The 144,179-nt window shown below is 36.7% G+C and overlaps 4 protein-coding genes across 4 annotated transcripts in view; 2 read left to right on the top strand and 2 right to left on the bottom strand.

The window, feature by feature from the left end:
* Positions 1-13,724: 13,724 nt before the first annotated feature.
* LOC129740244 (acyl-CoA Delta-9 desaturase) lies at positions 13,725-82,131 on the top strand. Its single transcript, XM_055731851.1, has 6 exons — positions 13,725-14,052; positions 68,897-69,084; positions 69,174-69,339; positions 80,690-81,026; positions 81,093-81,278; positions 81,358-82,131. Exons 2-6 carry the CDS (start codon positions 68,908-68,910, stop codon positions 81,743-81,745), a joined length of 1,254 nt encoding a protein of 417 aa, XP_055587826.1. The 5' UTR covers positions 13,725-14,052; positions 68,897-68,907; the 3' UTR covers positions 81,746-82,131.
* An 11,935-nt stretch (positions 82,132-94,066) lies between these two features.
* On the bottom strand, positions 94,067-95,414 carry LOC129739686 (uncharacterized). The gene has a single exon (XM_055731183.1). The coding sequence runs from the start codon at positions 95,204-95,206 to the stop codon at positions 94,241-94,243; it is 966 nt and encodes a 321-aa protein (XP_055587158.1). The 5' UTR covers positions 95,207-95,414; the 3' UTR covers positions 94,067-94,240.
* Positions 95,415-113,959: 18,545 nt separating this feature from the next.
* LOC129740141 (protein apnoia) lies at positions 113,960-119,362 on the top strand. The gene is made up of 3 exons (XM_055731749.1): positions 113,960-114,185; positions 117,922-118,055; positions 118,129-119,362. The coding sequence occupies exons 1-3, from the start codon at positions 114,086-114,088 to the stop codon at positions 118,243-118,245; spliced, it is 351 nt and encodes a 116-aa protein (XP_055587724.1). The 5' UTR covers positions 113,960-114,085; the 3' UTR covers positions 118,246-119,362.
* Positions 119,363-142,994: 23,632 nt separating this feature from the next.
* Positions 142,995-144,179, bottom strand: part of LOC129740245 (uncharacterized) — a 10,590-nt gene continuing 9,405 nt past the window's right edge. Inside the window, exon 2 of the mRNA XM_055731852.1 lies at positions 142,995-143,587. Coding sequence (XP_055587827.1) covers positions 143,274-143,587 — 314 coding nt within the window. The 3' untranslated portion in view covers positions 142,995-143,273. The remainder of the gene's footprint in view (positions 143,588-144,179) is intronic.

Raw genomic sequence — 144,179 nt, forward strand, 5'->3', positions numbered from 1 at the left:
TGCAATTTTTTCCTAAACTAGCAGGCTCTCCATGAAAAATTCTACATTGAAACAATCCTTATATTCCAAACAACCAGTTAGGAAAAGAAACGGCGGTTAAACATGAAGAAAAAAGAGTTTATTTACAAAAAACTAAAAATTTGTTTCCAACCCCTACCTGGGGTAAGTGTGGACGGCTTTAAAATAACTTGATGTTTACACATTTTTTCAATTTTCTGTCCTTCATCCTTCATGAATTGTGTTATTTAGCTATATTCAGCATTCGGATCATGAAAAGTTGGGTAAAGTACTTGTTTGATCGGTGTTTTTGATAAAATCGGATCTCGTGTATTGCTACATAAATTACACACAATAATTATTGAAAGATGCCTTACTAATAGTATCATGAACTTTTTTTCAAAATTTCGAGCCATAAAGTAACGTATTCAACCAAGAAAAAACATTTTTTTGGAAATTTCCTGAGAAATCCAAGGGAAAATCTACCGTCCACACTTACCCCATAAAGCGGGGTAAGTGAAGACACCAGCAGTCCATAACAATTTACGTGATAACTTTTCTCGCTTTGCTTCTATCGAACTCATCTCTTCAGCGTTTGTAAACAACATGTTCTGCATCACATTGAATGTAATTTTATCAAAATTGATCCACTGCTGATTTTTTAATGATTTTTTAAAGTTGAACTATACGAAAACCCGTCCACACTTACCCCGGTGTACCTTAAGCCCGGTTTACAGTTCTTGTGAACTCGAACTCGAACGTGAACGTGAACTCACCTCAGTGAAAAAATATTCCGCAGTGAAATGTCAAATCGGTCAAATCTTCAAAATTAGTAAGAGGTTTGTTCAACTGCAGGTAGAAATGGGTTTCGATCGGAAAATGACAGATCATGCAACCAATGTTTTGATCGATACTTGTCGAACCAATGCTCAAATTTAAATTCAAATTTCTCAAAAAAACATATTGTTCTTCTTCAAAACATATTCAGATTTGAAAACGATTGATTTAATAAAATAATCCCAAAGTTCTTATCCTTGAATACAATAAATTTAAATTAACTTTCATGAATTTAAAGTACTCCCAAAAAGTATTTATCGATCAAGGAGTAACGAGCTTTAGCGATTCGTTTCTTTTGAAAAACTTATTGAAAGGACGTTATGAATATAACTTCTACAAGATAACCATTTTTTGTTCTTGCATGATTAAAAATTGACAAACAAAAATTTCAAAATTACTTTTAATTAGTGAAACAATTGAAAAGTTTTTTATTTAATTAAATTGCAATGCATTGTTTGTTAATTTTTCTGCTTTTCAGTTCTCCTTAAAACACATTATTTTTGAATTATTTCAAAAATTTTTATAATTATTTCCATACCTTTTCTAAAGCACACATTTGAACAAAGCGGAATCTATTTTTTTTTAAATATTTCAATGGAATCTGGCCATTCGATGATCTTCATTTACATTTATTCGTTGAGAAGCTCTTCCAACAGGTACATTTATTCATCGAGAAACTCTTCCAACAGGTGCAATTAAATGATGCCCAAGCGGGTTTTAAAGTTTTTTTTTTTTTTTTTTTTTTGTTTGCGCATATATTACACGACTTATGCCTAAGACCACTATGGTCCAACTTGGCTCTGTATGTGTTCTATATTTACAATGGTATTGTATTCTGATATTGTTTGTTGATCAATCTATTTTTAGAATTCGAGTCTACTTTATCGGTAGCTATTATTTGTAGTCTATTTGGCTATGTGCCCTATCCTCTTCTGATTACTCCGTGGAGTTTACAATTTTTTGTCATTTTTGATATCATCATTATCGTGAGTATATGATGTTTTCTTCGTGGTTATTATTGTGTTCTTGTGTTTATACTCCGAGGGAGTTTACAATTGTCTGTTTTCTTGGCCGAAGCCTTCATCTAATTCTGTTTTTTACTCATAAGAGTTTACAATTTCTTGTTTTCGTCCGGAGACATTCTTATTCTTGTGGCTTTTGTCCGAAGACCTTTATTCTGTTTAGCCTTAAGTTAACTTAACTTAAGGCTAACTTTTTTGTTAGGGGGGTGAGGAATCGAACCTCTCATCATCTGATTGAAAATCAGACCGGCTAGCTGACTGAGCTAACCACCCCCCCGTTTTAAAGTTTAAAAAAAATATCGTATGCGTTTCATTTCAAACGGCCGATGACATAGTGAATACGATGCGATGCGATGCGGTGAATGCGGTTCAATGCGGTGAACCACATTTGATGAAAATGTATGTGAATCGCTTAAACCTGACATAGGCCGATGACATAGTGAATACGATGCGATGCGATGCGGTGAATGCGATTCAATGCGGTGAACCACATTTGATGAGAATGTATGTGAATCGCTTAAACCTGACATACTCAACGCGGCGAAGCAGATGTCAATTTGTTCCGCCGCTCGAGTTCGCGTAGGCTGCGTCCGTAAATTTTCCGCTGATTCGCATCGCATCGCACTCACTATGTCATCGGCCATACTCAACGCGGCGAAGCAGATGTCAATTTGTTCCGCCGCTCGAGTTCGCGTAGGCTGCGTCCGTAAATTTTCCGCCAATTCGCATCGCATCGCACTCACTATGGCCGATGACATATATATTTAGTGAGTGCGATGCGATGCGAATTGGCGGAAAATTTACGGACGCAGCCTACGCGAACTCGAGCGGCGGAACAAATTGACATCTGCTTCGCCGCGTTGAGTATGTCAGGTTTAAGCGATTCACATACATTTTCATCCAATGTGGTTCACCGCATTGAATTGCATTCGCCGCATCGCATCGCATCGTATTCACGATGACATAGTGAATACGATGCGATGCGATGCGGTGAATGCGATTCAATGCGGTGAACCACATTTGATGAAAATGTATGAGAATCGCTTAAACCTGACATACTCAACGCGGCGAAGCAGATGTCAATTTGTTCCGCCGCTCGAGTTCGCGTAGGCTGCGTCCGTAAATTTTCCGCCAATTCGCATCGCATCGCACTCACTATGTCATCGGCCGTAGTATTTTAAGCCTTTAATTGCCTTCAAATGTGCTTACAAATTAAAAAACTAATTTTTATGAAGCAAAAATTTTTCCGTCATCGGTGAAATTTTTTTCAGAATGCACATTGCCATTCGGACGTGAAAATGAACGCGGAATTTATATTCACCACTCTTGTTCGTTTTCCGTTTTCACGTTCGCTCAGTGCGTTTACACTTCGAGCGGAATGTCAGTGAACGCGGAAAAAATATTCCGCAGTGAAAATCTGGGGAATTGAAATAAAATTAATGTTAACGGGCTTTGAACAAGGAAATCAGTTCAAAAATAATCGTTTAACCATTCCGCATCTATTCCACCTAGTTTCGCAGCCATGAAATGCAGCATAGTCGAGTTTTTGAAGAATATAAGTTTTTTCATTTTCACGTTCGAAAGAACTGTAAATGCACCTTTACTCAAAATCTCTCGCTAAGTTAAAGACGTTCATTTGGTTTGAAGTGGAATGAAAGTTTCCTAGTACTATGGTTACTATAACTAAACATCAATGCTTGCTTTGATCGCGGATTATCTCGCTAAAACTCTCCCCTAATCCTCGTTCCCGTTTTTCAATCTCGAGAGTTCGAACGCCTTGGCAATCACTCCTACTGACCATGTTGGGTGATGTTGGGTTTGCAACGTGGTTGTGCAGAATATTTTGTTCCTCTCTCGCTTTCCATCTTGGATAAGTTTTCAACGCGTTTAAGAATCCTAAAGTATTCACCATTAGATAAACAAACCTTCCAGATCAAAACGCTGCCATTAGTTTCTCGCTACGATAACAAGAGGGGCTTCAGTAAATAGATGAAAACGATTTGATACTAAATGGTCCAAGCTTCATACAGCAAGTTATATTAAGCCTTTTATATAAAAGGTAAAATAAAAAATTCGCGAATCATCAATGAATCAGTGAAACAAATAATCAAGATGAACAAATTAAATTTTTTTGTAGGTATTTTTTTTATTTAATTTACTTTTTAAGCTGTTTGGCAAAGGATAGCTTCAATCAACAGGGTGGGTGCTAATGGATTAGGAAATATGTTTTTTCTTCCGTTAGGACTTATTAGTAGAAAAACTGCTGCCATACAATGATCAAGCGTGATTGTAGCCTATTGACATTCGGAAGTGCTAAGTAGAGGTTACGATCACAGTTAGTTTTTGTTCGTTAGAATTTTATTATCGGTACCTTCTAGTGATTGAGTCAGTTAATATTTATATTGACAACCTCCATTCTTTGCATTGGTACAAAAAGATGACTGCCAAAGATCACAGGGAATATCCCTTTTTGCATCAATCACCGATTGTTGACCATCGAAGCTGGAAGTGGGTTGTTCTCGGAAGGCACAGTCAATTGCTGCGATTTGATGTTACTTTACTTTCTGCCTGTATTGTTTACCTTTGAGATTAAACACTGTGACTAGATGGATGCTAACTCGAATGAGTACCGACGTACGTGTAAAATAATCAGTCACTTATTGTGATTGAACGATCTATTTCAATTCACCGTCGTTGACAATCAAAGCAATTAGGAAAATAAGAAACAGACTCAGTTCTTGAATGCGAACGGATATAAGCTTCGTCATAAAAGCTCAAAAAATCAGTAAACTTAGATGATTATGGTGCTCGACTAAATCTTTAGATCAGTTGCCAAAAAAAAAAAAAAAAACAATTTAAGTAAATGATTTCGAGCTGAAAACTTAACTTGAGCTGATCTATTTACATTATCTAAGATTCATGCAAAGATTGATAATGAATCTCTTCGAAATGTTGAAAACAGCCTTTTCCTTTAATATAAATTCCATTATATTAGCTGAAATTTATTGAATAATATAAAATTATTTGCATATTAAAAAAAAAATTTCTGCTAGAATGTTTACCTATATATGCTAATTTTTATTAGTAGGGGAGATAAGGGTATAATGGCCACCTTAAGAAAAACGCTTATTTAACCATAGAAAACAGCTATAATATGTGAATTACATAATTGTTTCGTGTTCGAACAAAAATAGTATATTTCCTAGTTGGCTGAAACTTGAAAAACTAGATAATAACGTTTAATAATGCATATTTAAAATTTTTGTCAAAAGCTGAAAACCAGTCACTGTAGGGGCATTTGTACGTCTCGGTAGTCGAGTGGTTAGCGTGGTAAGACGGTAATCGCTGGTCCACTGATGGCATGGGTTCGATTCCCATCTCGGTACTGGGTGTTAAATGTTAATCTTAAGTTGTCCACGTCATTTATTCAGTCTGTAAAGCCTAAATCGGCTAAGACGGTGTATGTCTTTTTAAAGAGAACCCCCCTGGGGCAGTATAAGTACCATTTATCGGGGCACGATGAGCGTTTTCTGCCAGGGAATTTAGCAGCGAATTCAACTCGATGAAGTCAGGTGAGTCGTAGATTCATCAAACAAAGCAATAACAAAATAATCTAGGTCTGTTTGTAGAATACAAACAACTCACACACACACTCATACATTATGTTTCTGGTGCTTTGTATGGCGGATGATGCTACTAGCCATATAATGTAACAATAAAAAAACGATCATAAATAGTAAATAGAAAAAAAAACTCGAACAGAAATCGAACTCTACTCTTTTGATTACCTCTCCGACATGTTACCAATAGGCCACATCGTTAGATATAAACTAGTGAAGCTGTAGCTCTATAATTCAGTTGACTACATCGGGTTGAATTCGCTGCTAAATTATACGGCAGAAAACGCTCATCGTGCCCCGATGAATAGTGCTCTGCTCGCCCCGAGCCAACAAATTTAAGTAAAAACGTGTTTTATAATTGATTAACGTGAAAAATCAAAAATTTTATGGTGGTGAAAATTGGGGAACAATGTGTACATCATGTTTCAGTGCGTACATTATAGATCAAGATGATTTAAAGATCATAAGAGCTTTTTTCGTGGTGCTCAAAAATTATAATATTTTCGTAACTTGAGAACCTAGCTGGTTTTTTAAATATCTCTATAAAGATTATAAGGAGATTCCTTTTTTTGTGAAAAATTAATACTATAGGAAGGAAGTACGAAATAAATCCTCTTGAAAATTTATTTAAGAAAATATGTACTTTTGAAGAAAAGAGGAGTGCTTATTGGGTGCTCGTTATGCCCTAATCTCCCCTAATAGCGAAAAATTCATGGGAGCTTTTCTTTCCTAAACACCAAATAACTTTCTTCGTGGTTATATTCGTAACTTATTTTATTTATTTACATGGTATTCCGTCTTACGACATAACTTGACGAACATAATTCCTAAAATTCACTCGGTCCATGGCAACCGTTCTCCAATTTCTCGGGCACCCCACGTTCGCCAGATCACGCTCCACTTGGTCTAACCACCTCGCTCGTTGCGCCCCTGCTCGTCTTGTTCCTACCGGATTCGTAGCGAACACCTGTTTTGCAGGACAGTCGTCCGGCATTCGCGCAACATGTCCCGCCCAGCGTATCCGGCCAGCTTTCACCACCTTCTTCATATTCGCAACTTGTGTTGTTTTAATCTGAAACATCAATCACATTATAGTGATGGTTAATAGTAAACATTCGGATCCAGAAGGATATGCTTTCTGACGTCTTGGAACTTATACAGAAGATGATTTTAAGAATCATACTTCTTTCTAGATTTGAAAATCATTCTAAAACGTTCTTGAGCGTCTTTAACCAGGTTGTACAAAAAGTTCTAGTGTCATAAAAATGTTAGAAAGGTTTGTTTAGTAGAGTAACGGTTTTACACAGCATTTATTACAAGTTGATTTTTTTCTTCTTAGGTCGAGTCTACTGTGGGGGAAGTGCTCCTAAAAGCGCATAGCGGATAATATGCGCAGACAGCCGATTGACGAAATGGTTGATAAATCAACACATTGTTTATTGTTTATTGTTTATAAAAAAGACCATCTGACGTAAGTGTCTTAATGGTTTACTTAAACACATATAAATAATCAGTTCAGTTTGAGTGAAATACACTTTTATCACATGGCATGAAGAAATTTCAATGAAATATAAAGCCAAATTTAAAAAAAAAATTAACACATACCCAAGCAACCAAAAGTCCCATTAAACAGGTACAAAAAAGCATACTCAAACCCATCATTGATATGAAGAACGTACTGTGCAACTCAAAATTTAAGTTTTCATTGATACTTTCAAGTTTCAAAACAAGTCTTAATAATCTTCTATTCAGCTTCCAGCGGCCTCCTAATTTAGCTTACAAAAAATCGTAAAATGAGCAAAAAATTCGCTCTCTATTTAATTGCCGCCATGATAACACGCGTTGGATACCAAACTCGATGAATTTGCTCAATTGCTTCTTTCCTACATTTCCTACATATTTCGCATCAGAATGGTCACTCAAGTAATCAAATTACTTATTGAAAAAAAATCTTACCCTGCTTGAGGATCGCATCCCGACCTACGTGGTGAGAATCGAACACGCTACCACAAGACCACGATGATGTTCTACCTGAAACTAAAACTTGAAGTAGTGATGTGATTTTGAATGCACTTTTTGTGACTTAGTCAATCCCGTTTTGAGAACTCTTGTGCTTTTTGTGTGACTTAAGTCAGTTACAACGTACATATAAGCACATTTACTTTACTTTCAAGTTCATTAATGAGTACATATAGTTCACTCATGGGAATTGGGCAAAAAGAGTCACATACAACGTGCATATTAGTCACTTTTGCAACTTTCAAGATCATTAAAAAGTACAAGAAGTTCACTCAAGGGAAATTGGCAGTTGATTCTCTTTGTCAGCCAATATGTAACTTTCAAAGCCTCCATTCAAGTACACCTAGGTTTTTTTTACGCGGTTTTTTTTACACGGTTTTTTTTTACACGGCTTTTTTTACACGGTTTTCGGGAATTAACACGGTTTTTTTTACACGGTTTTCGCGAATTAACACGGTTTTTGAGAGCAAATATTCTAAGTCATTTTCAAAGGAAAACACTTAGAATCTTTTTGAAGTTGGGAAAATCTTAGCTCTGAGACTAAGAACGTGAAACATGAGACCCCTGAGACCTGAGACATGAGCCCTGAGACCTGAGAGCTGAGACTTGAGACCTGAGACCTGAGACCTGAGACCTGAGACCTGAGACCTGAGACCTGAGACATAAGACCTGAGACTTGAGACCTGAAATCTGAGACCTGAGATCTCAGACACGAGACATAAGACATTAGACCTGAGACATGAGACCTGAGACCTGAGGCTTGAGACATCAGACCTGAGACATGAGACCTGAAATATGAGACCTGAGACCTCATACACGAGACACGAGACACGAGACAAGAGACAAGAGACTTTAGACCTGAGACATGAGACTTTAGACCTGAGACATGAGACTTGAGACCTGAGACCTGAGACCTGAGACCTGAGACATTAGACCTGAGACTTGAGACCTGAAATCTGAGACCTGAGATCTCAGACACGAGACATAAGACATTAGACCTGAGACATGAGACCTGAGACCTGAGGCTTGAGACATCAGACCTGAGACATGAGACCTGAAATATGAGACCTGAGACCTCATACACGAGACACGAGACACGAGACAAGAGACAAGAGACTTTAGACCTGAGACATGAGACTTTAGACCTGAGACCTGAGACCTGAGACATGAGACATGAAACATGAAACCTGAGACCTGACACATGAGACATGAGACATGAGACATGAGACATGAGACATGAGACATGAGACATTAGACCTGAGACATCAGACATGAGACATGAGACCTGAGACCTGAGACCTGAGACCTGAGACATGAGACCTGAGACATAAGACCTGAGACCTGAGACATGAGACATAAGACCTGAGACTTGAGACCTGAAACATGAGACATGAGACATTAGACATAAGACTTGAGACATGAGACATTAGACCTGAGACATTAGACATGAGACATGAGACCTGAGACATGAGACCTGACACCTGAGACCTGAGACATGAGCATGAGACATTAGACCTGAGACCTGAGACCTGAGACATGAGACATGAGACATGAGACATGAGACATGAGACATGAGACATGAGACATGAGACATTAGACCTGAGACATTAGACCTGAGACACGAGACATAAGACCTGAGACCTGAGACACGAGACCTGAGACATGAGACCTTAGACATTAGACATGAGACATAAGACCTGAGACTTGAGACCTGAGACATGAGACATGAGACATTAGACATTAGACTTGAGACATGAGACATTAGACCTGGGACATGAGACATGAGACCTGAGACATGAGACCTGAGTCCTGAGACCTGAGACCTGAGACCTGAGACCTGAGACCTGAGACCTGAGACATGAGACATGAGACATTAGACCTGAGATCTGAGACATGAGACATGAGACATTAGACCTGAGCATGCTTCCGAAAATCAATCATTTTCACTGAGCCATGCTTGACTACATTCAGAGCCAAAAAATCAAAGCAGTCAAATTTTCCTTCTTCAACCAAATCATACAAACAATCATGCATGACAACGACGCTTCTGTATTTGAAACACTTTTGCGTTACATGATGAGGTAAAAAAGGACGCAGACTATCAGCAACGAACGTCTCGATGCTGATTTCCTTCCCCTAACGACTTTCAACCTTTAGGATCATAACTGATATGTATCAGTTCTGAGCGATCTATGTAGGCTATCAGATGATTTTTTATTTTTCGTTTTGCCTAGAAGGACAAAATCATGACTAGGTAACCGCAATGAACTGTCCAGCATGTGCTACAGCTTTTTTGAACATGTGGTCCTGGTATTTATTCAGATTTTTCCTTTTGAAACATTAATGATCGTCTATCAATAACGAGCATTATCAACAATGATGCGAGGATAGACGTTCGGGAATGATTGAGGGCATGGTATATCTTCTTGTATCAAGTTAGTGTTGATTTTCGACATATATTCAATGGGTACTTTTACCACGTGCGTATCACAGCACTCGGAGGTAGCATCATTCTAGCTAGAAACCATTCCTGATTGCTTTTCTTGAGCGATTTTCCGACCACTGGACCTGAGACATTAGACATGAGACATGAGACCTGAGACCTGAGACCTGAGACCTGAGACATGAGACAAGAGACATGAGAAATGAGCCATTAGACATTAGACATTAGACATTAGACACGAGACATGAGACATTGGACATGAGACTTGAGACTTGAGACCTGAGACATTAGACATTAGACATTAGACATAAGACATTAGACATTAGACATTAGACATTAGACATTAGACATTACCCATTAGACATTAAACATGAAACATGAGACATGAGACATTAGACCTGAGACATTAGACATGAGATTTGAGACATGAGACATTAGACATTAGACATGAGACATGAAACATTAGACATTAGACATTAGACATTAGACATTAGACATTAGACATTAGACATTAGACATTAGACATTAGACATGAGACATGAGACATGAGACATGAGGCATGGGTCTCAGGTCTCAAGTCTCCGGTCTCAGGTCTTATGTCTCAGGTCCAATGTCTCATGTCTCATGTCTCATGTCTCATGTCTCAAGTCTCAGGTCTAATGTCTCATGTCTCATGTCTCATGTCTCAGGTCTCACGTCTCAGGTGTCATGTCTCATGTCTAATTTCTCAGGTCTCATGTCTCAGGTCTCAGGTCTCAGGTCTCAGGTCTCAGGTCTCAGGTCTCAGGTCTCATGTCTCATGTATAATGTCTCAGGTCTCATGTCTCAGGTCTCAGGTCTCAGGTCTAATGTCTCATGTCTCAGGTCTAATGTCTAATGTCTCATGTCTCATTTCGCATGTCTCATGTCTCATGTCTCAGGTCTCAGGTCTCAGGTCTCATGTCTCAGGTCTCATGTCTCAGGTCTCAGGTCTCAGGTCTCATGTCTCATGTCTAATGTCTCAGGTCTAATGTCTCATGTCTCATGTCTCATGTCTAATGTCTAATGTCTCATGTCTCAAGTCTCATGTCCAATGTCTCAGGTCTAATGTCTCATTTCTCATGTCTCATGTCTCATGTTTAAAGTCTAATGTCTAATGTCTAATGTCTAATGTCTAATGTCTCAGGTCTCAAGTCTCATGTCCAATGTCTCATGTCCAATGTCTCACGTCTAATGTCTAATTTCTAATGTCTAATGGCTCATGTCTTATGTCTCTTGTCTCATGTCTCAGGTCTCAGGTCTCAAGTCTCAAGTCTCGAGTCTCATGTCTTATGTCTCATGTCTTATGTCTAATGTCTAATGTCTCATGTCTAATGTCTAATGTCTCATGTCTCATGGCTCATGTCTTATGTCTCATGTCTAATGTCTCATGTCTCAGGTCTAATGTCTCAGGTCTCATGTCTCAGGTCTCAGGTCTCATGTCTCATGTCTAATGTCTCAGGACTCAGGTCTAATGTCTCATGTCTTAGGTCTCATGTCTCAGGTCTGAGGTCTCGGGTCTCAGGTCTCAAGTCTCAGATTTTAGGTCTCAGGTCTCAGGTCTCAGGTCTCAGGTCTCAAGTCTCAGGTTTTAGGTCTCAGGTCTCAGGTCTCAGATCTCAGGTTTCAGGTCTCAATTGTCAGGTCTCAAGTCTAAGGTACCAGTTCGCAAGTCCAAGGTACCAGTTCGCAAGTCTCAGATCTCAGGTCTCATGTCTTAAGTATAAAGTCTCAAGTTTCTGGTCTCAAATCTCATGTCTCAGGTGTCATGTCTAAGGTCTAAAGTGTCTAGTTACATGTCTTATTGTTTCAAGTTTCAAAGCTGCATAAATTTTAAGTTCTTTTTTTACACGGTTTTCCGCAATTAGCAAGGTTTTTTTTTACACGGTTTTCGGGAATTAACACGGTTTTTTTTACACGGTTTTTTTTTTACGCGGTACGTATATCAGTGTAAAAAAAGACCTAGGTGTACATATGTGACTTTTGGTTGCTTGGGTAGTTAACTAATTTATCGGCCTTATCGGTGAAAAGTTATGTCCTGTTTAGTTAGAACATCTTAAGATTATGAAATTTTATAGACGGATAGAAAGTTAGAAGCTATGAAATATGGTGTAAATGAGCTTGTATAGTTTATTAGAAGCATTACATACCAAATTTTTGTTCGGCACGGGCCAACTACTATGAAAAGCAAGTGGTAGATACCACCACATTAGCAGGCCGAAATTCGCCCCACGCTCCCGCCTATAAAAATTCATAAATTCAAGATGTTCTTTCTTAAAAGGACATCACTTTTTCACCGAAAAGTTCGATACATTAAGTAACAAACATAAATTATGATGATTAATAGCTTCATAAAATTCATACAGAGTTTTGCAACATTTTGAACTTTAAAAATCATGTTTACAGAATCTCTAAACAAAAATGTTTGTTATTTTTCTTTCTAATTCAATTGAAAATCAGATAAGATATTTAACAAAGTTAAGCTTTTAGCAGAGTTATAAATGACAAGATATTGAAATAAGCGACGGGTTTTGAAAGCCCATATCAGGCAGGTTGAATGCCTCTATTGAAAAATATGTAGGTTAACTATTTAAATTTTATGCTTTTCATCATTGAAACCCTAAATCTATGCTGTAATCATAATTTTTCAGTGAAAATACAAGAGCTTAATACTGATTTGTTAAAAAAAAGTCATATGAACGAAATATTAGCATGGAATGGCTTCCCTAACTATGTTTTGTGCAAAAGAACGTGTGATACCTCAAATTATGCCTAAATTTTAGCTTTGACGTATGCTTGTCATCAGTTTTTACCTTTTTCAATTTAATTATAAGAAAATATTACAATTGGAACTGATATATTTCCCACAGCATAAATATGCGCCTATAGCTCGCCTGGCTTCGGAAATCAATTATATTGACTACTTTTATTATAAAATCATTCTCTAAAAAACTATAAGAGATGTCAACATGAAAATCGCTCCAATGTATAGAAAACAGATATCAACTCATGTGCATCTGGTTTTCAGACAGTTGTCTATTGGAATATCTAAGAAAATGAGTATTCTCCTATGAATGCACATTTAGAACACTTCCCCCTACATACATAATCACGCTGTTTTTTTTTGTAATTAAGCCTACAGCCAACTACTTAATAACCATGCGTCACCAAGCTAAGTAACTTGGTTGCTGGCTTGGAACTGCAAAGTAGTAAGCATGCTACTCATCTGGAAACCTCTGATGCTTAAAAGCCTGCGATCGGTTTGCAGCCGGCTTATGTTGCGAGCAAAAATATACCCGGAGAGCTTTGAAAGCGAGAGCGAGAACTCCTCGTGTTGTACTAATGGAGATGGATAAACAAAACAACGACGAAACGCTCAGATGACTTAGTGACTTGTACTAAATGCTGGCAAGGATCGTTCCACACGTGGGGAAAGTTCACTTAAACGACGATTAAGCTCTCCTACTAGATAGTCTGACTCTCCTAGTCGCGGGATGCTAGATGTACGTGAGCATAGAACTCACTTAAGCTTACTGATTAACGTCGACTCATATCAGGTGACCTATGCGCGTGGCGGAGGGCCAGGTAAAGTACCTACTCGAAAGGTTTTGCCGGCGCTTTCCGGCTGATTTGAGGAAGCAGCAGCAACAGGTGGGTAGCTTTCGTTCGATTCTCGCGTGTATGTGTGTCTGTGTACGTGTTTTTGTGTAATAGGTGGAGTTGCCGGCGAAAAAAACGAAAAGTTTTATAAAAGCGCTTAACTCCGAGCGGATTCCGTTTATTCCGGCTTGCGATTCCAGGGCGTTCGGTTCGGTTTTCAGAAGCTCTCGAAATTTACGTCCGATCCGGGTTCAATAAGATTGAACTATTCTAGAACCAGTGAAAGCGTTTAAGGTGAAATTTTATAATCAGAGGCAAACGAAAAACTGATCCAGAGTGTGTAATATGAACTGTGACTAGTGATCTTGATAGAAGTGCACTGAAAATACCTCAAGGTGAAGTTCAAATAAATCAAGAACAGCTAAAATCGTGAGAAATTGAAGGTGGAATCGTGGACCGGAAGCTTTTACAAGTTTTTGAATATTCAAATAAAATCGTAAGTATTCCAAACCTGACCTACAACGTATGTATTGTTCGTCTGCCATCAATGACTTAGTCCATGGTCAAAGCTTATTGAGTCAGAATAGTCGAAACCAATTAGCAACCTGACAAAATTCTACCTGTTCAGGTGAAATTGTTTTGAAATTCAATCGATTTGTTGACCGCTTGAGGTAGCTGAAGACCAAGTGTATAACATCTACGGTGTTCCAGTTTTCGGAACCGTCAATTTTTTTTCCTTTAAATTTCTACATTGGTTTGTTCAACTCCAACAAAAGTGTCAACGGTCAGCAGAAATGTTCGTGTATAGGGGAAAGGTTTCCTAAATGGGCCTATCGGGTTAAATGACCCTACGGCTGTTTGGCGAAATGGCTGACTAGACAGCTTGTCTGACCAATACATTTTGAGGGTGATACGCTTAGAACATAAGGCAAGAAAGAATTTTATGAGTTTATAAACTCAAAAAAATTTAAAAAATCATACAAGGTTTTGATACATTTTGATGTAATATTTCGACTTTTAAAAATTATACGTAAAGTAGTTTAAAACAGAAACTAGGATAGTTTTTGTTTCTTACTCAAATGAACTTAAGAAATTAAACATATTTCAGCTTTTGTGGAGGTTTAATAATAATAATTTGATGGAATAATAGAGTGTTTTTGTTTGCCCCCATCATGTTTGTAAAATGCCTCCATCCTAAAATAACAGGTTAAATAGAATAAATAAATGATTTTTATCACTGAATCTTCAAATCTAAGCTCTGAACGATATCTTAAGAATGAATTGAAGATCTAAAGACAGATTTGATAAAGTTTTTCTCATGGATGAATTGCCTCCATAGTATGGCAACCCTAACTTTTGTTTTATTCCACAAAATTATGTTATACATAGATTTTTATAAAACTTCACCTTTGTCGTACGGAAATTATTACTTTCAAGCAGTTTCAATGAAATTATACGGAAATATTGCCCAATAAACAAAAATTTTGTTCAAAACAAAAATAGGCGCATTTAGCCCGCACGGTTTGAGGTTCGGCATTTTAGACAACACTTACAATAAAATCGTTTTCTTGGAAACTGAAGAAAATTTTAACATAAAAATTACTCCATTGCATAGAAAACTGATGCCTGCACACGTGTATATAGTTTTTGTACACATATTCGACGTGATATTTGATTAAATGAGTGTTCTGCTTAATAGGCGCATATAGCCCGCTCCTCCCCTACAGCCTGTCAACATTGGCTTTCGGCTTACGAGGAAAAATGTTGCGGTTCTATCTTTTTTTTGCCAAAATAAATTGACTCATGGAAGCATGCTGAAGCACATATTTCATAGGATTTTTTATAAATAGTTCTGCCAGATGTAGCAGAAATACTTAGCCCAAAAACTCCGCTATTTTCAAAGTTTTTGGTAAATGAGAGTTGTAAGTAAATGAATACAGAAATGGAATAAATCAATCAGCAAACAAATATTGTATGTTTGATATCGTTTTTCTACTAGTTAATTTTTAATTTGGGATTGAAACGGCTTCGTCAGTCAATTGTGGAAATAAAAACGAGTGATTTTTATAATTGTCCAAACTGTATGTTTGTTTTTATATTTTCAGTAAATTAGTATGAAATTTGTCTTTAAAAAAGCTTAAATATTCAGAAAGTTTTTTTTAAATACTAACTAATAATTTTATATTGCTGAATTTTTCAACAAAATTTGAACACATTTTGTTAGCTACTGTTTGATAGAGATGGAAAGTAGAAAAAAACGTATTATGACTTGCAAAAGGGATGAATCATCCTAAAGGATGAAAATCCTGGAAAAAAAAATTATGACTTGCAAGCCATTAAAATTATTTTGAAAGATCAAGTCCATTTATTTTCTAAAACTCTATCTTTATATTCCGTAATGAATAAAATACAAGAAAATCTGACTTTAAAAATGCGCTTGAATGTTTCTACCTGATAATAGTTTCTAGTACTGAATTTTTGTTTCAGAATTGTGAAATTTCGAATTTAAACTCTAAATCCTTTCTTAGTTGGAACTGTCAATTTTAATTCTGAGTTGGAATTTAAAACTTGAACTTCGAATCTAGAATCTTAGTTTTAATTTTGAACTTTAACCCTCTTTAATCCAATTTTTTTTCGCTAAAAAATTCACAGAAGCTTTGTTTCATGATTACAAATAACATTTGTTCTACGAAAAACTTCATAGATGAGAAATTTTTATTGACAATTTTAGTTAAAAATTGCAAAGAACAGGGACTTATTAACCTAACTTTCAGTACTTTTTCGGTTGTAGTATTTACACACTTCCCCCTAAATAAATTTACTCATGGAAGCATGCTGAAGCACATAAATTCATAGGATTTTGGAAATAGGATTTTTATAAATAGTTTTGCCAGGTGTAGCAGAAATTTTAAGCACAAAAACTCCGCTATTCTAGGAGTTGTAAGTAATTTTTTTTATTTACATAGTATTCCGTCTCACGACATAACTTGACGAACATAATTCCTAAAATTCACTCGGTCCATGGCAACCGTTCTCCAATTTCTCGGGCACCCCACGTTCGCCAGATCACGCTCCACTTGGTCTAACCACCTCGCTCGTTGCGCCCCCGCTCGTCTTGTTCCTACCGGATTCGTAGCGAACACCTGTTTTGCAGGACAGTCGTCCGGCATTCTCGCAACATGTCCCGCCCAGCGTATCCGGCCAGCTTTCACCACCTTCTGGATACTGGGTTCGCCGTAGAGTCGCGCGAGCTCGTGGTTCATCCTTCGCCTCCACACACCGTTCTCCTGTACGCCGCCAAAGATGGTTCTTAACACTCGTCGCTCGAATACCCTGAGTGTACGCAGGTCCTCCTCGAGCAATATCCATGTCTCGTGCCCGTAGAGAACAACCGGTCTAATAAGCGTCATATACAGGTTACACTTCGTGCGAGGGCAAAGTCTTCTCGACCGCAGTTGCTTGTGGAGTCCATAGTAGGCACGACTTCCGCTGATAATTCGCCTCCGGATCTCACGGCTGGTGTCATTGTCTGCGGTCACCAGTGAGCCGAGATAGACAAAGTCTTCGACTATCTCCAGCTCGTCGCCGTCGATCGTGACCTTGTTATTACTGGACAAGCGGGTTCGGTCGGTCTCGGATCCGCAGGCCAGCATGTACTTCGTCTTGGACGTATTAATCATCAACCCAATCCTTCCTGCTTCGCGTTTCAGTTTGCGGTAGATCTCCTCCACCGCCGCAGATGATCTGCCGACTATATCAATGTCATCGGCAAAGCAGATAAGTTGACTGGATCTGTTGAAAATCGTGCCCCGCATTTCGCCCACCGCTCGTCGAATAACACCTTCTAGCGCCACGTTGAACATCATGCAGGATAGACCATCACCTTGTCGAAGCCCCCTGCGCGATTCGAATGAACTCGACAATTCACCTGAAATCCGCACACAGCACTGCGTTCCATCCATCGTCGCCTTGATCAGTCTGATCAGCTTCCCGGAAAAGCCGTTCTCGTCCATGATTTTCCATAGCTCGTTACGGTCGATCGTGTCGTATGCGGCTTTGAAGTCGATGAATAGATGATGCGTAGGGACTTGGTGTTCACGGCATTTTTGGAGGATTTGCCGTAATGTGAATATCTGGTCCGTCGTAGACCGTCCCTCCATGAAGCCGGCCTGATGACTTCCCACGAATCTGTTTGCTTGTGGCGTGAGGCGGCGGAGTAGGATTCGGGACAACACTTTGTAGGCGGCATTGAGGACAGTGATCGCTCGGTAGTTCTCACAGTCCAATTTGTCGCCCTTCTTGTAGATGGGGCATATTACCCCTTCCTTCCACTCCTCCGGTAGCTGTTCTATGTCCCAGATCCGGATTATCAACCGGTGTAGGCAATCGGCCAACCTGTCCGGGCCCATTTTGATGAGTTCAGCTGCGATGCCATCCTTCCCAGCCGACTTGTTTCTATTCAGCTGGCAAATGGCTTCCTTAACTTCACTCATCGTTGGGAGTGGCTCCTCTTCGTCGTTGGCTACGCCGGCGATGTACCTTCCCCCACCGTCTTGATCTCCTGCATGTGCGCCGTTCAGGTGTTCATCGAAGTGCTGCTTCCACCTTTTGATCACCTCACGATTGTCCGTCAGGATACCCCCGTCCTTATCCCGGCACATTTCGGCTTGCGGCACGAAGCCTTTGCGGGATGCGTTGAGTTTCTGATAGAACTTTCGTGTTTCTTGGGAACGATGCAGCTGCTCCAGCTCCTCGATCTCCTCCTCCTCCAGGCGGCGCTTTTTCTCCTGGAAAAGTCGAACTCGCTGCCTCTTCCGCTGTCGGTGATTTTCCACATTTCGACGGGTGCCTCTTTGCACTACTGCCGCCCGCGCGGCATTCTCTTCGTCCATCACCCTCCTACACTCCTCGGAGTTGTAAGTAAATGAATACAGAAAAGGCATAAATCAAAATAATTATCAAACAAACATTGGATGTTTGATATTGTTTTTCAACTCGATAATTTTAATTTTTTGGGAATTGAAACGGCTTCGTCAATCAATTGTGGGAATAAAAACAAATGATTTTTATAATTGTCCAAACTGTATGTTTGTTTTTGTATTTTCAGTAGATTGGTATGAAATTTGTCTTTTAAAAAGCTTAAATATTCAGAAAGCTTTTTTTTAAATACAAACTATTAATTTTATATTGGTGAACTTTTCAACAAAATTTGAAATCATTATGAAAACAAGCCATTAAAATTATTTTGAAAGATTAAGTTCCATTTTATTTCTAAAACTATATTCTTCTATGTACGTCTCGGTGGTCGAGTGGTTAGCGTGGTATAACGGTAATCGCTGGTCCACTGATGGTGGTCTAACGGGTATAAAAAAACACCATTTTCACGATTTTTTCTAGAGCTATCGTTCAAACAAATGTATTTAAATTTTTTGCATTATACAAAGCATTGTTAAAAGAACATTTAGTAATTTTTTCGTAGAAAAATATTGAAAAATGAGCCGGTGACGGAGCACTTTCGAGGACGCCTTTTAGAAAACAGGATTTGCGGTGGACACTGTATCTCAGCACAGAATCATCTGAGGTCGAAAAATCAGAGCAAAATATTTTTAATTGATGTTTTTCTGGACCCCAACGTTTTTATTTAACTTAAAAAAATTTTTATGAAATTTTTGTGGCTGTTTGAAGTCAAAACTACGATTTTTCACGAAAAAATCCGTCATTTTTCACCTGTAAAATCTACCCAAAGTAAAAAGAAAAAAAAAAGAAAAACTTGGGGTCTGGTATTTTATATGTAGAAAATATGTTCCAAATTTGAAAAGCATCGGATAAGTAGTTTTCAAATGGCGATGTCCACGGACTTTAAAAAAGTGCTTTCGAGAAAAACGCGTTTGAAGTTTCTGCTCTTGCTTTCTTGCAGTATTAGATAGGAGGAGATTAAGGCCTATAATTTCTACATTTTTGCTCCAATTGACTTGAAAATTTGACACAACATTCTTTAAATGTTTTACAATAAGAAAATAAAAAAATGAAAAATCGATTTTTTGAAAGTGTTAGACCCTACCCCCCCCCCCCCCCCCCTTAACGCTTTAATGTATGACTTTTTTTTTTAAATGAGAGTAGCAGTTATTGATTCAGTGGAATAATAACATTTTAGTTCGAATAACACAACTGAACAGGTTTGAAGCCGTTATTTTGAGTATTATAAAAGTTATGGCCCATCAAAGTTGAAAAAAAAATTTTGAAATTTTAATTTTATTTCAATACGATTTTGCAAATTTCTTACACACCTTTTTAATTAGCTGCAGGAAGGTGTTTGTGATTGGTTGAGATTAAAAAAATTGTTGGAATGTCAAAATCTGAAGAAATAACAGCGATTTTCCAAAAATTACTGTTTTCAAAAAAATGAATAATTTTGATTTTTGCAATTTTTGACGAATACTTTGGAAGATATCTCTCACATATACATTTATATTTCCTGATAAAAATAAAATGAGGAAATGTCTTTTAATCTCTTGAATATTTTTTGTGAATCACTCAAAAATATCTACGATCTTCAGAGATATTTGGATTTTGATAAGTGTTGTTTTAAAACAACACTATGCATTAAAGGGTTAACATTCAGTACTTTTTCGGTTGTAGTATTTACACACTTCCACCTATTTTTCCTACATTCTGAAACTTTTTAACTCTGAGTCATAGCTATATGTTTATGAAGTTTAAGTTAAAATTGGTCCTCAAATAACTGAGATTTTCAAATTAACTATATGAAAAGTAAATATTGCGCATATTTTTTGGATTGTTGGCGTACTTTCTAAACCCCGTCCCGCCCATCTCCTTCCTAACTGAGAATTTTTTTAATTAATTCAGAATGGGGGTAACTCTTTGGCCTAACTGCCAATAATTTTTTTTAGGTCGATAAATGCTGATGCTTGATAATTTTTCGAAAAATAGGTTCATTTACAGTTTTCTCATATTTTTAAGCTTCTCTTAGCTGTTACTTTTGACAACTGCTAGTCAAACAATTTTCAGTAACATGGATTGATAGATTGACATGTTTTCCAATTATTAGGCAACAAATTGTAAAATTAACTATTCGAAGCGGTTCTATGACTATTTTAATACACTCGAACTAAAAGCGGGCTTGGGCCAAGGTTGCCAAAAAATTTTGTGTTTTGCGAAAAAAAACTCTGACTTTCTGTGATTTTAAATCCTGTGATGGGTTTCTGTGACAGAAACAGCATAAATTTCTTTGAAAAGTCACCAAGAATGAATCTTTTTTACATTACACTTATGAAAAATCAATTAACATTACTTATTTAAGCATTTCATTCATAAACAAAGTTAGAAACAAGGTTGCCGAAAAAAATTCTGTGTTTTCAGAAAAATAATTCTGACGTTCTGTGGTTGTAACCAAAAATTCTGTGATGGTTTTCTGTGATGCTATTTTTCCTAAAATTTCATTTGAAATTCATGATAAATTGGGTCGTTTTTACATTTAATTTTGGTAAAAGCAATTTAAATTTACAATACTATCATACTTCTGAAATTCAAAGAAAAAAAATCCAAATTTTATATTGGCTAAAAAAATTAAAATTTTGAAAATTCATTCAAAATTCAAAAGTTCTGTTAAATCTGTGAATTTTTCAAAATGCTGTGACACAGATTCTGTGATGAAAATCTGCTAAAAATTCTGTGAAATTACAGATTTTTCTGTAATTTCGGCAACCTTGGTTAGAAATCCATAGTTTATGTTGATATAATATTTGTTATTTCGAAAATATGTTCAAAATATAAAAAAAAATCTGTGAAATCTGTTAATATTTCCAAATTCTGTGTTCTGTGACACAGATTCTGTGATCAAAATTTGCTGAAGATTCTGTGAAATTATAGATATTTCTGTGATTTCGGCAACCTTGGTTTGGACACTAGAGAGCTAAGCTCTGCACCTCTATTACAAATACTGTATTTGGATTCTCAATCTGAATTCTGAATTTGTATGGGATAGTAGGGTCAACATTATGTTACTGTACCAACTGTACCACTTCTGAATAGGGAATAAGTTTCGAACAGAAAATTGACTTTTGTTACAATTTACTTCGCTGATTTTCAACACCTTTTCACTTCTTCTAATCCTCTATCCGTCCATAATTTTCACTATCTAGAAATGATCTATCAAAGCTTTCTCCAATCAGGCTGTAAGAATAATCACCGAACGTAACTAACGGTGATTGATTATCATCATAGAACAAAAACAAAATTAAAAAAATCATTAAAAAAGGGTGAAAGAATTTCGAGGGTTTTTCGATTAGTCATTAAGTTTAACAAGTTAATGTTACACGTCCATTAACCTAACACTTCACTGCATAACCTAGGTATGAATCCGTAGCGATTCGGTTTGTGAAGGAAATAAATTTATCTGAAAAATGTATGCCAAATTTCACTTGAGCATTCAACAAAATATCTTAACGTTGATAAATATCAACAGACTACAGAGAGTTTAAAGGAAGTTCCTGAGATACGCCTTGAGAAACCTTGGATGGCAAGCAGAAATGCTGGAATATCAAGCTATCGCATTGTTTTACTCGTTTTTTGATTAAAATTTTAGTTTTCAGTGAATTCAGCTTCGAATTTTTATAGTAATACTTATCTCAAGTTTTGTGAGATGCTTTAAATCATAATCTTGAGTCAAATAATCAATTCAAAGTTTGAATATCGCTAGCAAGTCTTTTGGTTCTTTTTTTTTTAAATGAATGTAGGGGAGAATGAGGATACTTGATCCTTGGGGATACTTGATTCCTTCGCTATATCTCGAAACAGGAACAGGTCTTTCAAATATCAAATGTTCTAGAAAAATGTCCCAAATAGAAAAAACAACAATTCTGTTATCTCAATAAATTCAATAAATTTTAATTTTCGAGTTACTGAACTTTGTTTGGAAAATTTATCAAAATGTGGTTTTGAGATCTTTATTTTCTTTTTAGAATGTTTCTCACATTAAAAAATAATAATAAAAATATTTGTTGAAATATGTCAATCGCTAGAGTATAAAATTTGAAGTTCCCATATTTTCAAAGCAATAGAAAACTCTCAATTTGTTTTAAGAAGAAGTGTTTCAAAATTGTTATGGGTATAATTGATCCCTAGAGTCCAAAATGATGTATTTATCTTCTGAATGGATCGTGATCATTGGTTATCATGAAATTACTAATATCTGTCCAATAACTAACGTTTATCCCGTAATTATCTGTTAAAAAGGACTTGAAATTTTATTTATCTAAAAACTATAAAGTTGCGCCTTAAAGTATGCAATGACTATTGGGTAGTTGACAAACTTTTAGAATTTTCTTTGTCTGTGTATATTTCTGTGTGTATATTGCGGTAACAGTAGGCTTGCCAGATACTTTTAGAAAAAAGCGGGACATTTCACGAAAAAAAAAGCGGGACACAGCCAAAAAAAGCGGGACATTTAGGAAAGTCTGAAAAAAGTTTAATTTTGCAGCCAAACTTATACGTCTACCATCAATCAAAGTTGTTCATAGAAAGTACACTAAGATTTTTTTAAACGCAGATTGATTTTGCTCAGATTTTTTACACAACTTCTAAATAATTGCATGGCTTTTTTCCATATGCAGCAGTACATGCAAACGGCGGATTTTATTCCGCTTTCAAAACCTTTGTGTAATTCATATAGAAATTAGTTTGTTTCGTAATTTGTTTAAAAATTTGAAAACTTAAAAAAAAACTTCCATCTTTATATACATAGTTTGGAGAATTTAGTCGAAACAGGTGGTGTATAAAAAGGCAATTTGACTAAGATTTCGGCGAAAAAATTTATCCTTTTAATTCAATTATCTATAATTATATGGAAATAACTGAAGCAAAATTTTCTTCAAACATTGGTTGAACGTGCTCCAAGAACACTTAACTGAATCAGAATCTTAATGTTATGCCAAGAGCTTCAGAGTTATTCAGCAAGGCCGGATTAAAGGGAGGGCAAAAGGGGCAATTGCCCCGGGCCCCCCGGCTCAAGGGGGCCCCCCGAGTGAAAAAAAGTTTTAACATGACTTTTCAGATTACCTCAATTTCTACAAATCAATGAAAAGTTATCAAAACTAGAAAATCGGAATGAAAACTTGAAATATAACAACTAAAGGGGCCCCCGTGAATAAATATCTAGAATAGTTTTCTTCTTACATAAATTAAGGGGAAGTTCTTCCGCATTTTTCGGGCTGAGAACTTCAAAATCTTAGTATTGAAATTCCAAATTTTCAACCCAAAATCTGTGAAAAAATGTAAACCGAATTCGAAAAAAAATTATGAAAAACACGAGGAAAAATACCCCAAATTTTAATTTTTTTTACCGAAACATGTCAGTCAGGATATTTTGTCAGGATCTCCTCATTTTCATTCCAATTATGATGTTTATTTTTTACGTTCACTTTCCAAGTAATGGTTACTGCTCTAAAATAGCACCTTATTTCGTCAAAACTGGCTCACAGTGCTAAGAGAGAATATAGAAGCTTAATGATAAACATCTCAAGGCAGTATCCGGGTTAATACCGGGTATTATTCAAATTTTTCAATTTTCAATCATTTTTATTGAAATAACCGTTGGTTGATAAATTCTAATTTCCTCCCTATTTTTGAAAACAAAATCTATAAAAAAGTAGTTGCGTAAATTGCACCAATTGACAGTACTGAGTTTCTTTAATGAATTTCCATTCCAATTTCTGTCTTAAGTTTAAAATTCGTATTTAAATTTTTTCAACTGATTTAACCAACATTTATCCGTCTACTGAAGTAAATATCCTGAATTAAGCATTCATATTTAAATGAACATTCTCAAATTATCATTAAAACGATCTCATAGTTGAGTTGCTAATATCATTGAGTGATTCTCTTAACATGAATATTTCTATGTTTTTTCCATCTTATATTTTTCCAGATTCAATTCATTGAGATTTTCATGTCTTGTGTTGTTTCTTCAGTTATTGAAATTCAGTTTCATGGTTTTTTCTGAATTTTGAGAACTAATCCCAGTTTAAGGTACTAAACTCATTTGAATTTCTTATCTGATTTTTTCAATGATAACGGATTCTGTATTTTAAACATTTAATCTCTATTCTGTTTTTTTCAAACGATTTTTTTTTCACTTCTACCCTTTTGGCTCTGGGGGCATCGAATGAAACTTTTGTCACATTTAGAAAAAAAAATTGATAAAATTTTTTTTAAAGATATAAAATTGAAATACACATTTGGTGCAATTTCCGCTGTGATTGTAACTATAAATCTCCATTTTTTATATTAAACTCATATTTCGTTTCTCAAAACATGATTTGAAATTATGATTTAGATATGAGACACTGAATTGTGGTTGTGAAAATAACCTAATTTAAAGTTTTGAATTCTTCAACTCTTATATTTGTATCTCTATAGAATTTGAATTTAATTATTTTGTTTTTTATTTTTATTTTGTGTTCTATGTTTCAAATCTTCATAATACTTTCCATTTGTCATAAGATGAAAATTTCCCGACAATCAATAATGACATGAAAAATATTTAAAATATTTACCCGGTCATTATAAGAGAATTTTAGTTGGTGATAAGAATATTAAAAAAATTGAGAATAAAATTTTGCATTTGGAAGCTCCAATCAGAGCTTTCATTTTTGAGAAATTTCTCAACTCTTCCGCAATGTTTGCACGTGATTCATTTACAATTTTTATTTGAAGATACCAGAATCAAATTTCTACTCAGACAACATGGCTTTTTGAAGAGAAAATATTGAACTCATCTCCAATCCTTTTACACGTTTAAATTGTTTTGTATTCTCAGGGATAGCATTTGAAAAAAAAAAACGAATCATAGGGGCCCCCCGAGAAAAATTGCCCCGGGCCTCCCGATGGCTTAATCCGGCCCTGTTATTCAGTATTGTCATATATAAACTATGAAAAATGCTGCTAATTTTGAGAAAAAGACGTAATTGAAATATTTTTTGAGACTAAAATTTGATTTTTCCAGTGTTAGTCAGTTAGTTTTGTAAAAATTTACTAAGAAAAAAAGCGGGACATTTTGAGGAAAAAGCGGGACAGCGGGACATTCAACAAAAAAGCGGGACATGTCCCGCTTTTGCGGGACGGATGGCAACCCTAGGTTACAGGGATTTCTCACGGTAGCCTTCCGTACGGTAAGCTAGCCGGAGCAGTTAAAAAAAATTAAAAAAAAAACAAACATCATAGACACAGATTCTTCCTACCATATGCATCCGTGTGAAGTTTTGAAGATTCCGGAAAGTTTTTTAAGGAAGATATATTTCGCCATAACTTGAGAACTAACAAGAAATATGATATCAAATTTAACGGAGTAGATTTTTTTCTTGCGATAAATGCTTCTTGGATAGTTATTTTAAATTTGTATTTGTATGGGAGAGACCCTTTCCTGATAGCTCCATGGACGAAAATACAACCATACACATTTCATATAGATTCGTAAAGGTTTGGTGATATTGTCGTTAAAATGTTACGAATCGACATGAAACTTGGATGAAACGAAAATTTTTGTATTCTAATATGACACAATGTTCACTTTTGTCTTGAATTCTGTAATTTTTTTTTAGAGTGGTACTTTCCGGGCGCCCAAATCAACTATCGCAAAAATAGAAATAGTGAGTAGGTAGACTAACAATCTTCCATCTCTTGGACCTTAGGTTCTTACCTTAGAATAATATTTTTTCTCAAAAAATCAATCCACTCTAGTTGTAACTGTTACACCTAACTGCCAATATTTTTAAGATCGAAAAAACATGGAACAAGGATTCCTTAGGCTATCAAAATGATATTTTTCCTAAAACTGGGTTCATTTCCAATTTTCGTATGTGTTTAAGCTAGGATTGTTCGATCTTCAGGAAAAGATCGATTCAGTCAAACGGTCGTAGGATCAATCCACATAAAAAATCGGAGAGAGAAAGCTGCTTTTTAAAAAAAAACTTCACAAAATCCAATCAAACACCAATATCGCATCCGTCCCTGAAATTTTTACCCGTTACCCGTTAGTCCCTGGAGTGTCAATTTGACACTCCTGATTGAAACCAATATATCTCCCTTGTTTCTTAACCATTTAAAAAAAAATAAGTTTTGAAAACCTCGTAATGTTACTCAAATGTGTTTCTCAAACATTACTAACATACAACGCTTCAGTTTTTCGTAGTATAAAGTATAAGAAAAAAAATCAAAAAAAAACATGTCTAGGAAAAAAGACTGTAGATCAGTTACGTATTGCTAAAAAAAATATCACTTAGTGTCCATAAAAGTTGAAGTTCGAAGCTATACGATAGAACATAAGCATATATTTTTTGAAATTTTTTAATATCATGACCACAAAAAACTGTATAAAAAATTATGTTAAAACCGTATAACCGAACCGTCAAAATTGTTGAAATCGCACAAGTAAAATTTTAGAAAAAGGATAGGAAATTTAACGTAATTTGACACAATTTTGCGTTTTTATACTGTCAAAAAACGAAACACCGAATTTTGACGAATTTTAAAAGGTAGCTGTCAATTTGCATTTGCAAAATTTTCTTGTACTTAAATTCAACTTTGCAAAGAATTTTGAGTATATTAACGAAAGATTTCCGCAAAAAAAATTATATTCACCATTGACAAAAAGTTCAAATAGCAGCTATCTTTGAAAATTCGTCAAAAATTCTGTGTTTCGTATTTTGACAATCTAAAAATGAAAAAATGTGTAAAATTAGGACAACTTTCCAATCTTCTTTTCAAAATTTATCTCGTGTTACTTAAACAATTTTGACTGTTCATTGATTGAAAAGTACGGTTTTAGCACCTCTTTTTTTACATTTTTTGTGGCCATGATCTTAATAAATTTCAAAAAAAAAATGTATCCTTATGTGCAACATATAACTTAAGTGAAATTTTCTTTGAGCATTTTGTAGTTGAACTACAGTTTTTTCTCAGACTTTAAATAAAGGAAAATTGAAGTGTTATATGTTAGTAACGTCTGAGAAACATATTTGAGTAAAATTACAAGGTTTCCAAATTTTGTATAAATCGGATGGGAAACAAGAGAGATATATTGGTTTTAGTCAAGAGTGTCAAATAGAGATTTTTTTTTACTGGGATTTCAGGGTGCGTCCTTAGAAAAAGTAATGACGCAAAATGAAAGATTTCAAGAATTCATTGAGAATCTTCGAAGAAATTGTATTATTTGGATGCACCCGAATAAAGTTATAAGCCGTCAAACTTCCAATAGCGTCATATTGACACTCAATCCGGGCCAAGCTATTTTATTTAAACACATAGCTAAATCCTTGCATGAGAATTCAAAATTCTCAAGCCAAAATCCGGGGACACATCCGGGAAAATTTGTGTAAATCTCAGATAATTGCAAATGAGGTGAATGAATCCGCGCAAAATGATCAATGATCTGGCAAGCTTAGACTAGATGCTCAACAGTTGGCACTGTTTGACATTAAATTGGTACTCTAGGTTGGATTTAAATATCGCGGTTTAGAGAGAAAAGAATTCCAAAAGATCGAATTGAAAATAATAGATCGGTTTATTCCATGCTAAAGAATGTAAAGATCGACCTTCAAAGATCGATCCAAGATCGAAAAATCCTAGTTTTAGTTTGTTTTAGCTGTAGCTTTTGTCAAATGATTGTCAAACAGTTGCCATTAGTATGGATTGTTAAATTATCAGGTTTTGAAACATTCTGCGCAAAACGTTATTTAAGGGTTAATGATATCAGTCACAAACTTTATATTGGTTTAAATGCTCTCCAACACTATTGGTAAAATAGTTATTTATGCTACAGTTTGCAAAAACTGAATTTTTCAGTACGTCAAGTGCTGAAAAAAATCGAAATTTGAAAAGATTCGCATACACAATGTTTTGCAATGCCGGAAAATACCCTTGTGTAAATCAAGTTTTGATACCTGCAGAAAGTGAATGTAGTTTTCCGTGGTTTTCCTTTGAAATAAAAACTGTGTCAAAAGTTGCACTGTTTTGAAAACTTATCGAATATTACTACTGTTCGATACTGTTTTTTCGGCTTTTTAAAAACTAAACTTTTTCGTCATGAAGTTTGCCGTTTTAAAAACCAAACTTCATGACAAAAAACAAACATTTTAGAACGGAGATTTTTTCGAATAATCACTATTTTTTTTTTAAAAAAAACAAACGTCTCCATAATTCATCTACCAATCTGGGGTGGGGTGAGATGCAACAAAATGTGACGCCTTGTACGACACGCTGGAATATGTTTGTTTTGCAACACACGTTTGTTAAAACTTTTGTAAGATATAAGAGTATATTTTTTTGTAATGGTTTTTCTTATATTAGCAGTTAGTGTTAGTGATAGAAAAGGTGTGAAATTTTGGTTCGAATCACACATAAAATTACCTTAATCGGAGTATTTATGCATCACAACGAACTTTTTTTTATTTTTTTAAAGAAGTCTTATGACAGTTTTTCCATGAAGGTTTCATGGTCCCTTTATGGATAAATTTTCCTCATTTGCTACATCGGGCACAAAACACAAAATATTGAGTGATTAAAAATTACTAAAGAAACTAACAATTTGAGAGCTTCTTCTGTGCTAAAGAAAGATTTGTGCTTCCTGATTTCTGTAGAAAATCTGGGAATAAGCACGCAAAATAAAAAACAAATTTAACAACTTGTTGATGATCGTTTCCGATTTTCTCTTTCCGTTGTTACGTCAGTGGCGGCTGTGTCTTGATGTATAAGTCCTGATGCCTACGTTAAGTGAACTTCAATGACAATTGAAGCCCTGACCGGGTCCATAAATATCGTTCCTCATCAGAAGGGGTAAACTATCATGACCTGTAAAACCAGATCTTCGATGCCTCCTGGCCATGGTTCGCGGGTTTGTGGTGAAAAGGGCTGCTTCATGTAATGGCGCTGTTTTGACCGCGTGTTCACTTTCATCCGCATTCATAAAGTTTTTGTTTCATGCGACGACAGAAATTTTCATTCAAAATAAATAAATTCATTGAAAAGCATACATACGGGCAGATATGCAAAACGCAAATAGATCGTAAAAAGTGATCTTGTCATCTTGCGAGGGACTTGAGCTTGTATGGTTGTCACCGATCGCAAGTAGTAGGTGTTAAAATCTTAACACCGACGAAGGTTGCTGTGATATGTACCAAATGAATCACGGTTGTCACCAGAACAATTTTATCTATTCATACGATAGATGCTAAGGCTAGTGCTACAACATTAGGTTGATCCCGAATCGTAGATTATTTCAAGGTTTGGGAGCCCCATTCAATTTGTTTGTTTATTGTTTCAGTAGTACATAACATGATTTTGATTATCATCTTTTAGGCTAATGAGTAAACAAAACATAATTTAATGCAGGCATAAAGTTAGTTAAGTCACACTTCAAAGGGTTATAACTCGGCTTCACCTTCAACTTCAAGCGAGCCCCTCCAAACGCCCGGCAATCAATACACGGCCAGCAAGTCCGGTAGGCCTTGCACTGACTGCGGCTGGAACCATCATCAACATGTTTCCTCGACAGGCGTCGCGTCGTTGCTCGGTTGGTTGTCGTCGTCGATCGCAGAGCCCTTAATGAACACATTTTTTTTCGTTTTTTTTTTGTTGCATTTATGCAACTGCCCTGCTGGCAAAAATCAAGCCGTTCGTCGCCGGCGCAGACAGGTCGCAGTGCAAAGTGCCATTTCGCGAATTTCACTTTGCCGCATATTTTCTCACCCATTGTCTTTCTTCGGCTAAATCCGGTATATCGGAAGGATCAGTTCAGAGCACAGGCGGACTCTTTTGATACAAAAGTGGGGGTTCGGGTGTACAACATATATTTGATGAACGGAGCTTTGGAATGCAACCTATATTTATGGTTAGTGAATACCGAATAATGACCTTTTTACTATTCGATCGAACGATTATTTGGTCGAATATTCTGTTGAGTTTAAAATAAAAATACAAAAGCGATTATTTTAATTCTCTCCTATTTCTTCCATCTTAACGCCCCTCATGTTGTTGGGCCGATTATTTTCGACCTAATGATATTACCGGCAAGATCTTTTTCGAGTAGTGGTCTCTCTGATTTTCGAAATGTTACAACTAACTGAAAGGACCGCAGATGACTTGTCGCTTCTAGGGCGTTTGTCACCAAAGAAATTAGATTCCTTTGAAATCTGGGACTAAATATACTTAGGAGTAAACTGTACAAGACGCACCAGCGGGGTAAGGTGGTCCATGCCAATCTTTCTCAAAAAATGCACTAACCTTTGGCTTCTAACGATGTTTTTCTTTATTTTTATAGTAGCAAACAAGGTTTTCCATCATTTATTACATGAAAGGTTCACAAAAACCACTTTAGTTCTTAGAAACAGAAGGATTAATGGAATTGTCACGAAACCTGTTATTTTTATGGGTAATATATAAGGTTTCAATCAGCCTTCGCAATCTGATACAACTACTGTCGTTTTTCCACTCGTATGCCCTTTCGGGAGACTTTTAATATTTTTTTTTTGTATTTTACTAACTCCTCACAAATTTCAATTAAAATCAATCATATCAAAATTGGGGCAGAATTTCGTCAAGACCACGTGTTTTACGTTCAAATTTTGAATGCTGTTAACTTTTGAGAAACCCCGAATATCAAAACAAAATGCCATTCTTTTTATTTGCTGACTCCCAAATTACGATAACAATGCATAATTCTAACAAATTTCGTCCTTATTAGAGCTAAAAAGATGCACCAATATTTGACTCGAAAAAGATAACCGCCGCCATGTTTGCCGCGATATATGTCAAGAAATTAAATTTCGTTGCCTACCTGAAGGCGGTTTAAACTATAAGAATATAAAAAAGTGTATTTTAAAAAGCGAACATGAGTTTAGCAATAATAAATGATTTTTTGCTAAAGTATGGTTAATTTACAAAAATACTTTGTACATGTAACTAAACATTTGATGTTTCAATTATTGAATTTCGTATAATCATTCTTCTTTTCTAACCGACCTTTCCATATGGTGCGTTCTGTCCACTTATTTTGGCGTTCTACCCCGTGGTTTGTTTTCCGGTTGTTTAAGTTTTTTTTTACAGAAATTTAATCAAAATTGGGTTTTTATAATATTTTTTCTTTATGATAATACGTAAATCTGATCCCTGAATCACCGTAAACTTTTAATTTAGTTCTTAGATGATTATGGTATCGCTGTAAATAGCGATTATGCTTAACTGGTACGTCTGGTACAGTTTGCCTTTCCTTATACATAAAAATAAAGGATAAAAATATGTTGTTGCAAAACAGGTTTGTGAAAATTCGTTGAAGTCTATCAATTTGCTTCAATCTGCTAATGCATGTACCACTTAGTTATCGTTGTTTCATGTCTCATGTCTCATGCCTCAGGTCTCAGGTCTCAGGTGTCATGTCTTAAGTCTCAAGTCTCGTGTCTCATGTCCCATGTCTCAGGTCTCAGGTCTCAGGTCTCGTGTTTTATGTCTTAGGTTTCTAGTCTCAGGTCTCAGTTCTAATATCCCATGTCTTTGGTCTCATTCTTCAGGTCTCAGGTCTCAGATCTCAGGTCCCTGAACTCAGGTCTCAGGTTTCATGTCTAAAGTCTCAGGTCTCATGTCTCTAGTCTATATTCTCAAGTCTCAGGTCTCAAGTCTCAGGTCTTAAGTGTCAGAACTTCAGAGCTGCAGAATTTTAATGGTCTTTTTTACACGGTTTTCGGTAATTACCATGGTTTTTAACACGGTTTTCGGGAATTAGCATGGTTTTTTTACACGGTTTTCGGGAATTAACACGGTTTTTTTGGCACGGTTTTTTACGCAGTGTAAAGAAAACCTTACAGTATATTTTATATTAAATTTTGTCTGGATGAATGCTTTTTTTGTTGTAAAATGTTTCACATTTAGTAACGAGAATAATAACTTGGTCTACGAAACGAGCTCTGAATAATTTTTCGTTTTTTTAAGTAATCTTAGTAGAATCAGCAGAAACCTATACCGAATCTCATTAATCTGTCTTTCATACATAGTAGTATAACAAATGTAAACCAAAATTAAATTTTATTCTCTTTTCATTGAGACACGAATGCCATAATGCTGGTAAAGTGTCAAAAAAAAAAAAAAAAAAATTCTCTTTTCATTGAATATCAAATTGAATGTTGAAAATGTTGGCCACCCATAATCTAGGAGGTTTGTTTATCTAGTGGTTAATTTTTTTAGGATTGCTACACTGCCGTGGGAAGCATAGTTGTCACATGTTACATTCTGAAATGTCCTACTTTTTGGTGTCTAGAGAACTTATTTCAAAATTGTTGTGAACCGTTTTTTGATAAAAAACATGTTGTATGAAATTCAATAAAAATATTCATCGCAACGAGGCTGTAGGACCAAATACCTCACATATCTAAATGTAACATGTGACAATTATGCTTCCAGCGGCAGTACATGCCTATCATCTTTTTAACTTCTTGAAAGGTTCAAGATCTAGTGTACCGTCAACTGGGGCACCATGCAACACTTTTCAACTTCAATAGCTTCTAAAAACTAAATGTCCACAGATAATCATACCGCTTGTACATACGCTTTAAAAAATTATCCAACATGCAACGTGAGTGACAAGAACTTGACAATTTTCTCAACCACGTTGAAAATCTAACATGGTCTCAAACTTCAGAAATCGACTAAAAATGCCGTTCTCAAACGTAACCAGGATACTACGGCGGTTAATGCGCTAAACAAATTAAACGAAGAAGTGGGAATTTTGACCGGATACTACGAGTGAAGGTCATCAGGGCAGTCCGGAATAATCCTGGGGTCTTCATCCCTGATTTGGTGAATAGGTTTAAAGCAGCACATGGCAGTTCGTCAATTTTGTATTCGTTAAGAAGAACATTCGTATCACGCCAGCAATCAACCAAAAGTCGACGATTTTTCAAGCCCTCTGTAACCGTTGAAAGAAGATAAAAGAAGTATTAATCACTGGAGCAACCATTAATGGAAAAGTTTACAGAGAGAAGTGTCTTCAGGACATAGATTTTGTTTTGTTTCGCTGTTTATCCAGTCATACGAAGGCCCCGTGAAGTTCTGACCCGATATTGCTTGCTGTTAATTCACCCGGGACACATTGGAATGTTACCAGCAGAATAATTTTAATGTTCTTGTAAAAGGTGTTTATCTACCCACACTTTCGTCTCATCGAAAGATGTTGGGCTATAGTCAAGCTTCAATTGAAAAAAAAATGTGACAATTTAATCCAAGCAATCAAAGTTTATATGAAACTAGCTGACCCGGCAAACTTTGTTGAGCCTGTATTTTTGAGATTTTTTTTTATATTTAGCACTGTTCCTTAGTCAGCCTCCCTTTTGAGTGGATAAAAGTAAGTGGATACCTTTGTGTCAGAAAAAAATCCAGAATTATAGTTCAAAACAGTCTTCCGAAAATCACTCGGAAGAAACGCTCATGATAGGTTTCTAGTTGGAAACATTCAAAGCCGATTGCTGCTGCCTGTTGTTCCCTAGAGAATCGGCAGAGCGACAATGCGAAGTCAATGTAAACAAGATTCAAATGCGAGAGCGGACTCGCATCTAAGTCGATCTCTCAAGCTCACTACCTGGTGTATCAGAAGTGATTGAGACACTGACTGATACAAGATCCAATTCGAAAATCCACTCACTCACTCACTCAAACTCAATCAATGCGGCCTTGCATCGGTTCATACTGCCTGCGTACTTTCTGGCAAAGCGGCAGAAACATATGTTCATACGTACTGCCTGCGTGTTTGAATGACTATTTTAATCCTCCCCAACAACAGCAACAACAAAGCAAGATTTATCAGGCAGACAGCATTCGATCATCGATCAGTAAACGAGTGAGTGAGTGAGTGATTGAGCAAGAAAAGTTATTGACTGAAAAAAGAAACTGAAAATCAGGTAGCTCCTCACTCAGTTGAGAATTCCAACTGGAGAAGAAACGCCTCTCTTTCAAATTTTATTTCTTTGATTCTCGGAGCAGCGCTGTCGAACACAATCTTTGCCCCACTGGGAGATAAACCAACCGACAATTTAGGTTTTGCTTTCGCTGTTGAAAACGTTTCAGTGTCTCTCATGAGAATTGAGTGATATTCGGAACACTGGTTCAAAATATACAAATAAGTTACGCTAACTTTTGGTTAGCAAACTTATTTTCTTGCGGTAAATTAAGAACGCTTAATCTATCAAGTTTCAATTTAGTTTAGCCATCATTCCTATTCAAAAACTCCTATCTGATCAAGTATTTTAAAATTGCTGAAGATTGATTTGAACAGAAAATGTATCTTTTTTGCTGGAGTTGTCATAAACTGAGCTTTTTTTCAATTTGTGTTTGCCTCTGTATTAAAAAACTTTGAAGATTTATTTAAGCATGATCGTCAGAATAGAAAAATTAAAAAAATGAATTGGACAAAACCAGAACATTTAAAGAATAATGAAATTAAACTTAATTTTTAATTTTTTTTAATTATTTCAAATGTCGTTTTTTTCGGACTTTGTACTAAATACACTTATTGAATCATATTTTGAATTGACAAAGCTGAATTTGACAAATATTTAACAATTCAGGAAAAGTCACTATTCATCTCATTTTACAGCAACACTTTTCTAATCAATATAATGTTTAAAAATGTCTTTAAAATTTGTGTCATCATTATTTTTTTTCAATTTTCAGTTAGGGATTGGCAAATTGCACTATAAATTAGGAAATTGAAAAAAAGAATTTGAACTGGCATGTTTAGGATTACTTTTCTCTTAGCATTTGAAACCTTGAATGCAGCCAAATCTATTTTGAGTATTTAGAATGAAAATTCAAAATAATCACAAATTATTTAAAACTTTAGTTTATGATTGTGAGATTAGATACTGTAATCCAAACATTTAAGTTTAATTCTGAATTTCATTGTTAATTTATATCAATATTTTGAATTTGGCTTTATGAATCTGGATTTTCAGTTATATTTGAACATAAATTTAAAAGCTGATTTTCTTTGATCTTGATTTTATTTTTGTTGATTTAGATTTAGTTCTTAAACTCACTTGTGCTTGATAGATTGTTTTCTTGATCTGATATCTGGTACGAAACTTTTTTTTTTGTATTTTTGTGTAATGGTTCAGATTTTTATCTATACTTAAATGTTTCGAAATTTTAGGTGGCAAACTTTTTTACTTAAATGTTAAATTAAATTTTTATATTCTTTCAAGTTTGATGATATTTTTGATAACGAAAAGGATCTGACTTTTGAAACTGAGAGTTGTATCTAATATCAAGTTAAAGTCCTATATAGCTAAACTTTGGACAAATTACTTTTACCCACTGAGCATAAAAGGTAGAGTGCATTTTCAATGTTTCCTGATGCTCCAATCCGTTCTTAAGATAGTGATGCAATTTACTATCAAAAAATTGATAACATTCAATTGTCAAACTGACTGGATAAATTCCTAAACCATGCATCCGATGATGACAGATAGCTCAGTTTTTTTTTCTATTTTATAAAATTTTCCTTAGGGGAGAATGAGGATACTTGATCTCTAGGGATACTTGATTCCTTAGCTATATCTCGAAACTGGATTGTCTTACAAAGATCAAATGTTCTAGAAAAAAGGGCCAAATGGAGCAAAACAGCAATGCTCAAAACTCAAAAAATTTAAACAAAATAATTTTTTGAGTTATTGAACTTTGATTGAAAAATTTCACAAAATGTAACTTGAAGATCTTTTTTTATCACTTTAAAATGTTCCTCACATGGAAAAATTATAACAAAAATATTTATTCCAATATATCAATCGTTCGAGTGTAATATGAACTTCAAAATAGCATGGAAGACTCTCATCTTTTTCCAGAAAAAGTTTTCTAAAATGTTGATTATGGGTACATTTGATTCTTCTTCTCAAGAGATCGGGATCATTGTGTATTATGAGATTACTAATATTTTTCCAACAACATATATTCATCTATCAATTGTCTGAGGAAAAGGGCTAAAATGATAAATTATAGAAAATAGCGCCTTTAAGTATGCAATTCCATTAATGTTGAGACAAAGTCATAGAATTTTCTTCTTCTGACAATTATAAATTGTGAAATAAGAACAAACATGGCCAAAAAAAATCAATTGACATTCTATCTTAGGGTTTTGTTTGATTTTTTCCAAGGATTAGGGCTTCTTGAGTAAAGGATCAAGTCTCCCTTAACTTCAAAAATATCGCTTTTTTTTACTCCCACGAAAATGCTTCTAGTTCATCTACGGGTTCAAGTATCGTTCTAATTTTTGGAACATAGAAACTTGAAGTTCGCTTTCATAAAATGTAAAAGGATGCGAGTTGCTAAATTTTTCCAAAAAGATATGGTGAAAATAAGAAAAGGGGATCAACTATCCCCACTCTCCCCTAATCTTTTGATTTTTTTTTTCATTGTACTCTTTTTAGCATTTTGAGATATGGTAACCCAAGGCTACAGTAATATTTGTTTAAATTATGCTTTATAAGAGAGATATGCAAGGTGGTCTAAAATAAGTCTCCCGATCCCAAATTAGTCCGTAGAACAGTTTTTCCTGCGGGTTTGACTACTTTGTTCTCTGGCCGTTTAGAGCGCAACCTAACAAAAGCTCTCATTACTTCGACAATCAATTATGGCCGCGAATAGTCGATGATATGTATCGATTGAAGATTTCGGCGATGCCGCCCGATGGCTTATTTTTTCCATTGCTGATGTCGCTTCTCTCATAATACAGGATTATTGTTGGTTTCAAATTCTTATAAATTCAGTTACTTTCCCCAGTTATACTTAACGGGGAAAAATAAACAAAAAGAACCGCGATCTTAGATTTAAAAAACTTAAATCGATTCAAATAAACACGTCAATTCTATTAAGAATTTCATAGTCATTTTTTCAGCAACAACCAATATTTAATTTATTTTAGGTTCACAAACCTACCAACTTTCTTTCCCTACGATTCTATATAAAATAAGAAAGTTGCCCCTGAATAATTCAAATGCTCTTGCAAATAATAATAATATTAACCCATTTGTGATTTTTTGCTCATTGCTTTTATTTTGAATAAATTTGTTCCCTCAAAATGATGAACGATGAAGCAATGCAATTTTTATTCAATTGACGTCATTAACTATGCTCAACAAACACCTGTGATTCTAAACATGCACTTTCCATCTTTCTTAACTGCTTACTTCTTATGCCGCCAAAATTCATATGCAGCTTGGAGGAACCGTTTCTATTGTTTTTTTTTTCTATTACCGTTGACGAGTTTCGGATCTGATGGTTGTCAATGTACTTTTGATAATTCTTTCCCTTCTGTCTACCAACGCAGCTACCGACTTTCCTCATCAATCGCATCACGTTTCGGCATTCAATTCGTGGTAAATGTGTCATCAAAATCGTACACTTAGAACTGATTCGACAGTTTTATCAACCCTCACTTGACCAGGTTATGCTGAGCTTGATCATGTATAAAATAATTTTGACTTTTTCGGATATTAGTTTGCAAACATCACTCAATTCATCGATCAGCTGATTTTGCTTTGTTTTTTTTTTTATCCGAATTTTCTACCTTTGATTTCTCAATGTCCTTAGAAAGGTTCAACATGTGCTGCGTTGATGACGCAAATCGGTCAAATTTTTCCGACAGTCACGTATCCGCCGCCTGTATTAAGCGGTGTGGAAAGAATGGTTTCTTCGTTTCAAAATTGATTCCGGTCCCCATAATGTCTACCAATCATTAAACGTATGATTCGAAATGTTTGTTTATTTTTAATAGATTTTGGTTTTCAACAGTTGAAATTGATTTTTTTCAAATCTTATGCGCAAACTAGGACAGGCAACTGATGTTCCTTATACGATTCCTATTAAAGGCTTTAAACTATTAAGTGGTATCATACATCTTCAAGATGAGTTTTTCCGCTGTGCCAGGTCACGAAGATTCTCTTCCCGGGCACTTGGGCTAGGTCAACTGGGTACTAATAAATCAGCAAGTGAAACCTTCGACTAAAATAACAAGCCGGGCTGCGCTCGTCAAGTTTTGTTTCAGATGAAAAAAAAGAGAAGTTTTCTTTTTTTTAAAGTGCCATGACTATGCCGATGACGAAGCGGGAATAAGTAGGAAGGTGTACGGTGCAGCAGCTTTTAGTATAACCTCTGAACCAGTTCTCAAGTGCTTACTTACGTCAGTGGCGTCGAACTTTTTTCTCCCATTAGGGAAAAGTTCTACGCGTAATGGTTTGACAAATTCTAATGGTCTATTAACTTTTCGTTAAATTGATAGTCTGAAGACTCGTGATGATGATTTTAAGTTATTTTTTTTATGAAAAGAATTCAAACACATTGGTAGGATGTTAGAGAAACATGATGTTTCCTCGAAGAAGCGTAAATCTTTCGAAGATATGATGGCTAAAGCATCTCACAATTGCTTAATCCACAGAAGTTTGTCATTGATTTTCCGAGCATTCGTTGTCACGGATTGAGCCTGTTTGGTATTCCTTTTTTGGCTGCTAATGCTTTCGAGGGGCCAGGGCGAGGTTTCCCACCGCGTCTCCGGGAATCTGCGAAAGGACACTGTTCTCCATACTTTCTTAACGCGGTTTGAACTGCTCCGACACTCACACCTTCTTCCTTAGCCAGTTTTCTGATTGAAAGATCTCTCACGTAGTGCCCTATTTGTGCACAATCCGTTTTTTTGCTCTGGAGAAGGGCCAAAATGCTTAGTACACTTGGATGTAAATAAACAACAGTACGCAGCAAAAATTTCGTTGAATTATAGACAATCTGATTGATTTCGTACAATCAACAATATATGTGATGCATTCAACTATGGTTGTATGATTGATTTTGTGCATTCAACTATGGTTGTATGATTGATTATGATTGACTATAATAATAAGGTTGATTTGATTGTAAATATGATAAATTCAATTATAATAATATGATTGATTTAATTGCAAATATGGTAGATTCAACTATGATACCTAGTATGATCGATTTGATAATAAATATGATGGATTCAATTATATTTCTATGTTTGTTTCAATGAGGTTAACAAAAAATATTGTAAATTTAAATTCTGTTTATAAAGGAAGTTATCATATCTCATCATATCACAATTATTATGTTTTTCTTTATAACAATTTTATGGCTTCGTTTTATTTTTTTTTTTTTATTTATTATTTCTCCATTTTGCATCTAGTTCATTTCAGCCGCCTTGATGCTAGAAAAGCAGACCGGAAATCCCTATATCCTTTGTTCTTTATGCATATTTGCTCAGCAAATTGTGCGTCTTAACTAATCGTTCCCGGAAGACGTCCCTTGAATTCGGTGATTCTGCACCCGGCGAAGATTTTCGCGATGCACGAGCAAAATTTTGATACGCTGCTCTTCTTCCTTGGACGGCATTTTGACAACTGAAGAGCGAATTCCAAAATCAAAATAGGAGAAACATTCTGCGCACACACACACACACACCTTCAAAATGAGGGGTGTTCAGGTTTTTTAAATGCAAAATTGAAAGAAATACGTCAAGTTGATATTGACCAAATTTTGACCGTATCACCCTTTAGAGCAACGTTGAGACCCATGTCGATATTACGGGCAGCCAAAGTAGATGTATCTTTCTCAATTTTAGGACTTGTCGGCCTACAACACGACCGCAGCTAGAAACTGGTGGAGGAAAATGTTTCTTCATCACCGGAGAGCGCTTACGCTTTGCCAGCGATATTAGGAACTGCCGGCTGAACAGCACCACGATCGCTGCAGGGAACACGTACTGTTCTCACATTTACGTTTTTTATTGAATATTTGCTGATGAACACAGATGAACACTATTTTATTCAAGTATCACACAATCAATCATAAAAATATAGTTGAATTTACTATATTTTTAGTTGAATACCTAAAATCAATCATACAATTTTAGTGAATTATGTAGCTGAATCTATAATATTTACAGTTGAATCATTCATACCATTACAGTTAAGTCCATTATATTCATAGTTGATTGTGTGAATTCAATCATCAGTTTGTAGTTGAGTCTATTATATTTATGGTTGGAAGCGAAAAAATCAACTACGCTTTGATGATTGGTGTATACATTGGTATACATTGTTTTTTTTCTTTCTCGACGATCTTTAGTGTAACCAAAACAAACGTTGCTTTTTAACCCTCATCCGCATTAGGGTGTCATTTTGACACCATTGCAAGTTTGAAGGCTTGTAACTTTTTTCAGAAGCTTCAAAATACAAAAATTTCTTCGGGGACCCTAAATGAATTCAAAAGTTCTTCAATATTGCATCTTTACTTTTTTTATGGACGAACCCTGGAAGCCTGGACAAAAAAACTCCCTTTTCCGACTTTTGGTGTCATTTTGACACCACAAAAGTAAAATCTATTTAAGTCGTTTGAATTATTATGAACTTCATATAAAACTTATATCAATAGAAACCTTGTAATGTCAGTAAAATATGCTTAGAACATTATATACAGCTAAAGTTACAAGTTTTCTCGTTATTCAGCACGAAAGAAAAAAAATCCGAAAAAACATGCCTCACGAAAACCGCTGTAGTTCATATATTGCACGTCCAAAAAAAATATTTGCCTTATGCATATGAAAGCTGAAGTTAAAGCCTACATCATGAAGACAAGAAATATTTTTTTAAATTTTTTTTAATGAAATGGTCACAAAAATTTCAAAAAAGTGGTCTAAAAAACCTACCTTTCATTCGATTGCTAGTAAATACTGTTTGAGCGATGGTAGAGTATTGAAAAAAATATGACTACAAAATCTATTAAAATTCCAACATTTCGCTGTCTTTAGATTTTTGATGCAACAAAAATTGATTTTACTGGAATTTTTCAAAGTTCACTACTTTGCGCAATTTTTTTACAAATTGAAATTTCATCTGTTTTTGTGGTCCACCGTCAGGTTGTACCCGAATTTTCAGTGTTTTTACTTTGTTTGAACCAATCAAAAGTATATTCATTGGAAAGCTAATTTAATCTACATTCTAGTGAGGTGCAACAAATCACGCTGTGAGATTTCCCAAAAATATGAAAATTATAAACGTAAAATCATTCCTGAATTTCTAGAACTACAAGCACCGCGTCCAGCAAAACGTGTTTGTTTGCTCTCCGAGTAGGTACGGTGGGTGGTGATTTGGTCAGAGAGCGAAGCCGACAGACGAAGAAATGCACGACACGCATCGTTATTTCGTCTGTCGGCTTCGCTCTCTGACCAAATCACCACCCACCGTACCTACTCGGAGAGCAAACAAACACGTTTTGCTGGACGCGGTGCTTGTAGTTCTAGAAATTCAGGAATGATTTTACGATTATAATTTTCATATTTTTGGGAAATCTCACAGCGTGATTTGTTGCACCTCACTAGAATGTAGATTAAATTAGCTTTCCAATGAATATACTTTTGATTGGTCCAAACAAAGTAAAAGCACTGAAAATTCGGGTACAACCTGACGGTGGACCATAAAAACAGATGAAATTTCAATTTGTAAAAAAATTGCGCAAAGTAGTGAACTTTGAAAAATTCCAGTAAATTCAATTTTTGTTGCATCAAAAATCTAAAGACAGCAAAATGTTAGAATTTTAATAAAGTTTGTTGTCATATTTTTTCTAAAACTCTACCATCGCTCAAACAGTATTTACCAGCAATCGAATGAAAGGTAGGTTTTTTAGACCACTTTTTTGAACTTTTTGTGACCATTTCATTAAAAAAAATTTAAAAAAATATTTCTTGTCTTCATGATGTAGGCTTTAACTTCAGCTTTCATATGCATAAGGCAAATATTTTTTTGGACGTGCAATATATGAACTACAGCAGTTTTCGTGAGGCATGTTTTTTCGGATTTTTTTTTCTTTCATGCTGAATAACGAGAAAACTTGTAACTTTAGCTGTATATAATGTTCTAAACATATTTTACTGACATTACAAGGTTTCTTTTGATGTAAGTTTTGTTCAAATCGGTCTAACACGCCAAAAGTTATAACGATTTGAGCTTGTGGTGTCAAATTGACACCACAAGTGCTGATTAGGGTAATGAAATCTAATGCGGATGAGGGTTAAGTGATAATTGATCCATGCAATCAAAAATGGAACCGTGTTGAACATGGAGTCCATTACCGAGCGATCGTCGATTTTTTGTACGGATGTTTTTTAAGAAAACATTTAAATCAAAGTTTAACTTTTTACACTAAAATATTTAAAATTCATGAAAATTTCGAGTTTACCCAATGAACAAATCCATATCAACATTAGATTTTAAAATTTAACGCATAATATTAGTTTTGAAAAAAAAAAAAATAATGAAAGTACTTCTTTTATTCATTTCTACCTTATAATTATAGAATGAGCATGCTTAATCCCTGGGGATACTTGATTCCTCAGCTGTATCTCGAAACTGGAATATCTTACATAGATCAAATGTTGTGATAAATTTTGTCAAATAGAACATACCAACAAAGCTGTTATCTCAAAAATCTTCAAAAATTTAAATTTTTGCCTGGTTGCACTTTGTTTGAAACATATAACAAAATTAAATAAAAAAAATGATTATTAAATATTTATTCCAATTTGTTTCATATACTTCTTAATGCCTTTTTTTCAAAGCAATGGTAAACTCGCTATTTTTTAAGAAAAAGTTTTCCAAAATGTATGTTATGGGTTCACTTGATCCCTCGAGTCTAAAATGAATGGAAGTTGATCATTGTGAAGCATGAAATTTTTAATATTTATCCAATGACCAATATATGTATATCTTTAAAATTCTGGATGAAAAGGACTTAAAAAAGTGCTTTTATCTAAAAATTTGAAAATTGCGCCTCTAAGTATGCAATGAATATGGAGTAGAAATTTTGAACTATTTTTGACTGACACTTTTAAACTGTGAAATGCAAATTAATATGGCCAAAAAAGACAATGGAACTTTTAACTTGAGATTTTACATGATTTTTGCCAAAGCTTAGGGCAACCTGAATAAAAAATTCCTTGATAAAAGATCAAGTTTCCCTTAACTTTCAAAATATAACAAACTTTTTAGTTCTACGGAATCGCTTCTAGTTCATCTTAGTGTTCATGTATCGATCAAAATTTAACAGCATATAAACTTGAAATTACACGCTGCCAGAAAAGACAAAAAACGGCGATCTGCATTTTTGTCTAAAAAGATATGTTGAAAATAACAAACAGGATCAAGTACCATTCTCCTCTACCTGTTTCTCCAAATAAAAATTACAAACATCACCACCCATTATCTAGATTCATAGAGTATTTTCCGAAAGCACAGACTGTTTCATGTCAAATTTATCAGTTTTTTTTAGAAAACAGGTAGTGGGAAGAAGCGTCCACCGTTTGCCAATGTCGTTTGCGTTCAGGGCGATGCCAAAGTGTTCCCTTCAATGAGTCAAAAGAGTACGAAATTCTTGCTAACCAGTTTCTTCTACATTAAAACTTGGCCCAGTGTACCTCAGTTCACATACTGGGCGCCTACAAGCCTGTGATAGTTTACGATAACTGTCTACGTGCGATGCGAATCAATCATTCTAGGTATATGGAAATTTTTCGGTCAGCAGAAAACCTGCTTCGTCTATAATGTAATGTGTAATGGAAGAAAACAGTGGAGACATCCAGTTCGATCAGCATGCCAAAATGTAACAAAAATTAGAAAACCATTTGCGGAAGTTTGAAGCCGGTTAGTTTACCTGCCACCCACTTCTATAGCCGCTAACATGCCATCGATGATTATACGTATGGTGATCATGATGATCTTGAACTTGAATTCGTCTGCGGAGGAAAAGTGCAGGTGAAATGTTAGGACAGCCCTCAATCAACAACCGGTATTTGTACGCATGGATCATATTGTTGTGACCGTTTCGGCATTAAGCAGCAGGTATTGGCAGGATCATAGATCTGAAATGCGGTGTTAAGTTAACAAGACGTTCTGCTTACAGCTGTTGATTTGCATTGAACGCGCCGCAGTTTCATTTCTGTACGACAATATCTGTGAACTTACAAACGAATGCTTCAAACAGTCGAGTCAACCGATTCCATGCATATGGAACAGTTCGGCCAATGTTAAGTAATCGCGGTTGTCCAGGTGAAGAAACTCGTGCTTTTGTTTACCTAGCATCTTGGTTTGATTTGCATTTGCCTCTTAGATAGAACTTCTCAGACAAAACGGCTGGTTTGTGTTTATTAATCAGTAATGGAATCGCTCGCTCAGTAATTTTTTCACTCGAAACAACTCAAAATCATAAAGCATGTAGGAACAACATACCCATCCCGTGCTTACAATCAATTAGCCATTTTATCAGTGTATTTATTTGGTTACGTCTTTGGATTACTGAATCCTTTTAAATGAGACGTCATTGATTGGGATGTAATCTCCAAGTAAAGGTAATATGTATGTGTCATTAAGCTTCAAACCCTTGATGAAACAACAGCAGACTAGCAAAGTTTTTCCCCTACAACAAAACGTTAGAAATGCTTCTAATGGTATGCTCTTTGGTATTAACATACAATAATGCACATATTCTATCAGCTCAAGCACTACTAAAGTCTTGCTAAGTATTTTTTGCCATTATAATGCCATGATGCCGTAACGCGTCACATTAATATGATTTTTGATTAAATTTCTGCGACAAACTACTTTACATAGCTTTGAAAGGTGCTTTATCATATTTGTTTATACGTATTCAACTATTTAAACATCTCACTTCGATTTTTCTTCACACGTTCATAATTCAATGGAATCTTCTGAATACCTCTTCGAAATTTATATTGGTGATAACTTCAAATTTCAAGGAGTGCAATAGTTTTTTAATATTCTAACGATCGTAAAATGCACAAGTAGCTTGCTCCCGGTAGGTGGTAAGACGGGTGGTTGAGAGAAAACAGCAAGCGGCAAACAAAATTGGGTTTATCCAGGTGCGATCGGCTTCACCGAAATTCTGGCGACCAAACACTAGCGCCAAATAATGGTTGACGGGTTGAGATCCAACCTCGAGTTTAAAAATTTTTCACGCACACACATGGACCAGTGCAAATTGTATTATCGTAAACAATATAAACATAATCATTGTATGAGTGAAGTGACGCTTGATTTTCAATGGATTAGTTTGATGTGCTGCCGCTCTGCGAGATGGGATTCAAGCTTTGCAGCTTTCTTCTTCAGCATTGCAGCTTTGCGTTCAAGCTTTGAGTGTCTGAGGGCATAACGCAAAAAGCGCCTCTGGATAGCCTCGAGCCGCTCATTATCGTTCTAGTAGTAGGGACACTAGACTGCTGATGCGTATTCGAGGATGGATCGAACTATGCTGCAATACAGGCTCTTCAGGCAGTTCACGTCCTTGAATTCCTTGGCCACTCGAAATAAAAATCCGAGGCTTCTAGATGCTTTATCGACGACGTAGTTCGTATGTGTTTTGAATTCCATCTTATGGTCGAGTATAACGCCCATATCATTGATGTGGTCCACCCGCGCAATGGACTCATCTCCTAAGAAGTACTCCGCGCAAAAAAGCTGCCGTTTTCGAGAGAAACTGATGACTGCACATTTACTGCAATTCAAAGGCAGGCAGTTGATGTCGCACCACTGTGCGAAAAGATTGAACTGGTTTTGCAGTCAATGTCGTCCTGACCTTTTATGGCGTAGAACAGTCAAAGATCATCAGCATCACCAAGTTTCGGGCCGTCGAGGAGTGAGAGCACATCGTTAAAATAGATTAAGAAGATAATCGGTCCTAAGTGTCAACCTTGGGGCACACTGGAGGAGGCAGAGAACTGGCTGGACAGAGTGTCTCTAGTGCGAACTGTCTATTTACGTCCAGTTAAGTAACTGCGGAACCAGCCAAGTAAAGGTCCGCAGAATCCTAAGCGTCCAAGCTTACCAATGGAAATTTCGTGGGTCACCTTATCAAACGCTGCTGGCAAATCGGTATAAATGGCGTCAGTTTAAGACTTAGCTAGCAGCAAAACTTTCGTGTACATAGGAGGTAGAGGTCAACAGGTTAGTTGTCGTGGAGCGTTTGGGCATAAAACCGTGCTGCTCGCTTGAAACATTTTGCGAATAGTTTGGAGATTGCACATAAAGCAGGAATTCCTTTATAGTTGTTGATATCTCTCCGATCTCCCTTTTTATGGACTGGAAACATGTAAGCTTCCTTCCACAGTGAAAGGTATGTGGCTCTGCCAAGAAAAGCTTGAAAGGTAAGGGGTAACGAAATCTAATGCGGATGAGGGCTAAAAACGTCTGATTTCCGTCCGATTTTCCGGACATTTCCCTGCGTCGAAGACAAGGCCTGACAGTTCAAACCAGTCCAGATTTTGTTTGAATTCGGCCAGTTTTTCTGGTCGAATTGACGCCACGCGTCGACTAGTTTTGCAACGTTCCACCGCGGTTTCAATCATAGCAATCATATAGTTTTTTTTTTTTATATGTCATGAATTTGTTCGATGGATAACATCCCCAAGTAACACAGATCAAGCCAATTGGCTTTTTTGAGTTTAAATATTGTTTTATGAAGACTTTTCGATGGCATCCAATTTTTAAAACGGTTTTATTGTAACATAGGAAATGCTTGATTTATCGTGTGTTTTAAAAGAGCCCTGAAAGTTTTGCTAAAACTTGAATAAAACACTATCTTAAGAGTGTTGTAAAAAAGTTGCAAAAGTATTGCTAAAGATTCAATAAACACATATTTTCCTGTTTTTATTAGAGCTTTGGTACCAGTTTTAATAATGCGCTCAATGCGCTTTTAAAACTAGCGTTCAAGCCAAGTTGAAAAACTGTTTTATTGGAACATTGGATGTAGGCATTATAAAACTAAGTGACAGATGATTTGACAATCGAGAAGAACGTATACACGCTTAAACTTTTTTACCTCTTTTTGAGATAGCATAACCTGTTTTGAAAGGATTATCACTCAAAATTGAGAAAAGCGTGCTATCAAAATGATATAAATTAACACAGTCTAATTCATCTGAAAAATAAAAACAACTTTGTTGTATCCGCATTCATATTTCAAAACAACCGCAAATCAGTCCACATCATTATTCGCTCTGTGCCTACTGTGAATAAACGGTTTTTCTGATTCGATAAGAATAACTGTATTAGAAAATTCATTTACAAGTATGCCTATTAAACTACTCGTTTTATTTATCCATCTCTGTCTCTCAATGCGAAGTTGATCTTTATTTACGTCATCCAATCCAGAACTTACAAAATTATTTTCCGATCAACCGTCCTTGAAAATTTCTAGAAGACTGCAGAAACCGGCTTCAACTCAGCAAAGACGGAGAAATTGAGTTTCATCACAAGCGAAAATGCTCATCAGCCTCAACAAGTTTCAGATGATATATTCAGAATGAAGACCACTAGCATTGGCCGATCATTGAAAATAACGATTTATTTAAAGCGTAATGCAGTTCTGGTAATAGTAAGCAAAACATCCGAAGGACGTTTTAAAGAATCGTTTTATCGCTTCCAATTGTTTTCCCATACAACTGTTTTAACAGTTTTTAACTGTTTTACATAACCTAACTACACATTCAAAATTCAATCATTTCGGAGGCAATGTTTTTACAATTTCAATAATCGTTTGCTGTTGTTGTCCTGCGCCAGAACAACTATCCAAAACAACTCATCAACCGCATAATAAACCGGGAAAATCATATCCATCAGCACGAACAGTCAACAACTCCAAACATCACCATCGAACAACATCCAACCGACCAGCATCCTACTGAACAGCATCCAATCGAACAGCATCCAACCCAACAGCAACCAGCCATCATACCACCCACCCAACAACAGCATAAACCAAACAACGAAGATCACCAATCAACTGCCGTAGAACAACAAACACAACACCACTCCGAAAGCAATCTCCAGACCGAGCAAACAGCAACAGAATCCAGCATCAATCCTCCGCAAATCCGATATTTTCCGCTCACTTTCATCCCGAACCTATCAAGCCACATCACAAAAATTCTGAAAATCGATTACGCTGAAATTCACATCGCTAATTGCATTCCAAAGCCGCTTGGAATGTTATTGCCACGAGCCAAAGACCCGATTGCTTCATCTGAAACACCAAACATCATCTATTCCATCCCGTGTAGCAGCTGCCCAAAACAGTACATCGGTATGAGTCGTAACAACTTGAAAACAAGACTCGTTGGACACAAGTCAAACATCAAGAAGTATGAACAGCTATCTACACGGGATTCCACCCAAACGAACACCGAGAAAGCGAGCATGAGAGAGAACTGTACCGCTCTTCTGGCTCATATCATTGATGAAGGCCACACGATGGATCTCGAGAAAGCCAGAGTCATTGATAGAACCAGAAGATCGAGCGCTCTCCCAATCCTGGAAATGTGTCACATCTACACAAACACGAACACATTTAACTTTAGAACCGACGTAAACAACCTCAGTTCCACATATGCAAACATCCTACAATGTACAACCACACGAAAACACAAAACAAATGTTAGTAGGTAACATAGCAATAACCAATCACGATCAAAACACTAACACACAAAATCCGAGTAGCCATTAGTAAACAAAGCGCTGCCGCACAGTTTATCTAATGGTGAAGCGTTGCGGTTCAATTTTCGACGCAGTGAGTTTAAAAAAAAATAGGAAACGTTCAATTTTTCAAACTAACATATTTGATACAGTATTCACAGACAAAATTCGAACTACAATATTTAATTACCACAAAAATTAGACTAAAAACGAACCTGACAATTAGTGAGTACAAAATATGTTCACATAACACAAATTTAGACAATGTTACAAAATTACAATAAATTTACAGTTACCCACTGAAGAAGGCCACAATAAATGGCCGAAACGTTTGGACAATAATAAAAATAACTCGTTTTTATTCCCACAAATGACTGAATAAGCCGTTTCAATCTCCAAAAATTAAAAATCATCCAGTCAAAAAACAATACCATAATATTTAATATTTTATAATATGTGTGCTAAATAAAAAAAATTTATTCCGAATAACTTGAACTTTTTAAAAAACCTAAATAGTATATAAATTTACGATGGCAGCAATACTAAATTTGGATTCAGAAAACGAACCTTTGCTACTGATCTTATTTGGTCTGGAAATCCGGACCGAATTCGGTCTGGAAATCCGGACCAATTGTTTTTACTGCTTGTTTTCAGCATCGCGTCGCGTCGTCAGGAAACTTGTGTCACCAGAGCGCTAAATCGGTCCGAACTCGATCGGTTTTCTAGTCTGTTTCCGGACCAATTCACGGGTTGATCAGACCAAATTCCGACAGATTTTGGTCCCATTTTTTGAACCGATTTTTTTTCTGAAATTTAAGCTTTTTTGTTTCGAGTGTATTGTAGATGAAAGCTTGAAGCTGATAAAAAAGAGGTTTAAATTTGACAAAAAAGCTTAAATTTGAGAGATGTTCTCCACATAGCTTTTATGAGGTTGCATGAGTTGCATGGGAGATACTTAAGCCATCAACCACAAACAGTTGAGCGAATTGACAGCCACTTCCAACACATGGGCTTATCTGTCAACTTCCACCCCACCTAACTGCTTTGCGCGTTATGCTATTTTTTGAGGAGTTTAAACATGTAACAAAGTATTAAAAAATACAGTTTGTTATATTTCATGCTTGTTTTTCTATAATTAAAAGTGAAATTGCATGGTTAAAGTGATGTATTGTAGTTTTGTGGATTCCCAAACGTTAGAGCAAGTTCACTGGTGTTGGGAAAAAGTGGTAGAAATTTTGTCACGTTTTGCAAATTTTGAAAATTGCAAAAATGTTTTCAAGATCTGTGGTCTTCAAGTTTTCCTACAACTCGTGTTGTATTTTCGCATGCTTTGATGCAAAATAGCAATATTTCTATCACATACGGCTGAAATAGAAACAGTGCTGTAAAAAAATACAACGCCCAAAGATCTTGCAAACATTTTTGCATGGTAAAATTTTCAAAATGTCAACATTTCTACCACTTTTTCCCAACACCAGTGAACTTGCTCTTACGAATTTTAAAAGGGAGATATGTTGTGGCGTCACAATTTGTAAGATAGGAGGAGAAAAGAGGGTGTAGGGCGGCGGGTATTAAAATTTAGGATTTTTCCCTTACGCAATTTATTGAGGGCGCCAAACCCGTATGGAATTAATCAGCTTGTAAATTGTTATTCTGGATTTCCGAAGGTAAAGCTTTTTCTAACTTATTGTCACAAGAGACTGAAAGAATCATGTAGCATCAACGGAATAAGTGATGCTGTCACCAGAATGATACACGTGTCATCTCTTTTGCTAGACGTAGATCGTCATCATTGGTGCGGTGATTGTAGATGTTTAAACCTATCTAATGAATGCGTTTATGACGATTTGTTCCTTAGCACGATAAGCAGTTAATCTCGCCCATTTAGCCGGCATACCTGTTAGCTCTAAACCTAAATATGCAGCTACCCCGACTTAAGCCGCGCATAACAGCATCATTATCGTGATTCTGGCGCGTGTTGACAGCATCTGACGTAGGTTAGCAATTTTATTTCACAATCGATTTAAGATTGGCTTCAGTAATACAGTAGTTAGGGAAGCATCTGCTTAGATGAAGAATGTTTATAAACACATCAAACTGAACGTGACTAGTTCTTCACGATAGTAAAAAATTTATTGCTCCGCTATGTTATCGATTGTTGTGGTAAATGTGGGGAGCAATTCATCAATGCGAGGAATTTCTTGGTATAATTGTCATGGAGAGCCAATAAAAATCAAGATGTTGGGCTTACAAAGCATGACAAAAAGACAGACAAAGCTGTAGTAAACTTACAAAAGCACTTGATTGATCTTGTTAATATGGTCACCCTGATTAGAATTATCCAATGGTCTTAACAAAACCTCTGGTACCTTTTGTTATAAATTCAAATGTTAAATGTTACCAACTTGTTTTAATCTATGGCAGAAAGACTGAATAAAAAAAGAAAAAACACGTTCAAACGTCAAATTTCGACCAGTGCGAAGATTCATAACTTTCTGAGAGTGATTTTCAATAAAAAATATTGAAGCTGAAAAGCACCTGTTTTGCATATACAATTATTTAATTAGGTTCTGTTTTGTTTTGGCACATGTTTGCAGGTTCAGGCGTGTTAATTCGCTCAAATTTCGTTTTTGAAGTTTTTGAAGTTCATAAATAATACCTAATTGTTTTATTAACGGTTGGTCTAAAAATAGCCAAAATAATAGAATTAGGGTTTGGGTGTTCCCATGGGCCGAACAACATTTGTATAGAGTTCGAAATTTATATTTACAACAGAGATGGCAGACTAGCATTGGATAATCAGCTGGTGTATTCGATTTCGATGTTTACTTTTGAATCTGCTACAATTAACTCAGAAGGCTTAATTTTGCGCCTAAACAGAGTTCGATGACTCGCTATACGAAATTTATCAAAGAAAGTTTAAATTTTATTGATTACAAATCTTTTTAAAAAAAATCTGACTATTTGGCGAAAAGTTAAAAAAACGATACAAAAGCGATCCAGCGAATGTCAGTCTTCCTTTCTTGGGTTTTAATGTTCTGTAATTTGAAGTTTTAAGGCGCGAAAAACTGTAATTATGAACAGAAATAATATAAATCGTCTCTTCACTTTTAATTGGTCAACAACATAACGTCCAGTTATTACTCATCTGAAATGATCTGCGTGTATGCGTGAGAAATGTTAAAAAACACTTCAATAGTCCTAAAGGGTGATACGGTCAAAATTTGGTCAAGGGAAAACGCGTGTAAATCGGTGAAATCGTTTAATTAAAAATTCAAATTAAATTTCTTTTTCAAGTTTAATTAGTATAAAATTCAGGAAAAATATTCAGTTAGGCTTCCGCTTTTCCAAATCCGAATTTCCGGGCCTTACGCTCAACCCCTACCATCAGATTTTGTACAGCCACCTTGTGCACCTTCTTCGACGCAGAAAGCCAGTTTGCCTTGAACTGCTGCTCGGCCATAGCAGTTTTTTTGGTCTTTTTTAGGTTCCGCTTGACAATAGCCCAGTATTTCTCAATTTTGCGGAGCTCTGGCGTGTTGGGGGGGTTCTTGTCCTTGGGAACCACATGCACGTTATTGGCGGAGTATCACTCATTGGCCTTTTTACAGTAACGGCAAGATGCCAAATCCGACCAAAACAGTACGGAACAACCGTGTTTCTTCAGGAAAGGCAGCAGACGTTTATTCAAACACTCTTTCACGTAAATTTCTTGGTTGACAGTCCCGGAAGTTATGAAAATGCTGCTTTTCAAGCCACAGGTACAGATTGCTTGCCAAAACAGATATTTCTTCGCGAACTTTGTTATATTCATGTGCTTGAAAATATCTGATACCTTTTCCCTTCCTTTTGCCGTATAAAACTCCTGTCCCGGAAGCTGCTTGTAGTCGGCTTTGACGTAGGTTTCGTCGTCAATTACCACGCAGTCAAACTTCGTCAGCATCGTTGTGTACAGCCTCCGGGATCGCAATTTGGCCGTCGTATTTTGTTTATCATCGCGATTTGGAGTCACTACCTTCTTCTAAGTCGATAGTCCGGATCGTTTTTTGGCTCGTTGCACGGTTGTAGACGATACACCCAGCTTATTTGCGGCATCTCGGAGAGAGAGGTTAGGGTTTCGCTTGAAACTACCGGCAACTCTCTTTGTCGTCTCAGCGGCTTCCGGTTTTCGATTTCCCCCGATCCAGACTTCCTGGCTGTCGATAAACGTTCCTCAAACACTTTAATTACATTTGTAACGGTTGATTTGGCAACTTTTAGCGATTTTGCCAGCTTTGCGTGCGAGTAGCTTGGATTTTCGCGATGCGTGAGCAAAATTTTGATACGCTGCTCTTCTTCATTGGACGGCATTTTGACAACTAAAGAGTGAATTCCAAAATCAAAATAGGAGCAACATTCTACACGCACACACACCTTCAAAATGAGGGGTGTTCAGGTTTTTTAAATGCAAAATTGAAAGAAATACGTCAAGTTGATATTGACCAAATTTTGACCGTATCACCCTTTATTTGTCGCTGGTAGTGTTCGTGACACAATGCTGGTTGTTTCACTAACGCAAAACAACCTCAAAAACGACCGTATTTGTTGGCCGGCTGCATAGTTTTAGCACTGACCATACTGACTGGACACTCGATTTCGTTTGTTGGTAATTTTTCCAACAGTACCCAATTTTCAAAAAATACAGGCAATTCCTACGATAAAATTGGGCTACACAGGTACATTTTTCCTGAAGGCCATTTTTAGTCGAATTTTGCAGCTTCGCCACCTACAGTCGGTATTGCGAACCTGCAAAATTTGACAAAAAAATAGCCACAAAAAAGTCGAATTTTTATTTTAACTGTCATGTCAGTGTGATCAGTGATTTTTAGTCTACTGAAAATAATTGAAGTTATTTTTCCCTGGTCATCCGTAAAGGTTTGTGCGTGTGAAATATCATCAACCACTCTATTGAATACCTGCGTTTTAAAATATAGATAAAAATATTATAAAAGTAATGCATATGAATCATGGGAAATGCCTTAAAATTGTCTCTTCTCGTGCATAGCTTACACGACGAAAACAACATTCCGTTGAAACCCAAATAAACAACCTTTGGCTTCGATGTTTTTAACCTAAGTCAACCTAGCCAAGAAACCAGTCAGTGAAAAATCAATTCAACAAGATACAGTTACAATTTTACAACCGAAGAAAGGCGAAATGGGGTAAGCTATTTACATGTCTGAGCAGTTCGTTTCATTTACAACCTTTTGCGACCAAATATGTAAATGGCCAAATTTATTATCAAAATACAGACTCCTAGCATCCGATCGGTTGTTTTCGTCATCCGAAGATGTCTCCCTTTTCGCTGAATCCGGAACTTATAAACAATCATTCAGAAAGCAGACAAACACATAAAGTTTTAGAGTTCACAGCCCTAGATATTTTTCTTATCAATCAGTTTTCGCTTTCTGATTCGGAAGATTTGAATACATTTTAAGTACCTACTGAACGATTGGGTGCTTCGCATGATTGTGAAATACTTGGATTCTTGTTTAAATATTCTAAAAGCGATTCTTTAGGTGACTGGAAATTTTATTATTGGAGATTGCTGACGATGATTGATTGGCCGTATCTCAACTTGTCCGGTTTAACTTTGCAGACACCAGAAGAAGACTCACTTTCTTGTCTCGCCGGGGTATGGACTGTGGACAATAAACTTCCTGCCGAACGAATGGCGGCGTTGCGGTTTAGAATTCATTAACCTGCACATTTACAATTGCCTTTGGGAATACCTCTAGGTTTGAAAATATTGAAAATCAATGGTAATCACGTAGTGTCGCCGCACGGCTGTGATTAAATCTGGTGAACTAGCCATAAAGTTGCGTGGCCAGGGAAAGATCAAACTTGGAAGCGAGTAGATACCTACATCTTTGGCATCCGATAGCAGACCAGAATGAGTGTTGGGTTGTCGAATTCTCGATCTGCGTTAAATATTGGCAGAATATGCCGCTGATTTATGCAAACCGTGTAGCTTAATGAGAACTGCCGATCCGGGAGACGCACTTATTTTGATTAAGTATTCCAACAGTGACTCCCTAGGCATTATGAAGCTATTAACTGAAATTTGCCAATACTTTCTTGTAGTTAATTCACTTGATTGTGCGTAGTTTATTCTTAGTTAAATCAACTTGACCGTTCGTTGTTGATTCTGTTTTGGGAACTGGATCTTGAAAATATTAGAACCAAATTAAACAAAATGCTTATACAAATATCATTAATTTTGTAGCAACATTTTCTTAAATGTTGTGTCTATATAAGAGAGTGAAGTGTTTGTGTGTTTTTCGCCTTAAGACCTAGAGAGCTGAAATTTGTCATGGGTGCTCATTAGGATCAGGATTGATGAAAAATGTTTTTAGATTTTCAAATGACCCATTTTTAAGGGGGTCGTCCATACAACACAAATATTGTTTGAGCGATATTGACGTTATTATGAATCGGATTAAGATGAAAATTTGCATGTGAGTGTTTTGAGGGGTGGAGATTTGATTACAGGTGTAAGGGATCGGCAAAGGGGGTCGTCAAAACGTCCTAATGAACTGTTCACTGGTTTTGTGTCATTGGATTGAGATGGAAATTGGCACACGGAAGTAATTAGGGACGAGCAATTGATTCCAATCATCCAATTTTAAGGCAGGGGTCGGCAAAAGGGTTGTCCATATTACCTGTGTACTGATTTAGCGATATTGACGTTATTATACACCGGATTGAGATGGGAATTGGCTCAGGAAAGTTTTTATTTATTTACTTATTCATTTATTCATTTATTTAACGTGTAGTTTAAGGTAATTCAATTCCTTGTTTTGTTATTACAATTTTCACTTCAAAGTTATAAATAAGATCATACTTAAACTACTTTTTCTCTTCGTGTTTGTTCTATAAAGTTACTTGCTGGTTTCCCCCCGTTGAAAAGCTATGACACTTTCTTGCGAAAAACGTTAAGATTATTGCAGAATTTTAAACTGTTTGGAAGACTATACCAAACAGATATGCCTCTGACAAGTATTGTTTTACTGTAGCTTTCAATGTAATGACGAGGTATTTTAAAATGAAGAATGCGTGTGTTTCTCAAGCGAATATTTTTTCATGTAAGTAGGGTGGACTTTCCACGGATATGACTTTATAGATGAAGAATACAGTTCGTAGTTTATAGAAATTATCAAAAGGCGTACTCAAAATATCCGTTTGATGGTGACTAACTCCATTGTAACGAGAAAGGTTAAAAGTAAATCGGATGCAGCAAAGCAATGCAATTTTAAGTTTGTTAATTAGCATTGAAGGAGCACCAACTAACAATTCTGCACAAAAAATTGAAACATTTGATTTACATTCAAAGCGCTTGAAACATAAATTTATTCCTTGATTTTAACTTACATCGTTGCTTGTAAAATCACAAGCGATGCGAATGTTTCCGAACTTTGAATTTTCATCAGTCGATGCATAATGCTTATCGAATTTTACATCATGTGATTTTAAAACTAAGGCAATGAATGGGGGTTCGCAATTTTTGTTGCTGTTCGCGAGACTTCGAAAATATCTGGGACTCCGTCGCAAAGTGTGCACAAGAATTCAAGAATCATCGTAAATTTGATTCACTGAAGTTAAATTTGTACGATTTCCTAAATTGAAGCGATGTTTTGTTTATTGGAAATCAATTTTGAAGAATTTTCTCAGGTAACAATTTAAAGAAACAATCAAACGCTGAGGGTGGATAGCTTAATTTATTAACAATTTCTTGTACATGAACATATTCACATTGCCTAAACATATTTTTATCCATTTACAATATTAAAAAAATGGAAATGGCAATGATTATAATTATCAATTGCCAGCCAAGTCATCTTACAATTAGTTTACAATTCACTATTTTAGCTCCTTACTATTTGCCATTAGAATAATTTAGAACATGAATCAATTTTTGTGTGACAAAGAATTTACCAATGAAAAAAAGAAATATAAGAAAAAAATTCTTGACATACAATCAAGCATAAACACATGCACTCAGACACAACTTAAAATGACTTTTTTTTTGCTATTATTATTTGATTGCGCATAAATTACATAACTTAGGCCTAAGACCACTAAGGTCCAACTTGGCTAAAATGACTTTTATCATAAAGATGGTAAATGATGTCAAATTTGTTACACTAAGTGTAACCTCGTTCTACGAAACATGTTCAAAAGAAATTCTCAGAAATATTTTTTTAACAGGTACCAAGATCCTGAATGAAACTTAACCTGTACTTCTACATCCTAATCATTGAATCATCCCCAGCTAGATCTAAATGATTAAAAATCATATCGGGCACGGAACTTTCTGATCCTTTCTCGTAACTGGCTGTTTAAACCAGGGCGAGTACAGCTTCGGGTGTGTTCTTATACCAATACACGGAATCGTCCATCTTGTGACAGGCAATCGTAATCGTAGGCATGGTAGGCGAACAATTGGCTGTCAAAAAACGCTCTGTCTTCACCCCCAATCACTGAAAAATTTTTGGTACCCCTTGCCAAATTTCCTCAATATTTATGCATCCACCCGTAGCTGTAGGCACTCTGGTTTATACGCTGGTCTCTGTCACCCTAGGTTGCCAGGTGCCCAGATTTGTCTGTAAAACCAAGACCTTCAACCCTTCTTCCAAATATTGGTCAGACACAGATGAAATCAATATTCGTGCATCGGATTTGATCCGTAAGTGCCAGATTAGACTGAGATCTCGGTTGTATCCATTGGTATTTGGCCAATTTAACGAGCCTATAGTAAACAAAGAGACGAAATGTCACGATTGGAATTTTCGATTTTCTGTCAGTGTCATTCCAATCGAGCAAAACCAAGCAGTCTTAAAAGCAGCCCTATAGCAGGGTTGCAAGCTTATTATTTCAAAAGGGATCAGACTGCGCCTCTTTAGACCAATTATCGTTAAACCCTTTTTTTTCAATAAGGTCGGCATGGTACGTGGTAGGAAACAGTGTTTGTTATATAGTTCTCAACTTATGAATAACCCACAGCTAAACAACTCCCCCCCCCCCCCCCCACCCCGCTCGCATTGCCAAATTTCTTGTTTAGTACCAAATTTATGACCTTCCTTATGCACGGACACTCCCAGACTTTTTTTCAAAATTGCCCAGATTTTTCTTACTCAACACCTGGCATCCCTGCTGTCACCCCAGATTGGAGTTGAAATTGATTTCAGACAGATTCGCATTCTTCGGAAATCGAATCCTGAATATTCAAAAATCATTCATAATTTCAATCGGTTTCACTTAAATAACTCAACATCCACAGCTACATTTTTTATTTTTTTTTCCTTCTTTCTTTTGGCTTTTGACCTATCGATCCAGAATATGCCAAGTCTTATGGATTTTAACTGTTTTGTTTTATTTACAGTTCGCGTGTTTATTTAATTTGACCGTTTATTCCCATATCATGGGGATAGTGATTTCATTAGTTGAGTAAAATTTACTATTTATTGACTTTAAATTTTTCGTTCATGTTTACGTTTGTGTTAAAATCGAACTATCTCGCCGGTCTCGTTCAAAGGTGCCAGGTGTCCTGATTTTTCAGGATTTGTCCTGATTTCCAAGGGATTGTCCTGATTTTTCAATAACGCCTGACTTGTCCTGACTTTCGAAAAATGGTCTTTAATATGTCCTGATTTTCGAAACAAATTAAAGTTCAGCTGAATTTTTATTCAAATGATGTTCAACCGATTAAATCATTGGATTGGTTCAGATGATATTTGAATGGTGTTTTTGATATGAATTGCAGGCCAACCAAGGTTCTGCTAGCATCCCTTGCAATTTGAGGCGCCTTCAATACCTGTACTTCATCTTTATTTATGCAATCTTAGGAGAGTTGCATGTTATTTCCATCAATTTAGTGGTGTCCTGAAGATGTCATGATTTTTGACAAAACCACCTGGCACGAATCACTATGTTCTTACTTCAAATTTATTATACTGAACATTTTCTTCGGTTCTTAAGTACATATTCAACTGTATTTGGTAATATCATCGTTAAGATATGAAAACACTACTTTAATCTAACACAAAATTTCTGCCGTTTGTTTATTGATGTAATGCCTTTAGTTGGAATTAACATCTAGTTGATGTGATTTTATGTTTTTTTCCACGTTGAACTTGAACATGATCCCTAAAAAACAGTCTTAATACATGTAAAATAGCCTGATCACAAATTTCGATAAATTTGTATCGTTTTCTATGTAAATTAAAGTTGGGTTGTTACTTACATTGCCAAATGTTCACATCGTTTATGGAAATGAGTGTAGTGTTATATTATTTTTTTTGCTGTGTGCTCCAAAAAGAAAGTGTGGAAGTAAAAGAGATTTTGCCGACTTTTTTTGATACTAACAGGTAAGAAATAAGATATCAGTCTTAGCATGCGTAACGTTAAACTTTTGGGTACTGGGCATCAACAAATGCAGTCCATAGTAAATTATTTTGAACTAGCTGACCCGTTGTGCTTTGCTACACCTTCCGGAAATAAATGTTTTGTAAAAATTTAGATTTTAGAGAGAATTGTTTTAAATCAAACCTCATCATACTTCAGAACCAACAACTTTGAAATGAGAGCTGCAGCTGCAGTTCTGAATAGCAATTCAAAGATGGTATATATTATTTACTGATCTCTAAACTCGTTTTTCAAGATCTGAAATTTGTACTTTGTACCAAAAAAAACCTTTTTAAATATGGTCCCTTCTTTGAAAAGCTCTTTATCTTAAATTTACATGGGAGCTCTCCCATCTTTTTCAATTTTGTCCCCCACTGCTTGAAGAAGGTAGGCAAATTTAACCGGCTCGATACCCAAACAACACTTATCATGGTAATCAAAAATATATTAAATTCGTTATGTATTAAATACAGTGCAAATTTCTTTTTTTAAATAAATTTGCTACGGTAAACATATAAATATTTAAAAAAATATCAGTTGCATCACTAAATAAGTTCTCAGCGTTTTTTTATTTTCTCTTTGAAAGTCAAATGTAGGCTAAGTTTACATTTGTCCCGTATATTGGGGCAAGTGTCAATGCAAAGCTTATTTTCAGATGCGTCAGAGTAATGGCTTTAAAATGGATTTAATACGAATTCCTGTTTTTGTTCTATCAAGTTTCACTGATATATCTGCAGTATTCCTGCAATATAAATTTATGTTTGTTACTCCACTTTTAACGAATGCTGTTCAAAGGGAATGACCTTCATTTACAAAGACATTTAAAAATTTTCAATATCCCCTGCAGTTTCAACATTCGGAATACCCTTTCTTGTCTTTCCAACATATTGAATCATTTTGAAGATGAATTTCTTAAAAGTTCGATGTTTGCCCTTGCCCCACCGTGTAAGTTGACAAAAGGGAATATTGTTTTTATCATTTTAAGGGTAAACTAAAAATTTCTCTTAAAAATTTTGCGTCCAGTTGAATATCAGTTCTAAAGTCTCGCGAAGCGGATCAAAAGTCTCTTTTATGCAGCCATGTAACACAAAAACACTTTTCATGTTAAGTACGTACTTGAATTGGTATGTAAGCAAAAAGTACGATGGTTTTTACAGAATTATCTATATATATATAAAAAGCAATTTCTGTATGTTTGTTTGTTTGTTTGTTTGTTTGTTTGTTTGTTTGTTTGTTTGTTTGTTTGTCCTCTATAGACTCAGCCGTCTTAAGAGCTAGAGAGCTGAAATTTGGCATGGATGCTCATTAGGACCAGGAAGGATGAAAAATGTTTTTAGATTTTCGGATGACCCCTTCTGAAGGGGGTCGTCCATAGAAGACAAATATTGTTTTCGCGATATTGACGTTATTTTTTGTCGGATCGTGTTGAAAATTTGCACATGAGTGTTTTGAAAGACGAGAAATCGATTTCAGATGTCAAATTATGTGTAAGGGATCGTTCAAAGGGGTCGTCCATATTAACTGTTCGCTGTTTTTGCAATATTGACGTTATTATACATCGTATTCAGATGAAAATTGGTACACGATAGTTTTGAGTGACGTGCAATCGATTTAAGGTATCGAATTCAGTGTAAGGGGCCGGCGAAAGGGGTCGTCCATATTGAATTTTCAGTATCTTTGTGATATTGACGTTTTTATACATCGGATTGGGATGAAAATTTCCACGTAGGAGTTATTAGGGACGAACAACTGTTTTCACTTATCCAAACTAAAATCAGGGGTCGGCCAAAGGGGTCGTCCATATGCACTGTTGATGCGATATTGTCGTTAATATACATCGGATTCAGATGAAAATTGGTACACGAGAGTTTTGAGGGACGAGCAACCGATTTCAGGTACTAAATTCAGTGTAAGGGTCCGGCAAAAGGGGTCGTCCATGTTAAACTTTCAATATTTTTGCAATATCGTCATAATTATACATCGGATTGGGATGAAAACTTGCACACGGTAGTTTTCAGGGACAGGCAATCGATTTCAGATGTCAAATATTTTGCCAGGGGTCGACGAAAGGGGTCGTCCATTTAGATTAATTGTTCACTGTTTTTTGCAATATTGACGTTATTATGCAACGGATTGCTTTGAAAATTGGTACACGGGAGTTTTGAGGGAAGGGCCATCGATTTCAGATATCAAATATGGTATAAGAAGCCTCGGAAAGGGGTTTAACTTTTTGGCAAAAATTGCGTTGTTATGCAACGATTGAGTCAAAATTTATACACGGGTTTTTTTGGCACGGTCAATTGATTCCTGATTTCAAATTTATTAGCAGACGACAGACAAATTGATCGTCCAATATTTTTGCAATTATTACTTAACAATGAATTCAAAAGTGCATCTGGAAAATGCTTGGCCATTGACTTTCATGCAAACTGTTCATGGCATATTCCAAGTTGGAAGCGAAACGGAGTTCGTATGGGATCAGCTAGTTTAAAATAAAAAGCTCCCATTTTCATTTCTAAAATCGTTTCAGTTGTGTATTTGGGCCGAAGTAACAATTTCTAGAAGAAAACATAATTTTTAATTTTTTTAACAGAAAAAGTTGAACGTTTGAACATGTTCTAATGTTCCTTGAATGAAAAGTCGACTGCTACCTACATTAACACGAACTAAATTTGGAAGTATTTTTTCAAATCTTTCAATTGGTTTTGATTCGATTGATAAAATACCAATCCGTGTCACCTTCTAGGCGTCATTTATTACCACGTGCTGTGTACAAATTAAATAAGCAAGAAAAAAACACATCTAGGTTGCATATCGCCCCACGTGTTTGAGAAACAGGCGCCTTATTGTTAAATTTTCCAGCAATCAATGAACAGTGTGCTTTGGTTACTATCCTCTTGCGTCGACGTTTGCTCGCCCATGGAGACGAAAAACAAACCCCAGGTTGAGAAATACGCGCCAAAATATTCCTACTGATCAGTATGCTATGCCTGGATTACTTTCCTTTTGCGACGCCTCGACCATAGAGACGAAAAACAAACCGCCCAAAGGAAAAAAAAATCTCAAGAAAATGGATGTCATGACTTTAATTTGTTTCGAAAAACTACAAATTTTGTATGGAAGCCTCTCCTTCCTTAAGTCGGATGGAGTTTTGACTATTACAGAAACCATCCCCGGCCTCAAAAACCCTCAGATGCCAGTTTTGACGATGATCGGTTCAGTAGTTTCCGAGTCTATAGGGAACAGACAGACAGACAAACATTCATTTTTATATATATAGATTACAACTCCTAAATAAGTAGCTTTCTCTACGTACAAGATAGTGTCGTTACCAATTTTAAGCGAGGGTAAATTTAAAATGTAATAGGATGAAGGAAACAACATAGCTTTGGTTTTCTCACTATTGATAGGTAATTGGTTCCTTTGAGACAATCTATAAACATTTTTAAGTCCGAATTCAAGTAAATGTCCGGGCTGATAACTTGAATTCGGAAGATAAATTTCACAGCAAAAAAAGTGTTGCGATATTACATCAAATACCTGCACATAACTTGAGTCGCAAATGGCACCTAATTTTACATTATCTTGATGTACCCGGCTGTTGGGAGACAATGAATATGTTTTGTACCGCTGATCCATATGGGCCAAATTTCCTAAAAAATGAAAAATAATGAAATTTGTTTTTTAAGCTGTGGGTTTGCTTATATTTTTAATTAATGTTGGAAGTACTTACAAGCCAAACAAATACAGCTGAGGTCCGTAATCCGTTTCTTTATTTTTGAAATGAAATCGAATTTGAACGTCAACAGAGGAAAACATTGACTACTTGATGCGATATCACATAGATGGTTGTGATATTACACTTCACGACGTATTCACGTTGTATACATCATTTAGATGTATTATTGCAACAGAAATACGTAATCCCCAGAAATTACATCGTCCATCGTTACATCTTTTTTTGCTGTGTTGAACATTGTCATCGAACAAATGAATGTTGCTTCTCCTGCAAGACATAGGCAAATCATTGATGAATATGGAAAATAGAATAGGTCCTAAAATTGATCCTTGTGGAGCTCCCCAATCACCGGCTTTTAGGAACGAACAATTGATTCCAATCATCCAATTTTGGGCCAGGGGTCGTCCATATTACCTGTACAATGGTTTTGCGATAATGACGTTATTATAAATTGGATTAAAATGAAAATTGGCAAACGGAAGTTTTCAGGGATTGATAATCGATTTTAGGTATCAAATTTAGTCTGAGGGCTCGGAAAAAGGGGACGTCAGTATTACATGTTCATTGCTTTTGTGATTCTGACGTTATTGTTCATTGGATTTCAATGAAAATTCGCACATGTGACGGGCAGGCTTACTCAGGTATCCAATTTTGTATAACGAGTCAGTCAAAGGAGTCGTCCATATTATTCAATACCTGTTTTGCAATTTTGACAGTACAGTAAGGTTTTTTTTTACACTGATATACGTGCCGCGTAAAAAAAAACCGTGTAAAAAAAACCGTGTTAATTCCCGAAAACCGTGTAAAAAAAAACCGTGCTAATTCCCGAAAACCGTGTTAAAAAAAACCGTGTTAATTTCCGAAAATCGTGTAAAAAAAGACCATTCGAATTCTGCAGCTTTGAAGTTCTGACACTTAAGACCTGAGACCTGAGACTTGAGACATAAGACCTGGACTTGAAAATGTAGACTAGAGACATGAGACCTGAGACTTTAGACATGACACCTGAGACCTAAGTCCAGGGACCTGAGATCTGAGACATCAAACCTGAGACTTGAAGAATGAGACCAAAGACATGGGACATTAGACCTGAGACCTGAGACTAGAAACCTAAGACATAAAACACGAGACCTGATACCTGAGACATGGGACATGAGACCTGAGACATGAGACTTGAGACTTAAGACATGACACCTGAGACCTGAGACCTGGGACATGAGACATGAGACAAGAGGCATGAGACATGAGATATGAGACCTGAGGCCTGAGACATGAGACATGAGACATAAGACATGAGACCTGAGGTATGAGACAAGAGCCATGAAAGATTAGACCTGAGACATGAGACTTTAGACCTGAGACAAGCTACTAATGTTAGTACCGCGAAAAATTAGTTTAGCTCCGATTTCAACTTTCGACCCCTCTAGTGAAAGGGTTTGACTTGTAGATGACGAAAAATAGTGTCGCGACTTCGCTAGTACAAGCTACTAGTGTTAGTACCGCGAGAAATTAGTTAAACTCCGATTTATACATGCGACCCCTCTAATGAAAGGGTTTGACTTGTAGATGACGAAAAACAGTGTCGCGACTTGGCTAGTACAAGCTACTAGTGTTAGTACCGCGAGAAACTAGTTAAGCTCCGATTTAGACTTGCGACCCCTCTAGTGAAAGGGTTTGACTTGTAGGTGACGAAAAACAGTGTCGTGAAATCGCTAGTCCAAACTACTAGTGTTAGTACCGCGAAATATTAGTTTAGCTCCGATTTCAACTTTCGACCGGTCAAGTGGAAGGGTTTGACTTGTAGGTAACGAAAAATAGTGTCGCGATTTCGCTAGTACAAGCTACTAGGATTAGTACCGCGAGAAATTAGTTAAGCTCCGATTTCAACTTTCGACCCGTCAAGTGAAAGGGATTGACTTCTTGGTGATATTGGTTACAGGGGGTTTTCTTGAGAATCCGTGGAATTGAATAGTATTTAAAGTGTATTTTTTATACTTTGTATCACGTTTTGTTTTAATAACTGGCAAAATAAATCAAAACGCGCAAGCAGAAGCTGCAGCATCCAGCTGAAAATTGAGTAAAATCATCATTCTAGAGAGCTCTGAGAGCTGTGAGCCCGTGCGTTTTTTGATTGTTTGAAAACTCACAACTTGTGGAACCAATAATTTTTCTGACTACCTCAATTTTATGTGCAATCAACTTTAAAACTTTTTTGTACAAACGGTATGATTATTTGCGGAAATAATGTTTTTAAAGGCCATTGAAGTTGAAAACTGTAGCATGATGCACCAGATGCACCAGACGGTATCTCTGTTTAAAAGACATACGTTGTCTATGCCGATTTAGGCTTTGTAGACTGAATTAATTAGGTTGAAAATTTAAGATTAACATTTAACTCTAATACCGAGATGGGAATCGAACCCATGCCATCAGTGGACCAGCGATTACTCGACCAGCGAGACGTATCTCACAACTAACCTTGAGTTCTGTTTGCTTCAAACACTTTAACTTGATTGGTCGCAGATTGAAATCGGAAATGAAACTTCTTTCTACCGGTAATAACACTAGCAGCTTGTACTAGCAAACTCGCGACACTATTTTTCATCATCTAAAAGTCAAACCCTTTCATTTGACCGGTCGAAAGTTGAAATCGGAGCTAAACTAATTTCTCGTGGTACTAACACTAGTAGCTTGTACTAGCGAAGTCGCGACACTATTTTTCGTCATCTACAAGTCAAACCCTTTTACTAGAGGGGTCGCAGGTTGAAATCGGAGCTTAACTAATTTCTCGCGGTACTAATCCTAGTAGCTTGTACTAGCGAAGTTACGACATTGTTTTTCGTCATCTACAAGTCAAACCCTTTCATTAGAGGGGTCGCAAGTATAAATCGGAGTTTAACTAGTTTCTCGTGGTACTAACACTAGTAGCTTGTACTAGCGAAGTCGCGACACTATTTTTCGTCATCTACAAGTCAAACCCTTCTACTAGAGGGGTCGCAAGTTGAAATCGGAGCTTAACTAATTTCTCGCGGTACTAACACTAGTAGCTTGTACTAGCGAAGTCGCGACACTGGTTTTCGTCATCTACAAGTCAAAACCTTTCATTAGAGGGGTCGCATGTAGAAATCGGAGCTAAACTTGTTTCTCGCGGTACTAATTCTAGTAGCTTGTCTCCGGTCTCAGGTCCAAAGTCTCCTGTCTCAGGTCTCAGGTCTCATGTTTTATGCCTCTTGTCTCTTGCCTCAGGTCTCATGTCTTATGTCTCATGCCTCATGTCTCATGTCCCATGTCTCAGGTCTAAAGTCTCATGTTTCATGGCTCTTGTCTCATGCCTCAGGTCTCAGGTCTCAGGTGTCATGTCTCAAGTCTCATGTCTCAGGTCTAATATCCCTTGTCTCAGCTTCCAGGTCTCAGGTCTCATGTCTAATTTCTAATGTTTCATGTCTCAGGTCTCAGGTCTCATGTCTCATGTCTCATGTCTCATGTCTCATATCTCAGGTCTCAGGTCTCAGGTCTCAGGTCTCAGGTCTCAGGTCTCAAGTCTCAGGTCTCAGGTCTCAGGTCCCAGGTCTTAGGTCTCATGTATCATGTTCTTAGTCTAAGAGATAAGATTTTCCCAACTTGAAAAAGATTCAAAGTGTTTTCCTTTGAAAAGGACTTAGAATATTTTCTCTCAAAAACCGTGTTAATTCGCGAAAACCGTGTAAAAAAAAACCGTGTTAATTCCCGAAAACCGTGTAAAAAAAGCCGTGTAAAAAAAAACCGCGTAAAAAAAACCGTGTAAAAAAAAACCTAGGTGTATTATTTATTAGATTTTGATAAAAATTGCCCGGGAAGTTTCTGGGACGGGCAATCGATTTCAGGTATCAAATTTGGTGTAAAGGGTCTGAAAAAGGGGTCGTCCATATAAACTGTTTATGGTTTTTAGATATTGACGTTATGATGCATCAGATTTGGTTTGAAAATTCTACTTAATTTAAGAGACGGGCTATCAAATTGATGTAAAAATTAGCACACGAGGGTTTTTTGAGGTAAGACGAATCGATCCGTATTGTGGAATTATGAGTCCAAAGTTAATGCCTGGGATCGATGAGAAAAAGTTGTGCAGTTATTTATTGAGAGTTTTGGGTATACAATTTCGGATAATCATGTAACGAAAAAGCGCCATTCTCATGAACCAGCAACAGTTAACGCGACATTTTTTTTTTTGGAACTGTACTAGTAAACATACGAATTGAAGAACGGGTTTTGGAGAGAAACGGATACGTTGTTATACGTTGGCGGTTTTCCAACTTTTTAATGAGAATGATCTTACTGAATAGTTATTTTTTATACAGTGTAAGGAATATTATACGTTGTTTGAAAAATATAATCTTATTTTATCGCAATTTTATTATTACTTGCGAAACGAAGTTCGTACGGAATCAGCTAGTACCAGAAAGAAAATAAGATCTCATATGAGACAAGTTCAAATATTTTGTTCCCGTTTATTCTCGACAACAACAATGATCAGACGGAGTGATATTTGAAAACTGGAAGCTATTCATTTTGGTCAAAAAATCGTTTTTTGCCTGTTCAAGTACTTGTGGTGTAAAAAGGCTTATTAAAATTAATACTCAATTAAGATTTTATCCCATAAGCCCGAAATCAATGACCCGGAATGATTTTTCCCCAGAATGCCACAAAACCTAGATTTTTTACTGTAGTTTTGGCTTTTGAAATTTAAGTAGCCGACTCCTCACGCTGCGCGTTCGAACTTTAAAATCGTATTATCCTTCAGGCTGTAGCGTGACGGAGACTCTAATCCAATAATGATCTACCTTGGAGGTGGAATTATCGGTATTAGATCCTATGCCGGGACGGTATTACAGGTCTCAGGTCTTAGGTCTCTTGTCTCACGGTTAAGGGCTCTGGTCTCATTTTTCAGGTCTCAGGTCATAGATTTCAGGTCTCAAGTCTCAGGTTTCATGTTTTATGATCTCAACATTCGGAGCAGGTCCTCCAAGTCACAACTAAAAAAAATATACACGGTTTTCCTTAATTAGCACGGTTATTACACGTTTTTTTTAAAAAGGTAATTAACACAGTTATTTTGCTCTGATTTTACGCGGTACGTTATCTAGTGTGAAAGAAACTTTACTGTACTTTTTTCCCAAAATCATTTTTATATTCAATCTTAAGACTACAAAGTTTTTGTCGTTTTGCCATGTTACTGAATTAATAATATTTTTCTTTCATGAAATCGACACTTTTCCTATGAAAACTTTCAAACAAATCAAAGAGTAATAAGATAATGCTAAAATTTTACTAGGATTGTTTTATTATTACAATTATTTAATAAGAACAAGATAAAGGACGGATTGGATTCCAGAAACTTTAGCAATGAGGGGCCACCTTAATGGTCAGTTGTGAGTTCTGGTGGAAAATAATCAGATATGTGTACATACATACTTTTAAAAGAATACATAAACCTAATACGTATGGAATAAAAAAACAGTTAAAGGCCTTTCACGCTAAACTCATTAACAAACAAGTACACATCTTTCTTCTATTCTCAGAACCCTTCCCGATGATGGCACCAAACGTGCTCGGGAACACGTTACTGCTGGCGGAAACGTGTATAGAACAGGATGATTCGAACAACAACAACAATAGCAGCAGCCAGATCAAAGCGAACAAATCTATCCTGAATGTGAGAGGCCCGGAATCGACGGTCACAGCACCGGCAACGGTGACACGTGTCAAGGTTGGTTTTATCAGCTCCCTGTTTCCTAATAACTCCGATTTGCTCTAATTAGTGCGCCTAAATACCGACAATCGGTCAAATTTTCACAGGACGATGCACTTCAAAAGACTGCCCAAAAAAGCGCCTCCTCCGCATCCCCCCGAGAGATGGTGCTGGTTTGGAGGAACATACTGGCGTTCGTTTATCTGCATGCCGGTTTCCTGTATGGTGGCTACCTGCTGTTCACCTCAGCCAAATTTTCCACATTCGTGCTTGGTAAGTGAAGTTGATTAAAATGTGTATATGTGGATTTTTAGACAAATTTCAATTACCTTTAGTGGAAAACCAACCAGTTCAGCATAAAGTTCTAAAATTTGAATTCGATCTATATATTTTTTCATTTCAAACTAATACGGCCACGTAAAAAACTTTCTTGTATTTTTTTGTCCTAACTTCTCTGAAAACATAATCTTGAGAAACTATCAGTACACACGATACCGGCTGTTCGGTTCAAACGGCCGAGCTTACGACGAAAAAATACTGAGCTTTCTATAACAAAGCTGAATTGATAACTTTTTTAGGGACGGATGCCTCCTTTAAAAATGTAATCCCTTATAAAAAAAAACTTTATTTACGGTTTGTTTGATAAATATTACTGTTAATTCAGTTTTCCAACTTATTTAGAAAGAAGGTGCTAATTCATCCTATTTGCCAAATAGGATATCCTCTAAAAAAAATCCTTCTCCCACTTTTCTGCATATAACATCCTGGGTCGTATGAGTTCTTTGCACCTGAAAAGTTAATTTTTTTTTAATCAGATTATCTCCATTATGATCACATTGACTTGTCGCGGTGTGCATTAAAGTATTACACTATTTTTTTTTAATAACACTTGAAATGAGTGTTGCATCCAGATTCTCATTTTGGCATCTTGTGTTGATTTGCATTATGAGTTGTACTTTGTGTATCAGTCAATGCAAGTTGTGTGCAGTACCTAGGTGGGAATCGAACCCATGTCATTAGTGGACCAGCGATCAACGTCTTACCACCATTAACGCTCGACCACCGAGACGTACGAGTTGTTTCTTGGTATGAATAAATGCTGAAAATTCGATAGTAGCGTTCATGAATTTTGTTCATTATCGCCATCCTATTTTCCTACATCCTTCAACAAAATACAACACCGTTAAGGGAAAACTTCTTTCTGGAACTCAAAATCTTGAACCACATGGGATTTGCCTTCAAACCGGCACCAAAAAATAAATGATTAATGCTAAACGCGTGACGTCGAGGAATTATTGATCGTGTGCAAAGATAAATTTTGCGAAATTTAGAATTCAATCTTCTACTCGGGAAATGCTCTATTCAAAAGATTGTTGAATCGTGATGTCTTGCATTTCAACGAGCTCCTTTCGACACGATGTGACTCAACTCAGCTGGTGACTCCTGGCGAAGTTTCTGGAATGAATAAGGCTTTCAATGGCAGCGAACGAGACGCTCCCAAATGTTACCAACCAAAGGTAGTCAGGTATCACATGTTTGGCCGATTTTGGGGCTGACCGATTGAGCGAAGACAACAACAACTTATAACGTTAATTCGGATTGATCGCGTGAATGTGAATCATTAGCATGCGGCGCAGCAATTTTAGATCACCATTCGATAGAGACTTTCAACGACTACGAAGTTATTTTCTAATTTGAATTAGACAATTATTGATCACGTTTTGTTTAGGAAATTGAATTATTTATGATTGATGGGTGCTCAGCAGTTCTGTATGGTTGATCTTTCCAAATTCATTGTTTAGGTTTGTTTGGCAAATCATTCGTTATGCGCAGAAAAAGCCCTTGCAGAGAGATTAACACTTTCTTCGAGGATAGGTAGTAGTAGGTATATATTTGATCTTGAGCGCAAAGAGTGCGCAATTTGCTTAAGCTATGTTGAATGAAGTTTGGTGCAAATTGCATCATGTCGATCGCCACACGGATGTTGAACTTTCTCCGGGCCATCGAACAAACCAAGCCCTTCATTATGATGGATGAATGACAAATCATTATAAGTGTCATGATAGTGCGGTTATTTTCTTTTGTAGAGTCCGCGAACAGCTGCAGTTGAAGCTAGAGGTTGATATATGCCATCTATTGAGGAAACTTTGTCTGAATCAATCTTGGTTTGGTATGGATGAAGAGGAAAATCTGCTTGGGAGTATCAAGCTGTTTCTGATATATAAATATTAGCCATTATGCAATCGGAAGATGTTTGTTTCATGCTTTGATTACACTTGTACACTTATTGTTCAGTGTAAAACTCCGTGTTTCGTCGGGGATTATATACTTTGTTATGTTTTGTATTTTTTTTTTTATGATTTTTTTAAATAAAAATTAGGGATACCATTACGTACTCTTATGGTAGTACATGTAAGGCTAAGTGGAGTAATTAATTGTTTGTTGTTTTTATAAACTTTTTTCGACGAGAAAAAAAAAATAGTGCCACACTAGTTTATAGAGCTTTAAAATGGTCGAATGCTGGCTATCGAGAAGGAACTTCGAAAACTGTACAAAGTATATTTAAGATAAACAATCTATTACCCTCAACAATTGGTAACGAAAATTATTAAAGGACGGAATCATAAAATGTACAACATTTTAAATGATAGTAAAATCGAACAATCCAAAAGTTACATTACTATTCCGTATAGTGCAGGTTTAGGTGAGAAGTTAGCCAAATATTTTAAACAGTATGACTTCAATGTAGCCTTTAAAGAAAGTAAAGAACATGATTTTCAGAAAATCAAAGTTAAAAAAAAAAGAAAAGACAACAAATGCGGTTTACACATAAAACTTGGGGGCTGTAAAAAATCTTACATTGGTAAAACTAGCCAATTTTTACACAAAAGATAAGAACAGCATAAGAATGATGTAAAAAACAAAAAAAAAGTTGGAGATACAGTTGGAGGCTCAACATAGTATTGAGTACGGTCATGCTTTGGATTTCAAAACTACCAACATCTTAGAAAGTCTCGAAGTACAACACTAGAATTACTGCAGAAATGTTTCACATTAAAATAAGAGAAGACAATGAGGTTGTTAACAAACAGAAAGATTCAGTTTATTTTAAATCAGCCTACAACTCCATTTCACCCAAGATCAGAACACAGACAGATAAATGTAAACATAACATCAAAAACAAACAACAGACAACAAACAGTAGTTAGACGATCGCTAGAAAATGTAAGTTATGTAATCCAGGGATGAGCAACCCGCGGCCCTCAAGGCCTGTTTGTGCTGCCCTCGAAGCTTATCTTAAATTACATTTATATTATGTTTTTTTTCTACGAAATATTGTTTATTATCATTAAATAGCAGTCTCTCCCGAACCAAAAATAATGTATTATTTACTTGATCAAATATGCACGTCTCTAATTTGCAGTTGCATTAGCCCCACTATCATTCGAATTGTTCACTTTTTTGAAGGATTTCTCGACAAAAGCAATATATGTAGTTCTGTGATTCAACCCAAGGCAGGTTTGGACAAAAAACATCAAAAAGCAAACTTCCATAACTTTTTTCCAGAATTCAAAATTAATCGTGGTCTTTGAGAAGGTTGATCATTAAGTCAATAAGTATTTGTTTTTTACAGCTTTTTTTTACAGCTTTTAAAGATTCCTTGCACCTCGGAAAAATATGAATTTCGTTGTTTTGCACGTTGTGGTGCTATTTTAAGAAACTTCGTTGGCAAATCATGTCAAACATCGATTAGCAATCCACATTACCAAAGTCATAAGATTTTCATGTTTCAACCTTAGAAGACCTATCCCAGAGGTATTTAAAAAAAATTATTTGAGAAAATTTATGGAATCTGTAAAAAAAATCTGGAATCAAAAATTTAAACTGTAACATTGACAAACAAATCTGGATAGAAATCTGTAAATTATGAATTTTTAATAATTTTCAAACCTTGTTCAATATCTCAATGCAATGAATTCATACGATACTTCAAATTAAACAATAATCACCGTTTCCAGAAAAAAACTGAGGCATCACGACAAAATTTTTATAAATTGTGAATTTTTTTTTTCAAAAATGAGCACAGAAAAAAATCGCTATGGTTAAGCTCCATGAAACTTTTAAATAGAAGTGATGACAAAAAATACCATCGCATTTGTTCGAACAAAAACAAGGTATTCTCAGAAGACGATTCAAATCTTTTGATGAACCATAGAAAGACTTTCAACATTTTTCGTTTTAAATAAATAAAAGGGAAGCAAATGATGTTTCCCTTTAGTCAAAAACAATTCTCGCTTAACATTTCAAATCAATTCTAACATTATGGATCTCTAATCAAGATTTGTGATTTTTCAATTTCGGCTGGTCTAATCACCTTGTACTTAAAAAAATGTTTATGCAAGTACATGAATTCGTTTTATTTATCCTTTTCAGTTTTATTTTTGGTAAAAATTTGTCTCTATAACAAAATACGTAAAGCTTAGCAAACAGTTTTTTACCTTAATATTGTTTTTAACACTGCCCGCCGAAAGAATTTTTAATCAAAAGTGGCCCGTTGCTTCAAAAGGTTGCTCACCCCTGATGTAATCTATTAAAAAGGAATTTTTTTTAAATAAATTTTATTCAAGGTCCACTGAAGAGGAGCGAACATCCAAAAGTAGCTCGAAACGTATGACCAACTGGCAAGTAATTTGTTTTATTTCTCGCCGAAAAAAGTCGATGAAAACAATAAACAATTAATCGCGGCGATTAAAACAGTCAATTAATGAACTGGAGTAATTATGAACAAGAGGTACTTTTGAACAAACGCCTTAGGCGCCGTTAGGGCCATAGTATGATAGTCATTCTATTGATAAGTGACTGTTATATTTTGCAAACCTAATCACTAATCACTAACCGTACTTCTATAGCCAGAACTTATGTCTGATCCCGGAGGATAATGAATGATTGTTATTTTTCTTCTCGTCTCGGCTCATGTTTTCTATTATGTTAACATAAAAACATTAACATAATAATAGAAAATTTCAACCGGCCGGGCCCACTGTGGAGCAGAGAACGCAGAGACATCAGGATCAAAGAAAAGAAGGAGCGTGGACCACCAGTACCATTCGGGGCAATGTGTTGGAAGCACGCTAAAAAGTGCTTTTTATTAATAATAGGAGTAGATCCATCCTTCAGTGGCAAAAAATGAGTTATTTTGTATACAGAAATAAAAAAATCTGAATCATCTAAATATGTAAAAGAATTTAAAGATCCAAACGTTCTGAGTTTACCATGTGTACTGTTATTTTTTACATAAGAAAATCGATTCTGACTTGAAAAACCATTAATTCAATAAGAAACTTTCGAATAAATTTGGTAGGTCAAGTTTTAATCAAGCATTGTAAATAAGTCATCAACGAAACTTATCTTTGCGCAGCTCCATTTCAAAGACATTGAGCTTTCAGGGATCGCAGTTAAAATATGGAAAATGTCAAATAGTCACTGTAGGCCACAAAATGTTGCAATCGTAAAAATAGTTTGCCAATGTCACTCTCTTATTCAAATTCAATACTTGCGAGTAAAACCTCAACTAAAACATCAAGATAAAACACGTTTCGGCAGCCATCAAAAAGCATAACTTATTCTAACCGTTCTAGGGCAATTAAAACAAGCATAAATCGCTTTCTTCTATTCCACTTGTTTGTACTTTTGAAATCCGATTGTCTTGAAAAACATTGAGCCTCATATTTATCATTCATTTATGCTCTTTTTCGAAACTTTAACAAAATTAAAATCACACTCATGCCACACACTGATAAGGTACTTATCTGTCGTGCGAGCTTTCATTACGTAATATGAAATATTTTAAGAATTCACAGAAAATTGCTGCAAAAGTTATCAAAACAACTTTAAAATTTGTATTCCACAAAAAAATATGTTGTCCAGGCTACAAATAATCTAAATGGAAAGAAGTTGCGACTAGTTTATGTCAGTTTTTTGTATTTTTTCGTTATAATACTGTTTATTAACATTTTGTTTCATACGACGTAATGAAAGCTCAAAAGTTCAAAACTTGCGAAAACGCGGATCGCAAAAATTTTTACGTTATGTCCGAAGCACGGATTACTTCGATCTTATAGTTGTAACCAGTGCTGCAAATAATCAGTGTCAGCTTTCAATTTTCAATTGAATTTACTGCAGTGTGCGATCAGTTCATTTCCATCTGCATTCATCTGATAATGAACAGAAAGCTCAATCCCGAAAGCACTCTGCATACTCATTCACGAATCGGCAACATCGGTGCTGAGTATACATTCAGGCTCTTTACAGGTTCATGAGATTATCCAATCTTCATTTTCAGTATCAAGCAAACATTGCTGAAAGTGAAAAAAGCTCAGTTCGATTATCATTAAGTTTAGTTGAATGGTGACAAAGCTTGTTCGATGCGCTAGACTTGCGGAAATTGAATAATTACTGCTGAGATTTCTATTGTAGAGGTGGGAAGGTTGAGAAATAATTGTTCGGGTTGGCGAGAAGAACGCTGGCGAGGAAGCGTGTGGGACGAATGTGGGGGATAAAACTATGAAAAAAATTACGACAAAAATGTTATAAAATTATGACACAAATATGACAAAAAATTTTGCAATAAAATGCCAAAACATGAAAAACGTGGTAAAAGTATGACAGAACTATGACAAAAAAATCCACAAATCTGACAAATATGACTTAAATTTTACAATGTAATAAATTTTACAATGAAATGACAGTATCATGACATAAAATTTATGATATACATAACACAAATATGACCAATTTTTGATTAAAATATTTAAAAAATTTAAATTAAAGGGGCAAAAATGTCGTCAAACTATGTAAAATTATAACAAAGTGGTAAAAATATGATAAATGTCATATCTTTCTGATTGTTGTAATTTTTTTACCAAATTTGTCATATTTGCCATGTTTTTTTTTTCATTTTAGTGCTAATTTTTTTGTAATAATTTTGTCATATTTATCAAATTTATGTAATAATTTTGTTTTATTTTTATTATTATTTCCATATTTTTGCCATATTTTTATCACATTTGTCAAATTTTTATCTCATCTGTCAGATTTTTGTCATGTTTTTGTTATTTTTTGTCATTTTATGGTTTTTTTTTGTCATATTTCGGCCATAATTTTGTCATATTTGTTAGATTGCTGTCATTTTATTGTCAAATTTTGTCATATCTGTCAGATTTTGGTCATACTATATGTTGTCATAATTTTGTCATGTTTTCACCATATTTATTTCATTTTGTCATAATTTTGTCCTATTTTGACTACAATTGTCAAATTTTTGTTATATTTGTCAGATATTCGCTATGTCGTCATCAAGAAATTTATATACATATCTCTTTCCGTCCCCTCTGAACAATCGTATAGTCTTAGCTAATTTCAAATCGTGTTTTCTTTTCGAATCCCATTTCACAATTTTTGAAAATGGCGAAAAAACAAATGCCTACTGAAATTATCAGCAACTTTAGCTGACACTGATTGAATGCTAAAGCTGCATTCACTGATCGAATGCAGTGAGTGACAGAAACGCCTAAGCGAAAGACGCTTTCGTAGCAGTCGAGTGAAAAAAGTTAGTTCGGGTTTACGAATAAGCTTTCTACTGACTGATAGACATACTCGCAAAGCTTGCCGTAAGCACGAAGACGACCGAGCCGATCAGAAGCTTTTATATTTGTCGACTTTTACATTCCATTCATTTCCGTTCAAGCTTTTTACACTGATAAAAATTCACAGTCAATATCATTCGTGCTTTCAGAAATTTTGCAGCACTGGTTGTAACTTGCAAACCTAACTATATAAATTTTGAAATTACTACAGTGTCTCATTCATGTCTCTGAGAAACGAAAATCCATTCCAGCATTCCACATTCCCTAGATTGATTTGGTCATGTACAGGGTTTCAAAGTGAAGTGGACAAGTAATGCAAACTACGATCGGGCCCCAAAGTTATTAAAATATTTAAAAAAAGGTCGTATGAATTCAAGTTTTGCTCATTTTTTTAAGGTTAGCTTAAGCTAAATGGTTTTTTAGGAGGTTGAAACATGATTTGAACGGGGTTGACTTTTTTCGATGAAAAAAAAGGTGTTTTTCTTCACTCTTGTCGAACTAGAACTTAAAGCAGCATGATTTTAAAAGTTTATTTTCCACAGAGGGCTCCCCATAAGCCGGGAGGGTGGAGCGGGAAAATAGCCGCCCATTCTCCCTCCCTCCTCTTTTTATACAGCCTTGGGTATAGGCTAGGGTTGCCATCCGTCCCGAAAAACCGGGACATGTCCCGCTTTTTTGTTGAATGTTCCGCTGTCCCGCTTTTTCCTCAAAATGTCCCGCTTTTTTTTCTTGGAAAACTTTAAAAAGTAAACTGACTGACCACGGAAAAATTCAAACTTTAGTCTCAATTTGAATTCTATGATGAACAGAAAACCTTTGAAATCAACTTTTTCTCTAAATAAGCAGCATTTTTCATAGCTTATATAAGAAAATACAGAATAAATCTAAAGCTCTAAGCATTACAGTAAGATTCTGATTCAGTTAAGTGTTCTTGCAGCACGTAAGCCAATGTATGAGAAAAATATTGTTAAAGTTGCCTCCAGATAATTAGGGGAGAATTAAGGGGATACTTGATCCCCTTTTCTTATTTTCATCATATCTTTTTGGGAAAATTTAGCAACTCGCCGTCTTTTGCATTTTCTGCTAGCATGTAATTTAAACTTTATATGCTCCAAAATAAAACGATACATGAACTCGTATATGAACTAGAAGCATTTTCGTGAGACTAAAAAAATTGTGATATTTTTTAAGTTACAGGAGACTTGATCCTTTACTCGAGGTGCCCTGATTGTAGGAAAAAATCTAGTAAAATCCGAAGATAAAAAGTCTGTTTTCTAGTTTTTAGATAAATATTATTTTTAGTCCTTTTTTACAGATAATAACTGGATAAACATTAGTTATTGGATGAATATTAGTAAATTCATGATAACGAATGATCACACACAATCCTTTCAAAAGAAAAATAAATCTTTTTGGACCCTAGGGATCAATTATACCCATACATACATTTTGTAAAACTTTTACTTAAAAAATGTGAGTTTACTATTGCTTTAAAAATATGACATTTTTCAGTTCATATTATATTCTAACGATTGACACATTGGAATCAAAAAATTTGTTATAATTTTTTCATGTGAGAAACATTTTAAAGCGATAAAAGACACAAACAAAGTTAAATAACTCGAAGATTTTTTTTTTAAATTTATTGGGGTATAAGAATTGTTGTTTTGTTCTATATGGCACATTTTTCTAGAGCATTTGATATTTGTAAGACATTCCTGTTTCAAGACAAAGCGAAGGAATCAAGCATCCCCAGTAGGGTGTCCCAAAATTGCAAAACCTCTGGGAATCTGGGGGCTCACCCTCCAAATGGTAGATTAGGATGTGCAGAACAAACTTTTGTATGGGGCCGACTAAAAAAATCATGTTTAGAGGTTCCGCAAGCGCGATCTTTGAAAAAAGTCCTATTTCAAAATAATTGATGTTGAATAAAGATAACAATGTCATCAAAAGATGCGTATTTCTGTGCACTTAAACTTTGCTGAACAAAACATGTTGTTTGTATCATCGTGTAAAGAGCTATTCACGGTTTAATCCTTAATAAAAATCACAAGTTAGGGTATTTTTTATTTAATTTATTAAATTTGTCTTAACAAACACCTACTTTAAAATCAAAATACTTGCAAAAAAGACTTTGATGGTTTAAGGGCGTCATCAAAAGGCCATATGCCAAATTTGAGCGGAATCAGATAACAGGAAGAGGTTGCACTGAATCTCAAGTGTAAAATGGATTTTGAGACATAGTGTTCTAAAGAAGCAAAAAAAAAACTGGTTTTTCATCTAACTTTTTTTTCTTTACCAATCGATTGCTAAATTATGTAGATTATATCAAAATTTCAATTAAGACTAACATTTCACCTGAAGACTGCAACTCGATTGGACTTAAAACAAAAAAGTTATGGCTGTTCGAAGATTGTATTTTGGTTACAAATTGTCCTGTAAAACGCAATGAACAAAATGTACTCATTGTGTATAAACGACCGTTTGCCACAAAAATACAATCCTTGAACAGCCATATTTTTTTTTGTTTTAAGTCCAATCGAGTTGCAGTCTTCAGGTGAAATGTAAGTCTTAATTGAAATTTTGATAAAATCTACAAAATAAAGCAAACGATTGGTAAAGAAAAAATGTATGATGAAAAACCAGTTTTTTTGCTTCTCTAGAACACTATGTCTCGGAATCTCTATCACACTTGAGAATCAGTGCAACCCCTTCCTGTTGTCCGATTCCGCTCAAATTTGGCATATGGCCTTCTGATGGCTCCTTTAAACCATCAAAGTCTTTTTTTGCAAGTATTTTGATTTTAAAGTAGGTGTTTGTTAAGACAAATTTAATAAATTAAATAAAAAATACCCTAACTTGTGATTTTTATTAAGGATTAAACCGTGAATAGCTCTTTACACGATGATACAAACAACATGTTTTGTTCAGCAAAGTTTAAGTGCACAGAAATACGCATCTTTTGATGGCATTGGTATAAAAAATATTTTACGCTTGGTACACATTTTGGTCTGTTAAATATCAAATTTTTGGACCAAAAAAATGTTTTTTCTTGGAAATAGCTTGCTTTTTTACATTTTCATAAAAATTTGGTTCATTTTCCATTTTTTACATGTAGTATTTAACTCAAACAAAATTAAAAAAATATAAAATATATAATTTTATAAAAATTTTTGGACCCAGAATTTATTTAAAATCAATTCTTTTGAAAGTGGACTTTTTTCAAAGATCGCGCTTGCGGAACCTCTAAACATGATTTTTTTTAGTCGGCCCCATACAAAAGTTTGTTCTGCACATCCTAACCCCCAAATTCCCAGAAGTTATGCAATTTTGTGACACCCTAATCCCCAGCCAGGGATCAAGTATCCCCATTCTCCCCTATAATTTATAGAATTATAGAGACAAACTTTTTCACCGGAATCTTAGTTAAATATACCGCCTTTTTCGATTCAATTGTCCAAAGTATATAAAGATGGAAGTTTTCTTGATGTTTTCTAACTTTTGAACAAATTACCAGATTAACGAACTAATTTTTATAAAATTACACAATGGTTTTTTCACGCGGTTTCAAATTCGCCGTTCATATGCACGGCTTGAAATGTTTTTTCTCAATTAACGTGTTAATTTGCGAGAGCCGTGGCAAAAAATGGTGCATATGGCAAAAATCATTGTAAATAGAAGGCATGTAAGAAAAACTGAGCAAAATCAATCTGCGTTAAAAAAAAACCTTACTGTACTATCTATTAATGGCGTATAAGTTCGGCTACACAATTAAGCTTTTTTTAAATTTTTTTAAATGTCCCGCTTTTTTTCGCTGTGTTCCGCTTTTTTTCGTGAAATGTCCCGCTTTTTTCTGAAAGTATCTGGCAAGCCTAGTGTAGGCAGTCTTTATCATTATCGAAAGTTTTATTACTTCCCTTTTAAACAAATTAATGCACAAGCCTTTTCTAAAAGAAATTCTACCCTCTCATTTGCAGCCTTTTCATTAGGAATGTTCGGGGCATTCGGAATAACGGCCGGGGCTCATCGCCTATGGTCGCACAAATCGTACAAGGCCAAGTGGCCAATGCGCTTGATTTTGATGCTCTCGCAAACGTTGGCCTTCCAGAACAGCATCTACGAATGGGTCCGGGATCATAGGGTCCATCACAAGTTCACTGACACGGATGCGGATCCACATAATGCCCAACGAGGGTTCTTCTTCTCTCACATCGGCTGGCTGATGGTCAAAAAGCACCCGGACGTGAAAGCAAAGGGCCGAGCCGTAGACATGAGCGATCTCAAGGAAGACAAGATTGTGATGTTCCAGAAAAAGTAAATGTGAAAATTTTTTATAGTCAAAGTCGATAACTCAACCATAAACTATACCCTTACTTGCAGGTACTACTTTTTTCTGATGCCAACGTTCTGTTTCCTGATCCCCACGTTCATGGGTTATTACTTTCTGGACGAAACGCTGTCCAACTCGTGGTACGTTGTTGCTATCTTCCGGTACGTGCTATCCCTCAACGGAACTTGGTTGGTGAACAGTGCAGCTCACATTTGGGGAACTAAGCCGTATGACAAGTAAGTTTATAATAGTGTTTTTTTTTTCTACAAAAGCTAGATGAGTTTCTATATCTAACTTTCGTAAAACTGTCCCCAGGAAAATTTCTCCAACGAACAACACCTTCGTGGCGATTGCGGCCGCCGGGGAAGGTTGGCACAACTACCATCATGTGTTCCCTTGGGATTACAAGACATCCGAAATGGGAACCTATGGGACGAACTTTACAACCGGTGTAATCGATTTCTTCGCCTGGCTGGGCTGGGCTTACGATCTGAAGACCGTTTCGGATGATATGATCAAGAAGCGGGTGCTGAGAACTGGCGACGGTTCCCACGACTACAGCGAGGAACAGCTGCGGGAAAAGATGGTCGACTACCTCAACACGATGGACCACGAAGACGAGAAACCCGTCTGGGGATGGGATGATTTGGATATGAACGAAGAAGATCGGATCGATGCTACCATTAGTAAAAAATTGGAGTAAAATGTTGTTGATGATCGATTTGTGGTTAGAGTAAACGACTTTGGACGGGTCTGCCAAATGTTGGACTGCATCTCATAAATATGAATCATTTCGTTGTTGAATCATTCCATTCAATGCATACTAAGTGATAGCGATAACTTTTAGATTTCTGTGTATCTTTTCCTTAAGTGTTTTTAAAAGCTTAATTGACTTACCATTTATGGAACTGTTATAGGATTTATCGATTGAAATGACAAAAGAACGAATGCAGGTCAAGCAAATCTATTACACATATTAATTTATTCATCAAGTTTAGAGTTTTGCTGAATGTAGCAAAAATGTGAACGCATCTAAATATACACAAAAACAAAGTGGTAAAAGAGCAAATTTTAAGATTTATATTGAATAAAGATAAGATTGTTGTAAAATTTTCCGTTATTTCATTCAAGACCCGTTTGAAACCAGTCCCTGACTCATTTGTAGATTAGAACAATCGAGTTTTTCATATTCATGCAACATCATTTATTTTTATATTTTTTCAAGTTTTTGATTGGATATGATTAGAAAAGCACTACTGGCATATAGAGTCGAGCTCCTAGGCAAAATAATGCATGACCACTACATTCAAGCAAAACAGGAACAAAATTTTATGGGATTTTCCTCCTACTGGCTAAAGGGTGTCCACGATGAAATTTCCACACACAAAATAGATTCGCAAAATTCGAGTTTTCATCCGGTAGTCATCAAATTATCAGGGATTGAAAAATAACTATTAAACTTCATTTGCAGTGCATACGCAAATGGCCGCACCTTGAGCTTAACCCCGATCATAAGATTCTGCACAACCTGTGAATCAACCGTTTTTGACATGTAAACCCATACTTTCTTCAATTCCTGTCTTCACCGCCTTTAGGTCGTTTAAGAAGGTGCTGCTTCATACTCGCCCAGTACTTCTCGATAAGGCGGAGCTCCGGTGTGTTGGGAGAGTTTAACATTTTCGGCACGAAACTGACCTTATTTTCCGCATACCACTTCAGCACGTCCTTGGAGTGGTGGCATGAATCCAAATCCGGATTGTTGGGACGTTGTGGGGCTTCAGGAGAGGATGCAGCCACTTCTGGAGGCACTCTTTCATGTACACCTGTCCGTTCATCATGTCCTGAGTCACGAAATGTGCACTCCGCTTCCCGCATGTGCAGATGGCTTGTCAAACCAGGAATTTATTCGCAAATTTGGACATCTTCTGAGTGCGGACATGGTTCGGAACGCTGAACTTATCCTTGGCCGTGAAAAACAGGTTGCCGGGAATCTGTTTGAAGTCGGCCTTCACGACGTCTTTCACGATGCAGCATTCAACTTTCGTCAGCATGTTGAGGTACAAATTCCTGGCACGGGTTTTGGCGGACTTGTTCTGCATCTCGTCGCGATTAGGGGCCTTTTGAATCTTGAACGTTCGAAGCCCAGCCTTAATTTTGGCCTTCTGGACAAAACTTCGGCTTATGTGCAGCCAAATTCCGAACGGAGCAACACGCCCGTACATTTTGTGTTGCCAAAATCGAATGTTGCCAAAATCGAACGTTTTTTTCTCATCTTGTTTTTCAGTTATTCTGACAAAATAACTATTATTATTATCAAAAACGTTATTTTTAGTCAACTTGCGACCATTTTTAGCTTTTCTATTTTTTTTTCATCATGTTTTTGAAGCATTTTTTACCTTTCTTGTTTTGTTTATAATGTTTGTTTTCTTTTGTCATATTTGGTGTTTTTGTCATTCTTTATTATTTTTTAGTTGTATTTTTGTCATATTCAGTCTTTTGTTTGAATTTCTTTTTTAACTTTTTGAAATTTTCATCTTTTTATCATTTTTGAGTACTTTATATTTTTTTTTAAATCTTTGGTTTTTATTGTTGTATTTAACCACCATTTCAGAACATAAAAACGTATTTATGGTGTTTGTCTAAATTAAATTGGTCCTGTTAGAACGAAAACTAAAAGGTAATGTTGTTTCTAAAAACCGTTCAATTTTGGCACATGTGCCAAAATCGAATGTTGCTAAAATCGAATGTTGCTAAAGTCGAATGTTGTCAGAAACGAACGGAGTCTGTACTTTATATTTTAACCAAGTATGCTCAGAATTTAAAACTAGAAACCTGGGGCGGGATTATGGAACTCGAAACAATCGAGTTTCGTTCGATTCGACCAACTTTGGCATTACCGATCTCGATTCGAATGGAACATTTCAAGATGCTCTACTACCCGATTTACTCGAAATCTAGTACGTGAAAATTTAGAACTCAAACGAGATTCGTAATACTGATGCTAATTCGATTCGAGTTCAACTCGAAACGGGTAACTCGAATCGAATAGGATTCATAACTCCACCCCTGGTCTGGTCTTTTCGCCGTTGATTTCAACTAATTTCACATTAAACCATTTTGAAGAGTCTTTCAATTTTACAGGTTTGCCAAACTCAAGTTTATTGAAACATTTTTTCAAAGAATTTACAGAAAAACAGCTTATTGGTGGACCTTATTTAATCCATTGATTTTATTCATATTCTGATGTTAAAAATTTAAAAGTTTTCTGGGCTGTAGTTTTTCCAACACTAAATCTTGAAATATGGTCCTTCGGATTCATTTACCAACATTGAGAAACATAGAGTTTCAAACATGTACGTTTGAAATATAATATAGGACAAATTTCAAATGGAAATTTACCTCCATTCTTCAATACAAGCGAATAAGTTAAGTGGAATGCTTAACCAGCTGAAAAATCTATCTCTTTTCTTATGCTTTATCATATCGTGTCGGAATTCATATTGATTGCCTATCGAAAGGCGAATATACTCGAGCCAAGCCAACCTCTACTGTACACAGGTATAAACTCGTTGATCTAGTTTTCGACATTCAATCTTAGTTTCCGACACTAAAAGTATCAGTTTCCAACAGACAGGCAACTTGGTAATAAATTCAAATATATAGGTAACTCTTAAAATTCATTGTCTATTGCGAGGCATTTTCAAACCATGGAATCAGAATTAATGAAATACCTAGTAGTTTATTTTGTCAAAATAAAAAGCTATAAGGCAGGGGTTTTCAGATCGTGCTCCGCGGAGCACTTGGTGCTCAGCGAAGCTTTTGAAAGTGCTCCGCGGCGTACGCAACGAAAATCATAAACAAACTTTGAAAAACTCTGATATTTTTTTATCATTTCATTTTTATAAGTTTTGTTCACTTTGTTTTTACCGGCGCTTAATCCCTACAGGAAGTTTGGTAAAGAATGGTGGATTATCAAAATGTACTGCTTTGATCGAACAACGTTGTGTTGCAGGACTGAGCGTGCAAATCACTCAATTAAAGGCTGTTCTTGGGCCGTACTTAGTGAGCTTCCGATTGGAAAAGCTGGAGAAGCGCATACTATTGCTGAAAACTTAATCCAACCTTGTATTCAAGAAGTCGTTCGTATCATGATTGATAATAAAACAGTGGAATAAGTAAATTCGATTCCCATATCTGACAATACGGTTCCTCGGCGAATTTGTGACATGGCTGAAGTTGTTGAAAGCTATTGAGAACTCCAAAATTCGACATGCAGCTTGACGAATCTACAGATTAGCAGGACTAGCAATTCTGATCATATTTGTTCGCTATCAAGGTTCTGAATGTTTCGAAGAAGATTGATTCCTTTGCAAACCGTTGCAAACTTCCACGACGGGGGCTGAAAATTTCAATCTAATTGATGATTTTGTTACGGAAAACAATATTTTATGGGGAAATTTCATTGATGTATGTACGAACGGTGCGAAAGCTATAGATGGAAATACTGCTGGAGTCGTGGCCAAGATCAAAGAAAAAACAAAAAGTTGCGGTAGTAGTCATTACATCCTTCATCGACATGCACTCGCTATGAAGAAACTATAATCATCATCATCTAATCATCGAAAGCGTGAAAATAATCAACTTTATTAAGGCTCGACCGAAAAATTCAGTGTTATTCAAGGCGTTGTGCAGAGAGATGGGTAGCCATCATTCTACGCTACTATCAAATACCGAAGATCGCTGGTTTTTTTTGTAAATCTTTATTTAAAACAGCTCATACCTTCAGGGTTTAAGGAGAAGATTGCTGGTTATTTCGTAGAAAACCGCCTGTTTGAATTAAGATCGGAAGTCTGAACTATCTACAATAATTTGGCAAGATTCAATGATGATCAGTTGCTCGTCAGGTTGGCTTATTTGGCTGAAATTTTTCATAAAATGAATGACTGCAGTCTTTCAATGCAAGGTAAAGGAATAACAATCTTCGAACAAAATCACGACCATCAAGAGAAACATCAAATTTTGGGCAGAATCGCTCAAAAAGCGCAACCTGGACAGCTTTCCAAATTTAAGAAGCATTCAATCAGAAATAACCTCGAAGTTATCATCCGAAAATTTCCAAGAATTATGACAATCACGTCACTTTTCGTTGATAAATTTATTTTTGTATTCCTTGGTGTAAACTTCAACTAACAGGCCCACGCATCTAATGAAGTCATCTACAATTACAAGAACAATGTTTTGCCTGAGGATTTATTGAACAGTTTCCAGAAAACTGCGCAAAGAATATTATTATTTATTTATTCATTTATTTAACATGTAGTTTAAGGTTATTCAATTCCTTGTTTTGTTACTACGTGATTCAAAGTTAATAAAAAGATCATACTTAAACTAATTTTTCTCTTCGTGTTTTGTTTTATTAATTTACTTACTGGTCCCCCCCCCCCCCCCCCGTTGAAAAAGCTACGACACTCTCTTCGAAAGACGTTGAGATTATTGCAGATTTTTAAACTGTTCGGAAGACTATTCCAAACAGATATGCCCCTGACTAGTAATGTTCTACTGTAGCTTTCAGTGTAATGACGAGGTATTTTAAAATGAAGAATGCGTGTGCTTCTCAAGCGAATAAATTTTTAATGTAAGTATGGTGGACTTTCCGCGGTTATGACTTTATAGATGAAGATAACAGTTCTTAGTTTATAGAATTTTTTTTCGATTATAGTAGTTTTAACATCTTTATGTCATTCGCGACTTATATCAACAATGCAGTTGGCGGACAAGTTATTGAAAAACTAATCCGGTACAACTGTGTTCGATGTTTACTCTTGGGCTCGAACTCACGGACATCGGCACAGGAAGCAACTGACTTGCCAACTGAGCTATATCACAAGCCCTTTTATAGAAATTATCAAAAGGCAATATATGCGTTTGATGGTGACTAACTCCATGGTAACGAGAAAGGTTAAAGGTAAATCGGATGCAGCAATGCAGTGCTATTTTAAGTCGATTCATTAGCATTAAAGGAGCACCAACTATCAATTCTGCCCAAAAAACGAAGTGTGGAAGTATAAGAGATTTAAACAACATCATTTTGGTACTTACAGGTAAGAAATATGATGTCAGTTTTTGCATGCGTAGCGTTTTATAAATTTTTGAGCACTGGGCATTAACAAATTCAGTCCATTGCAAATTATTTTGAATTACAACTCCTAAATTAGTAGCTTTCTCTACGTACCCGATAGTGTCGTTACCTATTTTAAGCGGTGGTAAATTTGAAGTGTTATAGGATGAGGGGAAAAACATAGCTTTGGTTTTGTCACTATTGATAGGTAATTGGTTCCTTTGAGACATTCTATAAACATTTTCTAAGTCCGAGTTCATGGTATCAAGTAGAAGTCCGGGCTGATAGCTCGGATTCGAAAAAAAAAATTTGAACATCATCATCGAACAAATGAATGTTGCTTCTCCTGCAACACATAGGCAAATCGTTGATGAACATGGAAAATAGAATCGGTCCTAAAATTGATCCTTGTGGAACTCCCGAAATCACCCTATTATAAAAAGATCGAAGACTTTAAATGCGTGGAACAGCCTTTTTTGAAGTCAAAGAAACCAGAATCATTAACATCGCAAGAACATGAATGCTTGATAGATATGACATCGAATTCAAAGCTTCAGGATAGATTCGTATCCAAAAAGTCGTTGGAGGAGTATTGGTGGCACCTGAAAAATGAATTAAATGAGTCTGGATTATCCACATATTTCGCAACGAAGACAAAATACCGACCTCGACCAAACGCGGAACCAGACGTAAGACTACAAGTGGCACAAATTTAACCAAACTTGTTACAGATTGAATAATCGAAGAAAGCGTATTTGTTCTATTGAAATCATTAATTTTTTATGACAAATATATTGTTGATAAAAACAAGACTATTCAAAGAGTAGCCATTCATTACTGGTTTTATTGACAACGATGAGCAGACAGATCTTATTTAAACAATAAATACTATCCAGTTTTCAAAACTCATTCATTCGGGTTATTCATTCTTTCAAAAATGTAGGTGCTCCGCAAAAATTTTTGGTTTAAAAAAGTGCTCCGCCGAGAAAATGATCTGAAAAACCCCTGCTATCTTTTTATTTCGTCTTTGGTTTAAATTACCGTACAGACTGATAACTTAAAAACTACTAAATTCTGCTTAAACTTAATTTAAAACGACGTTTGCACATATTAAAATTAAACAAATGATACACTAAATTAAAAAGTTCACAACACTTGTCAATAGGATGGTTTTGACCATAAGCAGTACGGTGGTGAGGTATTGAAAGAAACTGACGTTGTCGAAGTGTTCTCGTTGGTACATAAATATTAACACGTTGTAGAATGTAAGCACAGTCAATACGGTTGGTCAATGTGTCGAATATAAAACCTTGCTTCAGTTCGATGCGACGCTTTTCGAGTGAGGTTAGGCATATCAGTGCACACTTCTCCTCATACGGCGGTAGTTGGATCGGGTCGTTCCAGGGAAGACGCCGTAGAGCGTATCTTAAGAAACAGCGTTGAACTCGTTCAAGACGGTGGCATTGTGTCCTCTGAGCTGGAGCCCACACCTGGACGGCGTACTCCATGATGCTACGTACTGATGCACAGTATATGGCTTTCAATGCGTAAACGTCATCGAAATCCTTGGTGTTGCGACGCAGGAATCCGAGAGCAGTGAATCCTTTTGCAGAAGTAAGCGCGACATGTTCAGCAAATGTGAGCCTGTTGTCGATCTTCACTCCGAGGTCGAGAATAGACTTCACGCTCTCCAGGCTTACTCCGGCTAGTTGGTAGTCAAAAAGGATCGTTCTTCTTGCACGACAAAAGTTTATAACCTTGCACTTCTTCGCGTTTGCTAGCATTCCGTTTAAGCGGCACCACTCATCTAGTCTAGCGATGTCAGCTTGAAGGGCCAAACAGTCAACAGTGTTATGAATCTTCCGAAAAATCTTCAGATCATCGGCGTAGAAGAGTGTATCGGACTGAAGTGTTGAGCACAGGTCATTCACGAAGATTATAAATAGCAGAGGTCCGAGGTGGCTCCCCTGGGGAACTCCAGACGGTGTGGCAAACATTCGTGAGCGCGTGTTTCTTATTCTGGTGAAAGCCTGGCGGTCGGTTAGATATGACGCAATCCACTCGAGTGCCCAAGCCGGGAATCCTAGTCGATTCAACTTTGCAACCAGTATTTTGTGCGGCACACGGTCGAAAGCTTTGGCAAAGTCAATATAGACTGAATCCACCTGGCAACCTTTCTCCATGCTTTTATTCAGTGAACTTGAGTAGCACATCAAATTTATAACTGTTGACCTTTTCTTGACGAAACCATGTTGATATTCCGAGATCAAAGGTTTAACAGCGGCATACATTCGCTCGTGCATCAGAATTTCGAAGATCTTTGACATTGAATTTAAAATCGATATTGGCCGGTAGTTTTCCACGCTGTGAGCACTTCCGGATTTGTGTATCGGAGAAATAGCCGCAACTTTCCATGCTTTAGGAAACGATCTTTCGGTTACCGATCGATTAAGGATACTGCATAATCATATAATCATGCTCTTAAAAAGCTTAATTGTACAGCCAAACCACGCCAAACTTTCACGTAAACGCGTATACCATCGTCAAATATTATTCATAGAAAGTTCACTAAAGCTCTTTTACGGATTGATTTTGCCTAATTTCTTTACATGACTTCTATTTACACGGTTTTTTCCATAAGCACGGTTATTACATGGTTCTCGCAAATTAACGTGCTCCAAGAACGCTTAACTGAATCCGAATAATACTGTAACTTATTCAGTATTGTCTTATTTTCTGTGTTGAACCAATGAATTGATTGATTGAAGTGCGTTTATTTGGGAGGGTGCCGTGCGCTAAGCGATTAAGCACCCTGAAGGAATTGAAATTGAGGCTACAGTTTGATTTTTTCCAGTGTAAGTCAGTGAACTGTGTGAAGGTTTTCCAAGAAACACGGGCCGGATAGCAACCCTAGCTTAAGGTTAAAGATCATCGTTGTTTTAAACAACTATTTTAAAGGTACTTTGCTCAAATTTTTGCTTATTGGTTTTCAAATACGCAATTTCAAATTGCTTAGCACCTGTTTCGACATGCTGTCCCAGATTTCACAGGAACCCAATATTTTTGGTGATAAACACCCTAGAAGCGACAAGTCTTGGTTACTGGTGATATTTTGAAAATCAGAGAGACCCCTACTTGAAAAAGTTCTTGTAATTCATCATCTGGAAATATCATCTGGTCGAAAATAATCGATTCAAATACATGAGGAGCAGTCAAATGGAAGAAATAGAGGTTTTTATTAGAAAATTTCACTGTTGCAATGACGATTAGAAGCTTTTATATTTGTTGACTTTTCTATTCCATTCATTTCAGTTTAAGCTTTTCACATTGATAGAAAATCACAGTCAATATCATTCATGCTTTCAGAATTTGCAGCATTGTTGCAGACAGTGGAAATGGCAATAATGCGTTGCGCCAAAGTGAACTGAGAGTCACCTCTGAGGTAAAGATGAAAAGCATGTTTTGGTCATGAAAACTGATTTTGTGCGAAATAATCTAACGGGTGTTGGCTTTTTCGATTCAAAACAGTTCTTCGGCTTGTCAAGAAATAATCTATATATATAAAAATGAATTTCTGTCTGTCTGTCTGTCTGTCTGTCTGTCTGTCTGTCTGTCTGTCTGTCTGTCTGTCTTTCTGTCTGTCTTTCTGTCTGTTCCCTATAGACTCGGAAACTACTGAACCGATTTACGTGAAACTTGGCAGGTGGGGGTATTGGGGGCCGGGGAAGGTTCCTATTATAGTTTGGGACCCCTTCCCCTAACAGGAAGGGGGGGAGGGGCCTCCCAAACAAAAGACAATTTTTTGCATAACTCGAGAACCAATCAAGCAAATGGTATCAAATTTGGCATGGGGTGGTATTTGGGAATGGAGAATGTTTCAATGAATAGAAGGTACCCCTCCCTCCTCTTAGTGGGGTGATATAAAGGGGGGAGGGGGGCTACCATAAAATTTTTCATGTAACTCGAAAACTATTCAAGGTATTGAATCCAAATTTGGCATGGGAAGGTATTTTGTTACGAAAAATATTTCAATGATTATTTGAGACCCCTCCCTTTTTGCAGTTGAAAGGGGGAGGGGCCTCTTTAATATTTTTTCACATAACTCAAAAACTTATAAAGCAAATGGAACCAAATTTGTCATGGGAAGGTATTTGGATACGAAAAATATTTCTATGATTATTTGAAACCCCTCCCTCTTTTCAGTAGGGAGATATAAAGAAGGGGGTGCCCTCATTTTAATTTTTAAGTAACTCAAACACTAATCAAGCAAATGGAATCAAATTGGGCATGGGCGGATATTTGGGAACGTGACATGTTCTAATGATTGTTTAAGACCCCTTCCTTCTTCCAGCGGGGAGAAAGGAAAGAGGGAGGGAAGTTCCATACAATTTTTATTGCATAACTCAAGAACTACAACATCAAATGGAACCAAATTTGGCATGGAACGATATTTGGATACGAGAAATGCTTCTTTGAATATTTGGTATCCCTTAATCCTTCAAAAAGGTGGATAAAAAGGGGGAGGAGAGGTCTCCCTTACAATTTTCAGTATAACTGGAGATCTGATCGAGTAAATTTGAACCATGTTTGGCATGTGAGGGTATTTGGATACGAGAAATGTTTCTATTATAAATTGAAGCCCCACCTTTTTTCAGCGGACAGATATAAAAGGGAAAGGGGGGCTACCATACATTTTTGAGTACAAAAAATCTTATATATAAACATGGAAGCGTTTTCTTTGTAATAACATCACGTATAAACGGTTGGTCGGAATGAAGTAAAATTTGGTATCCGCGGGTTTTTTGGGTCAGAGATGGTTTGTATTAGGATTGTTCGATCTCCGGGAAAAGATCGATCTCCAAGATCGATTCAGAAGAATGGTTCTGAGATCGATCCCTCTAAAAAGTCGGAGCTTGAAGATCGATTCCCGATTAATCGATCTTTTCCATTTGTAACAAGAGGGAACAGCTTTTTATTGAAAATATGCAAAAAAGCACAAAAATTAAAATTTGTTTAATCCTTCTATTATGGAAAGGAAAAAAAATCAAGCGCTTTTATGAAAGGTGAACCGGAGTTAGTGTTTAAAAAAAAACCACAAATCAAAATCCAAATATTTCGGAAACGCTTTGATATTTTCGAATCATGTACTAACAAGAAATATTTCATGGTATTTTCATTAAGGTTTTGTAAGTATATGAGAGATATCGAACAAAGTATGCGGAAAATAATCAAAAATCAAATTTAAAGTAATTTTTGTAAAATCGCTGTTATTTCTTAACTTAAGGCTAGCAAATTCTAATGGTTTTTCACATTCACAAACACCTTCCAGCACCCAATTCACGAGGTTTGGAAATAATGTGCAAAATTGTAGTGTAATGAAAAATTATAAAAAAATTTTTCCACTGATTATGAATGCTAGATGAAAAAAAAGTTCACCTCGACCAGGAATCAAACTCGAGTTTTTTTTTATTATCTTACCAATAGGTAAATCGTCAGATGTTAACTAGTCAAGCTGTAGCTCTATAATTCAGTTGACTTCATCAAATGAAATTCGCTGCTTGATTCTACGGCAGAAAACGCTCATCTTTCCTCGATTGCTGGTGTTTATATTGCCCCTACTGAGACTGATTTTCAGATTTTGGCACACAAATTTAAAATGGATTTTTAAACGTTCATATCTACTTTTTTCAGGTTCCATCCAGCTGGGAAATTGATTTTTTAGTGTCTGAACATAAAACAATGATGTGACTTACATATTATAGTTAAAATAAGCTTAATAAGTGTTCCCCTTAAGGTGGCCATTATGCCCTTATTTTTCCTGGATAAGAAAAAAAGATCGAAAGATCGAATCGAAAATAAACCGATCTAATCGATTTTTTCCTGGCCGAAGAATCGATCCAAAAAATCGAAAATCGGAGTGGAAAAGATCGATCTTCCAAGGATCGATCCAAGATCGACCAATCCTAGTTTGTATAATAGTTTCAAGAATCTCACTTTTTATGGAAGGGGGGGGGGGGGGGGGTCCCCATACTAAATCAACTTCAAATGGGAAAGCCGTACAATTTAGTACGATTTTCAAAAAATTCGATTCACGAGCACGATGAAGTTAAGGACGTGTGGATGAAACAAAACATTTATTACGATTTATTTTTTTAAAGGTAAAACGAAGTTTACCGGGTCAGCTAGTATCTGATAAATTAAATGAAGAAAGACGTTCCCTTGGCTAAGAACTACATGTTGATGATTGTTAGCATTTGTAAAAATCTCCTTCAGCAAGACTGAACCAAATCCCTTGAATTTTGTTTTCCGATTTACTTAAAGGAATGTTAGGATTTTTAACATTAACGTTTATCATTTAACATTTAACGTTAAGCTTTATTTTATTGCTCACTGTCGTTCAGAACTCAACCGGTAAGTAACAATAACAGGTATTCCGCATTTCAAAAGTGTGAAATTTGTATGGCTCGGTTCACACTGGCTTATCGAAAAAAAAACATTTTTCAAGCATCAGCCATACCAGTTGGGAGCTGCCCGTAAAGCGCCTATAAGTAGGCTCCTACGTTTAGAACAAATTCCACAGTCAAATGATAGTGCATGGCAATTTTTTTTTTAACATTTTGGTTTGACCAGAGTGACCTGGGTGCTAACATATTGCTTTTAAAATTCAGTTTTTTGCTTATTGTGTAATAAGAAATCGACCAGTATAGTCTTGACGGCTTTGTAAGATCCAAAATGTGATGGTAAAATTACCACATGAGAATTCTTATGGAATGGTATCAATAGGTAGGACTTTGAACTTCAAACTCGATTTTCTCGAAGGTTTATGACGTTCAGTTCAGTTTGGTCAGATTCCGATCATTTGTGAGACAAATAAATATTATACAGTTCATTATTTGTAATCCTAAATTTTATTCAACATATTTGTAAGCGTTTCAAGGAATGTGATAAGGTTGAAAAACAGACGTGATTCGACTGTTATTTAATTTATCTTACATCAATTTTCATAAATTAGGCAAGCGTTTACAGCTTGCACCCCCGCCTTTTACCCATCACCAGAATGCGTATCCCATCCGCAGACTCCTAGTTGTACCCGGCATTGAAGTAAACTGTCTGCTTTTCCTCCTGCTCCTGGGCATGTTGCTTAGCCAGATACATAACGGCTGCCGCGAGTGCCGCATGATTGACCACACTGGTCCAGAAGGTGGCAAACTTGATGACCGGCATCATCATGGGCAGCACTGAGGCCAGCAGGACAGATGGTAACAAGACTGCCGGGACTCCCAGGCGGATTAGATGACGGTAGATTTTCTTCGTTCCTCGGTGAGATTTATCTTTCTTTTCATCTCGGTCCCTGTCTTTGGACTTTCGACCTTCGATGTCGGTACTAGACATATCGTTATTATCGGACGCGACTTGCTTTTTGATGGAAAACTCCAGCTTGTTTCCTTCACTGGGCGAGAGCTGGACACCGAAACCCGGAAGAAACTTAAAATCCACGTGTCGGTTGTTGAACAGCAGAACTAAACCATGATTGATGCGTCGATCGACTTCGCTAGAGTTGAGGGAAAACAGATGATCTTCAAATAGTTTATCGTCTGGTCGTCTATAAGACGGTAGTAAAATTTGTTTAACGTCTTGAGTCAGATTGCCTGAGGTATCGAAAATGTAATCCCGAGATTCCATGTTTTGCAACAGGTATAACTTGCTACATTGCAGTATCGAAACCTTGGTCATGCAACTTAATATTCGCAGGGGAAGCGACTTTTGATAGCTGGAATAGTTAAGCGATGCAGTTTGCTGATCGGTGGATATTGGTGGGCTAATGGTGGTCACTTCATCCTCTGATTCATTCGGGACTAGAGTGGTTGACTCAAGCTGCTTCTTGAAGCTTTGGTGATGATGATCGTGACCTCGATCCCGACTGTTGTGGTGGAACAAAAACCGGCTACTCGAGGAGCTGATTTTGCTGTGAAACGTTTTATGATGCTCACATAAAGATGGCGCTACTGCGAGCAAGAAGGAAAGCACTAAGCTGTAGGCTTTCATGATTTATAACTTCACACTCTCGTCCGGTAGAACTTCACTCCAGGTGAAATGTAAATCCAATATCAACAATAGTCAAGCCACCGCGAGCTCCACGTTTTATTATAATAAATTCAATAAAGACACGTGCAGCACCAACCCACTTGCACTTGCTTTCATCAGAGCTAATTTAAGACTGACTAACAGCGAGTTAGAGCCACTGGTTGCAGGTTTCAATTTCAACACACAGTAACGCAGAGTCTGCAACTAGACGAGCTGATAAAGATGATGGGCTCGTACTTTGGTAAATATCTTTATGGACAGGTGTGCTTTCCTGTGACCAGCTCGGTCGCACAGCCAATTTGACAGGTATGGAAAAGTGGGAAAGCGCGCGCGATTTTCCATCCCCGGCTGTGCTGTGGTTTGATCTGCTTTTTCCCTCTTCCAACAATTTACTTCTGCACTCCAGTTTTCACTCAATCCAAATGTGGATTTGCTGGGGCGGAAGATAATAATGTAGAGAAATGACGCGAGTATGGTTTTGTATTTAAGTTCAGGTTATGTTCTCGCTTCTGATTGAGGGCTATGAAATAATTACTTTGCGGCCGTTCGCAAAGATTAGCTTGCGGCTGTCGGTAAACAAAACCATGAGTGAAATTTAAGATTTTTTTGGTTCCAATACAAATGATGTTTGAAAAAACTATGTAGTTGGATTTTGCTCATAAGTTCTTCTTCTACGTGATATTTATAGCAAAAAAAAAAAATTGTCATTAGGCTGTGTGTATTGAAATAATGCATAAAGAATGATTAAAAAAACATTTTTGCTATTCCACTGTTAATGAAGGTAAGTTATTTCATATTAACCCGCTCAAAATCATGTGCGCAATAACTTATTTTCAATAAGTTTATATTTGCCATTATTAGTACAATAATTCATTGTTAGGTGACATTTAAAATTCATATTCTTATGTTAAATAATTCATGAAGTTTGGTAAAACATATTGAGAATTAATTTTAACGAAAAAATACCTGTATAAAATTATTTGTTTGTTACGAGAACGAATGCTCCAAAACGCGCCATCTCGAATGGATCAATAAGAACAACACGGTTTTAAGACTGTAACCACAGAGAACAGACGTACAAGCTCGAACAAAAAATCTTAAAAAAGTGTGTAAAATTTCAAATACTGACATCCAAAAAATACGTTGAAAATTGACTTGAAACAGTGCCATCTATTGCGCCGTTCAAAAGTTAGCAATCAAATTTTCAAAAGCTCAGTTTTCGAAAAGGCGTAATCGTATATAATCGACATTAATAATTTAACTAATGTCGGTCTTAAATAGACGGGTTCAATTCATTGCTAAATAAATGCAATAAGAGTTACTTGTGATTATGTAGAATTTCATTTCCTTTATTTTATATGGTTTTACTTTTTCACTTTTTCAATGGGAGAAACAAAAAAGAAGTTTTATTTTTAAATTGACGTAACTATTCCGGTTACTTTTCTTCATCCATCATCAGAGGTCTCCCAGAGTAACCCGAAACGCTACCTTAATTTAAAATAAAAGAAAGTTGTTCAACTCATTGAAAATAGTCAATAAGTAAAACCGTGTAAAAAGCACCGGTGATCATTCCTTTATTTTTTCACTACTGAGTCAGACTAACAGTTCATCAATAAGTTTTTGCACTTCTTGAACGTCAAAGGACGAATCGGATATATTCAGTCAGTTAGGAACATTCTTGACGATCAGCCTTACCCATCAGAACTGATTCTAGACATCTCAAAGCGCGTTACTTTCAAGTATCACTTTTGCATTCCATTGTCCAAAATTAAGCACAGTTTGAACGAAATAGCAATTAACTTTAAATATATTTTTTCATTATGCAAACGAACAAAAGTGTTACAAAAGTTTTACAGTATTTTTTTTGAAACATGCCAAACAGTTCATACGACCTGTTCAAAACTGACCAAAATTTTGTTTTTTTTCTCAGTTTGGTTTTGACAGTTCTCTTTGGTGTTTTTGGAGACATCTGGTGGCCCAACCAAAAAACAAAAATTGGTTCAAAACGATCGTTGGAAATTTTACACAAGTTTCATGGGCTAGCTTGTATGTCTGTTCGCTGTGCTTTAACTTCATTGATAGGAAAGTTACCAGTCATGATAGTTTAAACAAGATTGAAAATTGAATTCAATTCAACGCTATCAGCAATCATCTCGGACGGATACTGGATCTTGTTTTTGGCTCAAGTGAGGAACTAATTGTAACTAGAAATGCTCCCGATGTGCTCGTACCGATAGACATACATCACCCACCCATCGTCTTCGATTTACCTGCTGCTATGTCTACCAATTACGGTTCTCGAAACACCTCCGAACCTAGGCATAGGCCTTTAAATTTCCGGAAAACGGACTTTTCGTTGCTCTTTCAATACTTGAACAGTATTGACTGGGATGCAGTTTTCGGAGACTCATCAGTTGATGCTATGACACAATCGTTCTGCAACTTGATCTGTACCTGGTTGAATTCGCACGTTCCCAGATTTAAAGCGCCTATGACACCCGCTTGGAGCACGCCCACCTTGCGGCAACTACGACGGGAAAAAAATGCTTGTCTTCGCAGACTGAGAAAAAATCGAACAGAGGATTTTCAACAACAGTTCAAAGCAGCAAGCGGCGCTTACCGTAGACTAAACGCATCGTTGTATAAGCTTCACGTCCTACGCTTACAATCTAGTTTACGCAGTAACCCGCGAAGTTTTTGGACCTTCGTAAACGCAAAACGTAAAACGAGCTGTTTACCTACTTCCGTTTTCTACAATGATGCTGTCGGTAACTCCCCAGATACCTGTTGCAACTTATTTGCAGAGCATTTCAAGTCAGTTTTTTTGAACACCGTCTCATCCGAAAGAGAGTGCAGTGAAGCCATCAATCATGTACCTGTCGATGTTTTTGACTTGAATAATGGAAAAATTCGTTTATGTTTCCGGTGTACATAAATGGCGATCGTCGAGACGTTAAGCAATATCGTGGTATCACCAGTTTGTCTGCAGGGTCTAAGCTCTTTGAAATAATTGTTGGTCAAGCCCTTTTACGCGCTTCATCGCAGTACATCGCACCTGAACACTTGGTTTCATGCCTGGTAGATCGGTGAGTACTAACCTCATAGAATACACGTCGTTTTGCCTCAATCAGTTGGAAAATAAAAAACAAGTCGATGCGGTGTATACAGATATCAAAGCCGCTTTTGACGCGATTGACCATAAGATTTTGCTCGCTAAGCTTGCCAAGCTTGGCATTCATGACAACATGATTGCTTGGCTGAAATCCTTTCTTACCGAGCGCTGCATAAGGATCAAGTACGGCACTAGCATTTCATATCCTTTTACCAATCGATCTGGCGTCCCTCAAGGGAGTAATTTGGGGCCATTATTATTTGCGCTATTTTTTAACGATTTGATTACAAGCCTAGAAGACGGAACGAAAATTGGTTACGCTGATGACCTTAAAATATTTCTGCCAGTGGAATGTACTGCTGATTGCATTCGCCTCCAATCTCTGCTGAACCAGTTTGATGAATGGTGTAGACTGAACAAACTAACAGTCAGTGTTTCAAAATGCTCTGTGATAACTTTTCACCGGAATAAGACACCGATCCCTTATGACTATAGTATCGGCAGCCAGTTTTTGAAAAGGGTCTTTGAAGTGGATGATCTTGGCGTGATCCTTGATGCGCAGCTCACTTTCAACAGTCAACGCTCTTCAGTTATCAACAAAGCGAATCGTCAGCTCGGCTTCATCACCAAAGTGTCACGTGAGTTCAAAGATCCTTTGTGCTTAAAATCACTGTACTGCGCCCTCGTCAGATCTATAACTGAGCATGCTGCTGTAGTTTGGGCTCCGTATCAACTAAGTTGGATCTTGAGGATTGAACGTGTACAGAAGCGGTTTGTCAGATTCGCCTTGCGACACCTGCCTTGGCGTCATCCCGAAGATCTTCCAGCATATTCAGATCGGTGTCAGCTTTTGGGTCTCGAAACCCTCGAATGTCGCCGAAAGACTTCTTTCGTTGTTAAGATTATGAATGGAGAAGTTCAATCGCCAAATCTTCTAAGGATGATAAACCTCAGTGCCCCATCGAGAACTCTGCGATTTAATTCGTTGCTGTCACATCAAATCCACCGAACATCGTATGGCTACAATGAACCACTCAGTGCAATGATGCGTATGTTTCAGGATGCTGAGCACCTGCATCAGTTCGAAGAATCATCCAGCCGATTTATTCGTCGAATTCGTCAGTCCAAATTGTTTTACTAATTTGATTGTAACTAAACCTTTTCATTTAAACATTTATGTTCGATGAATTCAATTATAATAAATAAATAAATAAATAACTATATTAATAAAACCAATATCCCTCACTCTTCAAAAAACAAGGCGACATATCAAGCACGCCATCATGTGGAGAAAGTCCTAACTACCATGTTTAAACATCAACGATCTGAACTACTTTTGGTGAATTTCTGACATGTAGGTGGCGCTGTTGCCACTTGGTGGTGGTGATTGTGGTACGTGGTGGTACTATCAGTGACTTTAGTAGGAACTTTCGTCAGTAGGTGGTGCTGAAATGCGTGTCCTTGATGAGATGTATAGAGAAGGCTGACAGTGGGGTATATTTGTTTTAATATATTTGATAAAATGGTTTCTTTAGTGCAAGAGAATTTTTGTGAGTAATCAACTAAAATTCTGTAAGAACCTCCGTTTTTTCGAAAAACCTGCGATTTTCCACAAAGTACTTTATTATTTGAACTCGGGCTTCACGACTTGTGATTAAGCAATTAAAATATCACAACTTAATTCTTTTTAATCTTAATTACAAATGTAGTGAATTTTTTACTTAAAAATATAAATGTTTCGAGAAAATTGCGTTTAAAGTTTGATAGCTCCTTTAGCACCCAGCAAAAATATTATTTGGTTTTCTTAATGTCTCGAACACAATTCATGCATCGGTCGAGTGAGTATTAATGTAGGTCTTCGAACGTAATTTTTCACCCATCAGATAATTCGATTTGTTAAAATTTGGCGCATACGCCCTTTTGAAAAATCGGTACCGATTTGTATTCATTAAGTGTTTTTATTTATCAATGCTTTTGCGAACAGCCGATTATGTCAAATGTGAGGTGAAAAATCATCATTTATGATGTGAAATCGAATGTAATAAATTGAATGGTTAGGCATTTCGCTACAGGAAATAAACATACAAATAAATAAAAATATACAATTATAGTCGCAGTCCTGGCTGGTAAATGGTGGATAATGTGCAACACGAGACCCCATAGTGGTCATATCACATCTTATTCACAACTCCTATCTCTACCTTCCCGCGGTGCCGGCAGGGATGCAAGTAACCTAAGCGGAGATCGGGTACCCAACCCCGGTAGATGCTTTGGTCGCATGCAGACTGAGAAGGTTGCCGCACGCGTCTGTTCCCCAGGTCAGGAGCGGCTCAAACAGCGTCTGTCTTGCAGCGAGCGGCTGAGTTTATGAAATGCGGCTCCCGCCAGCTAAGTCCAAGATGGCTGCCCCATCGCGGGATAGGGACTTACATACAACTTACTGCTCCCGATTCATAAAATTGTCCGGAATCCGAAAGAAATGGCCGACCTGGATCTTTGGCGACGCCTTTATCATGAAAACACGGACACGAATAAGAACTTGGAACGTTTTAACCCTTACCCAACAAGGCAAGCTGGCTCAACTAGCTAGAGAAACTAGCAGCCTCAAGCTTGAAATTCTGGGACTGAGCGAAGTCCGTTGGCCTAACATTGGAGAACACAAGACACAGTCCGGGCCAGACATTGCATCTGACCATCACCTCGTCCTTGGCGAGGTACGATTGAGAGTTGCGCGTGTCCAACGGCGCGAGAAGAAAGTCGGGTGTCGATACGATGTCCGCCGGTTGGAGAATCCAGAAGTGAAAAGGGCATACGTTGAACAGCTAGAATCCCGAGCCTCGGAATTTCGACAGACGGAACAGTCGAAGAACAGGCATGTACCGAGTCAGCCAAAGCAGCCGTCCGCTTACGTTATGCGGGAAAGGCAGTTGAACGAACTTGTAGATGAGCCTGGACAAACTCCCTAGCCGAAGAAGGAGAAAGAGCCGCCGCTAATGGAGATATCCGATTACTTTATGACATTTCTCGCCTCCTCAGTGGTGCAAGGGCTAATGCAAGAATGCCGCTAAAAGACCGAGCAGGTCAGTTATTGGCCGATCGAACTGATCAGCTCAAACGATGGACTGAGTACTTCGAACAATTCTTCCGAGTCACGAATAGCGATGGCCAACAGAACCCGCAGCTCGGAGCGCCAACAGTAAGTCGCATTAATGGCGTCAACTCGGAAGCGCCCCCGCTGGCTGAAATAGAAGCGGAAATCAGAAACATGAAATCATCAAACATCAAAAACATGGGAACGATTGCATTCCTGCTGAAATGCTAAAAGTCGACCCTGCCCTGTCAGCACAAATGTTGCACCGTCTTTTCTCTGACATCTGGGATACTGCAACATTCCCGGCCGACTGGATGCAAGGTATCCTCGTAAAGGTCCCGAAGAAAGGAGACCTGACAGAGTGCAGTAACTGGCGAGGCATAACGTTGATCTGTACAACCCTCAAAGTACTCTGCAAAGTGATCCTGAGCAGGATCCAGGAGAAAATCGACGCTACACTCGGACGGCAACAAGCTGGATTCCGATCCGGACGATCATGTGTGGACCACATCACAACGCTACGAATCATACTGGAACAATTCAACGAATTCCAGGACTCTCTTCTGCTGGTGTTCGTTGATTTCGAAAAAGTATTCGACTGACTTAACAACGAAAACAACTGGGCGGTTCTAAGGCGAAGAGGAGTACCAGAGAAACTTGTCCATCTCATCGAAGCACAATACGAGGCATTTTCGTGCAAGGACGACGGTGTCTTGTCCGAACCAATCCCGGTAACTGCAGGAGTGAGACAAGGATGTTTCTTATCACCTCTACTTTTTTTAAGCGTAATGCATGAGATTCTGACTGGATCGATCGACTGTGCACCGAACAGAGGATTTCCGTAGAATCCTTCAACAATGGAGCAACTGAACGACCTTGACCTGGCTGACGATATTGTTTTGCTCGCCCAAACACAACCGGATATGCCGAGCAAACTCGACGACCTCACCGAAAGTTCCAAGGCAGTAGGTCTCAAAGTCGATGTCGGAAAGACTAAGTCGCTAAGTCGACTAAGTCGAATCTTCAACTCAAACGTCAAATCCGTATTGCTGTACGGGTGTGTAACTGCAAGTATTAGTAAACCGCCGCCTGCGGAATATCATCCGCGCTTGGTGGCCTGGCAACTGGATCCCGAATGAGAAACTACATCGCCGGTGTCGTCAAAGGGCGCAAGAAATCGAGATTCGGGGACGTAAGTGGAGATGGATTGGGCACACGCTGCGAAAAGATGAAAACGAGATTTGCAGAAAGGCGCTAGATTGGAATCCAGAAGGACATCGACGAAGATGCATACCCAGAAACTCGTGGCGGCGAAGCCTAACCACTGAAATCCGAACTGTCGATGGATTGTTTTGGAAATTTACGCACGGGGGTTTTAAAGAAAGGAAAATCGATAACTGGTTTCAAATTCTGTGGAAGAGGTCTGATAAAAAGTGATCGTCTATTTTGACAGTTCACAAAAATAAGTTCGTTCTGTTGTGGTATGAGCCTACTTGGTTGAATGATTCAACTGAATCAAAGCAATCGAAAGATTCCTTTTAATTCAACCACGGTACCGTGGTTGAATTAAAATGAATCTTTCGATTGCTTTGAAAAAGTTCGTGCCATATTGTCATGAAACGGATCTAGACAAAAGTTCTAACACGGGGCTTTTCTGGGACAGTTAATTTATCCTTAATTTCAAATTCTGGAATGTTTTGACAGTACATTGTTTCGTAACGTTTCCTCTATCAGTGCTGGAAATTTCATTACGATTGTTACGTTACGTTACGATCATTACGTTTTGTTTCAAAAAAGTTACACGTTATTAAAGCCGCCAGACGAAAATTAATTTCGAACACCCATGTCAAAAACACGACGTGGCGAGGTTAAAAAATCGCGAAATCGTTAAAAATGGTCAAATCGATCGTGTGCAGCTCTCTGAAAAATAAACGCAATCTTTTTGATCATAATTGAGAGAAGTGAACTTATGTTCATTTAGAATTAACTAAGTTCACTTCAGTTAGGGTATATTAAGGGAAATTTTTGAACAATAAAGAGAATTGTAAGAAACAAAGTCGTGTCGTGTTATTCGGATGACCGAAGTACGAAGGATGCATCCTCATGGATGACGAAACCTACACAGTAAAAGAAAATTACCGAGTTCGGTAATTTTTTTTACTGAAATTCTAACATGTGTAAATCGTTAAACTGTTTGATAATTTTTTCGGTAAAAAATAAACGATCATCGGTAAATCGATTCTTCATTTACCGATGTTCGTTTATTTTTTACTGAAAAAATTACCGAACAGTTTAACGATTAACACATGTTAGGATTTCGGTAAAAAAATTACCGGACTCGGTAATTTTCGTTTACTGTGTAAGTGAAAATGGGTTTTGGAGCGCTTCCAGACCAAAAATTTTATAAAGCCACTGGTTGGGGTGTTGTCCCTGGCAAGTTCAAATTAGTTTTTGCCAATAAGTTTGCAAGAAAGTTTTTGATCTGGCTAGGTATTTACAGCTGCGGACGAAAATTCCCGTTTTTTATGACAAACAAGATCATGAACTCCAAAATGTACAAGGAGGAGTTCCTGAGAAAACATATTCTTCCGTACATCAGATCTCACAAAGGACCAGTAAAGTTTTGGCCAGATTTCGAAAGCTGCCACCACAGCAAAGAGGTACTACAGTGGTATCGAGACAACAGGGTGGATTAGGTCAAAAAGGACATCAACCCACCCAACTGTTCTCAATTCCGTCTTATCGAAAAATATTGGGCCATTGTTAAGTAAAAAATGAAAAAGAATGGTAGGATGACTTGGGATGCAACAGAGATGAAAAGATGATGGAACAAAATGGACGCTGAGGTCAGCGTACAGGGTGTCCAAACAGGGTGTATTCGCCGCAGGGATGCCAGGTGTTTTTTTTTTCTAAAAATCAGGACAGCATAAAAATAATCTGGATTTTTCATCACAAATTCTTGCAGTTTATATGAAAAAAAAAAAACATTTAAATATCATCTGAACCGAACATTCTCATCGATCAAACTATTTTTTTTACAGATTTTTTCGATATCCTGATAATTTAACTCTAAACTCAATCACCATCATTTATTTGAAAATCATAACAATTCAGTAGGTACTTTTTATAACCAATTTTTCAAAAATCAGGGCGAATCAGGACAATTTCAAAAATTGGTTTGAAAATTAATTAGCAGAAAAGTTCAAGATTTCATCAAAAGTATATAGGATTTTTGTTTTGTTATTTTTCCTTCAAAGTATGATAAAAGACCTACGTTTTGAGTTCCAAAATATTTTAATTACATTACATAGCTTCAAGATAGACCCGTTTTAATACGTCCAGATCTAAGATGAACTATGCTTTATAATTTGTTTTTCGGATTAATGATTCTGTATTCTGATTATTACCAGTTTACAGTATTCAAAACATCAGTGCATTCTTATGGCCCATCATTTGCATGTTTCTCGTACAGGATTTCTTGCATTAATAATGTGCTCGTAAATTAAGGTTTATTACCATAATAAATACTTCGCAGCAAGCACACAATGGGGAGGGGAAAAAATTATGCTACCCATCAATCGAACCGCAGCAGTTGCACTTTCTATCGATGATTGTTTGTTTGGTTTCGAATGACTAGGCACAATCGGTAATTTTATTTTCGTTTTAATCGATGATGTCAACTGGTTGCACTTTTTCCTGCTGCAGTTTCGCACATCGTTCATGAAATCGATAGTGATCGTTAAAATAATTGAAGCCCAGGATACCTCTCGCTCGTTACCCCAACCTTTCGAATGCAGAAATGTTGGAAAGTGAAACTTCAGAGAGAGCAAGGATCCTGTTAGGAAACCGGCTCGGAAAAATCTCGTTAAGCCAGCAACTTTTTCGCTATGGAGAGTGAAAACTGCCTTGAATTGATTTTTCCACTCGTCCCCCAGCACCCCTCTCGTTTGAGCAGAGTGAGTACAATTTCACCCAGTGATCCAGATTTCCGTCCCCTGCTAGTGGATTTTACCTTACCCGTATCTGATCTTCCCACAGTTGAGTTAATACTCAATGAACCGGTTAAGAGTTCAATCTTCAGCACTCTGAGCTGTTGTGTTGCAGATGGAATCATCTGGCAATGCGTACTATTTACGTTTGTGTGTATATGCACGTTGTTACTAGTTTTTCAAGTTATTCTTCCCCATGGTCATGGTCAATCTTCAATCAACGGCGCTTTCGATAATTGGGAGAAAATGTTTTGCTGCCTCTGGCAAATCAGCTAGCTACGCTTACTGGATTCTACGACACTCAAAATAAAAAATAAAATAATGTTATTTTCGAATATGATGAACATAATTAAACTAGAAAACTGATTTTATCCTATCTAATGTAATATTAACATGCATATCGTCTTTTCTTGAAAGGTTCAAGATCTAGTGTACCGTCAACTGGAACACCATGCAACACTTTTCAACTTCAATGGCTTCTAAAAACTAAATATCCACAGATAATCATACCTTTTGTACATCAAAAGTTTTAAGGTTGATGGTACATCAAATTGACGTAGTCAGAAAAATTATTGGTTTCACCAGGTTTAAAATTTGCAAATAGAGCGATTTTCTCCCTTATAAGATAAAGGGGTAAGTGGCAACAAACTTTGTTTTTAATTTTAAATTAATATTTATCGGTGAATGTTATGTTCTCATACTGAGAAAATTTGAAGATTTGAAAATTATAAATGTATAGAAAATAATTAGAAGAAAATTACAGATGTTTAAAATGAGCGTTTTCAATGAAAAATCAAATGAAAACGTTAGAAAATATATAATTTTTGATGTATTTGTGATTTCTTAACGCATGAAGCACCAATTGCAGAAATTTTTGGTTTTGTTCGAATAAAATTTTACAATTTTTCAGTCAAAATGTTTCTAAAGAAAAAGCGTAAGGGTGCTGCACATATTTGGGGGTAAAAATACATACCCCGTTCGTTTTTGGCAACATTCAATTTGGCAACATCAGATTTTGGCTCATAAATATGCCAAAATCGAACGGTTTCATAGTTTAATACTGTTTAATAGTCTTTTTAGAACTTTTTTTGAAATTTCAGAGCATAAAAATTGAATTTTTTTTACTTTATTTCATCCTTAAGGAACTTAAGGTTTCGAATAAACTGGTTCATCCTGTTCGGTTCAGAGATCAATAATTCAAGACACAACACTAGAAACCTGATTTATATGACTAAGATTAATTCTTCTTGATTTATTTATTGTATTTCATATACTTTACTGTTAATCTGATGCTTGAACTTCAAATCTGGATCTCAAAACCTGTTGTTGAATTTCGGTTATCGAAAGAATACTTTCACCGTGATTCAAGATTTTGGTCTGTTCATCAAAAGAATTCAACATTTCAATAGAATTAGAATGTACCAATCTTTATTTTTTAAATATGCATTACACTTATTCCAGTAATAAATATGGACTTTTTAAACTGAACTCTATTCATTATGCTTTTCGGCTGTTCAGTCAAAAAAAATCGAAAACGATTTTTCGATGATTCCGACGTTTAGATGCTGTCTAGCATCATCCTCAGGGAATTAATCGGATCGTTTCATGTAAAAATTGATTGCATATGTGAAGGTGATTTTTCACTTTTTTGCCCTATTTTCCTTATTGTTTTTTGTGTCGCAGTTTAAATTTTTAAAATTTAAAATTTTTACGATCTTCGATCAGGTATGATCGAAGCGATATAATTTGTATAATGATTTCCAAAATGGCTATCAAGAAACGATATTGTCTCTTGGTAGCCATTATTAAAACTAGACCGCTCCAATTAGACCGCGTTGACCGTAAGAGTTTCAAAAATTTAAACTGCGACACAAAAACAATAGTGAAAATAGGGCAAAGAAGTAGACAATAAGCTTCATATATGCAATCACTTTTTACGTGATACGATCCGATTAATTCCCTGAAGATGGTGCTGAACAGCATCGAAACGTCGGAATAATCGAAAAATCGTTTTCGAAACTTTTCGACTGAACTGCCGAATAACAATCGCATCAAATTATCCAGTCGACTTCTCCTTAATTCCACTTTTCAGTATATTACTGAGAAATATGATAAGAATTGTTTAAGGTACATCATTTTTGAATGGGACCTTTTCAATATGACCTTTTCATCGAATCGTCGAATCATCGACCCTTCAAATCGAAATTCATTTTAATTATTTCAGTTTTTAAACATTTTCATTTTTTTTCTGACACTGATTACATTGGTTATTTAAGCTGTTATGTGTTCACCTTATAAATTTACTGAATAGTAGAACATAGTTCCGTATCCGAAAAACTACTCCTGGGTATTGCACTTCCGACCAGTTGCATCACAATTCCTAAACAAGACATCGCCAGACGTTCCTAGGTGTGCGGTTTGATATCAAACGTTTATTTGGCTGTGAAGAGAAATTAGCGCCATAAATGAATTTTCGCAGCTGGTCTAGCGTTTGACGGAACCAACCAGACGTCGCGTTATTCGGTGCATTGCGTTCTCAGAACTAGAATGGTTCAAATGGGTATGCTTGAATGTTTTACGGTGTAAAATTCGAAAATTGTTGCATTTTGCATCTGATGATTTACACTGTCATAATTTACGTCTGATTGTGAGGTAATTTCCCAAATTACAAAAAATCGTTTTAAGGAGTGTATCGAAAAATAACTATAAACATATTTGGGCATTCTACTTACTAACGCGTAAACGCGCACAACTGTGCTCACCTGTATGTAGATTCTGGATCTGTCAAGAGCGCTTTGTTTACGTTTGCAACATTCGTTTCTCCCAAAATGTCGCGAATTAAAAAAAGAAGTTAAAATTCGTGTGTTGGACACTTGGATGCGAGAGAAGGGCATCTCGATGAATGAAGTGGCGAAACATTTCGGCATACGTTTGATGATTTTCCAGGAAGAGGCAGAAAACCAAGACCATCTGACCCAAATCTGGACCGTAAGGTAATCAAACTCATCAACCGGAATCGATCGATGTCCATACGGATTTTTTTTTTTAAATTTGTTGTTGTCCTAAGACGGCTAAGACCAGGAAGGTCCAGCTTGCCTCATACGGGATTTGGCGAAAAAAGCTGGGACATCGATCGAAATGGTACAGCGGATCAAGAAGCGGAACAACCTGAAGACATACAAAAAGCACAGAGTGTCCAAATAAACGGCTGAACAAAAATCACGAGCCAAAACCAGAGCCCGTAAGCTGTATCATCGGATTTTGCAGAAGCCTGATGCGTGCATTCTCATGGACGATGAAACTTATGCAAAAGAAGATTCCAGTACTCTTCCGGGACCACAATTCTACATTGGAGCTATTGGGGAGGATGTGAGTGACCACGAGAAGTCGATTGAGGTGGAAAAATTTGGCAAGAAAGTGCTCCTGCGGATTGAAGTCGGCGAGTTTCTTTACAAAAGGAACAATAAATGCCGATATCTACCAAAAGGAGTGTTTGCAGAAAAGGTTGCTGCCACTATATAAGAAACATACGACTCCACCATTGTTCTGGTCGGATTTGGCGTCAACCCACTAAGCTAAATCAACTCTTAGATGGTTTGAGGATAACGATATAAATTTCGTTGAGAAAGATATTAACCTACAAAACTGCCCCCAGCTTCGCCCCATAGAACGATATTGGGCTATCGTCAAGAGAGTTCTCAAAAAGGATGGTAAGGCCAACAGGACCATGGCGGTTTTCAAGAAAAATTTGAATGCTGTGGCCAAGAAGTGTGCTCAATAAGCTGTACGAAACCGAATGAAACGCGTCAAGTCGAAAGTCCGAGAATATTACCAATAATTACTTTTTTACTTGTATTTCTTTATAAACTGTCAGAATAAGCTTTTTAAAACACTTCCGAACTGTTCCTTTGTTTGAATCGTCAATAAAATCAATACAATGAAAAAAAAATGTGTTTATAACTTATTTTCGATACACTCCTTAAAAATGATAATTCAAATCTACTATCAAGACATTTTTAGTCAATATCGTAAACACGTTGTATTGAGTGATTTTCTATCATTCATTTGAATCGTTGAATCGGACAGCAGCTCGGTTAGTCTGTTAATGTCGTCAAAATATTACGATAATGCTAATTCGATATTAACGATTTAAGCTAAATGAATTGATATACACTACACTGTTTCCCACCACGCACCATGCCGATCTAATTAAGAAAATTAAGTTTTAATAAAGGATTGGTGATTTCTAGTATAATCTGACAATTACGGATAATATCCAATACATGAATATTGCTTTCATCAATCCATTTTTAAAGTCTGGAAAATCAGGGCACTCTGAGCAAAAACCTGTGTCTGACCGATATCAGGACGAAGGGTCAAAAGTCTGTTTTTCACAGACAAATATGGGCACCTGGCAACCCAGATCATCGGTGTTTGTGATAAAAAGCTTGATTTTCTTAGCGATATCTTATCTCCCCTTATCTTTTTGCATCTCTTTAGTTTTTAAAGTTTAAAGAACAAATTTAAAAACATTTTAACACCGAAAACAAATAACTTGCACTGTAAATCTACCAATACTGTCAGTGCAGTTGAAATCCCTAGATTTCGCGCTGGTGAATCACTTTTGGTAGAAAAAGTACCTACCTTTCAAGAATATTTTGGTGTCGATATGAAACTTATGTCCATCAAATAAAAGTTAATTGCCATAGTCTTTCTGCCATCGCTGATTACCAAACAAACTGCATAAACCGTCTGCCGTTTGGGGGCATCCATTAATTACGTAACGCTCCTAGGGGGGGGAGGGAGTAAGCTTGAGCGTTACGAATTGTGACATAGGGGAGGGGGGGAGGTATGCTCATCGTTACGTAACGATTTTTTCCTTAAAATTTCAGTTTAATCGCAGCTATTATGATGACATGCAATTTTTGCAGAATGATAAGCCCACCAAAATCAGTTTCAAATTTGTAAGCTTCAATATGATTAAACTGGTTTGTAACCTTCCCTTTTTAATGATTCTAAGATAGACTCCTTAAACTGTGTATTGGACATCCAAGAAATAATCGCTAGAAAACCGAATATTAGATTTGTACATTTACCCTCAAGAACTCTATTCAACCTTAAGACGGAAATTTTACTTTTTTTTCTCAATTCATTTAAAAAATGCAATTTTGGTTATTCCGAAGAATATTACTTAGTGGAGTATATTTTACATAATTGTATAATTTATTTTGCTCCTTGAACAAAATAAATTAAACAAGGTAGATCATCAGTTAACAAGCACAGAACAACTAGTAATAAGACAATCATATTATTTTATCAGAGAGTTATCATCAATGAGTACTAAAAAGCGATTTGAATAGATATTAATTCCGTTTCGAAGAACGTTAATTAACTTTATATTAAAATCTTTTCTTATCATCGAAAACCATTATTCAAAAAATGAAAAGTGTGGGGGGGGGGGGGTAATTATCAGCGTTACGTAATTTTCATAGGGGGGTACGTCCAAGCGTGACGATTTGTGACATACGGGGGGGAGGGGGTCAAATAAGTGCATATTTTGCGTTACGTAATTTATGGATGCCGCCTTTGGCCGATGTTATTTTTCACTCTCCTTTGTCATTGAAGGGAAAGGGATGAGAATGGGAGAGGAATGACCCGCATAAATCAGTATTATACAATAACGATTTCCATTATCTTCTTCCAGACACACGAAAGATTAGCTTTATAGTTTTGGATTATTGATGCACGATTAAGGTAGTCTTATTTCCATGAAATGGAATCGTTTGGACGCACTTTACGATACAGCGAACGGGTCGTTAAGTAGAGTAACCATTCATTTTTTTTTTGCTGTTTTCTACTCGTTCTGAAGCGAGTTGGATCATACGTGGAATCTTTAGTGAATGTAAAAAGATAAAAATTAATTTCCAAAATTAGCTTTATAAACTTTTATTTTTCATAATATAATTTTTATAATAAACTTTCCAATATTCACCTTTTTTAATTAAAATTCTTTTATATGCGATGATTGCGTGTGCTACTGCTCCTGATGTTTATACGGTGGCGGAGAGATAGATAAAACCGGAAAACTGACTTGTGGTGCTGTTGGATTGCCCACATTGCAACTTTTTCCGCCTATGAGTACGCGAACGTCTTCCTCCTCTGAGCTTTTGCCGGTTTTGTCTTGAGGTCACCTGCAGCCGTGGTTCCATCGTCATCGCCTGAAATTGCAAGCATTTTCCAGATGTTCACCATTTCGCCTTCTAGATGTTCCATAAGCTGTGCTTGGTCTGAATCTAGTTTGCCACAGCTTCTGGTATCCCTTCTTTGCCGAATTCTATCGGTGGGAGAGAATGGATTTAACTACCTAATATATTTTCCTCTAAATACAAAGATTTTTACTTTACCTTCATCACTTGCACATGTCGTCATTCCCGGCGGCTTCCGCGTAGTCTTCGGAGGTTCCGTAATCCGTACGCTACCTCCCACAATTCCGGAACAGGGAAAAAATTGGTGAAAATGTGGTCATGTTTGTTGACGTGACAGCAGAAAACACAATGCGCGTTGCAAAAAAAATCTTTTAATTTGCAAAATGATTAATCTTATCTTTCTCGAATATTTTTTTTTATCATTTCGACGTGTTGCAAAAATAATCAATTTCATTAAAGAAGTATTAACCGTACCCAATCTCTGTCGATCAATATCTTTCCGAAATGATATTACATCCATATTATCGAAGGCACATTTAGCCAAAACACAATGTGAAACGTTACTATTAAGGTAATCAGAACGAAATAGTACTTAAGATTCAGCATATCATATTTGATTATGCGGGGAGAGACTAGAAACTGTTTTTTTTTGCCAGCCGGTTTACATACACACGCACAGCTCTCGGTTGGTTTTTTTTTTGCCGTCGGTAGGGAACAGAGGGGTGACAGCCCTATCCTTTGTCATTGATTTTGACAACCATCAAAATTACGGGCCCACGATTTTGTGGGCCCATAACAAACCTGACATTTTGCTGTCAAGGAACCGGACTAGATGTCAAATACTAGAGAATTATGAATGATTGCCCACCAACACAACAATCATTCTGGTTCCTCATTGGTTGAAATTTTGACTTTTTCAACTCTGTACTGCTTTGAGCGGAAAACACCATAAACGTTTCTCCCGATGGATAGAAAAAAAGAAAAAGATTCTTGTTCGCAAGAAGAACCAGATTGTCACCCCCCTGGTAGGGAACAAATGCCGCATTTGTTTATGCACTGGTGCACCACTAGGTGCTGTCAATCTGTTTGTTTATTCGGACAGTGTTGCACTGGTTTTGACCTGGTGTTGCACTGCCATCGGGCGGTAGTGCCCCGAAAATTTTGTCAGTGTTGCGAGAGCGTGCGAGTGAGTGAGGTAGCAAGACACTGGCGACGATTTGAGTTTGTTTTTATCGGGTACGGTGGAACACTGAACGAGGGAAGAAAACAAATACGGTAAAAGAATTTTTTTCTATTGCTGGTTTACATTCACACGCAGCGCTCGTTATATAATTCGACAATATCCTTCTGGATGATTGTTTCCATCTAGCTTTGTCTTGTGATGGAATATGGAGTATGTTTTATTTGGTTTCTTTCAGACATATGCAATGCGGTTTTGTTGGGAAGACAATGCCTGTATTAGAAAGTTTGTTAATGCCAGTCCGGCATAGAATCTTATACCGAAGCTTCCACCTCCAAGGAAGTTCCTTATTGGAGTCGGGACTGATTTGTGGATGTGTTTCGTTTGCACGGTATTAGGGGTTGGAGGTTGGCAAATAACAACTAATTCAATTTTAGTCCATGTTGGGCTGGTCGACTTTTTCCCAGGACCCGGCAACGTTACACGATTTGTCTGTGTATCGTGTGACCAACATCTTTTAAATAAGTGGTCGTGAATCTCGTATTTAAGCTTTTTTCCTCAGATTTAAGCTTTTTTTGCCTTGAGAGCATAGGAGATAAAAGTTCAAATCTGAAGAAAAAAGCTTAAATCTGTCAAAAAAGGGGAAAATCTGAGGGGAAATCTGAGAGATGTGCTCCATACGGTTTGAATAGCGTTGCCGCCGCCTGCTTTTCCCATGCTCGGCTTTTAAATGTTAACACTTTTGAGTTGATAAATGTTAAGAAACGCTCAACGGCATCATTTATGCCAAGAACATTCGACTTCTGAGAACAGGAGATTTCTAAAACTTTAAACCATATAAAATATGTCGATGTTCCAAGTCAAATCTAAACATAGAACAAATTTTGAACCACCTCAGTGAATGACGATTCATCACAAGCACCTTCGTCCGGGTAATATTTGTTTGGCCAAACCAGGAGGACGTCACAGTCGAAAGTGTTTTTTTTTGTTTGGTTTGGTTCGGCTACCTCTCGTTCAATCAAAGTCGTGCCCGATCGGCATTCCCAAAAATTTGGTGACAATGTCTGTGGTCCCAATAGCGCCAATCCGTGCTCTAAGCGCACGTAATGTGAGGGCAATTGTTTTAAATACCCTCCCGGAACAAATTTTGGGGCACAGTTGTCGCTTGATTGCCTTCCGCGCGTTGTGACGATTAAATTGATAGTAGTTTTGCCTGTCGGGTAGACTTGTAGTTCGAAGCTTTGTTATTTTGATTTTGAAAAATGTCTGTTCGATCGAATATCGTCGTTCTGGTGTACATCGTTCTATGTTGTCTTCTACCGGCGGCACTCGGTGAGCAGCAGGATCAACAAACTGTTGCAGGTCGGTGAGATTGAAAGTGAAAGCGTTTTTGTAAAAATTGATTTGTGACCTCAAAGCAATTTGCGAACTGATGATAAGCAAATCTTCAATGATCGTCGATGTGTTGAAGCGGTGAAGTGGAACAATTGACGAGACATTGGACATTGGAAAAGCGAAGAAATATGAATACAATGATCAGTGGTTGATTTCGTGGCTTTAGAAAACGTGCAGTTGGTCTTTGGAAAAACTTAGAGTTCGGACAGCTGAAACAAATATTATTTATGTCATCGAATTATCGTGATAGCCAGTGATTTGTTTGAACAAGTTCGTGTGGTTAAAAATTATCAATTTTGTGTCCGTTCTTACGTTCAATGTTGTTGAGTGATAACAGCTCCAATACCTTAAGGCTTCCATCGTCTTGGTTTTACTCATTCAGTCCTTCTTTTTTATGTATGGGGTTGATGGTGCATTTTATAAGTAGGATGCCGCTAATAATAATCAATTATCTTTCAGTCCGTTGTAGGATCAGCAGGATCAGGTTTTCTTGCAAGACCTTAGGATTCCGTAAAACAATTCAAATTGCTGCGACATTTATTGACATGAATAAGGGACAATTCCGATTGGACTAGCATCCAAGAAACAGTTTGTTTACCTGTTTCTTGGATGCTAGTCCAGTGTTTACTTTTCTCAGGTTTTGCATAGCATCCGGTTCTACCAGGATGAATCCGGCAATCCTGAATACAATTACTATTGATTAATTTGTTCGATTTCATGTAAGATTATTTATTTCATACAAAGCCAAGAACATAATAATAGTTTTTTTTAAATGTTTATCTTTATGAATATTGCCAATTTGAAATGTGTATCAGTGGGAAATTGTTAATTTGATAAATTTATTACATTTTAACCCTTGCTTACCCACAAGGTTTCCAAGTTTTAAAAATAGAAAAAATGATTTTAACGAAAATTCTAGAAAAACAGATGTCCTCATCACTCCCAGACATTTTTATCCGCTAGAGTTCGTGGAGTGCCAATTTGACACCCCTGCCTGACTAAACCTAAACTTCTATATATAACTTGTTTCACAACCGATTTTTATAAAATTTATTGTTATAGTTAACCTCGTAACGTAACTCTAATATGTTTTTCGTACAACATTCAACTACGATACTGCAATTTTCTGTTATTCAAAATCTGAGAAATAAAATTCGAAAATACATGCATCGGAAAAAAGATTGTAGACCAGTTTCGAAATGCTCAAATACAATTTTACTTAGTGTTCAACTGAAACAAAAAGCTATACGTTGCTCACAAGGATTATTTTTTTTTCTTTATTTTTTTTAAAGATCATGACTGCAAAAAAATGTAAAAAAAGTGGTGTGAAACCGTGCTTTTCAATCTATGAATAGTCAAAACTGTTTCAGTCTTAGGAGATAAACTTTGAAAAGTGGATCAGCAATTTTAAGTAATTTGAAATATTTTAGCACCTTAAGATTTACAAACACGAAACACAGAGTTTTAGAAGAATTTTCATATGTAGCAGTTTTTCAAACTTTTTGTCAATTAGCAATTTTCATGATTTTCTTACACTTAAAATCAGCTTTGCACTTGGATAACCTTCTTTTACAGTTGAGAAAAAGGACATTTAGCCGGATCCGGACTCGGATTACTATTAAAGCTGTTTCTTCAATAATACTGAACGGATTTTCATAAACTATACCATTTTGGAATCCCCTACATGTTCACTATAAACTTTTTGTTTTGTAAAAACATCAAAATCAATGAGAAATCACATTTTTTGTGATTTGAACTGAAAAGAATAAGTGAATTTATTGGACATAAGATAAGTTGGTATGAATCTTATCCTAATTTTTGGTGCGACGGTCATGATTTCTTATTCAGAAATTTCCTACTGAGAATTTCAAACATCACGCCACTCGAGATAACATTTGAGTTTTTTTATCTGGAATTTTAAATAACATTTGAAAAAAATGTGTGCCGACTTAAAACAAAGCGGCTTTCCTTCTTAAGTAAAAAAATATAAATAGTAAAATGATTTTTTTTAAACAAAAATCAAAAAGATTAACAGCTTAAAAAGAAGCTTCACACAGCTGTTTTTATTTGACAGATTTTTTTTTGTTTTTTATTTATTATATTTAATATCAGTAGTCATTTTTGAATAAGGCGAATACACCAAATGTAAACAAATGGTGTTATCAGCTGGGTGATAAAGTAGGGAAGATAATGGCATAACGAGCACCCGGGGCATAGTAAGCTCAATTGAGCCTTTTGGTGTGGGGGAGTGTGGTGGGCCGCTACAAAAAAAATATATAAAAAAAAGCACTTCTCTTTTCTGCAAAAAGTACGCATTAGTAAGATGTCGGAGAAGTAATATCAGCAGACTCGATTTCGATTCCTGCTCAAGGAGATTTTTTTTTTATTTACCATTCATGATCGAATATTTTGATTGTTGCATTATATGACTAGCAGCATCTTGGCGGATGATGCAAATCACCAAAAACATAATGTATGAGTGTGTGTGAATTGCCGCTCATCGTGCCCCGATTAATGGTACTTATACTGCTCCAGAGGTGTTTTCATTATGCCCCTAGTAGGGGCCCCCTACAGTCAATTGTTTTCAGCTTTTGGCAAAATTATTTAAAATTCATTTTTAAACGTTTTTATCTAGTTTTTCAAGTTTCAGCCAACTAAGAAGTAGACTATTTTAGTGTTCGAACACGAAACAATGATGTAACTCACATATTATAGCTGTTTTCTATGGTTAAATAAGCGTTTTCCTTAAGGTGGCCATTATGCCCTTATCTCCCCTACACTGGACTCTTTTTTCTAAACGATCTAACGTGGTTTTAAAGGTTTTTAAGGTTTTTTTTTTTAAATAAGACGACTATCGAACACGTCAAAACAGGTACTTGACATTGCCGCTCTTCCACAAACCACTCCTGGGTTTAAAGGGTGTTCGGATCTAAAAGTGGTCAGACTTGATTGCGTGTAAATTGAGTACCTATTTGTTTTTTTTAAATCAAAGTATCTTTCATATTTAAAGTTCAATAGGTATAGAAGACGAAAAAATGCTCAGTAAAGATTTCGGTTGACCTGGTCCAAATTGGCGATCCTTTCGTTTGACGCCTGCCTTCAGATTTTGTACAGTCACCTTATCCACTCACTTCGGCGCAGAACGCTAGTTTGCTTTGAACTGCTTCTCGCTGCTTACAGTTTTTTTTGGGTCTTCCCCGAAAACTTTTAATACTTTGGTGACATCTGATTTCACCACATTCAAAAATTTTGCTATTTCTGCGGCGTAGTTTGGATTTTCACGACGCATGTAGGTACAAAATTCTGATTCGTAGCCCTTCTCGCTTGGACGCCATTTTGAAATCTAAAGACTAAATAGAATCATTATTCTACATACACACCTTAAAAATGAGGGGTGTTCAGGCGTTTTTCATGAATGATGAGAAAGAATACTAAATAGCTACTCAACAGAATTTTGGACCGGAATAGTCACTAAGAGATAATGCAGAAAATCCGGAATAACCGTAGAAGAAAACAACACTCAGATCAGATCATTGAGCTTAACGATTTCAGTCTGATCACTTAAAAATGGTCAACTAGGATGGAAACGATGATTTTTTCAAAATTGAGAAATTTTACATTGAGAAATTTTACTTTTGTTGCATTGCTCCCTAAATCTCAGAATCAATAGCAGACTCATTTTTTTACCTTCTTCTACTTGCAGAAAGTCGAACATTTGGCCACCACTTCCTGAAACGTGTCAGCTTTGCCATGATACCAGCTGCATTCGTAGTCGGAGTAATCACAACGCTCCTATCGGCACTAACCGTTGTTTCCATGAAGGGCTTGGGAGTCGGAGTATGAAAAAAAAATTTTTTTTTAATTGTAGAATTGTCAACAAATGATATCATTTTTTTTAATTTGTTTTCAGGTCATCCTTCTAGTGCTTGCCGTTTCGCAAATCCTAGCAAGAAGTTTCGCCGCACCTTTGCCTCCCCCACCAATCGCATACGCCGGTCATGGACACATTCCTCTGGTTTACCACTAGGCCCAGCCGGATGAACCTTACCTTTATGTAGAATTAGCTAATTTATTACTTATTTATTGTACTATTTATAAAAATGTATATCTAGCGATATAGATCACGACTGCTTATGGTTCCGTCGTAAGTGATTCGGCTGAAGAGAGCCGAAATCGTGTAATAAAAGTCGGCTTTCGACTAATCACGCATGCAGAGCATGTGGCCCTATAATCGTGGAGTTGAGGATTATCTCATTGGCTGGAGAACTTCCCCCTTAATGTACACTTAACAAGGAAGAAAGAAAAATTTTGGCGCGTGTGTCACGATGCCATTATAAGCGAGGGTCTGAATTCCATGATGACATTGTGCGCCCTGCCATTGTTGCTCACTTCGAGACACTGTTGACACTTGATGAGCAATCATCCACGGTAAATAAGCGAGAGTTTTCAGGCACCCAGGCCACATGTACCCATGGTGGAATTACTAAACTTGAACTGGAGTAGTGGAACATGACGAGGTGCATCTGCTAATTTTATCCATTTCACTTTACGATTGAATCGTTTTTATAAACCGTATCGATGTATTGACATGATGATGGGTTAATTATAGTGGTTTAATTGATCGGGTTCATAATAGGAATGTTGAAATGTCGATCAAGACACATCCATCTTAATAATAGAAGCAGTAATGCTGCTGAACCATGAATTGCGATGAGTTTCTTAAGTAGACATTACTGATAGACATGATCTGATTAAAAGCTGAAAACTTTCTCATTGGATTTTTTTTTATAATCTGACGGGTTTGCGCCGGGCGTCTTCAGATCTTCTACAAAATTGAATGCGCGCTTCTATTAACATGGGATCAAAAGTACCGTAAACTGGGGGAACTTTGATCACCGAGGTAACTATGATCAACATGAAATTTTTGCAGATAATCATCATTAACTAAGTCCTAAGTTGAATTATCTGAAAACTGTCTGTTTTTTTAGAAGACTCACAAACAAACACCTCTCCTGATAAAATGATAGCATTTAGATAGAAATGGGTTGTTTTGTATAAAACTTTAACTTTTTTCCTTTGTATAGGTATATTTTTAGAATTATTTATATGGTCATTCTATGTTCATTTTAGAGTATTAAAAACGAACATTTCCTATAAGAAAGTCTGTATAAAACAAATGACCAATAACATTGGAACAGTGGGAGCACCTAAAGAATTTTTTAAAGCCAAAAGATATTGAGAAATATTTATAATTTTTGCCCCTAAATGTATGCAGCAACATTGTACATCCTTTGAGTATATTTGTTTTTTGAAAGAAATCCAAAATTTACTAAAAAAGTGATCAATGTTCCCCCAGTTTACGGTTCTTATCAAAGCAGGTAAAAACACAATTTTTTCGTGCTGTGTTGAGTGTTTACATCATAACTGACTTAAAGTTCCAACCAATAAGGCCGAAACAAATTTCCCTCCGCCCCCCTTCGAAATTTTCAAGAACCCCGAAGGGGAAAATAAATAAAGGTTTTATGTATTTTATGGAAATTTTGAAAAAATGAAAATCAAATATCCGAAGATTACAAGAGCAAAAAACAAGTTGTGGAAGATGGGAGTTTTATCACCATTTGTATTCTTGATTTTTTTGAATTTTTCGAAACAGTTCAACATACTGATTTTAAAAGTGGCTTAACAACAAATTTTGGAAGGAGAACTAAAATGCATTTCAGAATGTTATATTTGAGGATTAGTGGTTTGCAAAAATGTAATTCGGGTATTGTATATGGCGCTTTCAAAAACTCTTTATTTTGTTGTAGATTTCAAAACTTGTTTTTGTTAAATAAGTGTTTTTGTTTATGTTCCCAGCAAGTCCCAGCAATAAATTTTACATCATGTAAAAATCCATAACTTCATAAACCATGTTCAGAAGAAAAAACTTCCGCATACTTGCGCACTCGTGATATTTTCAATGTTAAATTGAAAATTCTGTCTATTTTGTAAAATCCTTTCAATGCACCTTGTTTGTTTTGAACAGTTGCCCAAAACAATTGGTTTTTTTCAATCAAAGTAAAAAATTGTTTGTTCGTGCTTATAGCAAATAACTTATATACCTATACCTATGTTTATACCTATATTTAACATTTTCATTGATGTTAATTTCGTGAAACATGTTTAAAAGTTTCAGGGTTATTTCTGAGTTTTTGAATGTTATACACTATTTTTTTTCCAAATGTTAACAAAGAAAACTCTTAGATTTTTTGTTACGGGTTTGAAATCGAAAATTTATTCAAATTGATTTGAAAATTTTTGTTTGCAGAATGAACGAATGTTTCAGAGCTGAGCTGTTTTTTTTATTAGTTCATCAGATCACCCAGGTGGTAAATCCTTTTTCCGGATTGCATTCCAAGGCAATAATTCCCACCCGGACCTGCAACGAAGGCTATACCCGAGATGGGAGACCAAGTCCGCGCTTAAGCGCTCATCGGCAACTCTAGTTCGAGTCAAACTCCAGCATATATACCCTGCCTCTTGTTACGATTCAAGACTAAGGACCTCTCTGTCGTGATTTTACGAATCTCAATTCAGAGATTCACCTAAACACGTCTGTCGTTCGCAAGAATAGATCAATGACTGACTTTGTTTTGTTTGTTTGTCAAGTGCTGCCAAAATAGCAAATGTTCTCATAGAAATTTATTTTTTTTATTCATCTACAGTGTTGCCGAATACAACTATTATTTTATTTTATTCCTAATTAAATTTGATTTATTTTCTGTATATTCTTCATCTCATCCCTACATTCCTTCTCACCTCTATTCTTAATTAAAACTTTTCACACATCAACATTTGTTTTTTTTCTTTAGTGCAAAATTTTATTTACCAAATATCCTAAATTTTTATTCCATATTCCACATCTTTATTCTCCATCCTACGAATTTTATTTAATTTCTGCATCACATTTCTACATTCCTTCTCAACTCTATTCTCAATAGAATCTTTAATTTACCGACTTTTGTTTTTTTTTAAATAAAAAAAATTGATATCCCAAATATCCCTCATCTTAATTCTACATTCCATTCTCTGCAAAAGCTTTTCAAATCTTTTTTTTTTTGCATATTCTTCATTTCATCCGAAAATATTCTTCACAAAAGCCTTCCCAATTTGTGCTTTCTCTGTCGCTCTGCTTTTATTTACCAGAGCCGGAACAATCCGCAAAAAAAAATTCTTAGCGACAGCTTTCTCAAACTGTGCTTTTCTTGTTACTCTGTCTCTGTTTACAAGAGCCGGAATAATTCGATAGTATTCTACGAAACAGCCTGCCCAACCAGAAGGCTTATTCAAATCAAAACAATCAGCAGCAGCAGCCTTAAATATCTGCGCTTTCAGAGGCAATTCCGTCTTATTTCCACCGGAAGGCCAAATCAAAACAATCAGCAGCAGCAGCCTTAAATATCTGCGCTTTTCAGGGGCAATCCCGTCTTATTTCCACCGGAAGGCCAAATCAAAACAATCAGCAGCAGCAGCCTTAAATATCTGCGCTTTTCAGGGGCAAATCCGTCTTATTTCCACCGGAAGGCCAAATCAAAACAATCAGCAGCAGCAGCCTTAAACATTTGCGCTTTTCTGGGGCAATTCCGTCTTATTTCCACCGGAAGGCCAAATCAAAACAATCAGCAGCAGCAGCCTTAAATATCTGCGCTTTTCAGGGGCAATTCCGTCTTATTTCCTCCGGAAGGCCAAATCAAAACAATCAGCAGCAGCAGCCTTAAATATCTGCGCTTTTCAGTGGCAATTCCGTCTTATTTCCACCGGAAGGCCAAATCAAAACAATCAGCAGCAGCAGCCTTAAATATCTGCGCCATTTGTGCTTATTCTACCAACCACGCCATTGTCGTGATTTTACGAATCTCAATTCAAAGATTGACCTAAACACGTCTGTCGCTCGCAAGAATAGATCAATGATTGACTTTGTTTTGTTTGTTTGTCAAGTGCTGCCAAAATAGCAAATGTTCTCATAGATTTTTTTTTTTATTCATCTATTCTATTTTATTCCTAATTAAATTTGATTTATTTTCTGTATATTCTTCATCTCATCCCTACACTCTCCTCTAGCGATTCGAGATCCGGCCTTTACTCGCAACTCGAGACTAGCTTGGTTCCCACGAAAATCGTGCGCTCCGCCTCTGTTCGAGACCACTGCAAGAGACCAATGACCTTTCCTCTAACGACTCGAGATCTTGGCTCCGCCTGGCTTGGCTCGAGGCCCTCTCCTCTTTGCCCGTCCGTGTGCCGATCGAGAGCAGCTTATCTTGGACACGCGCCTGTCACAGCACACGTCCGGGGCTTTACGAAAAACTACTCGGATGATTCCCGGCGAAGAATTCATCCTACACCGACTCAGGTGACTCACCCGCCGACGACGTGAAGTCACCCTACCCGAGAGTATTTCGCGGCGTAAATACTCTTCCCCCTACGAGTTCGACTGCGAAGAAGGTCAAGTCTTATCCCAGCAGCCTCCCTCGTAGGGAGCGCGTTTTACTCAGATACTCCGTGGCGGTAGAGGTATCCTACACAACGATCGCGACGTACCTAAACAGCTCGGCATACGCAAAAGGTATTGTCTTATATTTGTATGCTTTACTGCTAGGATCGGACGCACACTACTCAAATGCCCCCCGCCGAAAGGGCATTCTACTCCGACCGGTTCTCTACTTCGGTCTTTCTCCTCCCTTTTTGGTTGGCAACCTTAGGCTTTTTGCCCGCCGTGTGCCGATCGAGAGCAGCTTATCCTAGACTCGCGCCTGTCACAGCACACGTACAGGTCTTAGACGCTTGCGACTCAGATGAATCCCGACGGTGATGTCATCCTACCCGACTCGAGTGGCTCATCCGACGGCGACGTGAGACCACTCTACCCGAGAGTACTCCGCGACTTGAATACTCTTCCCCCTACGAGTTCGACTGTGGAGAAGGTATTGTCTTATCCCCACAGCTTCCGGCGCGATCGACTCGGATACTCCATGACGGTTACGTTGGGGGTATCCTACACACAGACGCGCGACGTACCTAGCAGCTCGGCATACGCAGAAGGTATTGTCTTATCGTTGTATGCTTTACTGCCAGGGTCGGACGCACACTACTCAGGTGCTCCCCGACGAAGGAGTCACCCTACACCGATCGCAGACTGATGCTGGTTCCAACTCCCCTGCAGGGCAGTCATGATCCGGGTGAACCCATCGCTGACCACGCGCCAAGTATTGGCGTCCTCACACATTCTCCGCACTATGTTGTCGGCTGTCATGTCTGGTCTGCAGACGGCAAACATGTTAGCACGTACCTCTTCGAACCTTGGACAGTTGAACACTACGTGCTCTGGTGTCTCTTCTATGTTTCCGCAGGTTAGACAGGATGGCGAAGCCACGTGTCCAAACCGATGGTGGTACTGCATGAAACATCCGTGACCAGTCAGGAACTGTGTCATGCAAAAGTCCACCTCGCCATGTCTTCGATCCACCCAGGATCCGATATTAGGGATCAAGCGATGGGTCCACCGGCTACGTTCCGAGCTGTCCCATTGGTGCTGCCAGTTGGACATCGAGGCCTCTCTGGCATGTTTCCGCACATCGGGCATGTGCCTGTGCTCGTAGCAGAAGGTATCTTCCTCTAGCAAGACCGAGATGGGCATGACCCCCGCCACAACATCAGCAGCTACCGAGGACACCGTTCGGTATGCGCTGATTACTCGCAGGTTCATCAGCCGCTGCACACTGCAGAGCTTTTGCAGATTACACTGCCTGCTCAAGGCTGCCTTCCAGGCTGCCACTCCGTAACGCAGAATGGACGAGGTCACACTCGCTAGGACCCTCCTTCTGCTGCAGCGAATCGCCGAGTTGTTCGACATGGCCCGTGAGAGGGCTGCTGTCGCCATTGCCGCTCTTTTGCAGGCGTAGTCGACGTGGGCCGTGAAGCTCAGCCGATCGTCGATCATCACCCCCAGGTATTTTATCGCACGCTTGGACTCGATTTCGCACGGTCCAACTGCAATCGTCCCTGATTGTGCTGAGATCAGGTTGGTGAGCAGCACCATCTCGGTCCTGTGGTGAGCCAGTTTTCCACCTTCTCGATAGCTACTGTGGCGAGTAGCTGGACTTCCTCTGTTGTCGGGCCCGATGCCAGGAGAACCACATCATCGGCGAATCCCACAAGTCTCGCTCCTGTGGGAAGACGCAGTCTCAGCAGTTCGTCGTAGACAATGTTCCACAATACCGGGCCAAGTATCGAACCTTGTGGAACCCCTGCCGAGACACTCACTGTTTCCAGTCCCTCGCTGCTCATATACTGTAGTTGGCGGTCATGGAAGTAACACTCCACCATCCTACAGATATATGCCGGAATCCTCATGTTGATGAGCGATGACGCAATCGTTGCCCAACTGACGCTGTTGAGCGTTCTTTACGTCGAGAGTGACCACTGCGCAAAACCGGTCTCCTCTCCGTTTCTTCAGCCTGGCTTCATCTGCCCTTTCGAATGGCATGGCGACGTCGAATGGCGACCTGTCGAATGGCATCCACCGTGCTGCGACCTTTCCGAAAACCGAACTGTTTATCGTATAGGCCATTCGCACCTTCGGTGTAGAGCTGGATCCTGCTCTGTAACACCTTTTCTAGAACCTTGCCAGCAGTGTCCAGGAGACATATCGGGCTATGCTGATGGTTCACCTGGTGGCTTGCCTGGTTTCGGCAGGAGCATCAATCGCTGCCGCTTCCACACATCTGGGCTGAGCTGTTTAGAATAATCAGGGAGTATAGAGTATCCAGATCGCTCTATAGCAGCAAATCTTATATTTTTAAAGAAAAAGCTCATTGAAATTTCACGTTTTGTTCCAAATAGACGAAAAAATAAGCGAAAAAAACACAGGAGCTCAACAAAATCATGCCTATGGATGTTTGAGGTCTTGCAGCACAAATGAAATTAGGGGTGCAGGATAAACGCATGCTTCAAAAATAATCAAAAAAGTTTCTAAGGTACCTGGCAAAGCGGCTGAATTGCTAAATCTTTTTGAAAGCCATTACATAGAAAAACTACAAAAAGTTGTTGATGCAAATCTGGATGGAAATCTATACAATCAAGTGATAAGGAAATAAGTGGGTTTTCATCTCAATAATTAAATGATGTTTCGATATTTGTATAATTCAATCGGAAGATAATATTTGAAGTATCAAGTGGATTCGATACTGATATCGACATCTTTATTATCAGAAAGTTTAAAAATCACTGATAGGTGATTGAATAAGCTAAAAATTTATTTTTTTAAACTCAAATAATGTTTTATTAGTCTTATTCCAAGATATTCAAACGTATGACTGAGTATAAACATCGAAAAACACTTTTGGCCAACTTTTTGTTCTAGATACTCCTCTGTGCGACTGTCGGTTTTGTACTTTTTGCAGTCAATTTTCAATGTAATATTCCTTATAATGGGAATGCTTTTTACAGCTCGGTCATTTTACTGGGCTCTACGATTATTTTTACATCACCATTTTGGTGTCCATCGCTTAACTTCCGAAATAAAAACAATAGGCAGCATGTTTATATTTGATTTTTTAAGCACTTTTTGTGTGTTCCCAAACACAGGAAATGAAAACTTTTATTATTAGCAATGACTATGCTTTACAATGATCATTGATCGAAAAATTAATGTACTCAGTATATGACCAGGCTGTAAAAGCAACATTCTCATTACATTAACAATATGATATCTAGATTATTGGTTGAGACTTGAAGTCAGTTTTGCTGCAAACACTCTATAAAGCACGAAAAAAAGTGTTTGTTGCGTGCCTGCTTTGATAAGTACTATTGTTACCTTCTTATGTGGGTGCAGTTGTTGGGCCATTGTTTGTTTTTTATGCAAAATAAGAGATTTATTGTCATTTTTTTTCATAACTCTTAAAGGAGCTATTGACCCACTTTGGTGTCTTCAGATGAAAGTTGCATGATAAATTGGGGTAAACAATGACATTATTTGCAGAATGTTAGGTGATGCAGACGGTAGATTTAGACATCATTTGAAGCTTATTTATAATTTTCTTGTTAAAGGTCATTACTTTATAAATTTTATTGGAAAAGCTAGTAAAATTAAAATGCGATTTTTGATTTCCGTTGAAAAATAACAGAGTTATAAAGCTTTGAAAAATGGTTTTATATTATTTTTTAAAATCTTACCAAAAAAAGAAAAAGGAATTGGAAACGAGAAAATGTTTTTTGCTATCCCGAGCAGACTTTGATGCCTGAATCGATAGCAAACAGTAACCAAAATAAGCTATCAATGCCAAAATGATAGCACGATTTAGTATCGCATTTTTCCCGATGGCAAAAATAGGTTTCATTGAAGCATCAATACATCAAAACTCGATGCCAAACCAATACCTAAAAAAGCATTGAGACCAAAATGAAAGCTCTTTTTGGTTTTGTTTTTTCCCCAGATAACAAAACAAGGCATCATTAAGGTTTCATTTATCACGACAGAGCAGAAAAGTGATATCAAAATCGTAGCATAATTTGGTATTCAATTTTCTGTGATGAAAAATAGAGTTATTTAGGGGTTCAAAATCAAATCGAACTGAACACAAAGAGCATATTTTTTCGTTACCGGCATAGTGTGCGCATTTTGAGTGTTGATTTTCAGTGATTGCAAAAATAGGCATAATTCAGGTATCATTTTTTTGAAACAGAAAATCATATTTCCAAGTATTGAATTTTAAAGTTAACTCAAAAGAAACGAAGAACTAAGCGGATTACTTTGTGTTGATTTCTCTGTCATAGAAAAACGAGGCATCGTTAAGGTAACAAAAAACACTTTTATGAAATTTATAAATACTTTTTTGTTTTCGTTAATTAATGAATTTGCTCCCAAACCAACCATAACAATATGTGGAGTTTTTCAAAACGCCTGTCCGTTAATATGTTAACAAAACATATTTAAAATAATTTTCTGATTAGCGAAAATCTCAAGTGCTTTTTTGTAATTTTGAAAACAGCTGTAGTCGAAAAATTTAAAAAAATGTTGCCAAGGATAATTAATCTTAAAAAAATCAAAACAAATTTTCGTTCAAATTTATTTTGAGATATTTTACTTTTATAGTTGGTTGGCATTTTCCTGGCCGCCAATGATGACTGAATGATGATATGAGATTAATTGTGTAGATAATTCATTCTAGTGTTTAAAATTAAGATATGTTTTGCCAGATTTTTTTCATAGTTGGTTCCAAATGATAAAGTCCCAAAACTCCTGTCACGGAACTTCAGGTAAATAAAAAACTTATTTAAATAAAACATTGAATTCTGGCTTTATCGCTGTATCACATGTTTCAATGATATGATTTTATAATTAATATTTGGTTGGTATTTCAAAAATCTCAATTCTTCAGTATAGAAAACTATGATAATTTGAATGCGCACTTCGGATCATATTGATCCGAACAGCTTTGGAAGTTGTTAAAAGTGAAACTTAAGCATAAACATAAATAATTTAATTTTATGCTGATTTGTTGTTTATTGTTTTTTTATAAAAGCCTCTTAAAATTGTTTATGTTATTCGTGATTTCATATTTATGATTCATTTTCAGAATTGTGTCAGAGCAGTACTTTTAAGATCGAACTCATAGCCACCGAGCCAGAAAGCAAGCTTTCTATTTATTGAGCTATGACATAAATTTGGTTGTTTTGTTATGAATAAGCATGATGGTAGTTTATGTAAAAACTCTTGGTATCTTAGAACCAGTAACATAACATTTGCTATGCAAAATCGAATTGTATTATTTACTGCGCTGATTGCGCTATTTCATAATGTACATTTTTTGAAAAAAAATCATAGTATGCCGGGATTTATATCAAGATTTTATAAAGTAACATTCAGTTTTGGATCAGAAAATCTTTTTTTAAAATTGTAATATTTTGAAAAGACTGAACACACACATTTTTACCGAAATCTACAACTGCATAAAAATCTACAGAGAAAATCAATGGATATATAGCTTTCGTTACCGATCCCTCCATCATTGAAATTATATCAATGACTGAAAAAAAAATATCAGTGTCAGTGTGTTTTGAAATTGTGTTTTGCACGAACTTCTGGCCTCAGCTAATTTATGATTTGGCTACGAGTTCCACCGTGATTAATTAATCCGTGAAATATTTAGTATTTTCTATTTGTAAACATGTCCAGGAGCAGTGCGTTGGTGAGATTAAATGGAACGGACCGGAGCAGGAAGTACCAAAATTTATCGGAATGCTCTCGTGGTTTATCGTTTGTTGTGTAAGGTCCCGGATTCTTCCGACCATGTTTCCGGGAAACAGGTGCCATGGTAAGACTGGTCTGAACAGATTTTTGGCAGGTTAATATATTTAAAAAAAATATTGTCTTTGTTCTTTAAGGAACGGCAACTAGCCGCTTGTTGCACCGCAATGTTGCAGTTCATAGCTTCCTACCAAAAACACTGGAATTTGTTCGAATTCAATTGAAGCTTGGCAGTCCGGAAAGTCAACTATCGATCGGTTTAGCAAGACGACCTGTTTTGTTCGGTAGTCTAGGCAGTAATTCATGACCTGATATTAGTCAACATGGAATTCTCAGGTCTGTTGATTTCAACAGTCACCGCTTTTTTTTATTGCGCGGCATCCATCAGAACATCGGAACAGAAATTTGACCAAATCAACGAGTGGATTCCCTAGGAATAAAAAGTAGCTGATTAGCTGGAATTTGATGGCTGGACCTATCAAGTAATAATTCACACAAGGAGCTTATTGCAGGTTTTTCGATACTAGTTGGTAAGATACAACCATTTTCTTTAATTGGTCTAAGCCTCTACTCCAATAATAGTCCTATACTAATTGGAATCGCTAACAATATGTGACTGTTATGCGATTAGGGGAAACATGTTATTTAACTGTAGCAATATCACTCGTTGATATACATCTATATTTGTATCAAGTTTTGCGTACCCAGCGCCAATTCTGTGTGCTACGTTTAGGTCAACATTTTAAAACAACATATTTTAAACGCCTTCATATAGACTATGACCATTTTTGTAAGAGGAAAACCATTTTTTTTTTCATTACCAGTGAGTTGTCTTTTTGAAGTTCATAGGTTTATTATGAATGTAAATTCAGGCGTTTAACTCATTCGAGATTTTTCTTTTTTTGAATGCCTCGCTAAGGAGCGAAACGTTTGTATTCGTGAAAATAACAGTTTTAGGCTTCACCTTAAGGGGGGGGTAGGGTCTAATGGGTATAAAAAAACACCATTTTCACGATTTTTTTCTAGAGCTATCGTTCAAACAAATGTATTCAAATTTTTTGCATTATACAAAGCATTGTTAAAAGAACATTTAGTAATTTTTTCGTAGAAAAATATTGAAAAAATGAGCCGGTGACGGAGCACTTTCGAGGATGCCTTTTAAAAAACAGGATTTGCGGTGGACACTGTATCTCAGCACAGAATCATCTGAAGTCAAAAAATCAGAGCAAAATATTTTTAATAGATGTTTTTCTGGACCCCAACGTTTTTATTTAACTTAAAAAAATTTTTATGAAATTTTTGTGGCTGTTTGAAGTAAAAACTACGATTTTCACGAAAAAATCCGCCATTTTTCACCTGTAAAATCTCCCCAAAGTAATAAAAACAAAAAAGAAAAACGTTGGGGTCTGGTATTTTATATGTAGAAAATATGATCCAAATTTGAAAAGAATCGGATAAGACGTTTTCAAATGACGATGTCCACGGACTTTAAAAATGTGCTTTCGAGAAAAACGCTTTTGAAGTTTCTGCTCTTGCTTTCTTGCAGTACTAGATAGGAGGAGATAAAGGCCTATAACTTCTACAGTTTTGCTTCAATTGACTTGAAAATTTGACACAACATTCTTGAAATGTTTTACAATAAGAAAATAAAAAAATAAAAAAATCGATTTTTTGAAAGTGTTAGACCCTACCCCCCCCCTTAATATGTTTCGAATATCGATTGTTTTTAATACAAATGAAAATAAAATTCTAAGATCTACCAGTATGGAAATGATGGATTATTGAACAATTGCTCATTCACAACAATTGTAATTTCCCGGAAAATCGACGAAGCGTTTTTGCACACTCGATGTGTAATCGGTCTCATATGCTTGGAATGCCATTGTAAACATGGTGTGCAATCCATCTCGAGCGGATTAATTAAAAGACATATTATCTGATAACGTTAAAATTGAAATACGTGTGCAATTTTCTAAAAAATATTTAAATACATCGTAGTACATCATTCAATGAAAACCCGATTTCAAAACTATAAATTTCAAACTCAGAACCTCTGAAGGTTTAATAATGATTTTCAATCTAAATTTTGAATTATGAATTTTTAATTCTGAATACGATTTTTCAACTGTATTCGTTATCATATAGATCTAATAGTAGTTTGAAATTTTATAATGTCAATCATTTATCCGACCAAAATCAGACCGGTAGTTTGCAGAACTAACATACTATAGATTTGTTAATATTTCGTGTTGATTGAAACGCCTTTGCGTAGACTACGCTCATTTTAGCTTATAACAAAATTTGTTATTCTCTTGCATAATCTCTTGCGCGTTGTCTGTACAAAGGCGTTTATCGTTATCACATTTTTTCTTAGTGCAAAATTTTAGATTTAATCATATGTATAAATTGAGGCGCTCAGGCTTCACGGAATATTACATGATAATTAAAATATTTTTTCCAACGATTTTTCATAAAAGTTTATGGAATTTTAAATGTCGTTAACGTAAAAAGTTATAAAATTTGTAAACTATATTAAAAAAAAAACCATTGTATTTTCTTTTTGATCGATCTTTTCTACGCTGTTTTATTTTGGACAGTTTTAAATAACTAAAAGGCATGAATATTTTTTATATTAGGGTAGCGCTACTAATGGATGCATACAGGCGATTTTTGCTTTTTATTTATCTCACGAGACATTCAATTCAGCTATCATGCCTTGTTATAAAAATGCCATGCTATTTTTTTCAATAACGGTTCTGTTGCCAATATTTTGTCTCATTTTTAATATGCAGAAATATTTGTCAACCATACCTTAAGGGCCTAGATCGGGTACATTCACCCTAGTGGTGAATTCTCGTAAAAAACATTGCATAAGTAAAGGCGATTTTCCTATACATGAAGAATTATTTCTTATTCGCTGCCTACGACCGGTATATTGCATAAGTTCAGGCGATTTAAGCAATTGCTTGAAATTATCAACCCAAATAGTACAATTATTTAAAATGTGATGAAATTATGCTATCACGCCTGGGAAGCTAAAATATGCTTTCATTTTTGTTCACTGATAATTTTTTACCAAATTCTGCTATCATGCTTTGTTTGCAAAATTTGGTATCATTTTGTCCGAATAACGGTGAAATATCGCTCTTATTTCTCATTCACAGATTGCACAGTTATGCCAAATTTTGGTTGTATTGAAAGCTTATTGACACCTCGTTTAGCCACCCTTTTTGAAAAAAATATCGAAAGCATACCGATGCCAAATTTTGGATGCAATCGACACCTAAAAGTGGCATCATTGTGCTCTCAAAACTCGTTTTGCAACGGTGGTTAAACGAGGTATCATTAAGGTTTCTGTGAAACCTAGAGTTGGCATAATTGTGGTATCGGTATATGAAAAGTGAGACCCAAATTTTGGCATTGTACCACCTTTATTCGGGCAAAATGATACCTCATTTTACTATCAAGGCATGATAGCAAAATTAGGTATAATTTTGCCATAAAAGTCTGCTCGGGATCCTACTGCCTGCTTACATACACACGAAAGATTGACCGTGGTTGTTTGCTGGTGGTTTGAAACAAGGAAATGATTTTTTTTCTGTAGTTTTTCTAAAGCTGGGTATGTAACCCACGCACAGCATTGACCGAGCGGACCAATTCATTCATTCATTCATTGTTGCCACCCTCCTTCTCTTGCGATGGAATAGGGAGGGGCATGAAATCGTTGGTGAATTTCATTGCAACCGCAGCGGTAGAGAGAAGCGTTTCAAATCTCTTGGTGTAAGAAGCATTGTAATGAAAACACTATAATTAAAATCAATGAGATAAACCATGATAGACATTCAACCTAGCAATTTGTCATCTGGTTGTCAGAGCAATCTGTCAATCGGATTGTTTTTTCGGCGCGTGTAAGTTTTTTAACATTCTCTTAGAAGCTGAATAGCATAGCATTCGAACTCCAAAGAAGCTTTAAGAACTTAAATTTTGTGCTGATAAGCATTCTCTTCAGGCAGAAACGAGAGCTGATTAAGCTTCTATAAAACCTTTTTAAGGGAATTCCGGTTGCTTGGGTATTACCAACGCTCTCAAATCCAATCATCGCCGCTGACGTTATTGCCAATGACGCTGAAATATTGAAAACTCATGATTGGAATAAAGACTGAATTTTAAGTGTACGTTTATCTTCCAGGGCATTTCGTTCTACTATACGAGAAACTAAACCCTAGAATCTTACCACTAGGCCAACTTGACATGTCAAATTTTGCGCTTCAAGTAAAAATTTGTTTTTGCTCGCTATTCCGCAACGATGTTATATCATCGTCACTCTCAAAACTGATCCGATCAACAATCGGGATATGTTCAGCCTTTCTCTCTCTTGCGTGTCGTTAAGTTCGTACTTTTTTGGTACACAAACAGCGTGGCCAGATTGCAATCCGCTCAAATTCAATATTTGACAAAATACGGAATCATACCGTTTTTGGTGAACTGATTCTCGATGACCTTTTTTATTTGTCGATTTGTCGTATTCTGCTGTCCACGAGCTTCAAAATGAGGCTCGTTTGATGAAAATCTTGGCCACCAATGCTTCAGAGTGCCAATCAAGTCAATGAAGTTGGCCTATAAAACCATGCAAAATAACCTATAATGGTCTTGTTAAAGCGAAAAATATTATGTAATAATGTTGAAAAATCGTTCGATTTTTGCTCATGTGCCAAAGTTGAACCAAGCCAAATGCGAGCGGAGTCTATATAAATTTTCGAGTCAAATTAGTTTTTCTGAAATTTTGTCACTCACAAGCAGATTTTCCCATAAATACACATTTTCATTAACTTGCTGTATCAATCGCTTTCTCCAAAAACGTAGCTTCAGCTAATTTCTTTGATTAATATCAAGGGAAACGCTAACAATTATCTTACAATGTAGCCCTGGAAAGCTATTATAATTGTATATCCCTTTCTACGGAGATAGAAAAGCGACCTAGGAATGCTGTGCAACAAGTTCCGGAGTGAGCCAAGGTATCCATCTATCTCATTTAGCTGTGCGTATCCGTAAAAGGAACGACGGGAGATATCGATCGAGAGCTGTCTCTGCGCGCAAGCAGCAGATAGGGCCGAGTAATAATAATGCGATCGCACGCTTCGCAGATGTGCTCTGTTAAACAAATAAAGTCGGATAAAGCCATGTGCAGGAGTAGCAAAATATATCACTGCACTCAAATAATGCAGCGGTTGACTCAGTTGATGTTATTAATTATCCCATCGTTTATGCGAAGCTAAGTAGATCGTTTATTGCTTCATTTAAAAGGGAATGGGTAATTGCTGCAGAAGCGCCCATGCTTTCCTCTGAAGATCTTCAACGGCTGATAAGGGATTCTCCAAGGTCATCGACGCTCGGAGCTGAGTCTTTACAAGCTTCCCTCTAATTGTCAGAAGGTCTTCCGTGAGATTTTTTTACTCCCTTGAGTAAGGCAAAATCAAAGCTAGAGGTAGTTACCCAGATGAAAAAAATTTCACTTTTCTTTGTCTGTCTTCCGCTCAACCGCCATCGACTGCAGCCGGTCTGACTTAATAGCATAGTTTGTTGGTCCGGTATTCATAGAGAGTGCAATTATGCAGTACATAAGTACTCGTCAACTTAGCCATCACTAAACGATAATATGCGCAACCATTAGGCGCAAAATAATAACGATTCGCAAACGTGTGCCTTGCAACTCAAGTTCACTTTCAGTAAATTGATCCGCTTTCGTAACACCTGTTTCGTGATGTTTACGTCCGAATAAATATTGTAAAGCGCTCAGAGCGTAACATAAGGTGCCAATTATGAATTCATTGACCCTTTATTCCTGAAAAAAGTATTGCGGGAATTTTAGTCTGGTTCACTGGACTTACTAACTAATATTATTTTGATAATAAATGTACACAGTATTTCGGATTATTTTTTTAAATATGAATATGCACAAAAACAAATGGGATAACAATTCCAGAACTTTTGACAGATATTTGAATAACTGTAAAACCGATAGTGTGTACCGAAAAGCCTGTGATTATTACTGAACAGTCATTAATTTTTATCTGGATACTTGTTATTTTTATCGAAATGCAAGATATAGTTGCTTACTTTTTACCTAAAAACCGGTACATTGAAATCGAGAATACTTCGCATATTTTCTATGCTTTGTATTACATCAAAGCGATGTACTTTCTTTTCGATGTAATATCACGTGACCATTATAATTGAAAGCATCAAAGTAGCTGATTTGACTTTTATTATTTCTCAAGTATTTTTTTCGCCTCATTTATCGGTATTTTTTTTTTATTATACATGCAGATAAAAACCAAAATCTGAGCGCTAATAATCATAGCAGCTTTGCCTACTAGCGACACGTCGCATACGTCGCGACGTTGAAAATCATAACGACGCATCGCGAGTATCCTTGGAGACTTGATGCATGCGAATGACGGCCTAAGGAAAATAAACAGTAAATAACGTAAATAATGTTTGTTTTCTACATTGAAATCGCCTACTGGACCGAAAAAAGGATAACAAACCTGCGAATGACAGAAATCTCGCTAGTAAAAAGTGTCGCTAGTAAAACTGTCGCTATTCGGTTTAGTGCTATACACATAATATAAAGTTAGGTACGATCTCATGCAACATGTAAGTAGGAGAAAACTGTACAAGACGCACCAGTGGGGTAAGATTCTTTATCATTTCTTAGGTGATAACTCCATTATAACGACTTAAATTCTTAGAAACAGAGGGATAAATCAAACCTGCCTGAAACTTGTTATTATGCGTTATTTACATTTAAGGTCTTCGCAGACTGATAAAATTTCAGCCTTTTTTTTCTAATCGTATGTCCCTTCGGATGATCATAAAATTTTTTTTATTAAATTAGAATTTAAAACAATCATACCCAGATTGGGGCAGAATGCGCTAGATTCCTTTAAACACAGAGAACAGATGTACAAGCTCGAACAAAAAATCGTCAAAAAAGTGTGTAAAATTTCAAATGTTATCACCAAAAAAATACGTTAGAAATCGACTACAAACAGTGCCATCTATTGCGCCGTTCAAAAGTCAAAAATCAACTTTAAAGTGCCCAGTTTTCGAAAAGGCGTAATCATATATAAACTCACAAAAAATCAAAAAGGGTGTTGGGATATTTACACAAGTTTCGTGGGCTAGCTTGTACGTCTGTTCTCTGTGCTTTAAAATAGTTAACTTTAATCATTTATAAAGCTACAAAGTAAACAACTTAACGTTGTAAACTCCATGTTTTTATAACGGTAAAACCTGCCTGATTCTGATGCAACCAAAAAATGAACCGAACTAAAAAGATACAGGGGTTCGAAATCAGCTATTTTTTCTTAGTTTTTCCAATCTAACACGTTTCAGTCTGAATATTTTTATTAAGTGTGTTCCACAGAACTATTTGATTTTGAGTGTCTCAAAACTCTTCCAAACATACTTTGCTTGAATAAGCTCGGCCTGAAATCATATCGTTAAAGAACTGAAAATTTTGAATTTAAAATATTTTTTTATTTTAAACCCTTCTAATTTTTTTTGGGTTAGCTTCTACGATGTTGAAGTCTTCAACAAAATTGCTACATTTTTCAGCCGAAAGCTGAAAAACAGTCACTGTAGGAGCATAATGAGAACCCCCTGGGCAGTACAAGAACCATTAATCGGTGCACGATAAGCGTTTTTTTTTGCTGTAGAATCTAGCAGATAATTTTATTCAATGATGTCTATTAAGACTGTACTATAAGAACAAATTCAGTCGTGTTGGGAAAAAATTGTAAACATTTTTACATTTGTGGCACATTTTGAAAATTTTACCATGCAAAAATGTTTTCAAGATCTTTGGGTGTAGATTTTTTTACATCACTATTTCTATTTCAGCGGTATGTGATAGAAATCGAGTTATTTTTGCATCACATAAGCGAAAATAGAACACGTGTTTTAAGAAAACTTGAAGGTCGCAGATCTTGAAAATGTTTTTGCATTGTTGGGTTTTCAAAATGCGCTTCAAGTGTCAAAATTTCTTCCACTTTTTCCCAACACGAGTGAACTTGCTCTAAGGGTATATAGGTCGATTCACGCGCTGCCTGACCTGGCCTGACTTCACTGTTTTTGACACTTCGTGGATGATGAATCTAGTACGGTGGTCTCACTTTTGCAAAAAGTAGATAAGGGTTGGATGCGGCGATGGGAGCGAAACGTAGCCGAAATTTGACAGCTGGCTGTTGGCTAGCTGGGATGCCAGGTGCTCTGGTCTTTGTAAAACACGGAGTTTTGCCAATCATCAAGATATTGCTCAGACAAAGAGTTCGCTTTGATTTTTGCGAATTTAATTCATAGAAGCGATAAAATTCTTCCGGCTGGATTCCGGGCTGGTAAGCAAAGCTGGAAGACGTTGGACCAATAGACGACGGTGCCAGTTTTGTCGGTAGCAGTGAGTAACATTAATTATCTATCCCAAGTAACACCGATAGTTTTATTGGACTTCTCAAGCCCTTATAAAACCACAACTTGATCTAGTAGCCTGCTATAAAACTGTGAATGTTACTTGGGTATTACTTATAACAGATTTATGCTTATTCAACACTTTTTTCTTCCAAGAGCTGTCTGGAAGCAGTAGGAAGACATCGAATCGGATGGAATGGCGAGGTATGACATTCCATCGTCCGAGAAGCGGCTGGCCTTCCTGCAGGAACATCTGATCTTCTTCGAGAGGAAACAGCTGCTTCAGGAGGACCCCCGTCTGTTGCCATCGTTGCTCCAGAAGATCCAATCGAGTAATTGAGATCTGATGGGTATCATTTGGAAAAACCAGATGGAGTTTTTGGCCCTCTTGAACGAGAGAACCGATGAGTTGAAAGGTGGTGGAAGGGACGGCGTCAGCGGTGGCAGTGACGTAATCCGACCTTGATGCCAAGGATCGGACAAGCAACATCCGGTTTAGGATTTTGGTTGTTTGGTCCACCCTTTAAAGATCCTTCCTATTTTATCACGATTAATCACAGCTATTTCGAAGCGTCTGAAAAGTGCGGAGTGTATTGTAATTTGAGATACAAACAAGTGTTTCGAATAAAATGAATTCATTGAATACTCACATCATTTCTTTGTTTCTAGAAGTGTAATTAAAATATAATAAAATACACTAAAACACAATTTGGTTTCCAATCTTTTGATCTTTGGTCTACGATAAGCTTGTGCACAGACATAGATAGACTTTTTTTTTCCAAATTTTTCTGATTTTTTTATTTCAAACACCTGGCATCCCTGGTCCCCTTTTTTCGTAAGCACTTCCGCCAGCTGTCAAAACTTTTTTCAAAATGGCTGAACGTGCGATTTGGCATGTGAGACCCCCATACTAGATTCATCTTGTGTTGGGCCATTTTCCACTAGAAATCAATGGAATAGCTAGTAGGCGGTAAGTAGGCTTCCTACTAATATTTCTAGTGGTACTACTATGCTTTTTTATTAAGCGGGATCTGATATCCTTTAAGTTATTGGTGACATTTTGATAATCTGAAAGACTCCTACTCGAAAAGGTCTTGTACACGGAAAATAAAAAAAAAATGTAAAATTTACCGAGATAGCCAGGTGAACGCTCGTGAAAACCAAAAAGGTAACTTCAACCTCTTCGAGGGAAACTCCCATCACAGCGAGGAAAAATTTACTTGAATCGAGCTGGTAAAAAGAGCAATTCGCCGAGAAAAAAAGGTGAATAAAAAAAAGGTAAATATTACCTCGTAGCAAGGTGAAGTTCACCTGAATTGAGCTGTATAAAAAGTACAATTCACCTAGAAAAAAGGTAAATCCAAATAAGGTAAAACATACATCGTAACGAGGTGAAGTTGACCTGGACCGAGCTAAACAAAATGGTAGGTACAACCCATCTCAAAAAAAAAAAAATTGCCGAACCCGTTTATTGAGTTTTAGCTGTTTTGTCGTTGAGCATAAATTTTGCTTTGTAAGTGTTTTCTTAGATATCATTCATTTGTGCTGGTTCTCGTCATAATTCTTTGCTTGTGGGAAAACAGTATTATTTACTATTTTGCTAGGTGAATGCAAAAAGGTAAAATACCTTTTTGCTAGGTGATTTGAAAAAATGTAAAATTTACCTTTTTGCTAGGTGAATTGGTAAAAGTAGAATTTACCGAAAAAGATGGGTGTAAAAATCACTTCCTGCTCGGTAAATTTTACTTTTATTTTTATTTTCCGTGTAATACATCGTCTGAAAATAGCATTTGTTTGAGAATATTTGACTCAAAAATATGAGGGGCATTAAAAAGGAATAAATAGAAGGAAAAAGAAATAATCACTTTGGTTTTGGCAAGGTCATTATTCGGCCACTGTTCAGTACATTTCTAGTATGGATTGTAAGATTTACATGTTTTGAAACAATTTGCGCAAAAAGTAAGTTAAAATAATGACTTGCTTTGTATTAATGCTGATTATACTAAAACCTATCTAAAATTAGGGTTGGATTTAAGAGGGTTAATTAAATTCAAAAATACCATAATTTCAAATTTTATCCTTTATAGGCAAATGAAATAGTGTGCCCAATTCAATTCATGTCGTTGTACCACTTATTATTACGTTCATGAAACATCAAGTTTAATACCATGGTGCGGATGTATGATCCAAAATAAGTCGATAAGGAATTTAGTAGGATCTATTTTCGACATGGGTCAAAGTACTATTAAAACTTTTTTTTTGGTTCTTCGAGCTTGCAAACTAATTTTCAAGTGTTTTATCATAACTGTGAATATGTTTGTAGTTGATTAGTTAATCTCAGCTATGCGAAAAACATTTTAAAAGTTGACTCCAATAATGGCACGTCCTCCTAAAATGGGCTCGAGTCGTATCAACTGTGAAAAATCAAAACTCTATTTTCAATGTTCTATTTTTTGTCACCTTTTTTAAATGGAATGTTAGATATGTATGATTAAAATGATAGGAAGGAGTGTAAGACTGGCTGTTAGCCAATCGGTAGAAAGTGCTGTGAACCCCTATCAATCCCTAGGGTCGGCACGCTTACCACAAATACTATGTTGCAGGGAAGTTCGGGAAGACTAAGTTAAAACTCCTAGGCTTAACAATTGGTACCTTTATTTATTTAGCAGTTTCCACCCACCACTTTCTTAGTACTATCTAACCTTTAACGCGGGAATGTACTCCTCCTTCCTCCTTCGGCGTCGAGCTCGGGTTCGTTGAGGTCGGCTTGGAGGCCAACTGGTTCTCGCTGAGTGTACCCGGCCCCACCTTGGGTGCTGAACCGGGCACTGTTGGTTCTTCGACGGTAGGCGAAGCGGCACGTGGCAAGTGCGTACCTGGTCCCACCTTGGGTGCTGAACCAGGTACCGGTGCAGGTCAAACCGACATTGTAGCGGTTGTCGGTCGACGCTGTAGGGCGTCGCACAAGGCGCTCTCGGATTGAGTTTAAGAGAGTTTTAAACTCGAACAGCGGGGTCCTGTAGTTCTTAATTCAAGGCTCTCGAATTGGTTTTGTGTCATTCAACGATTCACAACGTATTCACAGATATAGGGATCAGTATCAGATTTCCCTTTTAAATTCAGCAAGTCCAAATTGTTGTTGAGCTGATGAGTTCGCGAACTATTTTAAAAATGGTTAGTCGTTTCTTTCATGACCGGCCTTAAACCATCCCCGATCGTTGCCCTCATTCTTCGCTTCGCCATATCGATTTCGCCCTTCCGCTCTACGATTGCGGTTCACATCTCCTGGAGTCCCTCTGGTGGTGGGTTGTCGAACGAACTGTTTCGCCGTGTTGTTCGCCGGGTTAGGGTGGCTTGGTAAATTGACTCGCCAAGGAGGAACCCTTAACCCCCATGAACACCACTGCAACATTATTTAGTTAATCTACAGCAAGATCACTTCAACATCCTCCGACAGACTAGCAACGCTTACAGGAGCTTTAACTAGATTTGTTCAAATTTTTCTTGATTAACCTGATTTATAAGTGAAATATTGGAAAAAAGTTGCAATTCCAGTTTATACGTCCGTTACCCTAAGCTGAGCTAAGCTATGCTTCATCTCTCATCTTGTCTTTTTGATTGTTAGTTCCGTCAGTGTTTGTTTGCTTCAATAAAGTGTCAACAAACAAGAGAAGTTCCGGAAGTCAGAATTGATCTTAATTTCTTCGGAAGCTTTGGCCAGTATTTATATTACCAGTCGCATAATGCACCAAACAAAGAACCAAAAAGCTTATATGATGAAAAATTGAAGAATTTGTTGAAAGCATGGGTGTCAAAACTCCTCAGATCGGCTTGTCCAGTGAAAGAGAGTGCAATTTTTTTCGTCGGCTCCCCCAATCGGTGCGGGGAGAGATAAATCGCACTGAAATGAAGAGTGAGATTGTCAACACATAAGAGTGAGCGAGAGCATTCATATCCGCTGATGAAGAGAATTCCCTTCTCCGGAAAAATCTGTTGCGCAATGTGCTGAGGAGAATTCGAGAGCTAACTCAGTTTATTCTTGGTACGTTTACGAGAAAAGATGCTACTTTCCGAATCAAAGCTCCCAGCGGTGCACTGATTTTCTAGAAGCCGTCCTGATCTTAATTGCAATTGATTTTGCAATAAATACAGTTTAACCTCTTAAACCAATGGTAATCTTCGGTTCAGATGATATTTGAATGGTGTTTTTCGGTATAAACTAAAAGCCACCAAACTTCATATCTTTTCTACTGCATAAATTAAGGCGTATATTGCACCGCTATCTCGCCTTAATTTATGCAATCTAAGAAGAGCTGCATTTCATTTCCACCAATCTACTGGGGTCTTGAAATATCCTGGTTTTTGTTCTTCGCGGTGTCCTATTTTTTTGATGAAACCACCTGTCACCTCTTCTTCGAACGCTACCTTTTGCAAAAAAAAATTCAGGCATGGTAGCGGAGTAGAAATTGTTTATATTTTTTCTACGTTGTGCGGTGGGAGTCTAAATATTTTTTTCCTTCTTTACTCTGAGGTGTATGACTGAAACACAGGGCGCTCTTTGTTTAGAATTCTCTTCCTCCCACTCGGATGCAAATGCTCTCACACTTGCCGCCCGAGTCACTTACAGCTCGTGTAAACTCGGGTAACGAGTGGAGCACGATCAACGAAAGAGGATTACACTCGGAAGCCGAACTGAAAACAGTGTTGGTTTCTCCCGGCTCTTTGTTGTTTGAGAAGAGCCGACCAACCCTGGTTGAAAGCATTCTGTGATGCACTATTGTAACAGTAGATACAAACCTTTGAAAATGCATTTTCAATTTTTTGCCAAAAGCTGAAAATCAGTCACTCTAGCGGCATAACACACACTCAGTACCTCTCTGATGCCTAACCAATAGGCTTAATCGTCAGATGTTAACTATCCAAGCTGTGGCTCTATAATTCAGTTGCCTTCATCGAGTTGAATTCGCTGCTAAACTCTACGACAGAAAATGCTCATCGTGCCCCGATCAATGGCGATCTATACGCCCCGAGTGAACAAATTAAAGTAAAACGCATTTTGAAATTGATTATAGTGAAAAATACAAATTTTAATGATGTTGAAAATTGAGGAACAATGTGTACATCATGTTGCAGTGCGTACTTTATAGATCAAGATGATTTAACGATCATAAAAGCTTATTTTCAGGTGTTCAAAAATTATAGTATTTACGTCACTTGAGAGCCTAGTTGGTTTTTTATTTATACTTCTGTAAAGATGATATCAAGGTTTCTTTTTTGCTGAAAAAATAATACTATAGGAACTACAAAACTGATCCTCATAAAAAAAAATGATTCAAAAAAATCGTGAGGTTATGTATTGGCTTTTCGGTCTTATCAGGTCAATTATAACACTTTTTATATGTGCTTCATCCAACGTTTCGAATTAATTTTTATCAAGGAATCGGACATTCGTGTTATTGTCCAAAGCAGATGCACTCCTACAGCGTTCATCAATCGTCGGGATTCTGGGTGTCCAATATTCTGGTATCGGCCAGGGCGTCGGCGCCTACTCCGTCGTTTTGGAACACGTCCGTGGCAAAACTTCTATCACTCGACTCACTGTTTGTTATTAACAAATAATAACAAACAGTGAGTCGAGTGATAGAAGTTTTGCCACGGACGTGTTCCAAAACGACGGAGTAGGCGCCGACGCCCTGGCCGATACCAGAATATTGGACACCCAGAATCCCGACGATTGATGAATGCTGTAGGAGTGCATCTGCTTTGGACAATAACACGAATGTCCGATTCCTTGATAAAGAATTAATATAATTCGAAACGTTGGATGAAGCACATATAAAAAGTGTTATAATTGACCTGATAAGACCGAAAAGCCAATACATAACCTCAAAATTATTCCCGGTCGAACAACAAATTGATCAAAAAAATCGCACATTCGTGGAAAAGAGGAGTACTCACTATGCCTCGGGTGCTCGTTATACCCTTATCTCCCCTAACTATTGAAATAAAACATAATAGTCTGGTTTTCTGTTTAAAAATAGTGTATTTTCGAGTTTTGGTCTACGTTCATCGCCAAATGCGCTGCTCCGGCGATTCTTCTTACAAACTACATTCGATTAATAGCTACAATAAATACTTACAACCTAAGTAACAATACGATCATCGACAAATGCTGCTTGGAACGAGAATTCGCGCATTGACTGTGCTCGCTTTTAGGCACCCCTTCATAGTTTGTATCCCATCACCTACCCTTGAGATTTTCTGTTTTTTGAGCTTCCAACGGCGACATTCCGGAAAGACCGTCAATTGACTGTGGCCCAGCCAGGTCGAGCCTCGTTATGGTATGGATATGGCCATTCGCTACTGTAGGGCTCGTACCGTCGCTCGGGAAGATCCTTTACGTAAACCTCCTTCTCCCGTTTGTGGCTGAAGTTTTTGAAGGCACCGAGCAGCAGCAAGAAGATGGCCAGTTTTCCGGCCATAAACGATTTGAACAGGAACAACTTGACAGTAGTCAGCATGAAGGGAATGATGGCCGATTGGATGAGGAATGGCAGAATAAACAGCGGAACGGCATATTTCCACATCTTCTTGTTGCCTCCTCCAACTTGGCGCCCTAGTTTGGAAGAGAAAGAATATTTAGCTTTGATGACAAATGTTTCAAGTGCTTTTACGGTGTAAAGTAAATTAACAATTTGTCAAACAGACTGACACATAAAAGAAGCCATTGACTAGCTTTAGTTTATGATTATCTCCGAACATTTTATGCTGCATTTCTTAGCATAACCTTTATAAAATTATATTGGAATATCTTTTGCACAGTTTTGATGTTTAACAATTCCAGGGGGGAGGTGGTAGGAGGGATAATAAAAAATAATGAAAAAAATAATAACAACTTCGAATAAATTGCACGAAAGCTTGTTTGCAACACAATTGCATACTAAAGGTATCATTGCACAAAACCGTGCTAGGAATGGCCACGCAATTTGTTTGGGTCATATAGATCAAAAGAATACTGCTGTTATTTACGTTTCTTGATTTGGGTCATTATTTTTTTAAAGAACGTATTTGTCCTAGAGTCCCATTTGTCGTGTCCTTTCGACCTTTCCAAAGTCCGCTTTACTTTTTAACATCACTCAAAAAACTGATCATTCGATAGCTGCGACGTGGTCGGGTTCAAAATGTACAAAATGTTCGACCGTGTACAG

The sequence above is a fragment of the Uranotaenia lowii genome, chromosome 1, assembly GCF_029784155.1.
Source record: "Uranotaenia lowii strain MFRU-FL chromosome 1, ASM2978415v1, whole genome shotgun sequence".
Lineage (NCBI taxonomy): Eukaryota > Metazoa > Arthropoda > Insecta > Diptera > Culicidae > Uranotaenia > Uranotaenia lowii.

Bases quoted from the DNA above. Each gene is read 5' to 3' on its own strand.
- LOC129739686 (XM_055731183.1), bottom strand. From the start codon at position 95,206: ATGAAAGCCTACAGCTTAGTGCTTTCCTTCTTGCTCGCAGTAGCGCCA.
- LOC129740244 (XM_055731851.1), top strand. From the start codon at position 68,908: ATGATGGCACCAAACGTGCTCGGGAACACGTTACTGCTGGCGGAAACG. The intron at 69,085-69,173 runs GTTGGTTTTATC...AAATTTTCACAG, and splicing joins CAACGGTGACACGTGTCAAG to GACGATGCACTTCAAAAGAC. The intron at 81,027-81,092 runs GTAAATGTGAAA...CCTTACTTGCAG, and splicing joins ATTGTGATGTTCCAGAAAAA to GTACTACTTTTTTCTGATGC.
- LOC129740141 (XM_055731749.1), top strand. From the start codon at position 114,086: ATGTCTGTTCGATCGAATATCGTCGTTCTGGTGTACATCGTTCTATGT. The intron at 114,186-117,921 runs GTCGGTGAGATT...TTCTACTTGCAG, and splicing joins GGATCAACAAACTGTTGCAG to AAAGTCGAACATTTGGCCAC. The intron at 118,056-118,128 runs GTATGAAAAAAA...ATTTGTTTTCAG, and splicing joins TGAAGGGCTTGGGAGTCGGA to GTCATCCTTCTAGTGCTTGC.